At 36.7% G+C, this 107,541-nt stretch overlaps 2 protein-coding genes across 5 annotated transcripts; one reads left to right on the top strand and one right to left on the bottom strand.

Moving 5' to 3' along the window:
- The first annotated feature begins 9,762 nt into the window (after positions 1 to 9,762).
- Positions 9,763 to 27,019, top strand: MS3_00010234 (uncharacterized protein). Of its 3 annotated transcripts, none has more exons than XM_012936718.3 (8): positions 9,763 to 10,015; positions 11,541 to 11,787; positions 11,823 to 12,042; positions 12,078 to 12,303; positions 13,802 to 13,958; positions 15,646 to 15,887; positions 18,572 to 18,817; positions 26,345 to 27,019. In XM_012936718.3, exons 1-7 carry the CDS (start codon positions 9,780 to 9,782, stop codon positions 18,810 to 18,812), a joined length of 1,569 nt encoding a protein of 522 aa, XP_012792172.3. In that variant the 5' UTR covers positions 9,763 to 9,779; the 3' UTR covers positions 18,813 to 18,817; positions 26,345 to 27,019. The 3 variants fall into 3 exon arrangements, with proteins under 3 accessions (XP_012792172.3, XP_051075311.1, XP_051075312.1); XM_051218595.1 differs by lacking the exon at positions 26,345 to 27,019 and adding an exon at positions 19,999 to 20,053; XM_051218594.1 differs by lacking the exon at positions 26,345 to 27,019 and adding an exon at positions 19,674 to 20,053.
- A 12,243-nt stretch (positions 27,020 to 39,262) lies between these two features.
- Positions 39,263 to 74,855, bottom strand: MS3_00002268 (uncharacterized protein; the record flags this gene model as incomplete). Of its 2 annotated transcripts, XM_051209840.1 has the most annotated exons (10): positions 39,263 to 41,118; positions 43,132 to 43,452; positions 45,253 to 46,058; positions 46,767 to 47,382; positions 48,668 to 48,951; positions 50,118 to 50,265; positions 55,910 to 56,319; positions 60,514 to 60,670; positions 62,497 to 62,654; positions 74,808 to 74,855. In XM_051209840.1, 8 exons carry the CDS (start codon positions 62,521 to 62,523, stop codon positions 43,264 to 43,266), a joined length of 2,637 nt encoding a protein of 878 aa, XP_051075310.1. In that variant the 3' UTR covers positions 39,263 to 41,118; positions 43,132 to 43,263. The 2 variants fall into 2 exon arrangements, with proteins under 2 accessions (XP_051075310.1, XP_012792185.2); XM_012936731.3 differs by lacking the exons at positions 39,263 to 41,118; positions 74,808 to 74,855 and having other exon boundaries at positions 48,656 to 48,951; positions 62,497 to 62,523.
- Between the last annotated feature and the right edge of the window lie 32,686 nt (positions 74,856 to 107,541).

Genomic DNA, 107,541 nt, shown 5'->3' with positions numbered 1-107,541 from the left:
AATGATAACAGTTTATTGGCTCAAGTGGCTGACAAATATCCAGTATTTAGTAGAGAAGACGAGTGAGCCAACTCGTTAAGCGTTAATCGATATTTATGGTCAGATTAAAATAAGTTACAGACACATCATGAATAGGGTTAGTTATTATCACACATACACTGTGCTGCTTGAATGAACTAATGATTCTTCTTACTTGTTGAATGCTTGATTTGGAATTCCAAATTCAGTACATTCGTTCGTGCTTATCTAGTACTTCTTGATCCAATTGCGTTATTTCTGGGATTCTTAGGTTATACTATAATTTAAATACTGCTAATTATTTCATACACTCACATATAAAAAGTCAGGGTCAATAAGCGAACAATTGACAAATTCAGAATGTGGCTTGGGAAGAATAAGTAAATTGGTCTGTCCAGAAACTAGAACAATCCACGTGGGCTTGACACAGTGTCAGCCACTACATAACCTATGGTCTCAATGATAAGAGATCAACTGTCTTGACAACGGTAGCTCCTTTTTTATATGTATGTTCAATGATATTTGCAACGATGAAATAAAGAACTCATTTTCCTTTATTTGTCACACTTTATATATATTCACATTCGTATTCAATATCTGTTGTTTCTCTGTGTCAGTGGTAAAGAAACGGATATATATATATACTACCGCGATTGTTAAAAAATAAACGCCATCCCTGTCCTTAGTTCTCCTGCTTTATTGGTCATGGCCTTTGACTGGAGATCATAACTGTGTTATAACATCATTTTAGCCCATCCTTCAGTACGTTGGAGTTTGCGCCCGGGTTATTATTGAATCATATTGTCGGATTTAATCTTTCTCATTACGCCATTGGTGCCACCACGTGCAGATGGACCTTGTTAACCAAGTGAACTCATTTATGATTATCTCAGGAGCAGCTTACAAGTAAATTCATTTCATAACAACTGTTACCGTTTCGTAATTCCATATACCGTTTATGTTGTGTCATTTGTTACATCTTGCTTTACTTATAAACAGACAATTAGGTTTGTAGTGCAAATTCATTTGGTGTATCATTGTTAACTTTGACTATCGTTATATCTTGAATAAGCTCCTTCGCTGGGAACCACCATACTCCTTTAATGCTACCAACCAAAGCCATGAATCTGCAGTATGAGGAGATTATAAGTTATTGCTTCGCTTTTCTCAACACAGTTTATTCTCACTGGCAGAGTTCTTCGGAGGAATACGTGAGGCGATTATCGCTAGTCATCAGATATGGAGATGGTATCAGGCTTGAACATCTCGTTGAATTTCTCTTTCATTCTAGTATTAAACTGGGGATCAATATGTCTCGACTGTTTAAAATGGTTGGTTTCTGGGTATTATTAATATTATTAATCAACGTTTTTTCTCGAGTAATTGTCTGTTAAACGAAGCAAGGCAGTTTACAGACAAGATTGAAATATTAAGAATGCCTATATGTTACAAGATATATTCATACTAGAACTAGGAAACGAAATTTTAGCATATTAGGATATGTTACGTAATAATAACATAATGACATTTAAATTAACATTGAGTAATTGGAAGAAAGAGGATTATTAATATTCAAAGTAATTATTAAATCAAGAAGTTGCTACGTTGCGTAGTATAAGAAACAAAGAAGGAACAGAATTTTAACGGATGGTCAATAGGATAGTAGTTACGTAAGAACCAAAAGATGAATGTTGAGAAGTTATAAAGTTCAAAAGTAATCGAAACAAAATTACAAAAATTTAAAAAACAAGAAGTGGAAGAAGTATGAAAAATAGTTCTAATGACGGAAATCTTATACTGAAGGCCAGGGCAGAGAAAGTGGTTGTAAGAATTTCTTTTGGATGCAAAGGTCAGGTTTGTGAACATGGATTGCGATGGCTTCCGCAATGTGCAAAAGGCGCACTCGTAAACCATGTGGCAAATTTCATGGGATATTGTAGATAACCTTAAAAGCTTTATTCGATTCGACTTGATGACCTGTGTCAACCAAATGAGAGAGAATCGAACTTTTAATCACTTTCACCTGTCCTTTGCTTAGCGATGTCAGATGATGTTCTGTAATGCGGTGACGGACCTGCCGAATTGTACGCCCTATGTAACTGGCTCCACAGGAGCAGTCGAAACGATAGATACACATAGATTTGGCGAATTCTGGCTGCTGCCAAATTAAATGTCATCTTCCACAACACCCGAAAATAAGAACATCCATTTAAGACTATATATGTATACTAGCGGATTATATTTGTACATCACATCATAACTGACAGTTTATTCTCGTACAGTCCCAATACAAACCCTGTTATAATACAACTTTCGTACCGTTTCCCTGAACATTAACTCACAAGATCGATTCAGTAAACAATAATATTGGTTATTTGCACCCGAGTCATTTTAATCACATCCATAATTTTGTGTCACACATTCTTTTTTATTACGTCTCAAGATGCTTCCATTCCTGCCTTTCCTATATCCTGTTTAATGGGTGACATATCCTCACCTCTACTAAACTTCAAAGCACATAATGCCACATTGTGATTTGGTATGTTAAAAAGCATTCCTGTCACACATCAAACCGCCAGTTAAGCTACAAAGTTCAGCTTTACCACTCCACGAAACCGGATGAGATAATAGACTAAGTGAGTGGAGTCATACTAAAAACAAATATTCTGAAACAGAGAGTCACCAAAGTCCCCGTTTTATCTGACCACTAAACGACAGAGTAGCTTGTAGTAACACTTGTGATCAATTTTGTTACCAGTTAATCTCTGTCGTGCCCTTTCATCTGGCAGGCAACGTTATCGACATAGTAACAATTCGTTTATTTCTTTGTATTTGTAGAATCACTATCATACATACGTAAAAGTGCGTATTTGATTGCTTATTATAACCTACGCATATTTCTGTCTAACTCAAATCTTGATCTCTCAAATATAGCTCAATGTATTATTCTGCTTCCTCCAAATACGTGTGTTTGTATTATAAGAACAAACTGAACTTTAATCCACCATACCTATATTTGATCTGACTATGAATTTACCATTATATTTGCTCGCATAGATTCGTTGGGCTTTTCGCTTCAAATTCACTTGATGTGTTTGTAATTCTGTGATCCGTGCGAAAGCTAATAAAGTCTAGTAGCAGCCTCTTATCCTCTTCTAAATTCAACCCGATGGTGCCCCGTAGTCACTGTTGCCAAGGTAAACATTTGACGAGGCTATGAGTACTACAGACTTTTACCGATCTACAACTAGGCAGCAATACGTCATCGCAAATAAGGAGTAAAGTGATAGACAAGTACATTGATCAGAGGCGATCTTAAAAGTTGTGAATAAGACACCTTCAGAAAATCATTCGACAAATATTGGCAGTTACTTGACCAGAGGTAGAACGAAATAGGCTTGCCATAGTAGCTGATGGGATATGCAAACTCGCGGACGCATAAAAAGTCACTCGACTAGAGATCGTGCAAAGAGACTACCTTACAAAATCTATGTAAACGCTAAGTGTACCTGCAGTGCAGCTATCACGACTATAGCAACAAAACAATTTATAAAAAGATCTAAAATAAAATTGAGGCGTACAAAAGGCACCAGCTGCCTTAACACTTTCTGGTGTAGAATCTGATTTGGCACCAAAGCATAAAGGTACACAAAGCTGGGTTAGTTCGGCTCTAAGAAACGCCACAATAATCGATCGCTGGTGGCTTCTAGCGCCAACCAAAGTCGCGTAGAAGTTAGTTTCATCTAAATCACAGACAAGATTGTAAATCAGTTTATTGCAGACACCTAGTGGAGGCTAGTGTGATACTGCAACAACTCGAGTTGGTTGGTTGTTTGATGTTTGGCTGCATGCATCTTAATAATGTCAAAAAATCATGGCTCAAAGATTCATTCACTTCCTTATTTGGCATAGGTATTATCTTTCTTTATTATTTCACGTTGAATGTTGAAAAAAATTGTATGTTTGAATAAGATAACCTCGCTTTCCAACTGTTATTTTCCACGACGTAAATAAAGATCCATTCACTACTAGTCTGCTTACTTCTATCCATAGAACGAGTGATACACCGATAAGAAAATACCACCCATAACGTTGGATATACAACAAAGTTCTGATCTAAAACGCTGATTGGTCTCACATAAATTAGCACGGTGGACGTCAGCTAACACTCAATCTCAAGAACGACATTACTTTTTGATAAACTTTCATCACAACCGAAATTCTAAACCTAGTAATAGATAAACACCTTTTTCGATCTCAAAACCCTCTTATAAACTTCAAATGGCGTAGACTTGTCTTACTAAAATATCGAAAGTAGGGACATCTGAACATTTATCAATCAAGACACAAAATAGCGCTAATGAACATGTTGGGTTGTTCAACGAATCTCTAATTATTTACTACCTATGTATCAAACTAAAAATCGGTGTTATAATATGGTGAACTCCACTTCAAAAGAATGATCCTTTGATTTTGTATATCCCAGATGTCTCAACTCTGGACAGCTTACTATCGCCAATGGTGAATTTATGATGATAGATTTAGACATTATACGCCTTTCAAAAGTCCCTGTCTATCACTATTGTACACAGTTCTTAAGGAAACCTCTTAAGACCGTGTGGAGATTGTAGATGTTTCAACAACCCTGCCTCACTAGACAGATATTTCTTACCGTGTAGTGGTGTTAGCTCTCAACCATAGTATCCTTGAGACCGAACACATTGTAAGATCCGTTTTGAATGTTTTGTGTTTGTGAAAATCCTTCCATGTATATACTTGCACTTTGTTCCTATTGATCCCCTTAGTTGTACATTGTTAGTTTCTAGCTTACATTTGAATTGTTAACATTTGTATTTTATTACAGTTTTTATTTTTATTACGCCTTCACTAAGTTTTTGTGCTTCTTCTTGAACTGCACGTATGTTGTTTCACTTGACACTTGTTCTTGGCGGCATCCATATTGATTTGCTCCTTCTTTTGTGTGTGATCTACCCAGTCAGGGTAGAATAACGTTCATTTGTTGTGACTGGTAATTTCCCCACATCTTTTATCAACTTTATTTATTGTAATTTAGATTTGATTGATTGAACAGTTATTGGTTGAATAGCCAGGTGAGAATATTTGTTTAGGTAACGATTTACATATAAATTTATGATGAATTGTAGAACCGCTATTTACCTGATTACTTGCTTTGATTTCGACGGGCAAGGGCGCGTGTGTAATCTACCCCAGAGGCAACTCAACAGTCCAAACCGTAGTTTGGATTCTACACACATGACAACTAAAAAGATTTACATTCAACATTTAGCACTGAGAGAAATTTTCAAAGAGTGTGAGCGCGTGAACACGCAATAAGACTGGCCCGACCATGCAGGCGTAGTCAATGTGCGTAACTTCTTACTTTTCACAATGAACATATTGATCTATCCCTAGTCCAAATATTTTCGTAAGAGTTCCTTAAAAGCATACTTCCTCATGTTAAGATAAGACGAGCCACATTGGAAATGATGTGATTTCTACGTAATCTAATCCTGGTAAACCTACAATTCGCCGATTCGGTCTATCTTTCTGGCAGCAAGGATAAACGCATCTGATACTATTACGGGAAAACTGAAGACTTTTGGCTGATTAAAAACTTTATATATAATACTATTGGTTTCAATGTGTTTATGGATATATTTGTTTTACTCAACTTCTGGACTTGTTTGTTTATATCGTTAATTTCGAACGTTTTGGTTTCTTTGGTTTGGTATTTGGGCGTTTTTGCTCCTGGAACCTACAAAATTGGAGGTTTGTTTTGTAATTATTATAACTATTGTTGTTAGAACGACATTTGGGTCGACTATTTGTAAATTGCGAATAAACTTTGATATATAAATTGGGGTTTGGTTCAATTGTTAATTTGGGTTCGTACATTGAAAATAGATTGATATACCGTACTTCAATAACGGGAACGAGCAAACCTTGGACGTAACAATACCGAAGTGGACATTATTCTGACAACAACCCATTTTTCAAAATTTTATCTCATCTGGGCACACTACCGCATCCTAATACAATGTGATGCAATTCAAAAATCCAATTGCCACTACACAGTGAGTACATGGATTCATCACCATCACTGCTGGGTTGAGAATTGTCGTTTCTATTTTCAATTGGCATACAATATATCACTTGTATACACATGCCCAAATCACTAAGAGCTCTCCTCTTTCTCTTTGTCTTGATACCTTTAGTCATGGCATCACGTTTCTTCACACCTTACTCCTTCATGGCATACGTACCTGTCATATACATACACCAATCAAGGTTTCACAACATTTACCGGTTCATCAGTATCTCTGCTGAAGTTGTCTTATAACTTCGTATTATCACCGATTAAATACATACTAAAAGTATGTTTATTGTCATGGACACTGCAAAAACCAGCGACCTCGAATATCCTGGTATGGTCAAGGATGAGAAGAGTCAGATATCCGTCACTCGAAATACTCTCACGTGGCCACGCGTATACAGACACTACCAGAAAAGTCCTACTCACTACCTTCTCGCGGCAGGCTATTGTTTACAAAATTCAAAGGATGAAAAGTGAATGTCCGGCGCTTTAACCGATTGGTGGTGGGTATGGGGTATCGACCTAGGGGAGTTGAAAAACCCTGATTCCAAACCAATGCTACACATGGGCTCCAGGATCCTGAGGGAACAGATGGCGTATGGACCTATCGTTGGTCACTGACTATCATGGGACTTGATCTCCTCACGTCGTTCCACTGCCTTGTGGATTTGACATCGAGGTCGAAGACTTCGTGTGTGGCCCTCTAAGGTAACCATTTGCTTCGGTTTGGGTAGTATCACAGCCCACACACAAATAAGGTGACTTATGTGGCGCATATGCATTCGATGCCGTTTTGTACCAATATTTGTATTCAAATAAATAAAGAAGGAAAATTCTAACCAGCAGCTCTGTCTTTAGCCTTCCTGGGGTGAGTTACCGAACAAATCCTACAGTTACCACTGATCCAAACGCTTGGATAAAGAAAGTGTTCGGGATAAGGACGCCAACTGGAAAAACAGGCTTGAACCGTGTGCACTTAACCATGAATGTGAGTAGATCTTCATTTAGAAGAATTATGATGCCTCATGGTGAAAGTCAAGGAAGTCACGAAGTCGATGTCTACTCTAACAACCAGAACAACGAGTACAGAGTACAATTGGCAGTTCGGATGCAACTAGACGATTTGAACTTCGCAGATGACCTAGCTTCCATATTCCACACACACTAACAAATACAGTCAGTGTAGAAGTAGCCTCTGCAACAGATGGGATCAGCATTCCCAATTGAGTAGTAAGTTTCAACACAAAAAGCACTGGAAGGGCTGGAAAGGATCACGTACTTGAAGAGCATAATCGATTAACAAGAGATTTCGATGTCGGAACGAAATAATTACTACTAAGAGCTAGTTGGACTGCCAATAACTCACTTCTTATTGTTCATATATCCAGATAATTGTTTCAAGCACAAACTCAAAAGTTCTCAGAGATTTGCTCCCTTACAGTTCAGTCGTAACGTTTTCCAGTCAGATATCACTTTCCGTGACCAATTGAACAATCAAAGATCATTTATGAAATAGATAAAAAAATAGGTACTGTTAAAACATTTGATAAGATTCCATTCAAGCTCAGTTCCTTTTACATAAGCTAACATATGAAAAAAATGTGTGAGAGCCATCAAGATACCATGTTTCAGTCTTAGTTAGGATCAGCAACTTCCCCCACTAACGAATAGTGATCATGTTGTATTTTAAGTTTCGGGTACACGGTGAAAAATATATATCTGCTCCACCCTGTCCCAGTACCTGGAGAGCCAATATTCTGGCAACCAGAGATTGTGCTATCTCGAGTGACTGGTCAGTCAATGCGGAATGATCGATGGAAGACAAATGGAACCAGTTGAAGGCTACATTCCAGTCCGTAACATCACCGTTTATCTCATGGTCAACTCTTAGTCTCTCACATCGCCCTCCATGGATTAATAAGGAGATCCGAAAGTTGTTGAAGCGTAGTAAACAGTTCTGGGAATTATACATATCAACAGGAAACGAACCACTTAAGTGTGAATAGCGAAAAATCCGGAATATATGTAGAAAGACCATAGCTACATGCCGTATTATTTACGAAATACAGCCGGCATATGATAGCCGTACATGCCCTAAACGACTGTTTTCATAAGTTAAGTGACGGTCTTTCGCCCGTTAAGATTGCAAGAAAATTCAGATTTATTAGCTTAATCAGATAAAAAGGTGAGACTTTATCAAACTGTCTCAGTGAAATCTACTCTACATGTGTCGTAACAAATATTTGAACCAATCACACCGAGGTACCAGACATAGGACCTGTATATGTGACTGAGGGAACTGTTCTTCCGTCCATCACTAACCTCAAACCTTGTAAAATACCAGGCCGTCAAGTTAAGTTACTTGAAGAGATAATTCGGGTTAAGTTACTAAGGCACATAGGTTCGTACAGTCTGTTAACTCCCGAGCAACACGGGTTTCGCAACAAGCATTCATACTTGACTAACTTACTTATTGCAAGAGAGGATGAAACAGCAGCCCCAGATAACGGTTCGTCTGTTGATAAGATATTCACAGACTTTAGCAAAGCGTTTAACAAGGTTTCACACGTAGATCTTATATGGAGCTCGAGAGATTCGGAATAACAGGTGTTATGCAGGAATGGATAGGAAACTTCCTATGTGGCCACAGACAGAGTTTGGGTCAATGGAGTGCTATCCGAATGGAAGACGGTCAAAAGTGGTATGCCCCATAACACCATCTTGAGTCCCCGACTTTTCCTTCTCCATGTCAACGAATTACCACCACTGCATATGTCGTCGAGATTATTGTTTGGGGATGATGTCGAAATCTGGACAACAGTAAGCTGACCTAGACAAACTAGTTAGATGGAACTTAATTGTGACGGGAGTATGCTCATGATCATCGGACACGGTCATAGTTACCATCATACTATTTATGGTACATTTCTTCCGCACGTTCAAAAAGATAAAGACTGAAGAATACTAATAATTCACAACCTGAAAACAACTACATATCGCAACGCAGCAGCCACCAAAGGGTTTCGTGCGATACGACCACTTTGCCGAGCATTCAAATACTTTGACGAGATACTTCGACTTTTATATCCGACCTATGTAAGATCACACTAACAGTACTGTATCCAAGCAACTGATCCATATCTGATTAAGAATACCAACTCACTTGAGCGTGTCCAGAGTGTGGTAACAAAACAAGTAAAGGATATTTCTAATCTCCCTTATGCTAAGCGCTTAAAACGCCTAGATCTTTTCACTTTGTCGTATCGCACGAAGCGAGGTGACCTATTAGCAATTCGTATCTTTAATTACGATTTGGGTGTTCTTATGTCTTATCTTTTTGTTCCCTCCAGCACTAGCAATCTCTGAGGTCATAGCAAGAAGGTTTACAAACCGCGATCTAATAAATTTAAAATGGCGTTCCGTTTTTCTCAACTAGTCGTCAATGACTGGAACGTCACCCCTGAATAAGTGGTATCAGCCCCATCAGTGAACATTTTCAGAAAGAAGGTGAGCCTAAATCAAAAGACAAACTGACGAGATTAACATTAACCATCTATCCTTACTACTAAAGACTGATTATTCTCTGTGTTTTATTCATTCACATGTATGGGCGTCTCTAGCCGCTATTTACAAGCTCACGGTTACCATGTCTGATAAAGGCACTAGTTCAGGTTGTAAACGAAGTCGACCAGAAGATTGGGGCGAGATTGACCCTTCTCCAGTTGTCCATGTCCGTGGCCTACCAAGACATAGTGTGGAATTTGATGTCGTCAAAGCATTTGAGCCTTATGGGCGTATTCGTGACGTAACGATGATGCCTCAGAAAAAACAAGCTTTGGTCGAATTTGAAGATATATCATCAGCTGAAGCACTTATAGAAAGGTACGATTTCGTAGCTTAGGACCTAATGTCTGTCGTGATCATTTAATAGTGACTCAACAGTTGTTACTTGATTATTTTTACTTGGTTTTCATAAGGTGCGTAATAAGTACGTTTTGTACACCTCAATAAACTGATCATGTTGGTCTCTCCAATATTGGTGTACGTGTTGCTAGTCTTCTGTAGTTCGTTACAGAATGAACTAGACCTGTCAGTCTTCTTTTTCAGTGACTTAAATAGAAACAAAAAGGTACAGTAAATTCTTATTTCAGGAGTTTAAGAAACTTTCAAAATGGCCAAAGATCCAACTTTAGTCACTGGTTAGCTAGCTGTCAGATTTTTTATTCAACAATCGTGTAAATATCCGTTCCAGGCTGTTCATTAATGTTATATAAGAGGATTCGGTGAAGAGATATCAAGTGAAAACAATGTCAAGTGGATAAAAGATGATAAATAGTAAATTAAGGGGACTAAAGGAATGTAAAAATAAATCGTATAACGAAAAGAGAGTATTAATCATAAGCTCGTACTCGCCCTGGTCTATATATGTTCATCTACTGTTCCAGTTGGAACGAATCAGTCTTTGAATACAGACGTAGTTGTTTTTCTTTTAAAGCACTAATACATGTCTTGTTACGGTCAGCAAAGTACTCTACATAATGTGGACTCGTAAAGCAAAAACGTTAAGTCTCACTCAAACACTAGCCCTTCGATGTGATAATAAGTCAAGTATTTTGATCTCAAGTTCGCATTATTTTAATATATTTCCTATTCCTTTCTATAGTCATTGTTAATTTTGTTTGGCTGTCTCAATTTGAGATGTTACTGCCGAAGACTCGTAAATATCTCTTATTGTCTTACGCTTTGTATGGTAAATTGATTGATTGAAATTGGCCAATTCATCAAATGCATTCTGCTGACTACGTTTTCAAGTGATTCAGTAATTAGGCACAGTGGAATAGACCCTTAAAGTGGGTGAACATCGTGCCTAAAATAACTTGGTTTCTAATATTAGTAGTACGTTGATTAGCCAAATTCAAGTCATCAAGTTTACCAAAACAGTTCATATCGTTATCCTAATTGGGTTAAATTTCAAAGCGATAATTATCCTTACAATTATTTCTTATCGCTAAGTATTCAGTTTAGCTATCTTAAGAACCTAAATTTCAGCTATTACATCGAACATACCTTGTTATAAGTTTGTTCACATGATGTTTAGTATCGCAGTTCACATAATGGCAAAAATCAACCAGACTTAGTGATATTTATTTTCTTTACACGTCATACAAAAGCAAAAGCGACATCAGTTTAATCCAGAAAGATATTGTATTGAGTTAATTAATTCGCTATAGGCAAGCAAATATTAGTGTGCTCTGAAAACTTCATTATGCAACTCACACAAGTAATTAGACTGGTTTATACTTTCAGATTGTATTTAAGATTTAGTTCTCGTTTGCAACCAAATCCCAAGTCTATAGAGAAACAAAATCCTGATAATCATGTACTTACTCTTATTCCTAATGTTTAGAAATCCTGAAATGAAAATTCTGAATAGCCTGGTTCAAATCAGTTTCAGCACATCAAAACATATAGTTCAGCGGGCTGCAAATAGAGCTCCTGCCGATGAACAAAGTTCGCTCTCAGCAGATAATCATATCCTTCTGTTTACAATTTACGATACTGATCGTCCTATAACTGTTGAAACAATTTATCGAATAACGTTTTCGTACGGTAGTGTCCTTCGAATAGTTATCTTCCGGAAATCCCAGGTTCAGGTTAGTGACAAAATAAAAACCGACATGTGTTTCAGGCAATGGTGGAGTTTAGAAGTATACAAGAAGCGCGCAACGCAAAGCTCCACTTGAATGGTGCAGATATTTTCCCAGGATGCTGTACTTTAAAGGTAGACTATGCTCGTCCAGCTCGATTATCTGTGCCCAGGAATGATCAGGATAACTGGGACTTCGAGAAATGTGAACGTGACCCATCCTGTAATTTTCAAGATGATCACTACCAAAACTCGCTTCTCGGTAAGTATCTTAGCAACATTATTTTCATTCTTCAGGTTATATGGATGAAGGTTATTATGATTACGAACATCCTTATGGGCAGTATCCATACGAAAATTCGAACGAATACGGACGCCCATACCCCCCAGAATGTAATAACACACCTGTGGGACCTCATAATTTTCCCACACTAAATGGTGCTCAAAATAGGAATAAAAGTTTCAACTCCACGCCAGTGGTTATGCTGTACAATATTGATATTAAGAAAATGAACTGCGATCGGTTAGTTTATTTTTCCATAATTTTATAAATCCATACGGCTTTTATCACACGATTGTAATTAAAAGATAATCTATTGTCCAGATAAAGCAAAGCGGTAGCTTAGTGGTTAAGGCATTCGTTCTTCTGTCCCTACGTTCTAGTTTCAAACCTCGCTCTACTTCGGTTCGAGCAACCGGGTAGTATCATTGCTCCTCACACTCAGAGTGGGGCTCATACCCAGGTACCTGGTGAACGAGTTCATTTAATTTAATTATTAGCCACTATTGGCTAATGACAAGTCGTTCAATTTCGATCATTAAAACTGTTGAATGCTGTTATTTTAGTGTATGGCTTTACTAGATTTTTATCAAGTAACCCACTAGCACAACCGTACATCCGATGTTGTCTCTAATAGTATGTTATCTTGGGAATATCCGCAAATGGGACTAAACTGTAGATTGGTATCACTTCAAACTTTTAAAGGTAACTGCATCTGAAAATTATTCCGACATAGATCTGGCTGAAATTCAGATTTAATTGTCTTCACTGGTGTTTCTAGCTGTCGCTCAAAAATGCAGTACAACTAATCCAGTAAAAACGTAAATATCAAGTGATATTTTCGTTGTTTGCTTCCTCTGGATTTCTTATTTCCAACAATAAATAATCAGTCGATATCCAGTATGATAAATGGAAGATTATCACTCTTCCACCACATCTTTACGCTCAAACAACGCATTTATTCCAAGATGTAGACAGAAAATTTGAATTCCAAGAATGTTTTTAGCAAGGCCTAACTTAATTACACTACCAAGGTGTGACTTGATAATTTGAAATCGGGCATTGGGTGGATTGCTAAATCCAATAAAATGTATTTGTAACTTTAACTACCCTTCAGAGGTCTAGTTTTATTTGACAAGCTAACAAATGAGTTCTTCTAGAGTATAAAAATCAATCACAAACATCTTTAACTAATTTCCTCCTGTGGTCTGTTTCATTAGTTTCTTTAAAATTCTATTTCTTATGTTTACATTTTTGCCAAAACTGATGTTATTATTTCCTCCTATGCACTTTTGTCTCAATATTTCACCTGACTTATGATATAGGGTGTGGGAAATTGAATCTTTACTCATTTGTACCAAATACCAAGTTGTCTATTGCTCAGTGTGGTTTATATTAAAGTGACTTGTTTTCAAACAATTGCTTTTATTAACTCTAGCCGTACAATGTGCATATCCGAACCAAATAAAAATGCTTGGTTTTGTTTTTTCTTTTCTTACTTCACACATTGAATTTATCAGTTCAGATTATGTAATCTGCAAATCACTTAACCCTTGTTTATAACTACCATCAATTTGAATCTGTCGAGTGAAGTTCAGAGGAAGTGTAAACTTGTAAAAACTAAATAATAATGTAACTAAGGTCTGATATGTTGAATCTCAAATATCTGTTTAACTAATTAACATCCAGTTTCTTGTGATTTTCATGTAATTCATAACACTCATTTCGCTTCCTTATTTAGCATATTCAATATTTTGTGTATATATGGCAACGTCATCCGCGTTAAATTTCTCCGTACTAAAGAAGGTTCAGCTATGGTTGAAATGGGCGATGTTGAATCAGCTACCCGCCTTATACGAAATTTGTCAGGTGTTTCGTTTATGGGTAACCAGTTAATGGTGAGTAATGTCTTATCTGAGACTGATTTCTCGTTTACGTTGTATGTTTTATGTCTTTGTATTATGATTTCCCGACTTATTTCCATTTCGGAACTTTTTCGTCCACATTGTTTTCCATATGCTGTGTTCTTTTAACTTTTCCTTTTCTTGTCTAGCTTTGTAGCACCGTAGTGTATCTGTTACTCAAATGTATGTATGCTTATCGACCCGTAAAACTGGCATTCAAGTTTAAGTTCATACTACAGACAGAAGTTCATATTTTGTTTTTATCTATGTATCGTTCAAATAAAAGGATGCATGAAAAATGCATATTTGTCGAAAGCAAAAAGTTCATATCAGCATTATTGCTGACATATGTGAGAAATCGTTTCATTTTCATGAGAAACACATAAAGAGACACCCTTTCCCAAACAGCCTAAAAGTCTCACCTCATTGGTGTTAGTTGTTTCAGTAAAGGTTCTCACCTAACGACATGGCTATTATCTTTGCGTGAGTTGTGTAGTAGACTTTGTACAGTCCCAATAATCAAAACCATCGCAATTTTTTCTCTATGTATTCTCGTATCAGAGTTTTATACGGTTACACAACTCCCCTTAAAGTGGTAATCAAATGGTGACTTAATGAATATATCCCCTGAAAATGTAGATGTTTCGTCAGTTTGCGATCTACAAGGTAGTGGAAATGAGTATTTGGAAGCTAAATATTCTTATTTGAAGTCAATAAAATCAGTACAAATATCTTAACAAGCTTCCCTCAGAACAACAAATATTTAATTGTTCTATGTTTGTTTATTCCCTGTTCGCTTACCTCTTTGTCCTTGTCCTTGTCCGTCTGGTGAATTTTCTCCAATATACACTTCTAGTAAATTCAAAAAGCATTGATCCGAACTTCATGTTAACCTCCATATTCATTCTGTCTATGAATGTGCCATGTTAAAAATTGCTGAGAGCAAATAGAACACTTCTATCGATGACAATAATATAAAAGAATCTACGAATTTTCTCTCTTCACTAGCCAACATTGTTAAATCAACTTTGCTGTGATCACTCATTTAGTATTTATGTTCTTGGTTTGATACTACGTTTTCTATCCTGAAACGTAGGTTTCATCATAACATTTATTCTTAAACTAGCTTCAAAAATAATTGAACACCATTACGTACTAAATTGTTTCAGTCTCTTGTTTTCAATTAATTATGAAGCATGTGACATTCAATTCAACATGTTTTAAAACTGCTTTAATAATCTTGTTACATGCAGGCAGTTTTCTAAGAGCAGTAGTAATCGAATACTACTGACTTAAGTACATATGATAACCACATTTCATTTCTATATGACTTACCATTGACAAGTAGCTATCTTTTTAGCATCATTTTGAACTGTGTTTTTATTTTCTCAAGCTATAAAGTAGTTAACACACTTCAGTACTTCCTAAATAACATACACCGAAGGTAGACATATATAATCTTTTTTAAAAATGGTATTGGACCGTGCAGAACTAAAGTTCATTCCATTGATTCTAATTCCATTAGTTAAGGGCTGTATTGATATAGTCCACTGTTGGCTGTCAATTGCTAATTGTTCCAATATTAATTTAGTGTTTATGTTATGGTTTATTTATCTTAGTGGGCTTAAGTTCCTATTATTCGATTCCTTCATCTATTCACCTGATTTCTTTTGATTTCCAGGTACGAACTAGTAAGCAAGATGTCATTTTGGATGTTTCTAGTCCATTCCAGTTGCCCGATGGTTCTCCTTCTTTTAAAGATTACAGCAAAGATCGTAATAACAGGTATACTACAGCAATCATGGCTAAAAAGAACCGTATTCATCCACCTTCACGTACACTGCACTACTGGAATGCTCCTCCTAAAATTTCGAATAACGAGTTATTAGAGTTTGTGAGAAAATGTGAAGCCCCTGAACCTCAGTACGTTTTCATATTTTGTTTTGGTGTACACAAATATTGCAGTAAATCCACAAATTATTTAGACAGATTTTTATAGAATACCTGATCACGAGGTCGTTAAAATCCGTTTAAATACTTTACCTTACCGAGGTGTTTTGGAAATTATCGTGAACCATTAATGAGCACTCTGGATTTTACTTGCTATGAGTGATATTGCTTAGGATCTGGTAAAATGAAATGAATGGTGATTTTTTAAACGACTTTCTTATAGTCCATCTCAATAAAAATAAAGCTGTTCTTATTCTCAGCACTTTTTGCAATTCATACTGTTTTACATCATTTCCTGACACTTCATGTTTTAATTTGAGATATTAATGCACATATTTTCTCAGACTTCCATTCTATCCTATGGGTATCATCGGTCTTGATGCAATATCTGTGGGCCATAGTCTGGTGTCTAAACCTGCACATAGTTTTTTATTAGAATATGCTTTATGATTTCCTTGATGAGTTTTAAAAGTGTTTAAAATAAACTTAAATATAGAGAATAATTGTTTGACATGTTATATATAGTTATCTGAGTGGCTCGTATGTCCATTGTCTTATGAAATTCAACCGTGACAATTAAAGGTAGAAACTATACACTTCGGTCGCTAATTGGTTAAAGGTACTGCTTGTCTATTCTGTAAAAAGATAGCTATAATAAGGTCAGATGTAAGACTTTAAGTTGGAAATACTTGTCAGTTCATTACATTGTTAATTGGCAATGGCTGTCATTGAAAGATGTGCCTCAGAAGTACATAAACCTTGTGAAGGCTCTTTACTCGAACACTACCAGTCGAGTCAGAGCTTATGGCGAACTGTCATCTGATTTTACAACTTCAAGTGGTGTCCGTCAAGACTGTCAACTATCTCCATTTTTGTTCAATTTAATCATGGACCTACTGCTGGAAATAACGTTTTCGTCGACTGAATTCTCGGGTATTGATCTCCTACCAGGAGGTCCACTTGTCGACTTAAAATACGCAGATGACATAGTCCTGTTTGGTAAAGACGCTGATAAGATTCAGTCTTTAGGTAACACTGAGCGGCAATGCCAGAATGTTCGGGATGCGTTTCTCCCTCTCTAAATGCAAGTTGTTGCATTGTTAGTATCCATTATCTGTGTGTAACCCATAAAACAGTAAGAAAATTGATAGTTAAAGATCTTGAATGAAATAACTCATACATATATATGTAATGCAATAGGATGCTTTCTCACGTCCCTCTGTTCGTGATCATCTCTTTGTTCCATGCTTTTAACTTCCTTCCATCTCGTTCTCGTATCCAATTCATTTTTTCATTGGTCTATTATGTATCTCTGTGTTCAGGCGCAGTATCTAAGTACAACAGGTTAAATGAATTCTACCTTTTATCATCAGCTTATTTCTGCTCTATGACTATAACTTCTTTAGATCATTAATACTACATATTTCATATCGTTAGATCATGTGTTGTTTTACCACATCTCGTCACGTTTTAGGGATAAACAACCGAACTTTAAAACGTATTATTTTGAGCAGTTAGTAGAGAGATTGTTCATATCATATCAATAATTTGGATTTTAAAATAAATTTGCCTGATACAAGTTATTAAGGTATGTAATGTCAAGAGTAGGGGGTTTTCACTGAATCTGTAGAAGAATTCTTTATAAACCTGAAAAGCTAGGTATGTTAATAATAGACTCGTTGATCTAAGGTCGTGACCAAAGGAGACATTGTTGGCAATGCTGGTTATCTGTGGGAAACATTTTACTGCCGTCATACCTCAGTAAAGTATGGATCACCAAGGCTATATCCTCGGATCTTTTAGTCTTACCACTGTCCAACTGACTTGCTTGGTACGTTAAAACATAAAGGAGCAAGTATTCCAGTTAATAAAACTCAATCCGGTTATCATGATAGGCAAACTTGAACACCATGTCGGGGTAGCAACTACGGTCTGAATCAGTTGCAAGCTTGTTTAATCTTGCCCTTTGATTGTACTTGTTACCACTAATGATCTCCTGAGTACTCACTACGACTTTATTATATTTTGTGTAAATGTGTAATTAAAGTTTAACTGTAGTTTCATCAAGTGCAGTTATAATTGTTAACATTTCTGTTTTATTATACATGCCAGAAATTCCATTTCGGTAACTTCATAGGAACGAACTTGCATTCGACAATCCCTGATATTTTAAAACTGACTATTCAATATCCACTGAGTCCTCAGTGGAGACACAATACTACATAGTGACATAAAGAATAGAGTTAAATTTCACAATTTGAAAATCTTGTGCCGGGACATATTACTTAACAGAGTAATTAAAAGGAGATGCCGTGTTACCAGAAATGACCAATAAAGTACTTGTTGATATTTAAATTACAAGTGATGTTCCTTCGTGTCATCAGAAGTTTCCAAGTCTCAGGTTTTATTTGTTCTCCTTTGATCATGTCGTTCACTCTCTAAATAATGTCGTTTAATTCATCCTAAGCTTGTAAACATACCGTTAGTTTGTTTGGTCTATACGTCTTTTTCTTTAAGTATTACCGTGCCATCCTCCTTAAACCCGTTGACTAATTCCTTACCTAGTAACGGCATTATTGTTTATCGGTTAGTTAATATTGTTCGTATACTCATTACGTAATCAGAAACCCTAAGTTCCTAACAATTTGTATTTTCAGATGTATTGAACAGTTTTCAAAAGCCTCGGATAAATCCTCATCTGGTTTTATGAAATGGACTACAGATGCTGAAGCATGTGAAGCTTTGGCTTTATGTAATCATCAACCTATTAAAGATGAAGAATGTACATATCCATATACTATTAAGCTGGCATTTGCGAGTCCTAATTTATCTGCTGAACCCATTCATGTTGGAAGTGACAAGAGTAATGAGGAAAATGGACGAAATCATACCGAATAATTTTAGTAAGTTCTATTGTTCTGACTTGAATTTGCACTAATTTACTTACGTTTAACCAGTAAGTAATACTAAATAAACTTGAAACTCCATATATAATTGAAAGATGACATTTATAATAATATGATCTGATTAGTTAAGATTCTTCAACCCCATTGAAATTGTGAATATCTTATACTATATATCACATTACATTCTGTTTTACTAAGTAGTATAAACTTGACATAATATCTAGAATTATTAATACTCAATCTGTAGTTCATTTAATTGTTTGCTTCATTTCTCCCACCGTCACTTTAGTTTCTTTTTAAATCTTACTTTAAACTCATCTCTGCTATGAACCAAGGAGAAGTAGTAAAAAATATTGTATTATGACCGGACAATTAGTCGAAATGAATATGAGTAACTGGACTTAAATTAGTTTGACCATAAAACCGAGTCCCAACTCTCAACCAAATAGATTTCGAAAAACCAACTGACTAGGTACACAAAATATTCAATTAAAATAGCATAACAATAGGTTAGTTATCAAATACAAGAGGAAATAACCAACAATATAAAAGTGAAGCACATATAGCACTATTAACAATCCTTCACTTCTATCTACAAAACAATAATTTATTTTATTATCAAAGGAATTTCTTAACAATATCAATTCCCAACACGTAGTGATATATATAAATATTGACTTAAAGTTTGCTTGTTTGTAATTAGACGTTATTTATCTCTTTATTGAAATGAAATTTTAACTTCATCTGTTTATGTTTACTCATGCAAATATAACACTCTTAGCTTGGTCATATTTTTTTAAGAATATCTCCACAACCAAAGTAATCACCTTCGTAATTAATTTACTTTACTTAGAGATCATTATATTATCGATCCTATATATCTCAATTGATCATCATCATCATCATCATTATCATCACTGCACAAAATTGAACATGCCATCATAATCATCAGTCAGCACGGCATCATATACAGGATATTCATAAAACCATTATTTCATCAAAAAACAAACAAATGTAATTGTAGTATTCAGGTTTTGTTTTCTGTCTTTTTGTATCCTACTGGTCTCATCAAATATTGTTCATTAATTTTTGTGTATTCTAATTCATTATTATATACCTAGTTAATTATAGTCTATCACTTATTTGGTCCTCTCTTTCTTTTTCTGTTGTGTTTTCAGTTCTATCGTGTTATTGTTTGCCTCTTTTTTGTCAAATATATGTATTATTATTTGATCTCTCTCTGTTTTCTCTATGAATAAATCTATTGCAAATGTTATATTAAGATGCTTAAATGTTTATTGTGTTTTGTTTTAATGCTACTGGGAGATTACAATGGTTTCTAAGTAATGTTGAATTATGTGTTGTTAAATAATGTTTGACGTATTCCTCTTTGTCAGTAGGTATTCATGGTATGTATATATGTCTGACACATTCAAGTCACACATTAGAAGCAAAACATTGAGATATAAAGTATTAATCTGAACACTAAACTAACCTGATACAAATAGATTGTCAGGTAATATAGGGTTGACTGAACATGCTCGCCCATTGAACAAGTTGTCCTAACCAAAATAGAGTTAAAAATTATAAATTCTAATTATATAGGTTTTTAATTACTCAATACGGGTAACTAAATGTTGGGAATTTGAAGATTCGGTAAAACTATACTGTACTGACGGCCTTCATCAGTTCTAGAAAAGACCTTGGGATCAACCGACAGAATATTGTTCAGTCAGGATGCAGCTTTTGTAAATGAGTTGCATAATATGTAAAAATAGTAAAATTGTAAAAGTGGTTTTTGAATGCTAACATCCTAACTCTATTGTCCTAAACCTAATACTTCTAAATTTAATTCCTCTAAAAATTGGCCCCCACCATTCTGGACTCTAACTTCTCCTCCCTATATCATTTTGTGACCACAGTTATATAGGATGCTTTTTCTCAATGATCCAGAATTCTGTAGGTAACCTTCAATCATATCACCAACCGAATTAGCCAAAATGCAAGACCTTAAAAACATTTTTTCATGTAACAGGCTATCCACAATTCCGTTTTATAAATCGTGTATAAATCCAACAACCGTTATCTTCGTTTTTATTTGATTTATTACAAGCCCATCAGTGTAGTCTAATTCTACTGAAGGTATACCGGGAAAATCAACGTACTAATAATTGAAAACGTAGTCAAATGTTATATTTCGCACTTCTCAACACATTTGCGTATGATGACAAAGTGTCAACAGAGCTAAAAAGGTTTTACACAAATATCAGTAATATTCAGCACGTCAATTTGACTATTTTAAAAACTAAGTACTATGATACCAGTTTTCTATTTCTCACTAGTCAGCAGCATTATGTAATGTATATCATCCTTTTTGGTATTTTGTGTAAGCGGTGCTCAACGGAAGTTCAGCATAGGTTAGTGTAAGGACATAAATAGGTATACGGTTCTATATTTAATTAAAATCATAAAATAAAGAGTTATTCATAACTCATGAATACTAAGCTTTTGTTAAATGTCTGATCTTCTAGGAAATAGATTTCTAAAAACTGCTAAAGTCATGAAAACGTTTTTATTACTCATTTGAAATAGCGGGAATTCTTATATGTACACTATATGAAGGTATTTGTGTTGCAGGAAAAGATGTTACCAATGATTCATTGCTAACTAATAACTTATAATGAATTTCAGGATATGCTTTGGATTAATCTCCTGTCAATATTTTTGAACAGATAATATAGTAGGGTACTTTTACATAATATCTTGTTTCCTACTTGAGATTCTATTTGATCATTGATTCACATAATCAGTCTGTTGGGGTTGGGCGAATAATATAATCTATCATTATATGATTTATAGTTCTACAAATAATATTCAATTACTTGAAATCTCTGACTTAAAAGTACGTTCGTTTTCACACAATTTTCTAATTGCTCAATTAATATCCATTTTAATGCCCTGATACGGTCGAGGATAGGGAAAGTCAGATCTGTCTCTCGAAATGCTCTCACATGGCCACGGGTATACAGACACTGCCAGAAAAGTCCTACTCACTACCTTCTCGTGGCAGTCTATCGTTTACAAAATTCAAAGGATGAAAAGTGAATGTCCGGAGCTTTAACCGGGTTGGTGGTGGGTATGGAGGATCGACCTGGGGGAGTTGGAAAACCCTGATTCCAAACCAGTTTTACACATGGGCTTCAGGATCCTGAGGGAACAAATGGCGTATGGACCTATCGTTGGTCACTGACTATCATGGGACTACATCTCCTGACGTTTTTCCACTACCTTGCGGATCAGACCTTTAGGTCGAAGGCTCCGGGTGTGGCCTCTTAAGAAAACCACCCGCTTCGGTCTGTGCAGTATCATAGCCCACACACAAATCAAGTGACTTGTGTGGCGCGTATGTATTCGGTGCCCCTTTGTACTAATACTTGTATGTTAAAATAATCAATATAACAATGTACTTGTATCTGTTGCGGCCAATTTGTTAGTCCTATGAGTTTATATCGATGCAAGTGGGTCAACATGAAGTTTCTTAAAATCTGATAATCGCTTTCTTATTCATACTCCATAAAGATTCAGGATTAGTAGTTCAAACTATAAATCTGCTTTAAGTCTGTGTTGAACGTGCATACTAACAGACCAGTCAGTCTTACACCGCTTCATGTATCTATTAAGTAATAAATTTATAAGATAGAACCTGTTATGTATGAATTTTAATGGAACATCGAATTTATAATTCTTCAATGGACTTACACGTAATATCCTCTTCATAACATTATTTGTGGTGTATTATCAGTTTACTTATTCATCAGCAATGCCTTCTAAAGAATTACTGTGGATACTTCGCCGTTCCATTTCGTCCATGTAACTTTGTGATTGGAACATCAGTTATTTGAGTTAGTGTCAAAATCTTAACTAGTAATTTGCTAGACTTTGCAAACCGGCTGGAGCAACGCTTAATGTGAATATTTTCACCTGTTGTGAAAGAATAATTTTTAGTTCGCCTTTTGTGCGACATCTAGTCGTACATGATTGATATTTGGCTTCAGCAAAGTTAACTTTAAGTCTGAAATCAAATTCTAGATAGTTGCAAGCTTTAATCTTGTTGGTTTAATTTAATTATGATCCTAATTTTGATTAGGTTCCATCTAAAATTTAAGATTATTCTTGGTAGGACCTGAGAATTTAGTGCACTACTTAAAGTAATACTTTTCATGAAGTATGATGAAGGACTATAGAGGCCTATCTTCACATAGAGCGATACTGCACGAACAGGATTTTATGATTATTACTTTTTGAATACAATTGTAAATAAACGTTCAGTCACTCATGAAACTTACCTTAGGAAGCTGTATTTTTATTCTTTTTAGTGATAATCAGGGTGAGTGAACACATCTTTTAATATTGTCAAGCATCAACTTAATCTACTCGAATCATTGGCTTGTACATCGGGATGACCATTAACTTAGATCATAACTGAAACATCCTTAATATCCTGTTTTTATCTGGTATTGAGAGCAGTTTCAGTTCGAAAATACGGTCTTAATCTTGGTTTAACCAAAGTATATTTGTTCAAAGTATTTTCCTTATGCACTGTAAATTTAAATTCTCATAAGTGACTGTTATCAAACGCTTAACATTTGATGTAATCTCTCGTTAAAATTACTGTTTATATTAGACTTTTAACGTATGTTCTTAGTCTGTAGATACACACATAATTATAATAATATGATGATTAGTCTAGTTTTCTGTTTAGTTACTGTAATTTGTTGTATACATTTTACTATCAAAAAGCTAATGACCTACCAGCACTGCCATGATTATCGTAAATGTCCCGTACTTCACATATATTCAGTTCGAAAATAGTTTTTATTTATTTATTTCAACAATAATATTGGCACAAAGGGGCACCGAATACATACGCGCCACACAAGTCACTTGATTTGTGTGTGGGCTATGATACTGCACAGACCGAAGCGGGTGGTTTTCTTAAGAGGCCACACCCGGAGCCTTCGACCTAAAGGTCTGATCCGCAAGGTAGTGGAAAAACGTCAGGAGATGTAGTCCCATGATAGTCAGTGACCAACGATAGGTCCATACGCCATTTGTTCCCTCAGGATCCTGAAGCCCATGTGTAAAACTGGTTTGGAATCAGGGTTTTCCAACTCCCCTAGGTCGATCCTCCATACCCACCACCAACCCGGTTAAAGCTCCGGACATTCACTTTTCATCCTTTGAATTTTGTAAACGATAGACTGCCACGAGAAGGTAGTGAGTAGGACTTTTCTGGCAGTGTCTGTATACCCGTGGCCATGTGAGAGCATTTCGAGAGACAGATCTGACTTTCCCCACCCTCGACCTTACCAAGGCATTTGGCAACATATCTATGTTGGGTACTTCATTAATGACATGGAAACACCCACAATTTATCAATAAATAAATAGCTCAGACATTTCAAACGTACTAATGCCATCGTAACTGACTACTTGACTATCTGAAAAAATGAATGCAAACAGTTTAGCACATGCTGGAGCTTTAAGTAAAATAAATTTGTGCACTAGTTAATAATTGCTTACTCATTGAACTCACGAACCGATGTAAGTTAAACCACCACTGAAAACCCTAAAGCACTGGACGAGTGTCCTATCCTAGTATGGGACTCTTCAGCAATGTTTATTCACGACCCCGCAACGGGAAATCAAACCCAGGACCGTTTATCTCGGTCCGTGATTCCAACGGAATCCAAGCCCAAAGTGATAATCGCTTACCATATTTGTGGCTTACGTTCTTCCTGGTAAACCGCATTCTCACTAGCCATTCGAAACCTATGCTGATAAACAATCATTATTTTTTCCAGAATACTGGTTTCGGTTTCCACTATATATGTATGCTTGCTTTGAAAATTCAAATGAACATTGCTGACCAACTTGTTCGAAAGCAGGATGCCCGTTGAACAAATGACTTCGATGGCATATATACCATGCCTAAGATAGCAACCCAATAAAAACCAAGTCACTTTAAAACGAGGTTCTGAACAAATCTCAGTTATCATGATTAGTGACAAGTTGAGATTGGTATTATATTCTCCCAATATATGAAATTCTAATGTTTTCCTTCACGTTTGTTCTACAACCAAGGGAACAGTCACGTAGTCATATTCTGTATAGAGGATAATTCGGTTGATGGACTGAAATTTTGCTAACCGTGATGGTTGGAATATGTATTGTTAAACATAAAATCACTGCCTACAATGTAGGTCACAATAAATACAGTTTAATAGGAAAGTAAATGTGATATAACCAACACCATCTATTGATGAAGTTACTTATTGTTAATCTGAGCCATATAATAAATTCAAATTGTAATTCTCTAAATACTGAAAACTATGGGTTATACGGCAAACGCATACCCTCTTCTTTTGAGTGCATATTTTCATAACATAGATGTTTTTAATCTTACTATTGTTTTTCTCAGTGTCTACTGCTCTTATTTTGTTTGTAGATAACGTAGCAACTTAAGCTTTTACCATTTTCAACGATAACATAATAAATCGGAAAAATTAGTGCTTTGCACAATTCATAAATAATGGTAGATTTATCCAACCAGGTTCATAGAACAATATCCTTTCTATGTTATTATGATTAATGTTCCCTAGTCAACAAATGAGTTAACTTGATATATGTGTTTATTTAATATTATTTGAATTAATTATTATTCATAACTTTCTATGTAAGGTGTGCTACAAATCTTCTCCACCATCTCAAATGTAAGGTGTTTTTTTTTAGTTCAATACTACTCTTCATATACTGATCATGTATTCCAATTGCAAAACTATCCGCATATTAAAATAATATGTATCATACCTATTAAGCTAAACACCTCAATGAATTCATTGAAAACGTTCTCAAATGCTGCTTCTCACAAAAAAAAAACAATGAATAGTAAGCAAGTTACCAATAAAGTTTATGATACTTTTACTAACTTTTAGTCTTTAAACTGAATACCTTCCAAAAAAATATATCATGTAACTAGAACTTTAACTTAAGTATTATATATAATTCTAGATGTTTTCATATGTTGAAAATGATTTTAACCTAATATCCAACAGAATGTCAGTTGAATGTTCTTGTCTCAATATAGTTGACTTAATTTTTCTGATCAGAATATTCATCTGTTTAATCATAATTCGCTTTAACATCACACTTTCAAATAACGTGAATGCATGTATCATTTACTAATTCTGGTTATAAGCTTATTATCTGAAGGTCCTTAATATAAAATGGATTATTATTGCTTATCGTTAAGCTTTTTCATTTATTATCGATTATGTTGGTAAAGATACACTTTTATCTGTTGCAATATCTCTTAATTGAATACTTTTTTCTCGAGTGCTACCTTTTTCTTTTGCTTGTTCACGGTTTGGTTTCTTTTCGTTGTGTCATTTTCGAATAAAAAAACTTAAACTGATATTATGTTTGTATTTTCGATTCAGTTATTTAATCCCTTTGATTTTTCTAGATTCACAGCATAACAGTGGACACTGGGACTACGGAAGTTCATATACTACCTTTATATGAGAGACAAATTACCACAACTGATCAGTCCAATGAACATTCGTCTCTTCAATAGTTCGTATGGAGTCAGGTATATATGTCCTACATTGAAACCTCCTCTTCGTCACACTCAAGGACGTTTACCAGCAAGAATTAGAAACGAACAACGTTAATCAGCCACGTCCTGTAATCTAAAACATATAATACAATCAAAAGATTCAGTCTCCGAATATTCATTCAGTGTTAATTACATAATTCAGCTGAATAGTACTACAAGCTTCCCTCTAATCTCAGCTTCAGACATTTACAGATTAAAACTAGAGTTATGTGTACAGAAACTTTTAAATGCATCTATTTACTATGGCACTAATTTTATTTATTTTTCCTTTTACGCTTACCAAAATGCTTCTATTTTCCCCATTTTTATTTTATTACTAAAAGGGACTACTTTATTCACTTGGAATTCTTGATTATCGTTTGTGTTACGTCTTTCATTTCAACTTTGCATGTGTAATTATTCAACTCACCCTAATAAATAGATAGTCCTAGTATTTCATAATATATTCCTTTATTTTCTTTTTGCTTAAAATGATGTCGATTTCCTGACCATGATTCTTAATAATAATGTTTTAATAAACATATATATATATTGTTTTTAGACTGACAATTCAATCATATTGATTTGAATCTAAACTCGTTGAAAAAGATTCTGTTACTGGAGAGATTCATTAACAAATCATATTGGTTTATTTTTTATGATTTTTAGAGAGCAGTTTGACTTCATCACTGAGTAATATCATATGGAGAACATTAAAAACTGGAGTGTACAGGACAATTGTATTTTTCTTGATATAACACTTTAGTAAGTACCCACGACTCGATATGGGGTAGAGCCAAGGACCTTTAGTTATTGCAGGTATCTCAAGAATATCTATTTAGAGTTATTTAGGTGTACGTAAGATCAATCGTAATTTCATATTAAGATTGTTCCTCTGCACAAAAACACATCTAAATAAATAAACACAGTGGAATATGACAAATTTCTACTCGCTGTTTTGATTGATGCCAAAGCATGCAGCTTTCCCAGTTATGATACTTTGGGTTGGACAAACGGTTCTGCTGAGAGAAGATGTAAATCTTCTTCAATTTCACGTCTGAATAATGGAGTGATGCATGCTTTTTTAATCCTAATAGCTTAGGTCACGACACCTTAAGAACTTTTCATAGGCTTATGAACCTTGATGGCTACCCATCTCTTCCTAGAACCTCTATTAACAGCTGAATGTCCTCATATATTGGTTACTGTATTAGTGTTTTCGATCCTAATAGACAAAGCTTTTAATCAAAGTCTTTTGTCTTACACTTGTCCGAACAAATGTTCTGTTTATATGGACATTTTACAGATATAGTTATTATCAGCTCTCAGATACACTAAGGGAAAATGGCTACTTATTCCTTTGGTCTTCGGATGGCTTCCAAATGCCCTGGTAAGGCCGAGAGTAGGGAGAGTCAGATCTGTTTCTTGAAATGCTCTCACATGGCCACGCGTATACAGACACTGCCAGAAAAGTCCTACTCACTACCTTCTCGCAGCAGGGTGTTGTTTATGAAATCCAAAGGATGAAAAGCAAATGTCCGGCGCTGTGACCGGGTTGATGGTGGGTATGGAGGATCCGCCTAGGGGAGTTGGAAAACACTGATTCCAAACCAGTGGTACAAATGAGCCCCAGAATCTTGAGGGAACAAATGGCGTATGGACCTATCGTTGGTCACTGGTTATCATGGGACTTCATCTCTTGACGTAGTTCCACTGCCTTGTGGATTAAACCTCTAAGTCAAGGGCCCTATGAGAACCACCTACTTTGTTTTAGGCGTCCGGAAAGTATTCCATTTCCCACACATCTCTCCTACAGATAAATGTTTCGGATTGAATCATCGGCTACGTTTTTCGACGTATGAGATGTCATCTTACAAGTATCCTAAAAGACCTAACCCGAAGGATGGATGCAGTGACGATTTGTTGACTCTACGAATACATTCCTAAACAAGTTCTTAGACCAAAACACAATCGTTCACACACTAATTTTTACACTGTATCACATAGGTGAAGATAATATGAAGTTACTATAGGAAAACAAACTTAATAATAGTTTACCTGAAATGATACAAGAAATATAATTTTCTCAGTGAACGAAAGTTTATACTTGTTATACTGAATGAAATAACAAAGACTGGTTCAGACAGTATATTCCGTTTATTTAAAAATTAAGAAGATTTTATATTTAGTTGATACAAGAAATATTGATCTTAACGTCACATTGAATAAGGTTCACATCTCTTACACTGGCTGGAATTCATAATCAATTGGTACAAATTATATCGAACTAGATAATGTAATTTTTCTACTTAATTATATCAATGATTTATCTAAAGCACTTTCATATATGAATTGAATTTTATTTGTCCATAATACTGATAACTATGAGAATAATAAATAATCAGAAATTATTCGAAGAGAAATATTTACATTGAATACTCATTAAAAGATAATACATATTTGTGCTAGGCTATAGGTAATTGCTGGAAAGCACTATGTGATTCATTATAATAGAATATATGATCCACTGATGCAAGAATATTCCGTAGGGCTGATCGAGGTACATCAGTACAGTTGAAGATGCGATTAAATAAGACCAACATGTAAAATGTTCTTGGATTACATTTCGAGCTCGTGTGTTGTTACGGGTATGAGGGCTGGTGTCACTTCCCGGCTGCCCACACTGTGGGAGGGTATTTCTTGAGGAACTTGAAAAGGAATTCGGATTAATGTCAGCCTTAAAGGTCTGGGAGCGTGACCGCAGAGCCCAAGGAACAACTGCTTGAGGCCGGTCGCGCAGGGCTTTTTTGTGTAGTTTTTGACGTGTTAGCTCCGTTCTTCAAAGGGCCTTACCGCCGGAGACGGAAATCCGTGAGGTAAGGTGAGGTGTGACATTTTTAGGGTCGACCTTTTTTTAACCCCTTCCTTCTTTGTGAGAAGACAGCATCGCTGTAGATGCTGGTTGTCCGAAGGAAACACCTTACTGCTGTCACACCCCTGTACAGTCAGCAGTACGACTTCGCCCTCAGACCTTGAGTTGCTGCTTTTAGTCTTACCGTTCTCCAATCGACCTGCCTGGCATGGTAGAACCTACAGGAACATATGTTCCAGCCAATATAGCCCGGTTGGGTCATCACGATAGGCAAGCCCGATTACTGCTTATACTCTCACTACCTCTACCACTACGGAATTTGAATCGACAACTGCATTTCTGTGCTAATGTGGTATGGCAACTCGAACCGATGTACATACGTACGAATTTCTACGTTATTACTGACTGACTGACATTTCGAGCTACCAATCGAGGTCGAATGATCGAGAGTGCATGTATTACATCCGAACTAAGAATTAATAAATAATAACTCCTAGGGATTATTTATGGACTATTATTGTATATATTCTTATTGGACAACTATTAAGAAACTAGATTAAATGTATATTCATATCCATTTCATCATAAGCTTTCATTTGACCTATCGGCTACTGCAACACGATTTACCATTCCTAACTCATTCCCAATTTATTAACTAGTCTCTCACACTGACAGCCACTTTCGGCTTGATCTTGTATAATTATTATTTTTCATTTTATGTTATGATGTGGTCTGGTCTACTTGTATATGAGCCACGTATGTCTGTGATATATGATTCATATAGCAGAGGCTGGTATTTGTGTTACGGGATGAGCTAGGCAAGAAGTTACTTTACAAAGGACAAATAAAGATACAGAATTAACCGCAGGTTGCTCGTGCTGGCTAACGCATCATTGGTCTTCCACAAGGACAAAGTCATATGAGTCGGTGTTTTGATTGACAACTTTGTCAATATGATATTTACAGGGTCATAAGTCATAACAAAGTTTAACAATTAGAGGAAGTATGTGAAGTAGTCTCAATCATTCTCGGTGCACCCAAACAAGCCGGAAATATACGGTCATTAACAATGTGCTCTGTAATACATTTTTTTAAAAAAAAAGTGGTATAAGGCTTCAAATTTTCCCTTGTATCTGTCTTCTAATCAACCCACAATATTTTCTCATGTAAAACAATTTGAAAAATTGCAGTTAGCTAGTTCATGACATGGCATTAAGCTCTTAATGTTAATTTGTGTATACTGTTTCCTTGTTCATATTGTTGCTGTTGTTGTTTAGGTTCTGAATATGTCAGAAATTATGAATTCAATAAGTTAGTTGACATGATTTTTTTTCTTACATTGATTGCAATTATATACATGTATATTGATTATACTTATTGGCTTTCGTTTGTGCACTACATAATCTAATCGAATAACTTTTATTAGTTTCTAGAAAGAAAAAATAAAAGATCATTTATAATCGACATTTTATTTATTTACGAAAATATTTTTTGAAAAGAGCAACTATTGTATACCATAGTTTATTTAATGTGTTCAATGATATGTAGACCAATGAATATGGTGAATTGATCTTTTCAAAATGTAAATATAGATAATTGTGATCTATATTCAAATGAATCCAAATAAGAATATTTCAAGTACTATAGTTGTATTTCAAATGTCAAAAAAATGGATTCCGCTTAGCCAACTAGACCACTGAGCCGGCATTCAACGGTGGCGCAACTTCGTGAATTGGTTGGAGTTAGAAATTAACACCATAGGATGCCGGCTCAGTGGTCTATTTGATTAAGCGCCTGGCGCGGGACTGATAGGTCCTGGGTCCGAATCCCGCGGGGGGCGGGGTCGTGGATGCGCACTACTGAGGAGTCCCATACTAAGATGAAACGGCCGTCCAGTGCTTCCAGGTTTTCCATGGTGGTCTAGCTTCAATTGACTCATGATTTCAACCAGTGAAATTTCTAAAAATCTCCACAAAACCGATTCTGATAAAATTAACAATCGTCATTTATGGTATCTCCTATAACTATATTTATTGAGCTGAAGCAAAGCAAAAATGAGTCACAGACTATAATAAAGACTGATAATCAACCAAAACAAATACAATGCAAAACAACTATCAAGAGAGAGAACTCCAAAGAGTAAGATTACAAAGGGCTAATTGACAATGACCAAATCTCCTGAAAGTTTATATTATTTGTAAGAGGTAAAGTGAGGCCAATCAAAAGACAAGCTAAATATAATTGAACGTGAGGAGCTAATATTTACTGAGGTCATTCCCTAGTATGTTTAAAAAAGATAATCATAAGTCGTTGAGAATAATCATTTTCATGGATTATTACTCCATAGCGAACATTTCTTTGTGAATGAAGGATACATTAGTTACAAATGGGAAAGGAGACAAATGAGTTACAAAAAAAGATTTGTACACGACAAAATGTGTACACAAATTCAGATAAATGGACGAGTTAAGATCAGGTATTCGCGAATACATATCACTCTTTAACGATGAATCGGTGGATTTGTTAATGTGTTAGTTACCTTCTGACTTCTATTATGGTACTGTTAATTAGTAGCAGTTAGATGGATACACTATAAACATATACCTTCATTCTGGCTTACCACTAATTTACAATTGAAAAGTAATTAAGGGTCCTGAAAGGTAACACTTGTAACCAACTAAAACTAAGTGTTTTCATAATTATTCGGACGAATTCCCGACTTAAACAGTTCAAACTATTTGTTCTATTATTGTCTGAATATTCATAAACTTTGAAATGTTATTTAGACCATACTAAGATCACAAACCGATCTAAGTTAGACTTCCGCTGTCAGCCTGAGAGCACTGGATGATTTTTACACCTAGTATAGGATTGTTTAGCAATGAGCAGCCACTCGTCGCAACCTGGATCAATGATGTGAGGCTGTTTCCAGTGTGAGGAACTCATCCACCGACGACGATCGATGATAGTCACGCAATATCGCGAATTAATTAAATTCAAATGTGACGACGGACCACGGGTGAACTCGAGGAAGCTGTAGGAGGCTCAGAAGGAGCCGAAGATATTCCATCCAATCAAGGACAACCTTCTTGATATAACATCAAACCTGTCAGCTATTGGATTTGGCTCAGTGGTTCAAAGGTTAAGCGTTCATGCGTGAGACCGAAGGCCCTAGGTTCGATTGCCGGTTGTTAGGTAACAGATGAGTATTGATGAAAAGTCTCATACAAAAACCAAACGGCCGTCCAGTGCTTTCAAGCTTTTAATGTCTAACTTAAATTGATTCATCATCTCGATATAATTCAACGATCCCTACAACTTCAAACTGATAGTTTTTAAAATCAATTTCTTTGTATAATATTACATACTCCAAAAATACTCAATCAACAAAAAAGTAGAAATTTATCTCCGTTTTCAGGATACTTTGCGTTAATTATGATAAATCATAAATGACTCTTCTTCTTTAAAATATCTATACAACCATTTAACATCATTGTGGAATTTTGAGCCATGTCATTCAGGATAGCGACCGATGGTTAGAGACCCTGAATGACATGGCTCAAAATCGTTTGCAATGGCGCAGGTGCATCCACTCTTTGTATTCTCCGAAATTCTAATCTTCTGCATTCTATGTGTTCTTATTCTCTTTCCAGATTTATTTCACGGTATTATACTCCTTGAATAACATCTTCAAACCCTAATCTTTCCGATTACTGCTTATACTTTTACTACCTCGACCACTATGGGATTTGAATAGACAATTTTATCTCTGTGCTAATGTGGTATGGCGACTCGAACTGATGTACATACGTACGAAGTTCTACGTTGTTACTGACTGACTGACTATAGAATTTAGAAAAACTAAGAATTAAAATCTAATCAGATTTAAGTGGTACTACCAACTAATAATGTTTAGAAAGATGTTTTGTTTTATTATCACAACAACCATGACATTCCACAAAATTTCTAATCTCATTGTCTTTAAATTACAAAAAAACACAAACCAACCTGGATTATTCTATAGGAACTAGCCACTTATATTAATAAAACTGCTCACACTTCCAATCATTAGAAAAGAAACAAACAACATTCCAAATATGCTTATAATTAGTTCCGGATTTATACATTGTTTCTTAATTAAAAGTGCATGCATCTTTTTTTTATGCAGCAACTAACTAATGCAGAATGTATTTCACTGTATTTATCTATTTTAATAAAAGAGATTGCAGATCATTTTGTTCATCATTTATGCATGTCGAAACGTGTATAGATTTTAAATGAGGTGGTATCTTAACGTTTTCAAATATTATAAAGGTCAATATTTACTTCAACGAATTTTTTTAAAGATAAAACATAATTTATGCGTTTTATTTCGTTTAATAGTTGAGATTATGAGTCAATTGTAGTTAGTTCACCATGAAAAAACCTGTAAGTATTAAACGGTCACTTCGTTCAATTGTAGGACTCCTTAGTGGCAGTGTGCATCCATGATCCAGACTCACGGGATTTGAACCCAGGACCTATCGAACGCCTGACCTCTAGATCACTGAGTCGACATCCAATAATGTTAATCAAAATTTACGGAATAACAATTGTTAAACATATATTATTCGGAAAAAAATTTAATGGGTTTGAATTATTTTTAGTTGTAAATGTATAAGAATGAATTAGAAATAGAAAGAATATTCCTAATATTTTGTAACTAATTTTATTGCTACTGCTTATCCTATTTCTAAACAACTTTTCAATGTTTTAATTATTGTTATCTCATACACACCAACAAATGCAGGTCAGTGTAGCAGAAGCCTCTGCATCAGTAGACCTCAACATACACGAAGGAAAAAGCAAAATCCTCAAATGCAACCTGGAAAACACCAACCCAATGACACTTGATGGACAAGATCTAAAAGAGGTGGAATCTTTCACGTACCTGGACAGCATTATCAATGAACAAGGAAGATCTGATACAGATGTGAAGGCAAGGATTGGCAAAGTAAAGGCAGCATTCCTACAGTTGAAGAACATATGGAGCTCAAATTAACTGTCAACCAGTATCAAAGTGAGAATCTTTAGTGCGAACGTCAAGAAAGTTCTGCTGTACGGAACTAAAACTTGGAGAACAATCATAACCATTATCAAAAAGGTACAAGTGTTTATAAACCATTGTCTATGCAAGATACTCAATGTCCGTTGGCAAAATACAGGTTCTCATCATCTGCTTACAAATTATAATATTTGAGATGAATTAATATGAAGAACAGTAATGAAAAGTTTACTAAAGTAAAGCTGAGTAATTTTATTTTTGGAGATATTGATTTCTGTTATATCTGGACGAGAATAAATGAATGGTGACTATCAAGTAACTATATTGTATGTATATTCATATTTCTTTCATTTTAAGCTTTTACTTGACCTATTGGTTACTGTTATATGATATACTATTCTCAAGTTATTCTCAATCTATCAGTCACAGTTTGTTACAATCACAGACATTTTTGACTTGATCTTGTATAAATGTCACTTTCTATTTTATGGCGTGATGTGGTCTGATTTTACTTGTATAGAAATCAAGTATGTTTGAAATAGATAATTCGATATAACATAGGCTGATATTTGTGTTCTGAACTGAATCGACTGAATTAGACGAAAAGCTGCTATCTCAAGGACCAATAAGAAATCTAAGCTGCTCATACTGGCTTATAAGTCGTTGGTCCGGTCAGTAAATCGATGACTCTAATTGATGATTGTATCACGTGATATATTAACAAGACATAAGTTATAACAGTTACAATGATTAGTTTCCTTTTTTGAGATAATTTCAAGTTTTATAATGAATTTCAGAATTAATTTCAAGCAAATATAAACTTATTAAAATTGTGAATGATACTATTTGTTTCTTATAGACCCTTGATAATTTTCTAAATAAGTTGACTTCGTTAACTTAGTTTCTGAATGGATATATATATATATATATATATATATATATATATATATATATATATATATGATTATTTAGGTCATATTTAGTCATTTGATAAAATGATTTGTTGTGTTCGTGATTCACATAATGTGTAGATGTTTACAAAATACAGTTCTTAATGCACATATTAGACTACTGAACATAACAATCAAATAACCAATAAAACATGAACAAATATGACTAATTTTATTTAGTTTTGAGCGACACATCCACCATTGTCATCAGTGAGTTACTACCTCACAAGTGACCCGGTTGAACCCCACTGGTCACTGCTTTTCACTAGATTCAATTGACTCATGATATGAACTGTTGAAATTACTACAATCTCCACAAAACCCCTTCTGATTCTATTTAGTTTTGTTATAAACTATATGTTGATCAGTATCAGAAGGGGTTTTGTGGAGATTGTAGTAATTTCAACAGTTCAGATCATAAGTCAATTTAAGCTAGACCACCATGGAAAACCTGGAAGCACCGAACGGCCGTTCCGTCCTAGTATGGGACTCTTCAGTAGTGCGCGTCCGCGATCCCGCTCCCCACGAGATTCGAACCCAGGGCCTATCAGTCTCGCGCCAGGCGATTAACCAACTAGACCATTGAGCCGGCATCCTATGGTGTTAATTTCTAACTTCAACCAATCCATGAAATTGCGCCACTGTATACCATTGTCTTCAGTGAGCTGATATCTCACAATAGACCTGGTTGAACTCCACTGGTAACGGCTTCTCACTAGAACTCCAGGAGTATCTCTTGAAGTCAGTCTCTAGTGAGCAGATGATTAATTATCAGAAGGGGTTTGTGGAGATTTTAGAAATTACACACTGCTGAAGAGTCCCATACTAGGATGAAACGGCCGTCCAGTGCTTTCAGGTTTTCCATGGTGGTCTAGCTTCAATTGACTCATGATTTCAATCTGTGAATTTTCTAAAATCCCCACAAACCCCTTCTGATAATTTTGATATTTACCAAAAACTTATTTTGAAAAAAATTACTCACAAAAAATCAATAAAACTCTAATCAATAGTTGTAGATACTAAATTCATATTGTACACTTTAAATCAAACCAAAAGGCTAAATGAAGATCAGACTCTATTGGTATCATTTAAGATTATTATTTTCTCATTCATATTTATGTATTCAATAATAAAATGTAGTTCACTATTTAACATTTTTATTTATGTTTTATTATTTTAAAAAAGTATTCACATGAGGCCGATTCAAACAAATAACCATATGTTATTATGACCTGAAACCATTGTTCTTTAAAACAAATTAACAAACTTTAAGCGTTACCTTCTTCAAAAAAACAAAATAATTTATTTTCTAATATTTAAAGAAGATATTACTTTAATGATAAATCATTGTTAATAATTTCTTATTTGATCATTAAATCGGAGAGAATCAAGTTTTATTGATTACTGAATATATATATATATATATATATATATATATATATATATATATATATATATATATATATATATATATATATATATATATATATATATATATATATATATAAGGTACTGAGGTTATTAAGCTATAATGAAAAGAATGAATTCTGAAATATTAGAAAATGGTGAATTGTTAATAATAAGAAAGTTAAAATGATATTATAAATCCTAAAATTGTAGTGACAGTATGAATTTATTCGTTTTGTACTGATCTATAGCTGTGAAATATGGGCTATGTTGCTAACCCCATGTCAAACCCTTCTCCTTTGCCTGGCCATGGGATCGGCAGTAACCTCATAAGAGTTACAGGCCGACTACACAATATTCCAGCTGAAGCACTAAAGTCATATATAGAAGTAACTGCAAACATGCCCATTTTATTCAGAACAAAATTTGGGAGGAAGAACAAGTGCCAAAAGACTGGAAAAAAGGATATCTCATCAAAATACGAAAGAAAGGAGATCTGAGCAAATGTGAAAACTATAGAGGCATAACATTACTATCGTTATCAGGAAAATTTCCCAATAGTTTTCTTCTTGTTCTGGTGGTTGATATGATTATGAAGACTTCCTTATCTGAGGGGAAGCACGGAATACAATGAACAGCTGTGATGACACTAGACGATTTAGTCTTCGTAGATAACCTAGCCCTTCTATCCCATACACATCAATAAATGCAGGTCAAGACAGCAGCAGTAGGCCATAACATACACAAGATAAAAAGCAGGGTCCTGAAATACAACATATGATAGACAAGCTCTAAGCAGCATCTTCGACAAACAAGGAGGATTTGATACAAATGTAAATGCACAGATTAGCGGAACAACAGCAGCATTTCGACATATAACTGGGAAAATTTTTAACTAACACCAAAGTCATGATTTTAAATATGAATGCCAAGACATTTTTATTGTACGGAGTTGAAACTTAGAGAACTACCACAATCATCACCAAAAATGTACAGATATTTATATACAATTATCTACGCAAGATACTCCAGATTCGTTAACCGGATACCATCAGCAACAACTTACTTTAGGAAAGAACAATATGTAGAAGTAGTTTAAAAAAGAGCAAGTTTTCTCGAACATTAATTTGCTATCAATCACTGAAATAATTATGATCCAAACATCCTGGATGGAATTTATGTAACAGACAAACCCTTTGACGGTGAAACATGTTTAACTGAACTTTTCTGATATGGTCATCTAGGTCTTACCACTACATTGGCATCAACCACGAACCTTTGTTTTCATGATGCTATGAAGAACAATTACACTAAACATCAGTTAGTCTTATCCCGAAACACTAAATGGCATCGTCAGTGGAAGGCGTACTGGAAATGAATTTCACTTTTGTTCAAAAACTATTAGGTGAAGTGTTAAACAAATAGATTATCAACACTAATAAAACGTACATTTATTTTGTAGGTTAAAAATATTTGGATGTAGTAAAAAAATAATAATTCACAAATCGACGCCAAGTTTTCAAATAGAAAAATTCAATTGTCATTTATGTGATTAAACTGGACTATACCGAAATAATATTTAACCATTCATCTAAACTCACCCAAAATGTATTGGGTCTAGTTGAATCCTTAATCGTAATGATATGAATTAGTTCCATTTGAATATATTCAAAGACTAATCTTTTGTGAACACGTAAGTTATTGCGTTTATTAACTTAAAATTATTGATAACATATTATTTATTTGTTTTAACAGATAGATATCGGTACAAGGAGGCACCAAATACATATGCGCCACACAGCACTCATTTGATATGTGTGAGGGCTGTGATACTGACCGGGTACCCAAACCGAAGCAGGTCGTTTTCTTAGGAGACCACACCCGGGGCCTTCGACCTGAAGGTCTGATCCACAAGGCAGTGGAGCAACGTAAGGAGATGCAGTCCCATCGTAGCAGGTGACCAACGATTGGTTCATACGCCATTTGTTCCTTCGGGATACTGAAGCCCATGTGCACCAATGGTTTGGAATCAGGGTTTTCCGACTCCCCTAGGTGGACTCTCCATGTCCACCAACCCGGTTATAGCTCCGAGCATTCGTTTTTCGTCCTTTCAATTCCGTAAACAACCCCCCTGCCACGAGAAGGTAGTGAGTAGAACTCTTGTAACAGTGACTATATACGCGTGGCCATGTGAGAGCATTTCGAGAGGGAGAGTGGGCTCTCCTCACTCTCGGCCGTACCAGGGCATTGATAACATATATCTTGATTGTTATCGTAACTTCTTCCAAAGATCTGATTGAAAAAATATATATATTACATATTTTCTAATATTCCAATACTTCAATAAATTACTGATTCGTTTAAAACGGTTGTCAAGTTACAGAAAAACTCTGAATAATTTGATAAACTAAATCTAACTACTTATAATCATATAACTAGTCATAAACATTAGTAAATTTATTACTAATGAGTACAATAGCTTTATCCATAAAATAATAAACAATGAAACAGAATTTTAATCAACATTTAGATTTATTCAATCTAATGACAAATACAAAAAACAATTTAGACAAAAATAAGAATCAAAATAGAGGAGAAGAAGAAAAACCAAACAGCACAAATTAAGACATATAAGCAGACAGAAAAAAACTAGATGATGATATGCATCGAAAATTTTTATCTTCTTTTCCTTTTTTTTTTTAAAAAAAAAGGAAAAGAAAGTAATCATGAACATGAAGTATTTGTTATGATGAATGAAAAGATGAAGACACATAAGTGAAGCGTAATAATTTCAACATATTCAATAATATTACACAAAATAAGACAAATATATATGAAAAATATCAGGAATGCTCTAAATTGTCATGTTATCATCAAATAAGATTGAAATCTATCTACATTGAAATAGAACATAAACATGGAAACCAATGATTTCAATTGAAAAGAGAAATCATATATGAAGATGAAAAACTTTGAATGTAGAGAAACTACCATGTAAGATATGTGTTGCTAAAGAATTCAAGCCAAAACTATTATTATTATTATTATGTGTACATGTTAAAATACTAGAAAAATAATAATCACATTAAAATCTAAGACTAAATTACAGTGAATGAAGAAACAAAAGAAAATCAACAAAACATTGTATCAGTTGTATATTTGTAAAACACACACATATATACACACACACACACAAAGTATAATAATCATTTGAAGCATACAGTAGGATAAAAAGAAGAAATCTGCTAGCATTTCATCTGTCAATAGCATAAAAATATAATGTTACATTATTGAAGATTAAAACAATTCATTAAGCATCAGTCAGTAACAACGTAGAACTTCGTACGTACGTACATCAGTTCGAGCTGCCACACCACATTAGTATAAGCATAAGCATAGATGAAACTCTGCATAAAATGATGTTTATAAATGATTATTAGCTATGATCTATTGTGAACGTTTAAAAAACAATCATTAAAAAATAAATAAATAAACTAGGAAACAAAATAAATAAATTTCATAGACAAACTAACAACATGAATATAAACACATACAACAATAAACGCTCGCGGGAAAATGAAAAACAAAACAAAACAACAACAATAATACAATAACAGAACTTTACACAGAAATCAATTTCATGATGACAGTAATAATATGACTAAAAATGCATCAATACATAAACGCGTTAATTCATTAGTCGATATTCCACAATTTTTGTTTTCCTTGAACAATCTATTCAGTGATTATTATTTCATCTTTTCTAATACTTGTTAAAGATTAACAATATTATTCTAGAGGAAAAAGAAGAACTTTTAAAAAATCAAACAGAAAAAAGAACATAGTGACAGGATACAAACAGAAAATATAATTGGAGGAACAAATTATATTGTTCTTATAGAAAACAAAATATGAACCACAAAAAAAATGAAAACAGATCATCTTTTGGAATTTCTCAATTCTATTGAATTTGACCATCATTATATATATATATATATATATATATATATATATATATATATATATATATATTGATGGTAGGAGAAGGAGTGGAATGAAGACAATTCAATAATTTATGCTGAACTATTTATGATGATGTAATATAATGTTTCTTGCATAACATAAATTGGAATCTCCACATGAAATACTTTTTTGCTCATTCGAAATAACAACAATTTCAAATCATAAAACATTTAATTATTCACAATGGCAGAGATTGTGTGTATGTATTGCTGTGAACAAATATGTAAAAGAAACAAATATTTTTGCTTCCAAACACCTATCGATATAAATTTAAGCCTTAAGCGCAGACGAAATAACTCATATAGAGTAGGAATTTATTTTGGAAGACATGGTGATGGAAGTCAAGCTAAAAAGCAAATAAATATTAAAAAAACATTAGGACATTTTAAGTACCTTATAGTGTACTAATAAAGTAAAATATCGTCTCAAAAGCATATGATCCTGATATTTGTCATTCATTATAAAGAACTGACAATCAAAAATGTACGCAACTTCAATAGTTGATAATCACCAATGTAACACGCTTTAGTGTGTATAGATAAAAAAAATATCTAGAAATATTCAATCTCACATCTTGTTATGTAATGTTTAGTTTTTCCGAGGAACACCTAGCTTGCATATCATACAATCACATACAATTCTCAGAACAACGAGGAAACTCATGTATATTTAAGAGATTTGTTTCAGTTGATCTTTTCTTAGAATTAAAATAAAATTTATATGAATCCACTTGGTATTGTTTTTTTGGTTCTTCCTATTGATGTTTAGGATTGCAATTGATCAGTCTGCTATTGGCATATGTGCATACTGTGTGTATTACCTCGATATAGCCTTGATTCACAAGCATTATTGCACAAGCAAGTGGCTATCAGGACTCAGTAGCTAAGTGGATAATGCGATGGCATTTGGAGCGAACGGTACTGAGTTCGAGTCCTAGAGTGCATATCAACTCTGAGATACAGGTACATCCAGCGTTCCGAAATAGGACGAAACGCGCGTCCTGGATTCCAATGCTAGCCACTATCCGTCGTTGCCTGTATGAATATTTTTCAAAAGAGGGTGATTTTTAAAAAACTACTATTACAATTTCATTTCACTCTAATTTTACGTTATATTACTTTGAGTTATTCATTTGTTCAAGTAATATTATGCTATTTACATGCCAGAAAGACTACGATGACAAATTCTTTTTCTAAAACACCAATTCATTATGAACATTAATACTTTTTTTGTTTCTTCTACTCATAGAATTACTTTCTACTACTCTTATATGTACTTGCTTTTATTTGAAACGAATTATCATTCTTTGAATGGTAATCTAACTAGTTTTCAATACGTTGTTTCTTGATTTATGGTAAATGCTGTTTGTTGTTATATACTAATTTGACAAATATATTGTCACTTTTAGTGCTTTTCAGGTGATGTAACTGAAACTTGGGGTTTTTAAATACAGTGTATTTTTTTCCTTTTTCATAAGAGTGTTACACTTGCAGACCGATCTTGTATTTATTCTCTAGCAAAATATAACATATTTCTAAAAAACAAAATGATTACAATTTATTAGACACGATATCACAAGGCACTTAGAAGTAATCAAACTATCGAAACGTTAACTACTGGTCCACTGCTTTCAACTACATTCTACTTGCTTCAATTTGATCAAATAAATAAAAACAAATCTACAACACAAGAGCTCAGTTTATAGAAATATAAATGAAGGTATCTAAATTAGTGTTCTCAGAATTAGTGAGGAATCACGTTTAGCACACCTATATTTATCGTTATAGGTCTAATAAGTTTCAGAAATAGCGATTTTTTAGAAATACTCCCTACTAAATTAGAGTTTAACGAATTGAGCTTTCTTCTACATAATACATATTTGAAGGGGAAATTAGGAAAACACGTTGGAAGTGGATAGGACATACGTTGATGAAATCATCAAACTGCATTACGAGGCAAGAGCTGAATCGAAATCCTGAAGGGAAGGGGAAAAGAGGAAGGTCAACAAACGCAGAGTGTCGAGAATTGGAAAAAAACATGAAAGGATGAATAGCAACTGAGAAGGATTGCCCAGGACAGAGTTCGATGGAGAAGGCTGGTAGGTGGCCTATGCTCCTCCACAACGGGTAACAGGCGTAAGTAAGTAATAAATAATGCTTCAGCACATCCAGCTCCAAGCGATGCACTACAAATAAGCTCTGATATATATATAACTCATAACACTTATGAAATTAAGAAAATTTGCATAAAACTACGATGTAGATGACCATTATCCTATGAAATAAACTAACTGATCTCTTGTTCACAACAAAGAATGTTAAATTCAAAACTTAAAATAGTGATAAGAATTGTTACTTACGTGAACAAAATGATTGAATGATTTTATTAAAACAAAATTCGATTGTCATTCAGCTGATAATTGTTTATGTGTTAAACTGAAATGCATCCAAACATTGTCCCGCTTTTTCCAGTGAGGTTATGTATATATGCTCTAATGAATACTATTGAGATGAGAAGACTGTGATGATATGACTGAGAAACGATTATCTGTTACACTCACTAGAGAAGAAGTATTCCTGTCTTCTTTCTGTTTGATAGAATACTTAGAAGGCTGTGAAAAGTTTATAGTGAAATGTAATTTCAAAGGTCCACCACTTTCATTGGTTGAAACTAGTTGACCCTAGAAATAAAAAATAGGCTACATTTCCTTAGTAGAAAGAAGGAACATAAATGATTATATATATATATTATATATATATATATATATATATATATATATATATATATATATATATATATATATATATATATATATATATATATATATATATATTGTAAGAATGAATTTACCGATGATATTTCGGTAAATACACACCACTTACATTCGGTTTGGTTTCAGAGTCACTAGCTTCTATTTATCTGCCAATCACCAAAATGTGTCACTTTCATGAACATAACGTAAGACCTCAATTTTTCACTTATTGTACTCATCCCTTACTGTTCAATATGCACAGATTTGTTGCTTCCCAGTTCCGCTAGTATACTCCATTGGTGCTAACTTGTATTTTAAAAAAGTCTTAAATTTTTTTTATTTGTTTTGACTTTAACTACACCACAGTTCCGCGTTCGAGAGTTAAGGGACTCGTTTAGCAGAACATATATATATATGCTCAGTAAGTGATATCTAGCATTTTCCCCCTCATTTTATGTGTCAATCCTCCATATGAGAATGTGGTTTTCACTGGGGAATTCATTTTAATTATCAAAAGTTATCTATGTATGTTTTCTGTGAACACGCTACTGCACCGCCTTTCGACTTGTCAGATGAAAGATGAAAATAAAGTCAAAGTTACGGCTTGCAATCAAATATCCAATAAAAACTATGTTCTTGTACCCAGCATTCATCCACTAAATAAACGGAAAAACGCTAGATATTGCGCACACTTTGAACATTGGGAGGGAAATGTACTTGAAATTTACACAGGTATAGCATCCCTATACGATAACTGAATTCCCCACAAAACAAGATGATATAAAATGAATGATTGTGTAGAATATGTCTTAGAGTTCACCAAAACTATCCTAACAAAATTTAATGTTTCCAAATACACCTTAAGATGAAAGAAAGTTGATAACCGTCATGCATAATGGTTACTTTCCCCTATATAAAAAGCTATGCAAAATGATAGCTAAATGAAAGAAGGTATATAAAACATAGATCTTAAAAATTGGATACCGCACACAAATTATGGATAACATTGTTAGGAAAAGGGAGTAAAATTAAAGAGGAAATAATGGTAATAATAAATAAGAAAATTATTAACAAGAACAGTGCATAATGAGAGAGACAGTTCAGTTAACAATACAAATGATATTCCAGAACTTCTCAAGCTAAAGAAGTTACTCTCAAATGCATAAAGAATGTAAAAGAAAATTACAGCACAACCACTACTAGAATCTGTCCTCAGCCATGTCCGATAACGTCTCACATCAATGTGTTTAGTGATCTCTCAGATGTCAACCAAGGAGTCGTAATGAATCGAGAGATGTCAGTCCTATATAAATTTCTTTCATATCATGGTCTCAAGCCATTAAGGAAATACCACTCTGGTTTTTTTTCAATTCAGTCCAAGTGCTGGCAATTAGTACACAATGTGAAAGACCCTAAGATGACATTCGCAAAACATATCCACGCCACTGAGGCTAATGATGACATCAATAAAGTTATTGTCATTGAGCTGGAACACGCAATGTCAAAGCTAAGGATTACTGACATTGCTTCAACATTAAAAATAATAATATAAAGAATTTCAAAAAAAAGTAAATTGATTAAAATACAATGTGATAGTTGGTTGAATAATCAACATGGAAATTACTTGTCTGGTACGATCATTTGAATCTAATTACTGAAATTTATCGTACAATTGAAAAAAATTGAGTAAAATATGAAAGTTTCAAAGAAATTATGGTAAAGACTTACTTTTCTTTGATGTACTCTTAAGTGTCTTGTAATCATATCACGTCGAGATGCAGAATAATAACATAATGAACATTGATACGGTCTTTGACCAGTATGTGTTCGTTGATGTGTAGATAAATGATCAGATCGACTAAATGCTTGACCACATATTATACATTCAAATGGTTTATGACCTGTATGCACATGAGCATGTCTTACAAGCATATCAGAACGAGTAAACTGACGAGAACATACCATGCATACATATAAACCATTTGAAGTTCTATGCTGAATAAGTGAACTATTAATACTACTACTTTTGTTAGTATCATTGTTAGTGGTAGAAGTGGTATTACTATGTTTATTAGAAGTAAGTGTTCGTACAGATGAAAATGTGTTAAATGTAGTACAATTATTAGTATTATTCGACACAGTTTGTTTACAGCTTGATGAATTTTCACATTGATAATTATCAACATCCATAAATTGTAGGTCGGAATAACTTTGAACAAGAGTATTATTATTATTATTATTACTATTATTATTATTATTATTATTATTATTATTATTATTATTATTATTATTAAACATAGAAATCTGATTAACATTAGTGGTATTTATTTGATTAAGAGCAATCGAAGTGTTTATAAAAGGTAAATGAGACTGATGAGTAATAGTTTGTTCATTCATTTTCGAATTAGTAGTAATAATAGTAGTAACAGGAGTGGTAGAAGTAATAATGGTGGCATCAAAACTTTTTTCTGGCATGATATGAGTCGGTGAAAATAATGATGAATGAAGAGGTGTAGTCGAAAATTTGTGATCATCTAGAATAAAGGGTATAACAACAAAGTAAACATAAATTAATATATAGGTAAATAAACTATTTACAGAGATTACGGTGGTCACGGATCGATGTTAACTTAGTATTCGGAAGTGATAAATTACTTCATCATCGCATAAAACTTGATTGGACTGAAACAGCTGTATTTTTAAACGGCTACTGCTTCTTTTTTAATTTTTACTTACGAACTAAGTCAACCGAATGATTTACTGTTGAGGCTTATTGGCAGAAGTCAAAATAACATCTCTGAAAAGTTTAGATAGAGTCATTTTCTTAATCTTTGAGAATCAGAATCGTTAGATCATTTGTTCTGAAGTTGATATGAATGATATATTGGCTTCATCGTGATTTTCAACATCTCAGTAGGATAGAGCATCCCATTAAATCACATAAAATTGTGTCAGATGAAAAAGTTTGGTAATAATAATGGCAGCACACAAATGGACGATTACAATGATAAGGGTGAAACTGTATATACATTTTTCATGTATTAAATGATCACTGAGCAGTAACCAATAAAATCCTTATTTAGCTCATAGTGTACTAATATTACCGCTATTATTAACGATGTAACTACTACCAACACTTATACTACTAAGATTACTACTACCCCCATATGTAATAATCCTTTTCTACGTTCTAAATACGTATTTATAAACATGATGATATGGAGAGTAAAAAAGTGATATACCTATTGGATATCGATATTTGAATAATGGACTTGAGGGATATGAAACAGATGTTTCAACTGATGTATATTGTTGCTGTCTGTGAGTAGTACATGTTGAAGTTAACGTCGATGATTCTGAATCAATTGACACTGTTGTATATGGTTGACTACATATCAACAATAAAGAATTAAACGTTGAGTTTTGAATGTTATGGTTTCTTACTGAACTATGTATTGAATGTAAAAAATTAGGAGAGAATACAGTAGTAGCGGTAGTATTAACAGTATCGTTATTATTTATGGAATACTTTGACATTTGACTCATAGATGTCGCTGCCAATGAATGATATGATGATTTTTGTAAATGTTGTGGTTTACTAGCATCCACTGAATTTTTCTCAATCACTTCCGGACACAATAACTTATCGTTTGAATTATGCATACCAAGTAAAGGAGTTTTCATTTGACTGTTCGAATTAATTTCCAATAACGATGATGTTGAGTTGTCCAAACATGTATACAACGAACTATTCTTCCCATCGGTTAAAATTTGCATTACAGTCGGTTGATGGTCACTTCCCTTCATATCGTCTGAATAACAGTTATTGCACAATAGCGATTGTAATTCATTCAAGAACTGTAAGATAAAATTAAACAATGATAAGATATTGTCATAGTTTGTAGAAAAGATAAAAAGGTGAAACGAGGCAAGTAATTGTCAACGTTTACAAAAGTCTAGTTAGTTAAGTATGAGAAGAATAGATGTGATAATTTGTTGTTCGTCATTTATTTAACAAGTACATGTCCGTATACTCGATTATACCTCCAGAGGATCAGCTGTATGGTGTATTCAAACGAAATACTTTCGATCAATTGAATATAAATCAACAACAGTGAACCATACAAATGAAAAACTAGCTAGTATATCGCTTAACTTGACATCAAGATATATGTTAATAGGAAAGTTACAGAGAATATGTTTTCGACAATGTCATTGTCATTATCTACTTGATGAAGATAATTTTAACACTTCAAGATCGCTCATGATAAACAACAACAAAGAAGTGGCTATGTTTCCGCGAGACCACCGCTACTTAAAGATGGAAACCGAACCTACATATTCAAAGGGATACAGCTGTAAATCTCGTACTACTCTAGTGACTCATAATTTTCATCACTCAGTTACGTAATATCTTCTCTCACGTACTCAGTGGAAATGCGTACTCTTTCATTCTTACTTCATTTTTCAGTTTTGGCCATTTTACTTGGTAGGTCTATCCAATTTTATGGTTGACATTAATTTCCATTTTCTAAACATGTCTACATATCTTTTAGACTTTTTCTCCAAGGCAGTAAGGAGGAAGAATGTATTTGTAAAATCTCAGCGAATGAATTTTAAATAAATTCAACGTTTCACTGAGATCTTAGGAATACATTCTCCATCCTTAATGTCTCGCATCAACTTGGCACCCAAATACTGTAAAACTATTCATTCAAATTTAGACGAAAGTTGTTATATTATCCTCTAAAAGCTTTAAAAGTTAGTAACATATAAATATTATTCCATTTTACCACTCTAATTCATCGATACTTATCATTATTCTACAGATCTTCATTAAGATGATACAAAGTATGTACATTGGTTATAAATAATCATTACTATTGTTTTTTTTTTCATTTTAAGCAGCTGAACAAAAAGCCCTGAAGTACATGAACTCATCTTATTCCTCATGGTTTGTTATTTTTACTTTAGTCAAGATGGTAAAAAAAGATTTACCAAATAGTTGTCGACATTCTAATGACCAACTCAATGCCTATCTAGACTAACATTTATTAAAGTAACTGCACTTTGTGATATATATTACCACAAATTATGTAGTCAAAAGTGAAAACAAAAAGTAAAAAAGCACCTCATGTCTCACATTAGGATAAAAACATGGGGTTGAAATAGCTTGGTCATAATTTCCGTTATTAAAAGATAGTTTTGTTTCAGTATTTGAGGAATCGGGATTGTAAATTCTGTCATTGATGGCGCTGATAGGATTCTGTGGATTCAATGTATTACAATATCGGTTGTGATTGGAAGAAACGGTTGACTGAATCATGTTCAGTTCATCTTTATATTTATTAGCCAATAGTTCTCTGGTTAAAATATCACAGAGCAATTTTCTCAAGAGAGATTGGAAATTTCTGATTTGATTGTCTGCTGAATTAGTTAAAAAAAAATGCAAAACACTCAATTTATTAGTGATATGTTATGCACAACGTAAGATTTATAAAATATTTACATAAACCTAAGAACCATGAGAAAAAGGAGAATACAAGTTACTTGAAAACTCATTTCCTATATATACATTTACATATTCGATTTCGAGAAAAACTTTGAGCTAATGACACGGATTGTTTTCATAAACCAAGCAGTGGTTCAGTGTATAAGGTAGTTGACTTTTCCCGCTTGATCTACTTCAGTCTAGGAAACTGGATTAATATAACTAGCTCTGATACCTCAAGTTTGGATTATACCTAAGCACCTGATGAATAAGTTGATTATTTATCTCTTTATTTATGAAATGAAGTAGGTTAAAAAGAGATCGAATTTGTAACCTTTCGGTTGAACGTTGATTATTTTAACCACTGAGACATTGTTTTGCATAAGTAGTTCTTGTTATTTAACAAAACACTATTTAGGTACAGAAAAAGCCTTTGCCATGTTAAACCCAAATATACCAGTATAACTCAACAACTAGATAGAAATAGACGCAGTGGACTTTGAGTTACAGATTGTGATGCGATCTAAAACTGTTGGATCAGCATTTCTTCTAAATTTTAACTTACAAACTAACGCTATCGCTTAGAAACTACTCAAATGTCATAAAGAAACCGAAACTTCGTCAAATTAAACCGCAGAAAACCTCTTGCATATGATTTTTTAATGTTCTGTAGATGAACACCCTTTTTCAACAGCTGATAACTTCACCAATTTCAACTATGTCAAGAAGTGCACATTATAAATAAAAAACTCGTAAATCCTAGCTCCTAATTTTAAAACTCGTAGACCCTTGCTCCTAGCCCTAATACTCTTAGCATTAACACTCCTAACGCAGACATATTGACATTAACAGTTTACTGAGCAAAGAAAACATCATAATGAAAATCGTGAGTTTTAGCAGCAAGCTGTCCATAACAACATTTTGAATTCTTGCAACGTCGAGCTCAATTTTGATTGGTTGTTCAAGAGCGCCGGTAAATTATAGTCTTATCCTAATAGGATAAAACGTATTTCAGTTCTAAACAGATCTGACAAATATTAATAACATTATACAGTCATACTGAATAGATTGAAACAAAATTAACAAATAACAAGTATAATACGTGAGTTAGATTTCTTTCTATTGATCAACTCTTCAGGTATTGTACTTTTAGTTTCCAAGTGATAATTCGTATCTGTATTTAATGGCACCTTCATAGTTTTTTCATTGCTGTAATCTGTTTGTGTTTCTTTTAATAATGGGACATGTACCTATAACATAATAGAAAGGCACTTATAACTATGTACAATGTAATAGCAGAGAAACAATGAGAAATAAAATGAATTATTCAACTTACTACTAAGTCGAAGAATTAATAAAAATAACAAACAGGAACAATAAAAGAACATTCACCAAAATTCAATACTAATAAAACAAATAATGAATACTATACAATATTGAACATGAAATACACATTCCGATACGAAAGATCTTAGAACAAAATACACCGTAACTTCTTTCAACAAAACTATTGAAAACATCACAGCTAAAATAAATGAACAGGATATATAGCTAACAAGTACAACTCCTATGAATGTATATGAACATTATTTAGTCATGGAAAAAAAAGATCCATTATTTTCTAGCATTATTAATAGATCAACAAACACGAAAAAGAAATCATAACCGGTCGCATTATTATCTAACACGTGAAATTTTGTAACATATTTTAAATTGATTAAGGGAAACAAAAATTAAGACCAGTTTGTGGCTTAAAATCTATGAAATTTTTTAATCTCCACAAAGCCCTACATTGATACTAATCACGTGCTCACAAGTGATTAACTTCTAGATGATATCCCTGGAGTTATAGTGAGAAGTAGTGGCTAGTAGAGTCCAACCATATTGGGTGTGAGAGTTATCCACTGAAGGTAATGCAAAATGGTCGCTTAATATCGTGGATTGAAGTTAGACTAGTAAACCATTGGATCCGACACCGTAGTTTAGAGGTCAAAATTTCTTATGCAACATCGAAGGCCTTAGGTTTGATCCCGAGATGCGGGGTCGTGTATGTGCACTGCTCAAGTACAATATTAGGATGAAACAGTAATCCGATGCATCCAGGTTTTCGACGGTGGTCTAGCTAAGATCAATTCGTGATTTAGAATCTATGAAGACTTTATTAACAAAAAAAGTACAGTATTAAAGAGTAAAAAATAACACGAAATCCACTAGACATATACATGAGCAATGGAAAACGAAATTTGATAGGGAAATCAAGAGAAAAATACAGACAATTGACATATTTCGAGTTCAAACAAGCTTATAAAATACGTCATTGTGAAATTATCCTCCTGAACTACAAATTTTTCCCACAGTTGGCTGGTGTTTGGTTTCAGATTTGACTAGTCCTTTAGCTCTGTGATAGTTGTAAGTAACAATAAGACACAAACCAAGAAAAAAAGATGGTTTAGTAAAATGGCATCATACTTAAAACTGTGATAATTCGTAACCTGCTTGTTACTGAAAACAATTTATCGATTAGAGTATGAAAGTAATAATACAAAAATAAAAGCATTAATTGTATAATGAATGATAAAATAGTTGTAGAAGTTGAAAAATAAACAAACTATCATCAATTAAACAAAGATTATTAATTTCATTGAACTCATGAATCGATCAATTTCGGACCACCATTGAAAGCCTGGAAGCATTGGACGGCTGTTTGTCCTGGCAAGTGACTCCTCAGCACTGCGATTCCGCATGCAAGATTAGGACCCAGAACCCTCGATCTCGTGCGCAAACGCTCAACTTCGAGAACAATAAGCCGGCACCCAATAGTGTCAGTGTCTAACTTCAACCAATCCACCATGTCGCGCGACCATGTTCTATTGTCTTCGGAGGGTAAGTGTCTCATACCCTACACGGTTCAACTCCACAGGTCACGGTTTGTCATTAGAACTTCGAGAATTCCCTCTCGAAGCCAATCACCAGTGAGCACATGATAATTTTCAGCTTGGGGGTGTGGGAATCGTCTAACATTGATCGGTTCAAGACTTCAATGAAATTCAGTAATCTCCATAACCCCAAGCTGAAAAGATTATTAATTGTAGAAGATAAATTGATTAAATATTGATAAAATTAATTCGAAAGTTAAATCTATTCAGAAAGAGCACAAAAACAGTAACTAATAGATTAGGGATAAGTGAATTACAGAATGAGGGAGAGAAAATAAAGCCACAAATCACGGCTACAATATTAAAAAGGGATTGAATAAATTTTCTTCTGAGAAGTACAGTTCGTGATTCCAGATGTCCATAACAAACACAATTTTGTACAGCGTTCAAAATGAAATATTTGAAAATAAAAATTTCGTTGAAGCATTCTATTTTCTTTGTTTTAATTATTCACATGAATGTTAGTTTTTCATATCTCTTGTATCTATATAATGGTTTTTCTGACTAATAAAACAATGGAGTCATTTTTCCAGAGATCCTGATATCAGATTTCCATTCAATAAGGTACTAGAATCGAGGTCACTTGAACAATTAACTGAAAACTGTTCAAGGGTGGAAGGAATAGTTGGAGATGTTGATTATATGAAAGGGAATCAGTTCCAATGGTGTAGATGCATTCGTGGTTCGTATATCCCTTGCCGGAGCTAGTGGGATTTGAACCCAAATGCCCTGGTACGGCCGAGAGTGGGGAGAGTCAGCTCTCACTCTCGAAATGCTCTCACATGGCCACGCGTATACAAACACTGCCAGGGAAGTCCTACTCACTACCTTCTCGCGACAGGGTGTTGTTTACGAAATTCAAAGGACGAAAAGCGAATATCCGACGCTTTAACCGGGTTGGTGGTGGATACGAAGGATCCACCTAGAGGAATCGAAAAACCCTGATTCCAAACCAATGGTGCACATGGGCTCCAGGATCCTGAAAGAACAAATGGCGTATGAACCAATTATTGGTCACCAGCTACCTGGGACCGCATCTCCTGACGTTATTCCACTGCTTTGTGGATCAGATCTTTAGGTCGAAGGCTCCGGGTGTGGCCTCCTAAGGAAACTACCTGCTTCGGTTTAGGTAGTATCATAGCCTACACACAAATCAAGTGACTTGTGTGGCGTATATGCTTTCGATGCCCCTTTGTGTCAATATTTGTATGTTCAAATAAATAAACAAATAAAGATTCATTTACTTCTTGTATTCATTCAGATTTTGTAACTTAAATTTTACTGCACGAACACTTTCTTTTCTCCGTAATCATGTCGTTTAATGCTTGCTTACTAACACGGATGCTGTTACTAATTCTACTACTCTGGTATTTATCTTGATAATTTCATCTCATTGTGTTGACATAATGTGACAACTCGAACTGATGAATACATGTACTAGGTTTTACGTTGCTTATAACTGATTGGGAGATTGAAACGCATATTCAGATTCACCAAAAAAACATTCTCAAAATTTCAATTATCTCTTTCAGATTTCACTGTTTTACAATTTTTTTAATCGTCAGGTGATCAATTTGAAACTGTATTCAAGTGTAAAGATTAATTACCGGATTTACTAAATAATCCTATTAACACCTTGTTTCACAGTTGTACTAATAAATTACCATGGTAAGTTAATAACTGAAATTCCACGTTTATGATTAAAACATTATTTTAAAACCAATTTTCATTGGAATCTCTATAAACTTACTCATTTATCCCATGGATCTTTTAGATTTTTTTCACTAATCAGACGATTTTTTTATCACTACTTAACTGTTGGAAAGGATAGAAAGTTGACTAATATTTCACAGTCGTATATTGATTAGATGCTGACATCACCGCTAAATATCGTTACATGCCGATCTATCAAACATATTATTTTGTCCGTTTTTTCAAGTTGAAAGTTTTTGCATAAAAATACATTCATTTTTGTATGAGTTGTTCGAACTCACCTATTGTTTTTTTATTATGGGATAGTATAACTCCCAACAAGTTGTAGCAACTAGTATTGTTAGACAGGTCAATTATTCTAATCATTCCATTTATTTTTTCAACCAAATATTTGACTTTGTCAAGTACTCACGTGTGTACTTTGGAGATGTTTTATACTTGTGCATAAGATAGCAATTATAGATAAAATTATATTATGCCGACGGCCTTGAGTTGACCAGTCAGAATTAAGATAATGACTTGAGTATTTTGAGCGAAGTCTAAAATCTAGTAGAAGATCATGTGTATGTCATTATCAACCAAGTGAAAATTGGCACTATTTGGTTTTTAAAATGTTTGGAACCAATGAAAATATTTACCAAGCAACCGAAAGGTGAGTTTTAGACGGTGGCTAAGTTAAGTTACAAAACATACCTGCTCTCAAGGCCGATTGTGTTTTAAAGAACATGATGTCGTTTATTGTGTTATCAAGTGTTCAGTGAAGTTTGATTACATTCTCAGTTTCCTACTCTTACTCAAAATCTCAATCCTAAGTTTCTCAGTTTTGTAAACAGGAAGGTAAGAAAGCAATAGATTATAGATGATGTCAGTTCGTGTTGAAAATTGTGACCTTTATTAGTAAGCCTAGCTCATAACTAACCCTAATCCTGATGCATTATAACTGATGTCAGTTGATGGAAACTCTGTATGATAATAACCCTAATCCAAAACATTAGTCCAACTATTCATATGTATGTCTGTAAGTAAACTTGCCTTTCTTTATTACAAGGAATAATCTGACTTGTGAGGGTTAATTATTACGATCAAAGTTGTTATTTCACTATTTTCTATTGTTAATTGTTTCATACATAAGCAGCATTTCCTGATAGGCTGATAGGTTGCCCAAGGTCATCATTATGTTATACTTCCACCCACGTATGGACCTATCCATTTCCTGTATTTCTTATATGACTTCTAAGAACTGAGTCGTCTCTGAGTCGATGTATTATTAAACTCCAATACTTTATGTAATTTCAGCAGCTTTTGCTTTTTGTCTATTGTTCAATATAATTAACACGTCTTATTTATTTATTTCAACACATAGATATTGGTACAAAGAGGCACCAAATACATATGCGCCACACAAATCTCGTTCGATATGTGTGAGGGCTATGATACTGCCCGGGTGCCCAAACCGAAGCAGGTGGTTATCTTAGGGGGCCACACCCCGAGCCTTTGACCTGAGGGTCTGATCCACAAGGTAGTGGAGCATCGTAAGGAGATGCGGCCCCATGGAAGCCGGTGACCAACAATTGGTTCATACGCCATTTGTTCCCGCAGGATACTGGAGCCCATGTGCACCATTGGTTTGGAATCCGGTTAAAGCGCCGGACATTCACTTTTCGTCCTCTCATTTTCGTAAACAACACCCCGCCACGAGAAGGCAGTGAGTAGGACTTCCCTGGCAGTGTCTGTATACGCGTGGCCATGTGAGAGCATTTCGAGAGGGAGAGCTGACTCTCCCCACTCTCGGCCGTACCAGGGCATTCGGGGGCAATATATATATATATATATATATATATATATATATATATATATATATATATATATATATATATATATATATATATATATATAATACTGAACTGGCCTAGACAAGAATATATGGCTGGTAACCTTGTCTAGATGAGTAATCTACTCACAATGACCTCGCCCACATTTAGATCATTCACTTACCAAGTGTTTTTCTACAAAGCATGTGATAGGTCCAGCCTAACCTCAAGCATCACTAACTAGGATTCTAAACGATACAATTTCAGTTTGAGAAGGAAATTTGATTACCTTTGAGGTGTAGATTCTTAAAAGTTGATAAGTGTAAAAATTTTTAGGTTCATGACTGAACGAAATCTGTTTCAAAAACTAGATTATTTTTTTTATGAAAAATGTTTTAAAGAAAATATATCAGTAATAGATCAATAATATTTACCATCTTAGTAAATGGACTGATTGATTCATAGATTGTACCACAATGTGACATTGATTGACTCAACAAGTATCGATCAATTAATATTTTTTTATAATTTCCAGGAGATGTTACACCACCATTAAACATCGCCGGCGTCGAATTAGACATCTTACAAAACTCAGCATCTGCATTCGATCGACTAGTAACTGAAGTGTTTGTAGGCAGTGACTGATAGCTTCGATTATTATTATTATCACCATTAGTATAAGTAACGTCAATGGTAGAAGTAGTGGTAATCGAAGTATCACCACTGTAATTTGTAAGTTCACTAATTGCTAACATGGAATTTGTCTTCGGAATACTGTCCACAGTTTGCTTGAGGTTAATGATTGCATTTTGGAAATAATTCGTATTTGAAACGAAATCGTCATCTAAAGCACATAAGAAAAAGGAAGATGCAATTACGAAAAAATATATTAACAGATTTATTTAGATCAAAATATCTTATAGCCTTTGGATGTAAAGTATTTTATATTAATCCATAAAAAACATACAGATATTATGTTCTCCTTAACTCTTAAAACTTGTTTCTAAGATGGCATTGCAGCCTAGAGCTCTTCTCGGGTTACTGTCGGTCCCAAGTCCAGGTAAAGAAGGAGGGTCGTTGTTGGGATATTCAGGAAAATATCCCAAAAATTATCCTATTAAGTCTAATGCTATTCTTGGACTTGAGATGGTGTCATTTTCTTATTGGTCAATATTTATTTCACGTGTCATTTTCCTACTGGTCAATATTGTACAATGTTATTTTCTATTTTATGGCACGATGTGGTCTACTTGATTAGTATATAAACAGTGTGTTTGAAATATAATGATTCATATATCCGAGGCTGAAACTTGTGTTCTGGACTCAACCGGCTGGGCTAGACAGGGAAGCGGGACCAATCAGAACCCTAGGCCGTTCTACGTGTTTGCGCGTCTTTGGTCCGATCAATAATTCGCTACCCCTTAATCAGCAGCATTTTTCACAGTTATAACAGTCGTGAATACGGTCAGTAACCATATCTTGTAGAAAACAACCTTACTAAAAACAAACGCTAACCAGATTAAATAAATTAAACCATTCAAACTCTGTACACCGAGTTAAGCGATCATCATTCTGAAGAATTATAACGTCTCATGGTGAAAGCCAAGATTCTCCATAAGTTAGGAAGCCGATGCCACTCCTAATAACCAGAGCAACAATTAATATAAGTATATGGGATGTCTAGATAATGTGGGAGACAGGGAGAACCAACCAAATAACTGCGAAAATGAAGAGATACAACTTCACAGTACTCGAAATCAGCGAAACCCATTAGACCCAAGCTGGACAGAAAGGATTACCTTCTGGAGAGATGCTATTTTACCCGGGTCACGAAGAAGAAAACGTCTCGTACACACAAATAGTTACACTGGTGCTGTCCAAAGAAGTACGAAATGCACTTATAGGATGGGAATCTCATAGATGCAGGATCATCAAAACATCCTTCAAAACAAAGGAGGGAATCGCAATGTATGTTATCTAATGTTATGCACTCACCAATGATAGCATTGACGACGATAAAGATCAGTTTTATGAGAGGTTGTAATCGGTCATAGAGAAGTGCTAAGGAAAGGACCTCACCATCCTGATGGGAGACCTAAACTTGGACAAAACCGTATGGATATATATATATATACCAGGATCTACATTGTTTGTGAGCATCCTATTGACTCAGTATCCTTTCATTATAACTCAGCAAAATTTAAGGAATTTAAGAAATTATTAAAGATTCGTCATGTTCATAATACATCCTGTCTTTTTTTATCAGAAAATGCAGTACACATAAATCAAGATGAGTCAGTGCCATAATAGTATTCCGATAGTCTAGATAACAAAATAGGGCACCTTACTTAGATTTTAAAAGCGTTAATAATGCTAATTCAATAGTGTTGAGTAGCAGTAGTAGAAGTGATCAGTGCACTCAGTCAGTCAGTCAGTCAGTTACAACGTAGGACCAGGCACATATGTGCATCGGTCCAGGTTGCCATACCTCATTAGCACAGCAAGATGAACACCGAATTCATAAAAGTAGTTAATTCAGAGGTGGTAATATATAGGAGAAAGACTGCACTAGGGAAAGAAAAATGGATTTAAATTGTTGGCATTCTTATTCTTAAGTTAGATCATTAGCCTGTTTAAAATCGCTAATGTTCGGTATTCCAACAAAATAAAATTATCCTTACTTACTTACTTACTTACTTACGCTGTTATGTGTCGTGTGGATGCATAGACCACCAACCAGCATTCTCCACCGAACTCTGTCCTCTGCAATCCTTTTCAGTTGCCATTTATTCTTTTGATGTCTGCTTCCAATTCTCGACACAGTATGTTCCTTGGTCTTGATCTTCTCCTTTTGCCTTCAGGATTCCAAGTTAGCCCTTGCTTCGTGATGCAGTTCGATGATTTTCACAATGTATGTCCAATCCACCTCCAGAGTCTTTTCCTAATTTCCTCTCCGTGTTGTATTTGAAGATCTTGATTTTCCCTTGTGTATGTTGACTCCTTCAGACGTTTCTGCTACACAGGCCGTCTTGAAATGCATTTGCTCGTGTGTATGGGATAGAAGGACTAGGTCATCTGCGAAGACTATATCGTCTAGTTGCATTGCCGCTGCCCATTGTATTCCGTGCTTCTCCTCAGATAAGGTTTTCATAATCCTATCGACCACCAGAACAGGGAGAAAGGGTGGTGGTAAACAGCCTTGTCTGATACCAGTTTTCCATTGGAACGCATCTGTCAACTGTTCTCCCTACGCGGCTTTGCAGTGTAGTCCGTCGTATGAATTCCGGATGATGTTGACTATCTTCTCAGGTACACTGTAGTGTCGAAGAAGGTTCCATAAGGCCCTCCTATTCACAATGTCAAACGCCTCATAGTCAATGAAGTTGATGTGTAGTTGCGAGTTGCATTGAACTGGTCGTTCGACGATGATCCATGGTGTCGCAATTTGGTGTGTGCACGACCGATCCTTATGGAATCTGGTCTGTCGGTCTGAAAGCTAGACGTCTACTGAACCTTTTCATCCGGTTCAGCAACACTCTGTTAAAAACGTTTCCTGACACCGATAGAAATCTTATGCCTCTATAGTTATCACATATGCTGATATATTTGTTTGTATCTTGATGAGATATCCTTTTTTCAATCTATTGGCTCTTGTTCCTCCTCCAAAATCTTACAAAATAGAATGTGGAGCATGTTTGCGATTGCTTTTATATCCTAGAACCTCCTGACACGTTGAAGTTCGTGCTTCCTTGATCCTTTTCCAATTGTCCTCCATAATAGTTTCCTCGTCTTTGAGTACGTCTTGTAAGGCTTGTGACCTGTCGTTGAGATCTATCTCGAATTCGTTGAGTATGTCGAAGGAAGGCTGTATTGAACCTTTGTAATGCTTTTTCCCCAGGTGTCCAATGCTACTTTAGCTTCGGTTTCATCTTGAATACCATAAACTAGTGGTGATCTTAAAATATATCAACTCCTGTCCTCGTTCCCACGTCTTCCATCGATCTGAATTTTTTAGTGATGCAAATATGATCGGTCTGGTTCTGTGTAGTGTGATCCGATGAGACCCATGTAGCTTTGTGTATGCGTTTGTGTGGGAATATTGTACCACCTATAACCATTTTGTTGAGTGCACCTAAATTTGCAGATTTGTCACCATTCTTGTTCCTTTCTCTCAGTCACTCCATATTGTCCCATGATATCTTGATACCTGGTGTTGTCCATTTCGACTTTGAAGTTTAGGTCTCCCATCAAGATGGTGAGGTCCTTTCCTTAGCACTTCTCTATGACCGATTACAACCTCTCATAAAACTGATCTTTATCGTCGTCAATGCTATCATTGGTGAGTGCATAACATTAGATAACATACATTGCGATTCCCTCCTTTGTTTTGAAGGATGTTTTGATGATCCTGCATCTATGAGATTCCCATCCTATAAGTGCATTTCGTACTTCTTTGGACAGCACCAGTGTAACTATTTGTGTGTACGAGACGTTTTCTTCTTCGTGACCCGGGTAAAATAGCATCTCTCCAGAAGGTAATCCTTTCTGTCCAGCTTGGGTCTAATGGGTTTCGCTGATTTCGAGTACTATGAAGTTGTATCTTTTGATTTCCACAGCCACTAATTTATGATCCCCAACCACTATGTAAACAATGAAGACAAACACTAAGTACGAAGTTTTACGTCAAAGGTCGATTAGCGATGTTTACAACTCAGATGTGTATAAATATTCCAATAATGCCCAAACGGAGACATATGGTCAGTGACTCTGATTAGATGGATCATTGTCTTAATTTCAATGGATCACTCATATTTATGTTTAACATTCTATATAGTTTTATGAAAGTGACCACTGCGGTTTTTGTTACCCGATATATTTACACTTCACTATATGTTTGCTATAATATGCATAACACCAAACTATTTTAGATACTGTGATGAGGATTGCCATTATAAGATTATGTAAATAAATTGAATGAGTAATCGAAAATGTTAATTTGTTCATGTTACATAAAATATTAATTAAGTTTTACACTTACATAATGGTTTTTGTCGTTGTTGTTGTTGTTGACACTGTTGTCCTTCAAGTCGATCAGTCTCCAACTTCATACATTGACGCCTTCTCCATCGTCTCATATATAATGATGATGTTTTTAAGGCATTAGAATTTAGACAATCCGGTAGTAGAGTTGTGCACTTTATTCATGAATTGTATTTTCGATTATTAAATAAAACAGTCATTTTAAAAACAAAACACACAGAATAATACTCAGCAAAATAGACATTGACCTTTCGCTTCATGATAATATAGTGATTTATGGGGAAAAAAATTTGTGCGAAAAACAATGCTAATTATTTGATAGATAGATACCCAAGACAATTGTTCCTTAACTGCAATGACTATTGAAACCTACCAACTAATGTTGGGTGATTTGGAGCGATTTGTAGAGAACCTTGGACCTAGATTTTGTGCTAGTTGGGACTTAGTCCTATGGTCACCTGCTGACTGTTTCCAACCATCTAACACTGAAACATAATGCACGAAAAATCGGAAAGATTCATGGACAAGAGTTTAACGGTTGTACATGAACTGTCTAAGCCAGATCCGTGAAGATACGACGTTAAAGGTGAACAGAACCCTATGGACTATGCTTCTCGTAAACGATCTCTAGATAACGAAATAAAAATTAATGAATCGAGTGGTTAAAATGACCAAAACTCCTATGGGGAAACAAGGATAAGTCTCTAAGCTTCGAATAAGGTGAGAATATTGTTGTAGAGCATGTCAGAAGATAAATAAATACAATATTTAGCACGGTTATGGATGGGTACTTCTGAAAAGTCACAAACTACGATTAAAACAGCTGTTACCTGGTTCCTAAAAGCTCTTTACTAGACGTCAGTTCAGGAAAAAAAACTTACATCGAACTGTAAAATTTCCGTGTACGTTTTAATTACCGGATGTTCGATATTTTTTGTTATTGAAAAATATCAGAACCGGTGGACTTTTGTATGAGATTCTATGTCAGTTAATCTGTTTACTAATTAATATCTTTTCAAGTAAAATTTCAAAATCGAGACAACCAAGCCCAAGACTATTAACCAAAATACATAAACTAATAAGTGAAATATGAATTAATCTGTAAACAATGCTGAATTAGATAACTATAGTATGAAGAGGGTTTCGGTCACTTCTTAATAAGAATATACGTGACTTTATTATACAAAGGAAAATATGATGACTTTATATATTCAACAAAAGCCAAATTCTTTTGCATGGCCATATTTCATTTAAAAAACAATCACCAATGCGGTTCACATTACCTTGTACAAACTATAATCCCAGATTTTAGGTTTCATGTATCATAATCGTACATGTTTATGTCAAGGAGAGAAAATATGGTGAATTATGGAAAGCCAAGTGAACATATCACGTGTTAATTTCAAGGACAAAAAAATTGATCAACCATAGTCGTTATTCCTAATATTTGACTGAGGATTACCTATACTATACATCATAGACAAACAGAAACTCTAGGAAACTCCAGAAATTGATCCATTAATGCTGTTTGTCAGTGTGATTCATTAAACTTCCAAATCATTACTAAATATGGTAGATTTTAAAATCTTCCAGAACCCACAAGTTGAGTGCAACTATATAATCGATTAATCGAATTTTAGTTTGACAAGACAACCGATTTAAGAACCTTGAACAGATGGACTATGGTTTGAATTGCCAAAACACATCAAAATAAACAATAAGATAATCGAAATAATAGTAGTATCTGTGGTAGAAATAACTAGTTTTGGCTGAAGAGGATATCGTCTAAACTAAAACCAGAGGGCTTAAAGTTAAAATTAAAGACAAGTAAAACGATGAGCCCTCAACCAACCAGCTACCTGTCTAATATAATATTGTACTAAAACTTAAAAAAATACATATAAATTTCAGATAGAAAGCTTAATTAATAGAAGAAAGTTTGTATTTTCCAAAAAGCCAATAAAGTTAACAATGAGCATACCTGGAAGTTAGTTGATGCAGAATTCATGTTTAGATTTGTTGAATAAATTAATCGCTATAATCCAAATCCATCCATTATATTGGTCGAATGTTTAGGCAAATGTCCCAAAAAAACAGAGCAATTTACCTATTTATCGACGAAACCAATCAGACAATAAGCTAGATATATAAATGAAACAGGATGAATCAAAAAAGTCGAAGTGATTGTGAAGAATAATTTATCAACAAATTTTAAAAATAAGAATGAGTAACACTGATATTTCGTATACATTTCATTTGTAAGGGTTTAGATTTGTCCGTTTTTTATGTTAAGTACTTTGCAACTGATCAGTCCATATTAGTAGATGTACATCAGCGGATTATCTCGATACTGACATCAAATAACAGGTTTATTTAAACAAAGTTTTGATAGTGGATAGCAGTGGAATTTAGAATGTGAGTTACGTGCTATTTTGGACACTTCGGTTGGATGTTTTTGCAACTTGCACGAATTTCGTATAAATGTTTCTGAAACATATGCGGTGAGACTTTATGAATGACTAACTTTTTATGCATTTAAGACCACTTATCATTATTATAAAACTAGGCAGTGATTCAAGCAAGAACAATTTGAAAATGTATTAGTCAAAAAGTAAAAAAAAACACTTTCTTTCAAAGTTTATCAAACTCTTCGTATTTATCTGACGCTTTTGTTTAAAAAGACATTTGCATACTCTAAGTTGATCAAATAAACGTAGAACGTGAACTAAGAAAATTCTTTAATTCGGAATTAAATGAATGATCATTTATTGGGATATCTAGCATAACTTCGATTGTTCGATACTAAGTCAAGTGAAAAAACCAAACCATATCCCAGGTGAATTAAAATTAGTGGTCTCGGAATGATTATTTTTACTTAACTAAGCTAAACATAGTTATGTAGAGTTGACTGTAATGAGAAGCGATCAGTAACCTGTTTTTTTCGTTTATTTACCAATTGAGTAAGACAGTTAAAGGTTGAAAACTCATCAGTAATCAATATTTCTATTTAGGCTGGTAGCAAATCTGATGAGCCTGTTTGAAGGGTGTAAGTTTGAACCGATTTAAAGCTGAAGTTTCCTGTTGACTTAAATTAGTATGTATTTCTAATAATAGCAGTGCTAATATCAGAATACTAATGAAATATTTCGATCGAAACGCCACAATAATCTGATTCCAATGTATTCTTCAGAATAATTTTGCGATATAAATAATCCAATTTCCCCTCTACTAACAGACACTATATTGTTCTAAACAACTTGCTGGTTGGAAGTCATGTGATTTAACTACTATCCCACAGCTCAACAAATAGAGGAAAATTCCATTTAAGAACATGAATGGTTCATCGATGTGTACTCAAGCATAGATTCACATAGTAAGTCAGTCAGTCAGCTACAACGACTGACTGATTCACATAGTGTTCTTGTCGGCAATAAAGTGTTAAACCAGTTTAGCAGAAACAGGACCCGATATATCATCCATTCGATTGGCTTTAACATGGAACAGAAATTGTTTATAATTATTTTTTGGATTTGTTCTAGCTTAACTGATAACTTTGGCACTACATATCGACGATACAATGTCAATAAAAATGATACAATCAATCTATAGAAAGGACTTAATATTCAAAAAAGATAAAACAGTTACTTGTGTATACGCCTGACAATCACGACTCACAAAAAATTTCATTGATGTCAGCAATAATAATAAATTTACCATGCTTCTAATTTACGTCAGTGATGTAGCACTGACCTTAATATAGGACAAAACGAGAAATCTATGTGACGTAGATGGTAAGTATGAATTATTTTCAATTTATTCATAAATTGTATGGCTTTCCTTTCTTCATACACACAATCTGATTAGGAGTTACAGGAAACAATCCAAATCTTAGAAAAGAAATAGATTGGTATTTTCAAGATCGAATTTAACTTGTACATTTTTACATAAACGTTGCTTTTCTTAATGTACCACCTTTCTAGTTTCTGTGTTTGCGCTAATATTGTTAAAATTCTCATTACAAGTTGAGTGTTTTAACAAGCCAAAAGGAAATACTTATTTAAGTTAGCTTCATCAGTTAAAAACGAATGAAAAGAATTCAACCAATATGGGGTAATAATAGAGATGGCCATATTTTCATAGAATACAATAAACTGTTCTTTATCAACAAGTAAATTATTTTGTTTGGTAACAATTTAGAAAAAAACAATTTGCAAAATTATAATTTTCGTGATGCTTATAGGTGGTGTGAAGTGAAATTATCTTGAAGATTACACACAACTATATTAACTATACTTTAACAATAGGGATTTTTGGGTATTCAAAAATGAATACTTTACACTAAAATAATTTATTTTTAAACAATATTGAATATGAAATTTTAATTCGAACAATAAAGCTATTTAAATGCGTGTACATTGTGTAATAACACAAAGTAATTAGATAAAACGTAGCTGAAGTAATAAACATTAAATGTATACGTATACTTCCCGATCAATGAGACAATTAGTCTAGGATCCATACCCTATGCTATGCTTGAATAATAATTACAAAATTAGACTCAGGCAGTAACAACACAGAACTTCGTACGGACGTATATCAGTTCGAGTTGCCATACCACATTAACATAGAGATGCAGTTGTCGATTCAAATCCCGTAGTGGTAGAGGTAGTAACAAAATTAGACTACAAACGATAATAGCAAAAATTAACCGATAACAAGCGTTTTGAGTAAACTCTACTATACATATTCCCTTAAAAGACTGACCAACTACAGTCCTAAGCGTCAGTACGAGGATTCAAACAACCAATACGTATGAATTAAAATTCACCTTATTGCACAAGCCAGTGGCTATATGGACTCAGTAGCTAAGTAGGTAATGCGATGGTGTTTGAAGTGAACGGTACTGGGTTCGAGTGTGAGGGTGAACATTACCATTGGGATGTAGGTACATCCAGCTAAGGAGTCCCAAATAACATGAAAGGTGCGTCCTATATTCCACTGCTAGCCACTGTCTATTTCTACTAAAAATGCCTGTGACTTAGTGTCAACCCCAACATGGTAATATAGAGGCCATTAGTACACGATGCACATATGCCAAAAGAGACCGATCAATTGAAGTCCTAAACATTAATGAGAAAATTCAAACAACCAACATTCATGAACTATATCTTATATATATATATATATATATATATATATATATATATATATAAATGTTTTTGTTAATTAATTACAAGTCTTTTTCAATATTAACAATTAATTGATGCTTTCAGCTGCATATGACAATGTTCACACCCTGAATTCTTCCAAAATTGTGTTTCATAATGGTCATTTAATAGGATATTCCAGTAAACACAACCAGCAATTAGATGTGAATGGATTAGCTTTGAAATAAAGTAGATCAATATTAACTGAAAACAGTAAACCAAATATATGTACAAGAGAGCGCCAATATATATGCGCCACACAAAACAATGAAAATTCGAAGAGAAGTAGAAAAAAAACTAAGGAGCGCAAAAGAAAAAGAGAACAATAACGAAGAGATTGGTGTAAGGTAGTGTGGTAGTAACGAGGGAACGAAAAGGTACAATCAGAAGAAATCTTTCAGGTAAAGGAGACACAACCACTTTTTATGAAGAAAGTAAAAGAAGGTTACAGCAGGATCGCCACTGGCTTCTATTCTGAGCCATATCTGATAACGTCTCTGGCCACTGTGTAGCACCATCTCTCGGACCCCAGCCAGGGAGTCGTGAAGGACCAACACAAGCCAGTCCTTTGCAACTTTCTTTCATGCCACGACACCATGTCATGCACTGACCACCTCTCCGCTTCTTCCAACCAGTCCCAGAGTCGGCAAATAATGCACGACGTGGAATTCTCTGGGACGACATTCGGAGAACATGTCCAAGCCACCGAAGTCGGTGTTTCAAGATGGTGACACCAATTGAATTATCATCTCTGTGCCCGAACACACGATGCCGAACCTCTGCATTACTGACATGGTGTTGCCACTGAATGTCAGCAATCCTTCGGAGACAGCGATGATCGAACACAGAGAGTCGTCTAACGTCCTCAACTCGGAGAGACCAGGTTTCACAAGCATAGAGCAAAACTGCTCTCACCGACGCGTTGTAGATCCGGCCTTTTACAGCCAGACTAACATCATGAAGGCACCAAAGGTGGCCCAGATTGGCATAAGCCGCTCTGGCTTTCACTATTCGTGCATTGGTCTCATCACTCACACCCCCACCAGCACTTATGCAGCTACCCAGATACACGAACTTCTCAACTACGTCTATCTGCTCACCATCCAGGGTGAGTACAGGATTGGAATCCTGCCAGTCTTGTAGAAGTACTTTGCACTTCGAAGGTGCAAAGCACATACCATACCTACGGACACTGATTGCCAACTGATTAACTGCGGATTGCATCCCTTGGGCATTATCGCACAGTAAGACAATATCGTCCGCATACTCAAGGTCGAGAAGTCTTTCTCCAGGCAACAGATCCACACCACCATTACTTACATTCATCAGAGCTGTTTCCAGAATGTCATCGATGGCAAAGTTGAAGAGGAATGGTGAGATTGGGCAACCCTGCCTAACCCCACTGCTCGAATGGAACAATGGAGAGAGGTGGTTGTATGCCCTCACTCTGTCTGAGGTGTTTTTATATAGGGCTTTCAGGATATTAATAAACTTCTCAGGCACACCCTTCTTCAATAGACAATCCCAGAGAACAGTCCTATCCAACGAATCGAAGGCAGCCCTGATGTCAAGAAACACTACGATTGTTGGCCTTTGATAAGTATGGCGGTGTTCTAATATTTGGCGGAGGGTGAAGATATGATCAATACATCCTCGACCAGAACGAAACCCAGCCTGCTCCTCGCGAGTCAATCTTTCTCGGGTTTTGAACAACCTACGAAGAATGACGGAAGCCAATAGCTTGGACGCAATCAGAAGAAGACTTATCCCCCGATAGTTGTTACAGGAACGACGTGAACCCTTTTTAAAGATAGGGGCAACTATCGACTCATTCCATGACGTTGGTACACTCTCTAGTTCCCAAACCTTTGTAAACAACGTCGTCAATTCCTTAGTCAAAAAGTCACCACCATCTTTAAAAAGAGCCGGAGGTAAGTCATCTGGGCCAGATGATTTGTAACGCTTCAAGAGTTGGAGTTCCTTGCGGACTTCCTCCTCGTTTGGTGGATCAGTCGTCACCGGCCATGGAGGGCAGGACAGTCTGACCGATGTTGCCGGAGCAGCAGGCCAGTTGAACTGCCCTTCGAAAAATTCTGCCCACCGTCCAAGACGTCGATGGATGTTAGTGATTGGCATCCCATCATCCTCGCAGATTGTTTCACTCACACCAGACTTCTTGCTGCCAGTGGCTCGGATGAGCTGGAAGAGCTTCCGGTAGTTACCAGATGCAGCTGCTGCTTCCAGATCATTAGCACGCTTCGACCACCAGGCTTCTCGGTCCTTACGCAAGCTTTGCCCAATTTCCTTACGTAACATCCTTCGTTTATGGTCAAACTCACGGTCACCCGGAGTAGACCGACGGGCTTCAATGAGTTTTAAGGAACCAGAAGAAACCCAGTGCTTATAAGCGGGACGTTTCGCAAACCCACAACTGACTGTTCCCGCCATTTTCATGGCGTCATGCAATTGCAACCAATACTCATCTATACTTTTCGGTGGAGTGGTAGCTAGCCTAGAGGCTAGCTCGGTTCGGTACTTACTTGCAACAGAAGTTGCAACCAGCTTGCTAACATCAATCTTTTGGTGGTGGTCACTTCGTTGGCCACTGAAAAGTAAGGCAAGATTGGCGCAGACCAAGGCATGGTCAGAGTCCAGATTGGTGATCCAAAAGGAGCGGCAGTCTTGTACACAACCACGCCAGTGGTAGCTGATCGCGATGTGATCAATCTGAGTCCAGGCTTGAGATGCAGAGGGAGGACGCCAGGTGGCACATCAGCGATGACTGTGCCGAAAGTTAGTGCTAGCCAGAAACAGGTTGTGGTCTGTGCAAAGTTGCAGTAGACGGTCCCCGTTATCTGACCTGCGACCAACGAGTCCCCATCGGCCACCTAAACGACTCTCTTCTGTGCCTAGACGCCCGACCTGAGCATTCAAGTCTCCGGCTAGTACTACAATATCTGTCGAACGCACTTTCTGGAGAAGAACAGATAACTGGTTGTAAAACTCATCCTTGATTGCATCCGGGCTGCAATCTGTCGGGGCATAGGCGGAGATGACGAAGAGACATCGTTTCTCACGCCGATTTCTTCTCACTTTGATGGAACTCTCTAATCTAACAGCACATAACCGACTGTTAATGGGGATCCAATCGACTAGCGCTGCCTCAGCTCTAGCGCTTAGTGCGACACCAACGCCAGCAAGACCAGACGAAGATGCCACAGGGTCCCCGGATAAGCGCACGTAAAACAAGCTTTTTGAAGCGACAGATGGAGATCGAATTTGTAGTACTTCGCCAGTCTTGAATACGGGTCTCGGATAGACAACAAACATCAATATTAAGACTTTCCAAAGACATAGCCAGTCCTATCTGTTGTCCGACCTGCATAAATGTGCGAACGTTGAAGGCAGCCAGTTTGAATGGTGCACGTGGTTTCAGAAAAACTGCTTCAGTACTCGTATTCGGTGGTAACATACAATTTTCAACCGGACAGTGACTCGAGAACGTTTAGATACAGTCGAATTTCCACCAAAGACGAGCCGCTGTATAAGTATAAAAGAGGGTGAATAATGTGGAAAATAATAATAATAATAACAATAATAATAATAATGACAATAATGGTAATAATAATAATAGTATTAATAATGACAATAATTGTAATGATAATAATTTGAATCAATTGATTGTTTTTCGAAGCGAGAAAAATAATTTCCATAGACATACAGAGTTCATCATTTGTGTGTGGGCTGTGATACTGCCCGGGTGCCCAAACCGAAGCAGGTGGTTATCTTAGGGGCCACACCCCGAGCCTTTGACCTAAAGGTCTAACCCACAAGGCAGTGGAGCATCGTAAGGAGATGCAATCCCATGGTAGCCGGTGACCAACGATTGGTTCATACGCCATTTGTTCCCGCAGGATACTGGAGCCCATGTGCACCATTGGTTTGGAATCCGGTTAAAGCGCCGGACATTCGCTTTTCGTCCTCTCATTTTCGTAAACAACACCCTCGCCACGAGAAGGCAGTGAGTAGGACTTCCCTGGCAGAGGCTGTATACGCGTGGCCGTGTGAGAGTATTTCGAGAGGGAGAGCGGACTCTCCCCACTCTCGGCCGTACCAGGGCATTCAGGGGGGTTTGACTAATCTGTGATTAAAGCAAAATAGTAACATGGCTAAACTTCAGATCAAAAAGTAATTCACCGAATTTAGACCGTTATCATGTACTACTCTCAGATGCATTTTAAAAAAATTATTTCGAACGCTTTTGTATACAAATGACAGGCACCAATAAATTTCTAAGAATTCATACTAGGAAAGTATTATTTATAAAAAAAGCAACTTTAAATACAAGTAGATCCCCCCGCTACAAATGAATTAATATGACTGTGAAAACATTTTACACTTATATTACAAATTTAACTTTACACTAAAAGAAACCCTCTCAAGTCGGTAAAACTCAAAATGAATTTAGTAACATCAGTGTACGAATGTAAACCTAAAACGGACATTAAAAGAAGTAGTGTTTGCATGGAGAACATTGATTTATTTCATCAATCAGTTATGTACAACGTAGAATTTGACACGTGTACATTGGTCCCAGTTATGATTAGCACAGTGAGATAAAATAATCAAGATAAATTGTGGAGTAGAAGTAGTGACAGTATCAGTAGTAGTAGAAATTTATTAGCTTGTTTATTTAATTTACATAAAATCAGATACAACTGGTCACCAAAACTAATATGCACCACGTAAAAAATACTCCAGATGCACCCGAACCCAAGTTGGTTACTTTGGGGGACAGAGTCTTCGAAGTTCTGACCGAGGAGTTTAATCGATATGGCAATGGAGCAGCATCAAGACGCCGTCCCATGACACGTGAAGGACAAAAGAAATTTCATATGTCATTCGTTCTGTTATGAATCTGGAGATCATGTGTATTATCAGTTTGTAATCAGGGTTTTTTAACTCTTCTGGGTGATTGCTCCATATCTACCAATGCGATGTAAGCCCCACAAGCTCCATTTCTATTTTTTTAATTTCGTAGACAACACCCATGCCGCATGAGGCCAGTAAGCAGGGACTCGCCTGATAGATGCTACAAACGAATGGCTATGTGAGAACGGTACTAGGTGTATAGCGGAATCACCTCAATTTCGGCAGTATAGAGGTATTCAAAGGGTTATGAAATGAAAAAGCCAAACTTGTATCCAAAGCTGATGTAAAACATCTAAAAATCCATTCATTATCACTTCTGTGCTAAATTCGGATGCATTTCCCCAAAACTCAAATTTTAAAACCGCATACTAAAATATGTTTCTACAACGAAAGTCCACATACACTGTTTTTCGTATATTATAAACTAATATGTGTTCCAGTGTACACTAAATTAAACATTCTTACATTTGGGTTGTTTATTATTGTAAACCCTATATACACCGGATGTTTGTGGAGAAAAACATGATTTATGATGCACTAACATTAATTCACACTAAGTATCTGCGTCACAAATTTTTTACCGCGTTTTCCTAGATTAAAACAAGTTATACTACGTCATTATTAATAGTTAACAGATAGTATGTTGAGCTTAATGTTGCAACTTATACTTTTAAGACGTATACAACGAACTACTTCAGTCTTTCTTGGATTTTCACAACACTTTTTGATACATAGATTGATTATATTAACTTTTCCTGAATCATATTAACGACAGTTTAGAGTTGATTAATATTACGTTATTTAAGAATATATATATATAATAGCCGCTGAACATATAGATTCGTTCAGTCATTTCTGTGTCGCGACAAGCAAGTGAAGGCGATGAACATAAATACCAATACGTAGACTTTTTAAGTTGTCGACATTAAGGAAAAAGCTTTGTTCGCTTACATATGTACACGTAAATCAACAAAGCCTTTCACTTATTTGGATGTTTTAATCATTCTAACAATACCATTATAGATATCACCTATAAAGAATATATATAAAGTATTACAACAAGAAGGTAACAATGAATACGTTTTTATAAGAACCAACAGTGAAACTTATTCATTGCTTTGAAAGTTATCTAGTTTAAAATAATGATTGAAAGTTGATCAGTTAAACAGGTTAACAACTGAATACTAAGCAGCAACATTCAGCTATTTTATTTGATTCAAGACTTATTGAAGTTATGTAACTTAGGTAGTTTAGAAACTAAATGCAAAGTATTCATAGATTGTGAGCAAAATGTTATACGGAGAACGAGATTATAAATAATCTATGGCAGGAAAAATCAAAAGCTCCATAATAACTGACTACTTAATTGATACATCAAATTACAACGTGATGTAATTAGCTCTGTTATGTCCGAACGATGAATAAATGGGTGGTAACTCCCAGGAATTATTTATAGACTATTATTGTATATATTCCTATCGCATATGTTATATCTGAACGAAGAATAAATAAATGATAATTGTTAGGAGTGATTACGGACTATTATTACATATATTCTTACTGGATATCTAAGTAACTAGACTATAAACATATCTTTTATCATAAGCTTTCACTTGACCTATCATGAGTGCTGTTAGAGGTATGAGGGTGGTTATCACTTCTCAGTTGCCCACACCACGGAAGGGTGCTTCTGGAGGTATCTGAAAAGGAAATTGGTTTAGAGATGGTCTTAGTAACCTGAGAGCGTGGCCACAGGGCCCAAGAAACAACTCCCTGGGGTCAGTCACACACGACCTTTTTGTGAGTTTTCGTGTTAGCTCCGTACTTGTTGGGACCTTACCGCCGAGATGTAATTCCATGGGATAAGACGAGATGTGCATTTTTAAGGTCGATCTTTCCTAACCCCACCCTTCCTTGTAAGAGAGCAGCATCGCTGTTATTCTGGTTGTCCGAAGGAAACACCTTACTGCCATCACATCACTGTACAGTCAGCAGTACAACTTTTCCCTCGGACCTCGGGTTCGCTGCTTTTGATTTTGCCGCTCTTCAACCGACCTGTCTGGTATGGTAGGGCTTTGAGGGACGATTGTTCAAGCCAGTATAGCTCCATTGGTTCATTATGATAGGCAAGCCTGTTGGGATATTCAGGAAAATATCCCAAAAATTATTCTATTAAGTCTAATGCTATCCTTGGACTTGAGATGGTGTCATTTTCTTATTGGTAAATATTTATTTCACGTGTCATTTTCCTACTGGTCAATATTGTACAATGTTATTTTCTAGTTTGTGGTACGATGTGGTCTGCTTGATTGGTATATAAACAGAGTATGTTTGAAATATAACGATTCATATCTCAGAGGCTGAGACTTGCATTCTGGACTCAACCGGCTGGGCTAGGCAGGGAAGCGGGACCAATCAGAACTCTAGGCCGTTCTTAGGCGTATACGCGTCTTTGGTCCGATCGATAATACGCTTCGCTCTAATCTTGCAGTCACAAGTTATAACAAAGCACCACCACCACGTCAAGGTAGCCGCAACGGTCATCTACTGTAATACGATTTACAACTCATAATTTATCCCCAGTTTATTAGCTACAGTCTCTCACACTTACAGTCACTTTTGACTTGATATTGTATAGTTATTATTTTCCATTTTATGTTATGATGCGATCTGGTCTGTTTGTATATGAACCACGTATGTCTGAAATATACGATTCACGCAGCGGCAGCTGGTATTTGTGTTCTGAATTGAACGGGTTGGGCTAGGCGAGAAGCTACGATACACAGAACCAATAAGGATACAGAGTTTACTCAAGGCCGCCAATGGTGTTTGACGTGTTATTTTGGTCTCGCACAGAAACAAGGTTATAGAAGTCGATATTCTAATTGGCAACTTTGTCCCGTGAAACTTCACGGGTCATGGGACATAAGAAATTCATTGCTCGATACAGATTTGTGTGATTTGTTTAGAGAGAGCTGACTCTCCCCACTCTCGACCGTACGAGGGAATTCGAAGGCTTATTATTTAAAACATATTTAAGCGTTTGAGTGACTAGTTCGGTACTGTGAGTAATTTTCACCCTGTCACACCGCATTACTACAATTTCGTATTGGCCAGTGTTGTATTTCTTCACTTAATGACCGCCAAACACCCTGTACTACAGAACAAATTCTCTAGGCAGTTGTTAAAGTTATGAGATTCCGATTGTCGACGTGTTTACTTAAATAAATATCTTTTATTAGGATATAGTTCCAAAAGAACGAATGACAAGGAAAAACACCTTTTCCAGAGCAGTCAACTTCAAACGGTGTTACTTAGCGTCGCAGCAACTGCCTGAAAGTCTATGAATACAAGCACAGCTAGGTCAAAAGGCTTGCATTGTCATGGTTTAATCCCATGTCTTCATCGGTCACTGCCAACTTCCCCAAATAAACTCCCACCTCGCCTTGCATTCCATGTCGGGGTAGGCGGCGATTAGCCATGCGTAACTCATATCCGAATACTTATGTCCGTGAAGATCGACGAGTGCGACAACTCAGTTGCCTATTGTCAAACTGGGTGCGAACGCAAACAGGTCCTTGAGACACGACACATAATTCTGTTATTAATTTAGCAACAAATAACGCGCGGCTAGCTATAAAATTCAATTAACCGTTCCGAAAATTCCAGCGACAACATATCCCATGTTACAATTTAATCGTGTTAAATTATATAGTGCGATGATAGCTGGGCAACTTTGAAAGACTCGGATTCAATATGCAGAAAGATACATCGGTTGTGACAAACATACAAGCTACTGTAACCATCTATGGAAAGTTGTACATCCCAAGTGAAGTGAGAAATCGATTTCAGTAAAATCCTAAGACTCATTAACCAGTGAATTTTATGATTAAATGCTTACAGATAAGAAACTCGAAGATAGATCTCAGAAATTCCACTTAACTCTATGTAGTGATATGTCGAGAACCGGTTACAGACAACACACATCACGTGATGTGTGTAGCACTACTGAGTAAAAAATTAACAACTGATATACATGACCAGGAAACGAACAGTACTTTGACTAGAAGATTACAAAACCCTACAATTATTCAGGTTAGAAAACAAGTATCGTCCAGTACTAAATAAATAACACTCGAAGACTAAGACCAACCTTCATTCGTGAAGAGCAGGTCACACTATCTACATTCATAAACTCGCGAGACGCCTCAGGGACAATCTTCAACATTTCAATATTACAAAGATAAATTTCAAACTTGCCTGAGCCAAATGAGCGAACGTTTTACCTTCAAAATGCACCTAATTAGGAGGAAAGCATTCTTTTCTACGAAAATATATTCATTTTATAATATTTTTAAGAAACCGTAAGTAAACAAGCGCGCTATTTAAAAGAACAGTTCAGAGTTTGACAACACCTTAACCAGTAACACTTTTTATAACCGACATGTGCCAACCCAGTCAAATTGGAAGGGCCGTGCGGTACAATACAGTACTTGAGGACTGGTACGATGAAAATTTCGATCCATTGTAAACTTCGTTAGGGGAGGCGCGTGTTTCAAGAAGGGCGGGGATTTTGTACTTGTTGTGATTATCCTTGCTTTTGTGTAGTTATTGCATCAAAAGCATTCTTGGTCTATACCGAAGTACTTTAGCTAGGGTTTGAAATCTTTCTAAAGTTTGTCTTGTGGTACCCTTTTACTCGTTGACTGACACTTGTGTTCATATTGTGTTGTACACCTTAACCTGATTGAAATGGTTGGTAGTACTCACAAATAAGGACAATCAAACTTTTTGTTCCCTGTGGAGGAAGGAATGCAATGTGATGAATGCAAAAAGTTGTTCCATAAGATGCGCACCCGTTTAACTCCCACTGCATACAAAAGATGTTCAAAGCCTAACTCACATTGGCTTTGCATGTTTTGCTGTGCAAATAAGACGTTACTAATACAGGAGGCTATGAGCCTATTGGCTTTGGCCTTTAAGAAGAACGATGACGTATGCGCTGACAGTGACGAATGTGTCAGTGTAGTACCTGCTGTTACGAATCGCCTCAAACACCCGACTTTGACTGACGGAAAAGTGAAATCTCCGTTAACATTAACGAGTGAGGTAGTACCACCTGACACTGACATTGGTAACCATGCACCTCTGGTGAAAACTGAAGATCTAGATAAAACTCTCACCGCCCCAAATAGTCCCAGTGTTCTGAGGGATGAAAAATGGATTACAGTACGGAGAAAACGAAACGAAAGAAAAATGCTGTAGGCAGTACGCAGATGGTTAGCAAGTCACTGGTGGACTCCCATTGTGAGTCACAAAACGCACTACCAAAATCTGATAGTAAGAGAGAAACCCACTCTGGCGTGACTGAGAAGAAGAATCTAATATCATCGAATGTTATTGTGAGCAAACTGCGGGAGTCAAACGCACATGATTTAGAGAAGCTGGGAGAATATATTTTCGTAGTATCTTACCAGATAACTCTATAGGAGTTCAGGTCAAAAAACTGGTTAGAATAGGCAAGAGGACTGAGGACAATGTTGAACCCCGGCCTGATATGTCTTTCGGATAGTCAGGTTTTGGAAGCGAATGCTACCAAGGCCTGTGTGGATAGGCCGTTCTACCTAAGTTTTATATGCCAATGCTCGTAGTCTAAGAAATAATTTCTGTAGGCAAAAAGCATTAGTGGACAGACTAAAGCCTCTCATTGTAGCAGTGACAGAAACGTGGTTGGTCCATGACTTAGATATTATTCCAGAATTGTTCGGATACCATTACCTAAGGAGTGGTAGACATAGATGTAGAAAAGGAGGTAGCGTCCTGTTATATATAGCCAATAATATAAATATCCGCTCCTCTACTAGCGAATTCCATGGTAGCGGTACTTGTGAAATCATTAGCTGTGAATTGGCTATCGGATGTAGTACATTTATGTTCGGTGTCATCTATCACAGCCCGATCTGTTTAAGTGATGACTTTATTTTAAAGCACATTCATCTTTGGAGTGCAAATACCAGATGCTTGATAATAGGAGACTTTAATGCACCTGATATTAGTTGAACTGAGATGATCACGGAAGGATCTATAAACCCCTTTGATAGTAGGTTCCTGGTAACAATAATGGAACATGCACTAGTGCAGCATGTATTCAAACCCACACGTTTTGGTGTTAACCAAGGCTCTTCTCTATCGAACTTGGTAATCACTCATGATACTGAGGATATTGTCGACTAAAATATTCTTCCATCGTTAGTGAACAGCGATCGTGCTGTTTTGTCATTCACGCTTGAAACTAGGGACATGTTATACAATCGGGTTCCACCCCGCCCAAATGTATGGAAAGCTAACATATCAGCCATTCAGGAATGCGCTGCTAAAACAGATTGGTTTGTAGATACGGGCTTATCAGTTGAAGAAGCATGGTCTGTATTTAAAAGTAAGTTAAGTTTAGTTACGTCCTCGTTCAAACCATACCTAGTACCGCGAAGACCGAATAACAGTCCGCCATGAGTAACTAAATCTGCTAGGAAACGTCTTAGAAGAACGAAGAAGCACTGGAATATGTTCATCTCTGCTGGCTTAGAACAATACAGATCCAGTTATTGTAAGATTAGGAACACCTGTAAAGCGTTAATAAGTAAGACTAGACGGTCATATGAAGAACGATTGGTTAGGGGTTCTAGATATAGTCCGAAACGGTTATTCTCGTTTATAAAAAGGCGAACTCAGGGAAGCGATGGAATTCCATCACTTTTGATACGAGATAATCCGTTAATCTTAGCAGAGAATGATGCCGAAAAAGCTGAAGCTTTATCGGAATATTTTAGTAAAGTGTTTTCTATCGGTAATGAGGAACGACCAACGATTCATCGCGACCGTGACGGCTCGCTGATGGACCCTGTAGTCATTGAGCAAGGTACTGTTTTAAGGCTACTTCAGCATCTCAAACCTGATAAATCCAGTCGTCTTGATGATATTCATCCTAGGATTATGAAAGCCCTATCAGATGTAATTGCTGAACAATTAGCGATACTGTTTGACATGTCTCTAAGGCAGTCCAGACTGCCTAGATACTGGAAAGATGCTATAATAAGTCCGGTGTATAAGGCTGTGAGTAAGGACTTAGAAACTACACACCTGGTAGCTTAACTAGTGCAGTTGTAAAACTGATGGAAAAAATCATTCGGATATCCATTCTAAACTATGTTGAAGGGCATAATTTTTTCTCCAGGGCACAACATAGTTTTCGGAAAGGCCTATCTTGCTTGACAAATCTTCTCATTGCAAGAGAAGATTGGGCTGCTGCAAAAGATCGTGATGTTCTTGTGGATGTGATTTTCATGTATCTAAGTAAGGCCTTCGATAAGGTTTCACACTCTGGTCTTAAATTAAAACTGGAACGTTTTGGGATCCATTATACGGTCGTGGATTGGATAAGTAACGTTCTGCATGACAGGAGACAAAGAGTAAGGGTTAATGGGGCTCTCTCCCCGTGGGTACTTATAAAAAGTGGAGTCCCCCAAAATACAATCCTCGGTCCTCTTCTCTTTTTTACTTTATGTAAATGAATTACCAACTGTATCAAATCATCCGTTCTACTCTTCGCTGATGACATAAAAATTTGGAGACCCATACAAAGTATGTCGGATAGGATAGTATTACAGAATGATATTAGCTCGTTGGTGGCATGGTTGAACAGATGGTCACTAGAAGTAAATCATAATAAGAGTGTGGTGATGCTGTAGTGGCATTGAACAATAACCGCACAATCCACAAAGCTGAACGCGAGACTACTCAGAAAATAGATATTCAATACTTAACGCGGATAAATACCTAACGATGGAGAAGGCGCGAAGAATGAATTGAACAGACTGGAGTTGATCGAGTGACATAGCTCGGCCATGCAGGCGTGGTCTCTGCTGAATGTTACCTTATATCTTCTATTCGTATTAAATATATTGTTCTTTCTCTAGCCTAACCTTGTTCTACATCATGTATCCCATGAGAGTGGGACGTGTGAATTAGTTAGTCTTCGCTTAAAATGCAAGGGATAAGAGCTGCTGATTGGTTTGGTCTATCGCAGTCCAAGCTGTGAGGCAAATTAGATCCTGTTAAGCAGTCTCAATACTTGATCCCAAAGTGGTCGATGTCTAATCCTAGGGGACTTTAATGCACCTATGGTAGACTGGGAAAATCTGCGAACTAAATCGTCGGAGAATTCTTTCGAGCAGGAACTAGTTGATGGGGTTATCACATGTACTCTAGTGCAACATGTGAAAGAAGCGAGAAGGTACGATCCGGACACTGAATCATCCTTATTAGATCTTATACTGACTCACTATGAGGATGATGTTGCGAACCTCCATCATATGCCACCCTTAGGTAAAAGTGACCACGCAGTCTTAACTTTCGACTTCCATATAACTGCCAGTCATGAGGACGCGTCAGTCCAGTCCAGACCCAACGTCTGGAAAGCAAACATACCAGACATCATGCACTCAGCATCGTTAATAGATTGGACAATAGACCCAGAGTCCTCCATTGAAACGGCCTGGGACGCATTTCGAAATTCATACTTAAAAGTTACCACACCTCACGTCCCTTGGACTATACCAAAGGGGCCGAAAAACTCCCCACCATGGTTCAGTAGGGAGGTCCGTATCCCTCTCCGTAAGAAAAGGAAAATGTGGGATAGATTTAGGTTACTGTGGACTGATGAGTCAAAATCTCAGTATCGAAAGGCTCGGAAAACTTGTGCCTCGACCCTCCGTAAGTCTAGAAAATTGTACGAAGAAAAACTTGTTAAGGAATCCATAGAATGTCCTAAACGCTTGTATTCCTATATAAACCAAAGGACAAGGAGAAAAGGAAATATTCCTGCTCTATGGGGAGACAGTACTGCTTCATCATTAGTGGAGGACGACTTTGGTAAGGCTCAAGCGTTCTCGAACTACTTTAGCAACGTGTATACCATAGAAGCGCCCTTCTCGTCAGCGTATACAGATCCCCCATAAATATACTGGATAGCGTGACCATTAAAGAACTCGATGTCTTTGGTCTGCTAAATAAGCTTGACATAGGTAAATCCACGGGGCCCGATGAATTACATCCTAGGCTACTGAAGGAATTATCTGACTTCGTTGCAAGCCCTTTAAGTACGTGCTTTAACCTATCCGTTACGCAGGGTCGCTTACCGAAAGATTGGAAAAATGCCATAGTAAGTCCTGTCTTCAAAACAGGCACGAAACACAAACCTGAGAACTACCGCCCCGTTAGCCTAACTAGTGTGGTTGTTAAAATATTAGAAAAGATTATTCGGAAGGAGCTGTTTAAGTATCTCGATAAAAACCGGATCCTCTCGGAGAAGCAGCACGGTTTCAGAATAGGTTATTCTTGTCTCACTAACTTATTAGTGGCTCGTGAAAGCTGGTGCGCTCTTAAGGACCAAAAGCTACCTGTAGACGTCGCCTTCATTGATTTCAGTAAAGCTTTTGATAAAGTTCCGCACAACCGGCTGTTATATAAGTTAAGAAAAGTCGGGATTGGAGGCAATTTGTTGATGTGGATAAAAGACTTCTTAGTTGGGCGTCAACAAAGAGTCCGGGTGAACTCAAAGTTATCTAGCTGGGGAACTGTGCTTAGTGGAGTGCCCCAGGGTACAGTTTTGGGGCCAGTGCTATTCCTCTTGTATGTAAATGACCTTCCTTGTCTCCTATCATCATCAGTCTTACTATATGCTGACGATGTCAAGATATGGAAAACGATACGATGTAAGAGTGATAGCTTAGAACTTCAAAATGACCTGAAGAGATTATCTGAATGGTCTGAAGCCTGGCAGTTGCCGATAAATACTTCCAAGTGTGTTGTGATGCATATCGGTCATCAAGGCACAGATACATACACGATGAATAACACTGAGCTACCTGTCGTCCAGACATATAATGACTTAGGAGTTATCGTTAGTCAAGACTTAAAGACTACTGCACACTGCCGTGCAATAGCCGCCAAAAGTTTTAGAACGTTATGGTCAATACGTAGGGCTTTTAGTCATGTCGACGCTAAGACGTTTTTGACTTTGTATACAGTGTTCGTTCGTCCTAAACTTGAGTACTGCATACAAACGGCTAGCCCCTGCTTAAAAAAAGACAGTGAGCTTCTGGAAACGGTTCAGAGAACGGCGACTAAGCTGGTTCCCGGAATAGCGAAGCTTCCGTATGAATCTCGACTGGCCAAGCTGAACCTTTTCCCGTTGTCATATCGCAGAATTAGAGGCGACTTGATTACAGTCTACAAATTGCTTAGTGATAAATTTGCACCTAACATGCCCTCATTTTTCTTGTCTTCCAAAACAGAGAATTTACGAGGACACTCCAAAAAAGTCCACAAGCCGAGAACAAATTACTTGTCAGCTGACTATCAACTTTCCCATCGAATCATCAACGAGTGGAATTCACTACCTCAGCACGTGGTTGAGGCTCCATCCGTCGACTCTTTCAAAAGAAAGTTGGATCAACTGAGAGACCACCATTGCCAGGACTAACATAGGCCATCGAGCCTCCTGTCCTTCCCAAACTGAAACTGAAAACTGAATGTATTGGTAATTGATACGATACAGTGAGTTGGTGTAGTCGATGGTGTGACTTCCACCTAAGATCTTATAGATTAGGCAGTTATATCATGACAAATCTTCAAATTTAGGATTAGGTCTATTATTAGAGCAGTACTAATATCATAGTAGACTATAGTTCTACATTGGTAAGCCCGACTAGAGAAACGCAACCTACTATTGTTAATCTTATTTCCATTCTAAATTCCTTGATCTATTTTGTATTTATGTTAACCCAATATTCTAACAGTCCTGATTAATACTCACATGTATTATCGTAGTGTTATATTGATTAGTTCTCATGACATACTAGCTCAATCGATAATAAAAACTGGTCGTCTGTATTAACTAATTAGCTTTGATGGTTCGTTAAGAAGCTTTGGTAGCATTTACATGCTTCAGCGACATAGACTTGTTTAAACATCAAGCTCTAGCAGATATGACATGTAAATAGCGTAAATATACATTGACTAACAATGCAATCAAGGATTGAGTAGTTATCTGGATCTAATTCTTAGTGTTCCTTCGCTTAACACCTCATCCTGTTTTAAACTATGCACTATCCTGTAATATCTTTTCTTCCGACCACTGCCTGCCTAATTTCATATTTTCGAGTTCCACTGCCAAACAACAAGGGTGACACTTCTCCAAAATAAAAAATACGGTGAGTTCCAGCTATAAATTTTCTGCAATCATAAGTTCATTTTAGATGGCACACACAATTATCTGGATTCATTCAGTTGTTCTGATCAGAGCGAGTCCCAAAAACCTCAACAGCATCAACCACCCTGGAAGTGGTTGCCATACTGCATGTTTTATTCTGGATGCTTTTGGATCATTACTAATCCTTATGAATGGCGTTATATATGTCGTCCACTGAACAATCTAATTTTCAAAAATAACCCAGGCGAGTTCAACTATTTTACTTAATGATTTTTTGTACTTAACATATATATATTTTCCAGTTGCTTTTGCCATATAATTGTAAGTGTCCCCAGGCTGAATGCAGTAACTTCTTATGGAATATTTATAACGCATCATATTCCTGCCTGAAGTTTCACAAGCAGTCTTAACTTTAAAATTATTTATCTGGTCATGTTCATTATTTTTAAATTGTCATATACGTCAACGACCTGCATGTTAACCTAGCCCTTACATACGTTTTACTATATCTTCATGTCTTTTGAATTTAGAAATCATCTGGATCGCCTTTACCATTTATCAATAAACCCATCATAGTCGTTGTTGCTAATCGTATTTGGGTTTATGGATTGATTTATCGCATTAGCAGCCTAAAATGCGAACATAGTTTAGATAATAAGATTAAAAATTTCGGTACTATCAACTGCACTAGCAAAATAACTAAATCCTCAGGTAGCTGTTGGCTAAACAAACGTTTAAAATCAAAACTCCGTAGCCTACTAGAATTAACACTAAACGAATATTTCTGAATTGAAATTTATAACTAAATTAGGCTTCTCGGATTCTTTAACGTTATAAATTTCTGATGATTTCGAATCACCTAAAGCAACAATACCTATTTTTCCACTGGCTAATCCTCAATCAACACTATAACTAGTTAAATTTAATAGTTTCAGGATATCGTCATAAAACATTGTCAAGACTTGACAATCACGTAATATGATTGATAAAATTAGTGAAACTATTAACAAAATCGGTCAGCGAATTGACTTAAAATTAAATGGTGTTGTTTTCTTGGTATCTTCATCCATCACAGATGATTACAGTATGTTTCTCTATCAGTTGCTCATTCGGTAAATATCTCAAAACCTTGTCAGTCTAATTGATGGTTTAGCGACACAATCATGCATGCAAATAATCAGTATAAGCAGTCGAGCAAATCTCCTGCAAACTGAAAACATCAATGTCGAATTTACCCCAACACTGACTAAGGTTCAAGCCATTATCATAGACATGAGTTGGGAGTGTACTCCCCTTGGTTACAACTTATGTACTCCCTGATAGTCACATGAGCATCACTCACTATTAATCATCTTGTAAAAACTTATTTAGCTAAATACATCTTGCAGCACCACATCACTTCGTAATATGACACATAGGCTTAACTGATTTTAATAACTTATAACCACTTTATCTCAATTAAATCGTATTTCGCCTTATGATAAACTGCATACTTCCAACTAACTTGTATGCCTAATCAGCCGTCAGATATAAATATAAATAAATAGTCTGCCGCAGATCAGAACATTGAGTCTAGAGCATGTCTCTTACGAATACACTCATGTTTAACGATTTGTTCCTAGCTATCTGTCCAAAATTCATATAACCATCACTCACGTATTTAAATTTTGTTTTGATGAACATTCATGTGTATTAGTAGTATTACTAAATTCTATCACGGTCAAGTGAAAATGAGGTTGAGAAAATCTCCCCGTAACTAAATAAACCGTATCAAACTAACTGGAACACTAGTTAGAATTTTTCTCCACGGTATACTTTTGTTCCTTCAGTTAGCCTACTAATACAGATGCAATTGGAATTCAACTCATGGACAACTTACCGGCATAATCGTTATTTGATTTCATAATTTAAACCAAAACTAATACCAATATTAACATTTCTACAATATTCATTATTTTAATATTTCTAAACACAAAATAATTACTACCTATAAGTTAAGTTATTAACACGCATCGTTTTATTATTATTATTGTAATCCCATTTTTTATAGTTCAAATAATCTTCACCCAAATTTTCATTTTAAGCGTGTTAATCATGAAAGCAGATATTTTAAAACTATTACATGTATTTCCCGACCAGATGCTGCCGCCTTCTTTTTGATTTATCTTTCAGCTTATCAATACCCGGAGGATCCTTATTATCCTTGGTAACCTCCAGCGCGTGATGATCCCATCCAATTTGGTATCGAACCAACATCACGTTGATTCTGGTGGGAGAGTAGTGTAGTGGCATTGGACCATAAACACACAATCTTCAAAGCTGAACACAACACTACTCGGAAAATAGATATTCAATATTTAACACGGAGAAATACCTAACAATGGAGAAGGCACGAACAATGAATGGAATGAACTGGAGTTGATCGGATGGCATGGCTCGACCATGCAGGCGTGGTCCATCTGAATGTTACCTTATATCTCCTATTCATATTAAATATATTGTTCTTACTCTAGCCTAACCTTGTTCTACATCATGTATTGGTAATTGATACGATACAGTGAGTTGGTGTAGTAGATGATGTGACTTCCACGTAAGATCTTATAGATTAGGCAGTTATATCATGACAAATCTACAAATTTAGGATTAGGTCTATTATTAGAGCGGTACTAATATCATAGTAGACCATAATTCCACATCATCACCAATACCATTAGTTCGTGACATTCCAATAGACTATAAGGAGGCGTAATTAAACAAAATGTTTTGCCCTACAGACATGGGTAGATCGAATTTATCTACTCACCATCATGTTTGCTGATCAGTAACGCTGTAGTAGCATTGGAAAATAACCACACAATCCACAAAGCTGAACACGAGACTACTCAGAAAAAAGATATTCGATATTTAAAGCGGGGAAATACCTAACGATGGAGAAGGCGCGAACAAGGAGTTGAATGAATTGGAGTTGATCGAATGGCATGGCTCGGCCATGCAGGCGTGGTCTCTACTGAATGTTACCTTATATCTTCTATTCATATTAAATATATTGTTCTATCTCTAGCCTAAGCTTGTTCTCCATCATGTATTGGTAATTGTTAAGATACAGTGAGTTGGTGTAGACGATGATGTAAATTCCACGTAAGATCTTATAGATTAGGCAGTTATATCATGATACGTCTATAATTTTAGGATTAGGCCTATTATTAGAGCAGTACTAATATCACAGTAAACCATAATTCTACAGCGCCACCCTCCCTCTTTTTGTGATTTTAAGCTCTCTTACGTTTGTGGTAAGTATGAATGCTGCTTTAATCAAAGCCCATAGCTGGAATACACTGTCTCTACTAGTTCCGTGTTACAAGCAAATCAGATGGTGAAAGCATTTGTATTATGAGTTAGACATCCATTTACTATATCACACTGCTATGAAGATAACTAATGGTAGGAGTTTAAAAAACAGGTTAGATTATATGTAGTTTAAAGATGGTAAGGACTAATATCAAATCAGAGGATATGAAAGAGCATAAGATTATAAAAATTTCAGGGTACGAAAAATAAAGCGCTGAGTAACTCACAAGACTTTAGGACATTTTGAGCTTCGTATGATCGGCCTTAGTTGATCAGCATCCATAAGTTTAGTGAGTTATCTGTCTACTTGCAATAGAATAAAAAGGACATGACATTTAGGAAGAATAATGTACTTTTAATCATTAGGGAGATTTGGGAACTGAAAATGAGGGTTACGAGTATAAGGCCATGATTGATAAACAATGAATAATAGGAAAGGATGAACCATATGTTCTGTAATTTAGTTATACTCATATTAGTAACAGTCGGGCTCGTTAAATTCTTGTTCCGTCTAGATATTAAGCGGTTCATAATAAAGTGCCTCATTGGTGAGCAGGAGTTCAAGGAATAGTTGGAGCTCTTTATAGTCTAGTGACAGGGTTATTAACATTTTGAATCTGTTAGAAGTGACACAGTTGCGGATAGGCATTGGCAGCCTGTTCCACAGTAAACTATACCGTACTATAAAAAACTTACAACGCATTTTTTTGGTGTTTTACGGTAAGTAGTGTATATGCGTTGTTTCTTAGTCTATAGACTGGATCGTGGGTCATAGTCGGACAGGAGGTTAGAAAGGAGAGTCCACATATCGCTTTGTAGAGAAATATTAAATTGTTCTTTAGCCTACGGTGCAATAAAGGTTCTAAGGAGAGGTGCTTACATCCATCTGTGTAATCGAGATTCGAGTTACATCCTAGCAGTTGGCGTGTGAAACGTCTTTGAACATGTAGCGGTAAATAAATCCCCAAAATGAATAGCCCTGTAAGTTTTCGACATTGGATGCTGACCATATGTTTTAGTGGACTCATCTAGCTGAAGGCGCTCGGTCAGGCATCCGCACCAGATCACGTGTGGTAACGCCGTGCTCAACATCAACCGCAATCGCTAGCCAGATTAGATCAGAGAATTCCGATATATTGGTCATTGTCAAATATACTCTTCCGATCTCCTCGACTCTGTCTTTTGATTTCTCTGGGTGGGAACGAAATACATTAGGTGTTACTGGTAGAAGCGTTGCCAAACACTGAATACCTGTGACATCATCATTGGTGAGACTGACGTGATCTGGTACACCCAATTTCAACTGTGAGTCTGTTCCTTTTTGGGATTTTTTATATATCATTGCCTTATTTTTTATTTTTTTTTTAAACATTGTGATTTTTTTTCGTGTTTTTTCTTGGATATATATATTTTCCCCTCGTTCATTATCATACTTCATCATGACTGAACAGACACCTAAAGTACTCAAGCTTAAGACTTTGTCCCCACCTTCGTTTCAACTCATGCCTTTCTGGCCCGACAACATCGAAGCCTGGTTTTGCTACGCAGAAGCCGACTTCTCCGAGCACGGCGTGATCGACACACGTGCACAATTCCTCGCAGTAGTCAAGGCACTACCGCGCGAATTCAACAGGTACGTAACACCTAGTATGTTTACTAGTGATGTTTCCGATCCTTACGAAATCTTAAAACGCTCGATTCTTAAACGAGGAGACCTAACCGATCGACAAAGGTTAGATCAACTCTTCAATAACATCGACCTGCAACACGGTTCTGCGACGGACATGTTGCAACGGATGAGAGAGGTTATAGGCCTAAGAACTTTCGACGAAGGTCTATTCAAACAACTCTTCTTGTCAAAACTTCCCCAACAGGTGCAAGCAGTTCTGGTCTCGTTCCAGAACAACGCCTTAGACGAACTGGCTGCATCTGCCGACCGCATTCTAGAAATTACGAAACCTACTACCGAGGTATTTTCAGTCAAAGAAAAACCTCAAACGACTCAGAATGATATAAACGACTTATGTCACACACTCACGCGTTATCTTAGTCTTCGTACCGACCGTAAGAGATCGCGCACACCACGTAGAAGCATTTCTCGTAAGCGATCTGTCTCTAGACCACGAGAGACAGATAACCCCGACTGGTGCTGGTATCATAACCAGTATGGAAAGTTTTCCAGAAATTGCAGGAAACCCTGCAATTTTCCCAACACGAAACCGACTGATTCGAAAAGCAATTCGGGAAACTTCCAGGCCGGCACGCGTTAACGGCAACCGTAGCCGGCGAACATAGCCGTCTGTTATACGTCACAGATGTGACAACGAGAGTTCGCTACCTCGTCGACACTGGCGCAGAAGTTAGCGTTCTCCCAGCAAATCCTAACGACCGACTTCACGAATCGACCCTAAACTTACAGGCGGCAAACGGAAAACCTATCGCTACGTATGGCAAAAGGTACGTTTACCTTAACGTGGGTTTACGCAAACCCATTCACTGGATCTTCGTTGTTGCTGTTTCTATGCCAATCATTGGTATGGATCTTCTACAACACCATAATCTGATCATCGATACGCGCAAACGGAGGCTAGTAGACGGAAACACTAATTTATCTGCTTGCGCAACTTCTTTTACTGGTTGCAGATTATCCCCAGTCACAGTTAAACATATGATAGACCCACTCTATCAACCACTACTCGATAAGTACCCTGGGATACAACAACCTCAACCGAAACTACCGTGTGTAACCAGCAATGTTACACATCACATCACGACTACAGGACCACCTGTATTCTCTAAAGCACGACGACTAGCTCCTGAAAAGCTAAGGTTAGCGAAAAACGAATTCGATCACATGATAGATTTAGGAATCATACGACCGTCAAATAGCCCTTATGCATCTCCGTTGCATATGGTCCCTAAAAAGGACAGCAACGATTGGCGTCCAACTGGTGACTATCGGCGATTGAATGCGAAAACCATTCCCGATCGTTACCCGTTGCCTCACATTCACGATTTGACAGCTACCTTGAAAGGTACAACTGTCTTTTCGAAAATCGACTTGGTTAAAGCGTATAACCAAATCCCTATGGCTACTGACGACATACCGAAAACAGCTATCATAACTCCCTTCGGACTCTATGAATTTTTGCGAATGCCTTTCGGTCTAAGGAACGCTGCTCAAACATTCCAAAGATTCATAGACGACGTTTTTCGAGGTTTCAACTTCGCACACGCGTATGTTGACGACTGTCTAATCGCAAGTCCGGACAGAGAAACACATCTCAAGCATCTGGATCTTGTTTTCGAACGATTACAAAAACATGGCATTACTGTAAACGTTCAGAAATGCCAATTTGTGACCGACTCGTTAGACTTCCTAGGACACACTATCGATGCTCAAGGTATCCGACCCCTTAGAACCAAAGTGGCGGTCATTCTGGATTACCCAAAACCGACCACCGTCAAGCAATTACGCACGTTCAACGGCCTCATAAGTTTCTATAGACGTTCCATACCGAAATGCGCATTACTTATGAAACCTCTGACCGACCAACTTCGTGGAAATGCGAAATCCATCAATTTGGACGACACCGCACGAAAAGCATTCTCCACAGTTAAGGAACTGATTGCTAAAGCAACAATGCTCGCACATCAGGACACCGAAGCACCCATTAGTATCGCAGTAGACGCATCGGACTCAGCAATCGGTGGCGTCTTACAACAAAGGGTTAACAACTCTTGGCAACCCTTGGCATTTTTCTCTAGAAGGTTGCTAGACACCGAATCGAGATACAGCACATTCGGTAGGGAACTCCTAGCTATGTATTGTGCTGTACGGCATTTCCAACACTATATCGAAGGCCGTGAATTCACTCTTTTCACGGACCATAAACCGCTCACTTTCTCGTTAGGCTCTCCTTCTGACAAGTACTCTCCCCGTGAGTCTCGACAACTGGACTACATTTCGCAGTTTACTTCAGATATTCAACACATCTCTGGAGCAAACAATGTAGTTGCAGACGCTTTATCTCGCATAACTTCCTTGAACAGTTTCCAAGGAATCGACCTTCTTAAACTCGCCGAGCTTCAAAAAGAAGACAGTGATCTTCAGCACGAGTTATCGTCCAAAACCCTCAAGTTACGTATCAAACAGGTGGTAACAGGTAAGGAAACCTTACTGTGTGACACATCTACAGGTTGGGATCGCCCAATCGTGCCGAAACATTATCGACGCAATGTCTTCAACACATTGCACAAACTTTCGCATCCAGGTGTTCGTGCAACCATCAAGCTTATAGCAGAACGGTTTTGCTGGCCTGGCATGAATAGAGACGTGAGGGAGTGGGCACGCTCCTGTGTAAGCTGCCAAAAATCCAAGGTCATCAGACACAATAAATGTCCCCTAGGCTCATTTAAAACTCCCGATGCTCGTTTCGACCATGTTCATCTGGATTTAGCAGGACCTTTACCAGATTCAAATGGATACTCTTACCTCTTAACCTGCGTAGACCGTTTTACTCGATGGCCAGAAGCAGTACCTATCAAGGACATCACTGCTGAAACAGTGGCCCGCACCTTCGTCGAACGATGGGTAGCAAACTTCGGTTGCCCTTCAACCATCACTACAGACCGCGGACGTCAGTTTGAATCTGATCTTTTCCGTCGTCTGACCACACTTTTAGGAACCACTCGCTTCCGAACGACTGCCTACCACCCACAAGCAAACGGGTTGGTAGAACGTTTTCACCGACAACTAAAAGCTTCACTATCAGCTGCAAACGTTTCACAGTGGACCGACGCTCTTCCACTCGTCTTACTAGGTATCCGCAATGCAGTGAAAGCTGGCATTGGATACACTGCGTCTCAACTCGTTTATGGAACGACACTTCGACTTCCAGGAGAATTCGTGGATCCTTCATCCTTTTCAATGAACATGGATCTAACCTCCTACACGAACAGGCTTACAAACGCAATGCGTTCAGTTAAACCTGCTTCCACTCGACCTCAATCAACTGATGTTTTCGTTCAACCTGACTTACGATATAGTACACACGTTTTCGTTCGTCGAGACTCGCATCGACGACCTTTCGAATCAGCATACGAAGGACCTTTCAAAGTTCTTCAACGCGAACCGAAGTACTATATAATCGATAAGAACGGAACAAACGATAGCATCAGCATCGATCGTCTCAAAGCAGCGTATTTAGAAGGAAATCCTAACCACGTCGATTTTCCTTCCTTACAATCGAACGACACGACTCCGACACTTATAACAACTCATCCAACAACCAACACTAGCGATGATACTCCGAATGTATCTGAAAATAAACCTAAAACGACGCGTTCTGGAAGAAGAGTAAGATTTCCAGAACATTTAAACGACTACTGCACGTAAAGCACTACTCGACATTTAATATTATCTCGATCTTTCTTTTCACGATATATAATTTTTTTTTTAAAATTTTATTATGCCTATATATTTATATTTTTATTAAAAAAAAACAAAACAAAACATAAAAGACATTTTTTAACGCTATTACGTGTTCATGAGTTTCTTTTCCATTTTTTTCCGCCGACATTGTGTTTTTACGCACATACGAGTGTATTTCGACATGCACTTACATTTTCTTTTTTCTTTTCCAGGACGGCTGGAAAAGAACGATGACGTTTATGAGGATCCGAAATTTTCATTGTACATTTTCTTTTTTTACTATGTTGTACCTCGGTCCTATATAGTAAGGAAAGACGACCAGACACTGCTAAATTTAGTAAGCTATCAGAAGAGTGTTTACCAACGACAAACTCGTTGGGTTTAAACTTCTGGATGGCCACGTCTAAGGGTCATCACTAACCCACTAGGCGGGGAGTGACCTGTAGCGGTAAATAAATCCCCAAAATAAATAGCCCTGTAAGTTTTCGACATTGGATGCTGACCATATGTTTTAGTGGACTCATCTAGCTGAAGGCGCTCGGTCAGGCATCCGCACCAGATCACGTGTGGTAACGCCGTGCTCAACATCAACCGCAATCGCTAGCCAGATTAGATCAGAGAATTCCGATATATTGGTCATTGTCAAATATACTCTTCCGATCTCCTCGACTCTGTCTTTTGATTTTTCTGGGTGGGAACGAAATACATTAGGTGTTACTGGTAGAAGCGTTGCCAAACACTGAATACCTGTGACATCATCAAACATCTACTCTTATCTTGTCTGCGATATTCATATTAGAGAAGACAAAAGAGCAGTATTCAAGGGGGGGGCCGTACACATATTTTGTAGAGAGTAAGCTTAGACTCTGTTGTGACGAAATCTCTCGGTATGAAACCAATAAACAGTCTAGTTTTAGAAACAATAGAGGAGGCATGTTCTTTAAACTTTAGGCTTTCTGCGTAATTAATCCCTAGATAGTGTACTGATTTCAGTGTCTGGACTCTAATTTTGTTTAATTAAAGTCGCAGTTCATAGGGATGTTTTCCAAAGTGCATGGTCCCGTAATTGTTGGGGTTAAATGGTAACTGCCATTTTTCGCTCCAGATAGTTAGGTTATTGAGGTCATTTTGAATCTGAGATACACTTTCACTTATAGTCTCAGGCCTACAGCTGTATACTATTTTGAGATCATCAGCATATAAGTATGGTTTCCCAAATTTTATGATGTTACATATATCGTTTATATGCATGAGAAACAACAGTGGACCTAATACGCTTACCTAGATGACTCCACTAGTTATTGGTCTAGGTGACGAGAGTCACTGTAATTTGCCATTTGTTTATGCTCTGTTAAGAACGAAGCAAAGCATGAGTATAGTGGATTGTTGATTCCGAATAACTTTAGTTTGACGAGAAGCCTTTTGTGTGGACCTTATCAAAAGATTCTTAAAGTCTAAGACTAGAACTGATACAATGCGTCCGCTGTTGTGTTTCAGAGTTATGTCATTCAGGTAGTCCATTATTCATGTATCGCATGGTCTGACCCTAAGAAAACCATGCTGAGAGGTCGGGGCAAGACTATTAGTAAGTAGATATTAAACTAACACAACCTTAACTACTTTTTCCATCATCCTAGATACCAAGGAAGTTATATTTATGGGCCGGTTATTGTCAACATTTGGCTCAGGTCCAGTGTTAATTTTGGGAATCATGTGTGTAGATTTCCAGCCAGTAAGGTAACACGCTGTAGAGAGTAATATCGCAAGTAGTTTGAGAAGTAGAAGACATATCACCTCTGCTTTTTAGCATGCTAGTCGGAATGCCATCTGGTCCACCCGTGTAGGGATGCTTCGGTACGCTAATTGCATTGGCAGTATTCTGTATATTGATGTCCACATTAGTAATTTTCACAGGAAAGTGCTTAGGATTGTTTGTTACAGGAGAACTGAAGACATTTGTCGGATTAAAACCTTTTTATTGTATATTAATAATTTACTGTGTTTTTGGATGTATTTGTTTTACTTAACTTTTGAACTTGTTTGTTTACATCATTATTTCGTACATTTTGGTTTCCCTTTGTCGTTGTTTTGGTATTTGGCAGTTTTGCTCAGGGAACCTACAAAATCGACGGTTTGTTTTGTAATTGTTATAATTATTGTTGTTAGAACGACCTTTGGTCGACTATTTGTGAATGACGAGTAAATTTGGTATCTAAATTGGAGTTTGGTTCTGTTGTTAATTTTGGTTCGTAAATTGCAAGTAGACTGATAGTCCGTACTTCAATAACTGGAACGAGCAAAACTTGGACGTAACATTGGTTTTTATCCATTTGGTAGTTTTTCGTTAGTTAACAAGGAACAAACGCGTTCACTAAATAGTTCCGTCATAAGTTTGGGATTTTCGTATACTTGTTTGTCCTTAATAAATAAGTTCCCTCCACTCGATTTAGAACGTTTAGGTTTATTTTGAAGGAGTTTGATAACTGCGGAGTCGTTATTAAGTTTGATAGCGCGTTTTTTCCTGCATGACTGTTTTTCTGTATGTATTGCCTCTACCTGGAAAATATTTTTCTTATCGTAGTTGAAGAGGAGAAAACGTCGCCTGTAGCTCTTATAGAGTTATTGCTGGTACCAAGCTCGGGAAAAGGAGGAGGGCTGGGCATGAAGTTACCGGCCCCATACCTTAGAAAAATAACTCGCTAGGAAAACGCTAACTAGAAAAAAATAATTCAAACCACTTAAACTCTGCGCTCCGAATTCAAGGAAGAATTATGACGCCTCATAATGAAAGCCGAGATTCTTCGGAAGCCACGAGGTCAATGCGCCTTCTAATCACCACAACACTAACAATCTTTATAGGTACATGGAACGTCCGGACAATATGGGAGACCGGAAAGACCAGTCAAATAGCAACGGAAGTGAGGAGATACAACTTGGAAGTACTAGGAATCAGCGAAACCCATTGTACCCAAGCTGGACAGCAAAGGCTAAATACTGGAGAGATGCTGCTATACTCCGGTCACGAAGAGGAAAATGCTCCACACACTCAGGGAGTTGCTCTAATGCTGTCCAAAGTAGCACGAAGTGCATTTGTAGGATGGGAATCTCACGGATCCAGAATCATCAGAGCATCATTCAAAACAAAGAAGGAGGGGATCACAATGAATATTATCCAATGTTATGCACCCACCAATGATAGCAACGACGACAATAAAGATCAGTTCTACGATAGGTTGCAGTCGATCATAGCAAGGTGCCCAAGAAAGTACCTCACCATTCTGATGGAAGATCTAAATGCCAAAGTCGGAATAGACAACATCGGATATGAAGATATTATGGGACGACATGGATTGCTGGGAGAGAGAAACGAAAGTGGAGAAAGATTTGCAAATCTGTGTGCGTTCGACAAATTGGTTATAGGCGGCACAATATTCCCACACAAACGCGTACACAGAGCTACATGAGTTTAACCGGATCAGACCACAGAGAACCAGACAGATCATATTTGTATCAATAAAAAATTCAGAAGAAGAATGGAAGACGTGACAACCAAAAGAGGAGCTGACATAGCTTCAGATCACCACCTAGTTGTGGCCAATTTAAAACTGAAAATAAACAAAAACTGGACAAGTGGACAATCATCACTACAAAGGTTCAATACAGCCTTCCTTCGAAATACTAAGAAAATCAACGAATTCAAGATAACTCTCAACAACAGGTTCCAAGCCTTACAGAATCTACTGAAGGAAGAAGAAACTACTATGTAGGACAACTGGAAAAGTATCAAAGACGCATTAAATTCAACGTGTCAAGAGATTCTGGGCCTCGAGAAGCATCATCATAAGGAATGGATTTCTATAGAAACACTGGACAGGATCAAAGAAAGGAACGACAAGAAGGCAGCAATTAACAACAGCCGAACAAGAGCAGAGAAAGTTCAAGCACAAGCTGAATGCATAGAAGCAAAAGATGAAGGGCATTAGACCCGACAAGAAGAAGTACGTGGAAGAATTAGCAACGACGGCAGAAAAAGCTGCTAGAGAAGGAAATATGAAACAGCTTTACGATACAACGAAGAAACTATCAGGGAAATACAGTAAACCAGAGAGGCCGGTCAAAGACAAAGAAGGCAAGCCAATCACCGAAATTCAACAACAGCGTAACAGATGGGTAGAATACTTCGAAGAGCTCCTGAATAGGCCGGCTCCAATGAATCCACCGAACATCGAAGCAGCACACATAGATCTTCCTATAGATGTCAGCCCACCAACTACGGAAGAAATCAGAATGGCCGGTCATCAGACAAATCAAGAACACGAAAGCAGTAGGACCCGACAACATACCAGCTGAAGCACTGAAGTCAGACATCGAAGTAACTACAAACATGCTTCACCTTCTATTCAAAAAGATTTGGTAGGAGGAACAAGTGCCAATGGACTGGAAAGAAGGACATCTCATCAAGATACCAAAGAAAGGAGATCTGAGCAAATGTGAAAACTACAGAGGAATCACACTACTGTCAATACCAGGGAAAGTCTTCAACAGAGTGTTGCTGAACCGGATGAAAGATGCAGTAAACGCCCAACTTCGAGATCAGCAGGCTGGATTGCGTATGGATCGTACGTACACAGACCAAATTGCGACACTACGGATCATCGTCGAACAATCAGTTGAGTGGAACTCGTCACTATACATCAACGTCATTGATTATGTAAAGGGATTTGACAGTGTGGATAGGAAGACGTTATGGAAACTTCTTCGACACTATGGAGTTTCTGAGATTGTTAACATTATCCAGAACTCATACGACGGACTCTCCTTTCCTCTTTCTTCTGGTGGTCGTTTGGATTATGAAGACCTCGACATCTGAGAGAAAACACGGCATACAACGAACAGCTCAGAACCAGTCAGACGATTTGGACTCCGCAGATGACCAAGCCCTCCTATTCAATACACACGAACAAATGCAGATAAAGACAACCAGTGTGGCGGCAGTCTCTGCATCAGTAGGTCTCAACATGCACAAAGGGAAAACCAAGGTCTTCAAATGCAACACAGAGAACAGCAATCCGAACACTCTTGATGGCGAAACTCTGGAAGATGTAGAATCCTTTACATAGTTGGGAAGCATCATCGATGGACAAGGAGGTTCAGATGCAGACGTAAAGGCGAGCATTGGCAAAGCAAGGACAGCATTACTACAGTTGAAGAACATATGAAACTCAAAACAACTTTCAACCAATATCAAAGTCAGAATCTTCAATACGATCGTCAGGGCGTTTCTACTTTACGGAGCTGAAACTTGGAGAACTATAATAACCACCATCAAGAAGGTACAAGTATTTATAAATGTTTGTCCACGCAAGATACACAACATCCGTTGTACGGATGCCATCAGCAACATCATTCTGGGGGGAGAACATTTCGTGTCTATAGGCAACCCTCGTGCTATTGATAGAAGAAACCAGACAAGTAGTGAATAGGTCTTTATTTCGATCTTAGCGCAGTCACAGTGGAGCGTGAGATTATCTGTTCAGACAAACAAAGGCTCTCAACATTCAATATAAGATAATAGGGAATATAACGCTTATACAAAACAAGGAAGTGAATGAATACTTGAACAATACTGTTTTGGCATATGCTTGGTTGTTTGAGGTCAACTCTTAACCAACCAACCTAAGCTGTTACATTAGCTTCCCCCTAGAATCGACTTCCGTAGGAACGTCGGTTCGATTAACCTAACTATCGAAAACACCTTAGTTCTATTTCTCGTCCCAAACGAAAATTACCAACTCGCTCACTGTTTGACTTACAATCAGTGACGACTAACGCTGTCAGCTGTCAACGATAGTCCATGGATGTCTCTTCTTTACTAGCTTGTCATCTTATTTTGTAGCACGTGATTTCTTCTACAACTATCGACGACGGTTTGCTGCGTGCTTTCAAGAGAAAGTGTGAGAATGTGGAATAAGAATATCTGAGGAAGTGCCGCGAGCGGGCTACCCAATACCATGTTGGTGAGGTACGATTTTTCCGTGCTCAGACCGGCTATCAGGTGTTTACTCACCTGCCTCTTGAGTCGCCCTCAAGTAAAACGTAAAGAAGGATCTACTTCAAAGGTAATGGTGAAAATCAAGCAAACCTGAAGAACTGCTCCACTGACTGCATAAAATAATAAGATACAAAATGGAAATACATAAATGTAATTGATAATTGTTCGGTTCCATGTAAGTGCTTGGTCTCCAGAACGGATTGGTATTCTGGAAGGGAATAGACATAGTGTAGATATCTTGTGCACGAAAAACCACGAAAAAAATACTCTTTTGTAATGCATATATGTAAAAGGGTGAACTTGCTAGAAGTTGGACTCTTTAACAAAATCGTTCAAACGCGTGACCTTGAGCCTGTGATGACCGCGTTTTACAATTAGGTGCGTAACCAAGGGTGCATCAGAGTACTCCACAAAACGGAAAAGAATACACGGTTAAGAAGCAAAAAAAATTGTGTAGAGTATGCGGATCAAGTACAGTTGTGTCAAATACCCTTTTCTGGTTTGATTTAGGTATGCATGATATATTGAAGCAATATTTCGTCAGTTCATCCAAGTAACGAATTGGTTTGCACCTCAGAAGTGTGTAAGTCCTATTACTCATTAGTATTATGAGTGATTAATTGGTGTAAGGAAATATTGAAGTCACTTCCTCCGTGGTCTGATGTGGTTGAACGGCTAAGCACGCGGTCTAGCATTCAGGAGGGCAGAGGTTCGAGTGCGTGTGGGGCCTGCGTTTTTGTTCACCAGACCCACCTTCAATACGATGTTTGTTGCCCGTAAGTCGCGCACATATGAGAGAAAAAATGACAAGAGGACAGATTGATATATCAAGGTGCCATATTGGAAAAGTATAAGTTCTTTGTTTACATGAATATTATTACTATAGAAAAAAAAAACTACAAGTTTAGTAAATTTCCATTTTACGTTATATTTAAACCAAAGAATATATATGTATATATATATATATATATATATCAGTTATTGACATAAAATGTCTTTTTTATAACGCTAATGTTAAGTTCCGGGACTTTGTATGGGCCACTAATAATAATTGGTTTAACGTTAGCATAGTCGTGATATTCATATTTTCAGTTCAATGTTATGATTACTAAACAGTTCCCTTATAAGTTGTTTAAAATTAGGTATGTGGAATCAATGCGGCTGACATAGTAACCTTACAGTAACGCACTGTACTATATCTTCACGGTTATTGATTCTTAAATGTCAGAAATTAAAAAAATCTGAATATTGCCAATAAAGATGGGTTATATGATCACACTAAAAAGCATGCTGCAGGGAAACTGGTTAAGTCATTACGTAAGTTTCCTAAACATGAAAAAAATGATGAGAACTTTAATAAGCACTTGACCATGGTTTAATCCAAAATGTTGTCTAGAAAACTACTTATTAATAGTAGTATTAATCGTATCAAGCTACTAAACATATCCTCAACCGAAAACTTTTAGAAGTAGTTCATATGGTATATATTGTATAGCCAGTCTACGTGAAAAATGTATATAAATATATAAGAAGTACAGCCAACATAGTTAATTAACCAAAAAAAGAAATTATAAAACTCGCCTGGGTTGCTTTTTGAATTCGTTGTATTTGCCAGTGTTAGTTGTATGAGTTTGATTAAAATCCTCAGCCATCGTTTCGGAATACCTAGCTTATGTGTCCAGTATTTTAAAAAAATATTTAACATAACACGTATATATCAAAGGTAAAAGGTCTGGGGAGTTGTCGGTGAGGCGGAATGAGGAAAAAAATTATTTTTAAGTAGATGCAGGGTGTGATTAGCTGCGTGATTAGATTTTATCCTGCAGCCGAAACTGTCAACATCCTTGACTGACTAATTGGATGTGCCCAGCGAACCGTTTTAGTCATTTGTAAAGATTTATTATCTTTACATTTCGATTCCGTAATGGATTTGTCAGTTAAACGATCTAACAACACGTATGGTGGTTCATGATCTAGATAAGCCGGCTTTAGCCTATCAATACTTACTGTGTCGATGTTTCCATGTTTTTCTATCACGAAATATTTAGATTTTCTTGAGATGACTTTGAAAGGACCTTCAAATGGAGGACTGAGTGGTGCTTTTATTTTGTCACATCTTATCCAGACGTGCGTGCAATTGCTTAGGTCTTTAGGTATATATACGGCGCGCGATTGTTCACGAGTATTAATCGGCTTAATTTTAGACATGTGGTCCCGTAGTTGATCTACATAATTTTCTAAATTAAGTTTTTGACTGTTAGTATTAGGGTTAATAAATTCACCTGGTAGTCTCAGAGTTGTTCCGAAAACCAGTTCCGCAGCTGAACACTGTGCGTCAGTTTTGACAGATGTTCGTATTCCCAACATAACTAACGGTAGGAATTCTGTCCACTGATTGGGGTTTGAGTGAGATATAAGGGCGGTTTTTAGCTGACGGTGAAAACGTTCTACCATCCCATTAGCCTGAGGATGATATGCAGTGCAGCGTATCCTATTGGAGCCTAGAAGTTTAGCCAAGTTATTAAATAGTTCGGATTCGAATTGCGCTCCTCTATCAGTCGTTATGGGTGTACCAAAAATGGTTACCCAGTTCTGCATGAAAACTTTGGCTACTGTTTCCGCTGTGATGTCGCTATCGGGATGGCTATAGGGAATCTGGTAAATCGATCTATGCATGTAAAAAGATAATTAAAACCGTTTGAACGAGGTAAAGGACCTACCAAGTCGATATGCACATGGGCAAAACGTGCATCTGGTTGCGAGAAAACACCTATGGGTGAATTTGTGTGACGATTAATCTTTGATTGTTGGCATGCTGAACACTCTCTAACCCATTTGTGTACATCCTTCTGTAAATTCGGCCATATATATCTGGCATTGATTAGTTTTGTTGAAGCTTTTGCGCCAGGATGAGACAAAGAATGAAAGTTATTATATATCAACTTTCGCATATTTTTGGGAACGAAAGGTCGCGGCATTGCCTTGGTCGTGTCACAATAAATTAGAATACCATCGATAGGTGATGGGAATTGTTTTAAATTAAGACTTGAATTGTTTGTTTTAAGTAGGTTTTGTAATTCTAGGTCCTGCTCTTGTTCGTGTCTCAACGTTTCGAAGTTTACTGTAGACTGCTGTAGCACGTTCATTTCTAGTCTGGATAAAGCATCTGCCGCCTGATTGTCCTGACCTTTGACATGTCGGATATCGCTTGTGAACTGTGATATATAGTCAAGGTGTCGGACTTCTCGAGGTGAGTATTTATCGGCTCTCGCTTTTAATGCATTCGTCAGTGGTTTGTGATCCGTAAAGACTATAAATTCCCTACCTTCTAACATGTGTCGGAAGTGTTTAATGGTCAGGTAGATTGCAAGAAGTTCTCGCCCGAAGGTAGAATACCTTGTTTCGGCTGGAACGAGTCTTTTCGAGAAGAAAGCAATTGGTTTCCAGGCGTTTTTAACCGGTTGGTTAAGGGTACCGCCTACTGCTTTATCTGAAGCATCCACCATCAAAGCAAGTGGGGAAAGAGAATTCGGATATATCAACGTAGTTGCTTGAGCCAGTTTATCTTTAAGCTGTTTAATAGCTTCGATGGCGTCAGAAGACAGTTTGAATTCTTTTGGTTTTCCTTTAAGTGAATCTGTCAAAGGTTGCATTAATTGTGCACAACCTGATATGAATCTGCGATAAAAGTTAATTAGACCTAGAAAACTTCTCAGTTGTGTTAGAGAACTAGGTATGGGGTATTGTTTGATGGTATCCACTTCTTTTTTGATAGGTTTAATCCCTTCTGGGCTTATTGTGTGACCGAGAAATTCTAAAGTTTGAACACCGAAAACACACTTACTTTGATGTATGTTTATTCGATGTTCATCCAGTCTTTTCAACACTGCTTGTACATGCTGTTCGTGTGATTGCAAATCGGGGCTGGCAATTAACAAGTCGTCTATATACCCCTGCGCAAATGGCATATCTCGAAGTAGGTTATCTATGAATCTTTGAAATGTCTGTGCCGCATTTCTCAGGCCGAATGGCATGCGTACAAACTCGAATAAGCCAAAGGGTGTAGTAATAGCTGTCTTGGGAATATCTTCATCAGCCACCGGGATACTGTGATATGCCCTGACTAAATCAATTTTAGTGAATATGTTCATACCCTGTAAACCGTTTGTGAAATCTTGGATATGCGGTATTGGGTACCTATCTGGTACGGTTTGACGGTTTAGGGCTCTGTAATCCCCGCACGGTCGCCAGTCACCTTCATTCTTCTTTGGGACCATATGCAAAGGGGATGCCCATTGACTATCAGAGGGACGGATAATACCCAATTGTAGCATATAATCAAACTCGGCCCTAGCGATTTTGAGCTTATCTGGTGCTAGTCTCCTGGGTTTTGCAAAAACCGGTGCACATTCGGTTTTGATAGTGTGACTTACTTTTAGTTTGTCTTTAGAAGGCTGTGGGTTTGGTTTAGTTAAGTTTGGAAATTCCGCGAGTATATCTTGGAATTTCGCTGTTGTTACTGGGGGAGTTTGAATCAAGTTAAGAGAGCTGATGTGACTTTCTTTGCCTTTTGTGTAATACGAAGTTTCTTTTAGTGTTAATCGCCGTTTCTTGGTGTCAACTAGAAATTCGTATCTCTCTAGAAAGTCCATCCCCAGTATTGCCAGATCTAAGTCGGCTACCGTGAAAACCCAAGGGAATTGCCTCCTGAACCCCAAATCTAGGGTTAAATTTTTCTGCCCAAATGTCGCAATTTTAGTTTTATTTACAGCTTGAAGTGTAATTGATGATGTTTCTCGACTAATCTCAGTTTTATTTTGAGGGATGATGCTAAGAGCAGCGCCAGTATCCACCAAGAAATTCAAGCCAGAGTTTCTGTCTCTAACATAAAACAAGCGACTGTTTAGGCGCCCCTCCTCAGTCGTCGCGACCTGGGGAGGGGTTACTCGTTTCCCGCTGCCTTAGGATTATGCTTAGGCCAGGCGCATGGTTGCATGCACTTGGTTGAGTTGACACCAAACTTCCAGTGGTACCAACAAAACTGCCCAGATTGTCTGGACATTTGTGACCTGTTTTGTGACTTGGCTCGTGGTCGTTGTGGTGACCTGCTCCTGTTTCTATGACCCATTTGCATTCTGGTGACAGCCTCAGTGAGACTCTTAACACTCGCAATGAGTCCTTCTATTACGGGGTCTTTTGCTGATTCTACTTTTTGTGTGCGATTTATTGTGCCTGATCCAGTTGGAGGACCTCTTTCCATTATTCTGTCGGCTATACGCGCTAAATGAGATAATGAGGTTTCAGGATCTTGTGCATCCAAACAGTGTTGGACGTAGCATGGTAGAGCTTGTATCCATCCTTGTTTTAGGACTGCTTCACCCACTGTGTTATCACCCACTAAGACTTGGAGGTGACGTAAAAACTGTGACAGCGACCGATCACCTAGTGTTTCACCTTGAAAAAGTCTTTGAATTCTTTGACTATCTGATAATGATAAACGGTTTATTATCTCTCGTCTTAAGATGGTGTATGGTTGTGGTGATGGTGGATCTAAAATCAAGTCACGGACTTCTTTGGCGACTGAAGGAGGAAGGATAGAACACAAATCTCTATAGCGAATCCCTTCAGATTTGATATTGTGTCTCGTGAAATAATGCTCTAGTTGAGCAAACCACAACTCAGGATCACTACGATCAAATTCTGGAAGTCGGGATTTCGTAGTCATAACAGTGTCTATCTCCACTGGTGACAAATCATCCAGATTATGGGTTTCTATTGAGTCTGACATGAGGTATGTGACAAATGTAGCAATAAAGTTAGCACGAAAAAATGGTTTCTATAACACGAATAACTTAAGGTAATTAAAAAAAAGAAAAAACTATTTATATATCCAACTTAGTTTACGGATAATCAGGTCTACTTTTACGATTGAGTACAAAAAATATAATATTAATAACAAAAATGAGGTTAAATTTGTGTTCAAAAGGGCTCACCAATTTCGTGTCTATAGGTAACCCTCGTGCTATTGATAGAAGAAACCAGACAAGTAGTGAATAGGTCTTTATTTCGATCTTAGCGCAGTCACAGTGGAGCGTGAGATTATCTGTTCAGACAAACAAAGGCTCTCAACATTCAATATAAGATAATAGGGAATATAACGCTTATACAAAACAAGGAAGTGAATGAATACTTGAACAATACTGTTTTGGCATATGCTTGGTTGTTTGAAGTCAACTCTTAACCAACCAACCTAAGCTGTTACAAACAAACCAACTTTCAGCTGAAGAGGAAATTAGGAAAAGACGATGGAAATGGATAGGACATACATTACGCAAATCGTCAAACTGCATCACAAGGCAAGCCCTAACTTGGGATCTTGAATGGCTGAAGAAAAGTGGAAGCTCAAAGAACACATTACGTCGGGAAATAGAATCCGACATGAAAAAGGTGAATAACAGCCTAAAAGAGCTGGAAAAGATTGCCCAGGACAGGGTTGGATGGAGAATGCTGGTGAGCAGCCTATACCCCTTTACGAGGAGTAACAGGCGTAAGAAAGTAAGTAATTAAAGAGGAAAAGTCATTAAAGTTGTGGAATCGAGCACAATGTCTTCGACGACGTCATTACGTAGAGGCTGATACATACAGACCTTTAGAAAATTTAGGTTGCCGGTGTTTTCGTAGTCGTTTTAAGACATGGTCCAGATGCTGGAGATGAGATTCTCTGTCCAAACTTGCAACCAAGAAATCATCAACATACACACATACGAAGTTAAGAATTCGAAATACGTCAGTGGTGGATCTGTGGAAATCATGTGCAGCATTTCTTGAGCCGAGAAGCATGCTCGAAGATTCGCAGATACCGAAAGGTGTGATGATAGCTGTTTTAGAAATGTCGTCAACAGCCATGGGAATTCGGTTATATGTCTTAACTAAGCCGATTTTCGAAAAAGCATTCGTACCTCTCGAGGTAGCTGTTGAAACGTTAGTGTGATGCTACAGGTAACGATCAGGAATGGTTTTCACACTCAGCCGCCGATAGTCACCAGGTGAACGCCAGTCGTCCCTGTATTCTTAGGGACCATATGCAAGGGAGATTCTCGTAGGCTGACCGAATGATCCCAAAATCTATCTTGTGATAGGATTCAGATTTAGCCAACTTCAGCTTTTCGGTAGAGAGTCAGTGCGCTTTCAAGAATACAAGTTGTCCTGAAGTCGTGATGAGATATATGACATTGCCGGATATATATTGTAGACTTACCGTTTACCATGTGTGGCTGTACGTTTTCCGTTTGCCGCCTGTAAGTATAAAGTCGGTTCATGCAGCAGGTCGTTGGAACTCGCTGGAAGAAGGCCAAATTCTGCGTCAGTTTCGACGACGTATTGTGCATATGGGTCTGACACGTCATGTTCGTGGAAGTCAGCTTTTGCGTCGTAGAACCGAGCTTCGATGTAGTCGGGCCGAAATGGCGATAGCTGAACTGAGGTTGGCGAAAGAGTCTTGATCCTAAATAATTTAGATCTCTGTGCGATCATGATGAACACAAAGTATAGCAATGAACGAGGAATGAATATCCAGAAATATGAAAAAATATCACAATATGTAAAGATCAAAGTAAAAAATTGGTATATAAAGTTTCAAAGTGGAACAGACCCGCAGTTTGGAAATAAATGCAACAGATCACTTCTGGTTCACAACTGAAGATGCCACAAGTGTTTGGAGTTTGACAATACTTTAACCAGTAACACCTATTATCGCAATGTGCCAACCCAGACAAACAAAAGTCAGAAACAAAGAGGTTAGAAGATATATCGAGAAGTGATCAATCTAAGCTGTCTAGAGGTTGTAGGGGATGTGAAGCATGGACTACTCACTCGTGATCTGATGCGGGTGCGGAATCAAGTACTCTCAGCTGGGTGAGTCTATTAAGACTAATGCAGTCAGCATCAAAAGTCGAGGACTTATCGACTTACTGATTTTGGGGATTTATTACCGCAACAGACCCGACACTCTCCCTGCTGTGATTTAGTAAAAAGATGCGCACCCCTCTCCACAGGAAGAAAAGAAGTTGGAAACGTTTTAGGTCACTGGGTACTGACGAGAAGAAATCTCAGTATCAATAAGCTTGATAAATTTAAGCCTCCACAAGTTCAGGAAATGTTATGTAGAATACCATAAACGCATGTATTTATGCATCAACCAAAGGAATGAGAGAAGAGAATAAATTCCAGCACTATAGGGAGACAGTAGTACTTTATCGTTAGTGGGGGACGAATGTGGTAAAGTTCAGGTGATTTCATATTACTTTGGCGATGTGCGTACCGTAGGGATGCTCTCCACTCCAGTTCATAAAAACCCCTTCTCACCCTCTGAACACTACGACCACTAAATAATTTGACGTCTTTGGTCTGCTTAATAAGCTTAATACAGGCAGATACGTAGGATCCGATGAAATACATCCTAGGTTACTAAAGGAATCAGCAACTTTTGTCGTGAATCCCTTAAGCATGTTTTATTCCATCTGTAGCCGAAGGCCAATTGCCAAAAGACTGGAAGAATGCTATAGTATGTCCTGTCTACAAAACTGATGCACACTGCCGCGTGATAGTTACCAAAGGTTTTTGAACCCTATGGTCAATACGTAAGGCCTTTAGCCATGTCTTCGACAAGACTGTTTTGACTTTGTATACATCATTCGGGCGTCCTAGACCAGATTACTGCATAAAAGTGGCTAGACCCTGTCTAAAAAACAGCGAGCTTTTGGAGATGGTTCAAAGGACCTCAAATAAGCTGATTACCGAAATAACGAGGCTCCCGTATGATTCTCGACTGACCAAAGTAAACTGATCCCCGTTGTCGTATTGAAGTACCAGAATGACCTTGATTAGAGTTTTCAAGTTATTAAAAGCAAATTTTCATCTGATGCACCCTAACTTTTCTTGTTTTCCACAACAGAGGATTTATAAGGACACTTCAAAATGTTCACAGACACAGAACTGTTTGTGTTTCTGAAATTCAGCTAACTAATTTTCTCGAAAGAATCCCTAATGGAGAGTATGCTCTTTTGGCTGCAGAATAAGAACAGGAAGACAAACACAGTGTGATGCCAGGGTCACTCAGAAAGCACAAAGTATAAAGTTTCATAACTGTTCACCAAAAACACATGTCACATACTGTTAGTGAGAAACTGATATGCAGAAACATTGGCTTTTAACTACAGGATCCTTGAAGCCAAGCGTACAACGAATAAGAAGATTTACACCATTCGCTGAACAGTGTCCACTCAGGATTTCAAGTTACCGCTTACCTCGTGATGCAGGCTGATGATCTCTTCAGTGTATGTCATATCCATCTCCAAATTCTTTTTCTAATTTCATCTTCACTTGAAAGGTGGTTAGTCCTCTCCCACAGTAGGTTGTTGCTGATGGTATCGGTCAACGGACACTCAATATTTTGTGTAAATATTTATTGGTAAATACTTATATTTTTTCAATATGGTTGTAGTGTAGTGCTATTGGGCCCTAAATACACAATCTCCAGACCTGAAGAAGAGACAATTGAGAAAATAGATACTCAACATTTACCGCGGAGAAAAACCCAACAATGGAGAAGGCGAGAAGAATTAACTCAATTAGTTCGAGTTGATCAAATGGCGTTGCTCGGCTTTGCAGGTGTGGTCCTACCTATTCGAAATGTGTTCTTCGTCATATGATAATGATTGTTACAATGCGAATGAGTCAGGGTAGATAATGATGTGACATCCACGTAAGATCTTATAGATTAGGCAGTTACATCATGACAAATCTACAACTTTAGGATTAAGTCTATTATTAAAGCAGTACTAATAACGAAGTAGACTATAATTCAACAGTAGTAGTCCTTGAAGTTTCAGCTCCGTACATTGAGACTGTTTCGACGTTCGCATTAAAGATCCTTTGATATTGGCCAACAGTTGTTTTGAGTTCCATATGTTCCTCTACTTTAGGAATGCGGCCCTAGTTTTACAAATCATACGCATCTAATTTAATTTGTGATTACGATTTTATATCATTTGATTATAGGCAGTTAACTGGAATCCTTGAATCTTTGTTTTGCCCTAGCGTGCTGGCCAGGTAAGCGGAAGATTCCATCTGTTTCAGAGTTTCTCCAGCAAGTGCGATCGAACTGATGTTCTCTATGTTGAATTTGAGGATCTTGGTTTTTCCCTTGTGTATGTTGAATTCTACTGATGCAGAGCTGCTGCTACACTAGGTGTCTTCACCTGCACTTGCTGATGTGTATGGGATGGAAGGGCCAGGTCATCTAGGAAGTCCAGATCTTCTAATTGATTCCGAGCAGTCCATTGTATTCCGCGCTTTCCCTCCGATGTCGAGGCCTTCAAAATCCAGTCAACCAAAAGAAGAAAGAGGAAGGGGACGAGTAAGAAGCCTTGTGTGAATCCGGTGCTTACATGAAATGCCTCTGTCATCTGTCCTTCATTCATGAGTTTGCGGTGAAGTCCATCGTATGAATTTCGCATGACGTTGATGATTTTCCCAGTTCCTCACAACAGTATCGAAGAGGTTTACAAAATGTTCTTCTATCCACAGGGTCAAGGGCTTTCTCATAATCACAAAAGTTTGTGCATAGTGACGAGTTGCATTGTCCAACGATGATCCTTTGTGTCACGATTTGGTGTGTGTACGACCGGTCGTTATGAAGTCCCGTCTGTTGACCTGGAGACTAGACGTCTACTATTTCTTTGATCCGGTTTAGCAACACTCTATTGAAAACCTTTCCTGGTACT

The sequence above is a fragment of the Schistosoma haematobium genome, chromosome 1 (genome assembly GCF_000699445.3).
Source record: "Schistosoma haematobium chromosome 1, whole genome shotgun sequence".
NCBI lineage: Eukaryota > Metazoa > Platyhelminthes > Trematoda > Strigeidida > Schistosomatidae > Schistosoma > Schistosoma haematobium.
The sequence above is the reverse complement of the archived record's forward strand: the minus strand, read 5'-3'. Positions and strand labels throughout refer to the sequence as shown.

Excerpts from the sequence above, each read along its gene's own strand:
- MS3_00010234 (XM_012936718.3), top strand. The coding sequence starts at position 9,780 with ATGTCTGATAAAGGCACTAGTTCAGGTTGTAAACGAAGTCGACCAGAA. Across the intron at positions 10,016-11,540 it reads GCTGAAGCACTTATAGAAAG|AAATCCTGAAATGAAAATTC; the intron begins GTACGATTTCGT and ends CCTAATGTTTAG. Across the intron at positions 11,788-11,822 it reads TCCGGAAATCCCAGGTTCAG|GCAATGGTGGAGTTTAGAAG; the intron begins GTTAGTGACAAA and ends CATGTGTTTCAG.